This window comes from Somniosus microcephalus, chromosome 27 (assembly GCF_052327205.1).
Source record: "Somniosus microcephalus isolate GS21.2 chromosome 27, FLI_Smic_1.0, whole genome shotgun sequence".
In the NCBI taxonomy this organism is placed as follows: Eukaryota; Metazoa; Chordata; class Chondrichthyes; order Squaliformes; family Somniosidae; genus Somniosus; species Somniosus microcephalus.
In genome coordinates, this window is record NC_141013.1 from 13,458,032 (window position 1) to 13,602,210 (window position 144,179).

At 45.8% G+C, this 144,179-nt stretch overlaps 2 protein-coding genes across 5 annotated transcripts in view; one reads left to right on the top strand and one right to left on the bottom strand.

Annotated features, from left to right (window-relative positions):
• Nucleotides 1-1,950: 1,950 nt before the first annotated feature.
• Nucleotides 1,951-100,493, bottom strand: LOC147099985 (EGF-like repeat and discoidin I-like domain-containing protein 3). 4 transcript variants are annotated; one of them, XM_085968541.1, is made up of 11 exons: nucleotides 100,255-100,493; nucleotides 69,311-69,436; nucleotides 66,298-66,378; nucleotides 63,386-63,511; nucleotides 42,494-42,607; nucleotides 39,600-39,781; nucleotides 31,209-31,364; nucleotides 29,975-30,119; nucleotides 11,255-11,439; nucleotides 8,878-9,033; nucleotides 1,951-6,090 (listed from the first exon to the last, which is right to left on the bottom strand). In XM_085968541.1, the coding sequence occupies exons 1-11, from the start codon at nucleotides 100,322-100,324 to the stop codon at nucleotides 5,947-5,949; spliced, it is 1,485 nt and encodes a 494-aa protein (XP_085824667.1). In that variant the 5' UTR covers nucleotides 100,325-100,493; the 3' UTR covers nucleotides 1,951-5,946. The 4 variants fall into 4 exon arrangements, with proteins under 4 accessions (XP_085824667.1, XP_085824666.1, XP_085824669.1 ...); XM_085968540.1 differs by having other exon boundaries at nucleotides 11,255-11,457; XM_085968543.1 differs by lacking the exon at nucleotides 66,298-66,378 and having other exon boundaries at nucleotides 100,255-100,491.
• Nucleotides 100,494-109,822: 9,329 nt separating this feature from the next.
• LOC147099986 (monoacylglycerol lipase ABHD2-like) overlaps nucleotides 109,823-144,179 on the top strand; it is a 126,703-nt gene continuing 92,346 nt past the window's right edge. Inside the window, exon 1 of the mRNA XM_085968545.1 lies at nucleotides 109,823-110,084. The gene's annotated coding sequence lies outside the window, so the exon portion shown is untranslated. The remainder of the gene's footprint in view (nucleotides 110,085-144,179) is intronic.

Genomic DNA, 144,179 nt, shown 5'->3' on the forward strand with positions numbered 1-144,179 from the left:
TCTGACGAAGAGTTGAAGCTCCATTTCAGGACTTGAGCACATGATCTAGGCTGACATGCCAGTCCATGGTGAGGGGCTGCTATTGTCAGTAGTGCCGTCCTTCGGTGTGATGTGAAACTGAGACCCCATCTCCCTGTTCCGGTGGTTCGGGTGGGTGGCAAAGATCCCGCAGCAGTATTTGAAAAAGAGAATTCTCCCAGTATCCTGGCCAACATTCCTCCCTCAACCAACACCACCAAAAACAGATGAACCGATCGTTCATCTCATTGCTGTGTGTGGGGTCTTGCTGTCTGTAAAATGGTGGTTGCATGTACTTACATTAGAATGTCACTGCACTTCAAAGTAATTCATTGTATGTGAAGTGTTTTCAGACATTTCTAAGAGATGTGATGAGGTGCTATATAAATGCAAGTCTTTCTTTTCTAAACACTTATTCTAATCAGCCTACCTAAAGGACAAAACCGCTTCAATCCTTTGGTCACAATGGTAAATTGTTGTCCCTTTTAAAGACTCACAAATTGTGACACTCGGGGGGGGGGGGGGGGGAGGGTGAAATTCCCCTTGTTTGCACCTCTGGTGGGATGTGCTAACGGGGCGGGGCGCAAATGGCTTTTCACCCCCTCCCTGAGGCGATAACCGCGCTTCCCGTGAAATTCTGCGGGAGGTTAGCAGCGGCGCTACCGGGTATCACCCCGATCTTCTGCGCCCGGAGATCATGACGTCATCTCCGGGCTCAGCGCCCCGGGAGAAAAATTCACACTCGCACCTGGCAGCAGCGATGTTACCGACTGCTGCAGGGGTCGCGAACAGTGAGGCTGGCCACTCGTTGGGACGTAAATTAAAGGCGCGGTGGGCGGGCAGCACTCCCGCTCCCCAGTGGCCCAGGAATCTACAATGAAACCTGCAGAGCTCGCAGCGTGGGGCCTTTCCCTTTAATGCAGGGAAGAGCCCCTGCAACATGGCAGCGCCATGCTTGGCCACTTGTGGTGCTGCTGATCACATCGCCCCAGATCAGGACATTCTCCGCCTCTTGCACCCCAAGAGGCAATCGCCCCAGATCAGGACATTCCCCGCCTCTTGCACCCCAAGAGGCAATCACCCCGGATCAGGACATTCCCCACTTCTTGCACCCCAAGAGGCAATCGCCCCGGATCAGGACATTCCCCGCCTCTTGTGCCCCAAGAGGCAACCACCCCAGATCAGGACATTCCCCGCCTCTTGTGCCCCAAGAGGCAATCGCCCCAGATCAGGACATTCCCCGCCTCTTGTGCCCCAAGAGGCAATCGCCCCAGATCAGGACATTCCCCGCCTCTTGCGCCCCAAGAGGCGAGTGGAGCGCTTGATTTAGAAAAGGTTTTCATCTGTCGCTAACTTTCCAAACATTTTTCACTTCGCGCCTCAAACGGCCCTCTAGGGGAATTTCTCCCCCTCAGTTTCTAATGCTTTCATCTGTCTTTCGGATGAGACTTTAAACCGAGGCCCTGTCTCCCCTCTCAGGCAGACGTAAAAGATTCCATGGCACTATTGGAAAAAGAGCAGAGGAGCTCTCCCTGGTGTACTGGCCAATGTTTATCCCTCCACCAACACCATTAAAAGAACAGATTATCTGGTCATTATCTCATTGCTGTTTGTGGGAGCTTGCTGTGCACAATTTGGCTGCCGCATTTCCTACATTGCAACAGTGACTACACTGCAAAAAGTACTTCAGTGGCTGTAAAGTGCTTTGGGACATCCTGAGGCTGTGAAAGGCGCTGTAGAAATGCAAGTCTTTCTTTTTTAAACTAACTATGCTTTTGAAATTGTCAATGATTGGAAGCTGTGTGTGATATACCTCAGTGAAGGGTCAAGGAACACGGCGCAGGATACTGAAGTTGAAAAGAAAATGAACATTTAAAGTGTTGGTCTATCAAAGTGATGCAGTTTCAGAACTGTTATTGAGACACAGAGAGCTAGAAAACATTTGTTTTAATCCCCTTTAATTGCTTGCACCAATAATAAAAAAAAATCCAGTAGGGTTAGTTCTTACCTAAATCCGAGATTACAGTGAGTGAAAGAGGGTTTGTTGTGCTCTGCACACTACAATACTTTATAAAGTAAGTCATTTTTTGTTAGAAGGTTTAGAGCTTGCAAGTTGTCTGAAGTTCAGCACAAGAAGGGTTAATCCAAAAAGCAAGTTCTTTTCATTTCTCTTGTCCTCGTTGGAAAGGCTTTAATGCCTCGTAGGACCTTATGACCCCGTTCCATAGGCACAGGACATTCCCATGCGCCTTATAGCAGTCAAGCATGCTCCAGTGATTAATAAAGTCAGCTTCATTGAGTTTTGTTGGATTTTTTTGGTGAGGAAAGGGGTTTGCTGAAATGATGTCACCTGACTCATTTTCAGGATAATCTAGGCCAATACTATTTACAATCAGAAAAGCCAAGGAACATCGGCCATAGAAAGAAACCTTGCCTTACTCCTACTTAATACAAACCCGCACCCTGTAACTTCACCAGCACACACAAACATTGGAATTGGATATGCACTCAAAAAGTAAAATTTGCAGGGCTATGGAGAAAGAGCAAGGGAGCAGCTCTTTCAAAGAGCCGGCATGGGCATGATGGGCCGAATGGCCTCCTTGTGTGCGGTATGATTCTACAATTCAACAGCTTCACTTGGAATCCTACCTCAGTCAAGCAGACTTTAGTCCTAAGCCACAATCGGCTGCGTGCATCTACTAGTCACTGTTGTAAAATGTCCACTGTTGTAAAAAGTCCTTCCAAGCTCCCATTCTGAAACATACACACATTCAGTTGATCATGGTTCCCTTGTTTTCCCAATTGCCCGAGTCCATCTCTGTCCCCCCACAAGAAATAATAGATTGAAAAAAGGCCATTCAGCCCATCAATCCCTCTCCTCCCACAGCCCTTGTATAATCTACCTTATCATGGACTCTACTCCACCCATATAATCACCCTCTACAGTCTGCTTTATTATAGACTCTACCTCAACAAGTTGATCTTCCTCACAGCCAATGTACAATCAATGCTGTCCTTCACTCTACCCATTTACTTTCCTGAGGCAAAATTCCGTATAAATTCTCCCTGATCCCCAAAGGTACCAAGCCAACTTCCAGAAGTCCATCCATTCTCACATCTTTACTGTTCAAACCTTGGCCTTCTGCACTTCACAGATAACAATCCCCCAGCCCCAGCCAGGAAGACCATCGTCCCATTCGATCATTGGGTGTTGACAGCACTAACATACTATAAAAGCACCTTGAGAAGGTCCTAGGTCAGAATTGCAGGGATCTTACTGTGTATCTGGACAAGGACTTCCAGCTTTCCCATTGCCAGTTTAATTTTGCTATTGGAATACTCCCTGGACAAGCACTGATTCAATATCACTCTACTCTACGAATTGCTTCAAACTTTTATATGGACTTAACATTACATGGAAAATATAAATGCCTTGCCAATGAATTAATGAGTTAAAATTCTCAGCTAGCTAAAACTGAGCTCCAGCCAACCAACATTGAATCTAAAGGAAAACTAAGGTGCAAGAACTGGTGACCCAAGTTAATAAGTAAGTCAATAAATACCTAAAGGTCACTCGTAAGAACCGTACCTTGTTTTATTGGGATTTGCCCACAGGCATATTCACAAGTCTTTGTGTGTTGAAGTCAGGTGTATAATTTTACGGAGCATTTCTGAATGGACAGTGTTACCAACATTAGTGGTGCACTGCTAATTCACAAACTCTCATGGTGCGGCACACCGGTCATTCTCAAGTGAGTAGTACAGACACAAGTGCTCTTATTTCCTCCCCCCACCCCACCACCCCCCCCCCCCGCATTCTCCGATTCCCTGACGGAGCAGGGTTGAACTACACACTGGCTATTGAGTAACAAGTGCACATGGCCTGAAGGGGAATCTGCTTATGAACAGACAGGTTGCAAATACAAGCTAGCAAAAATATCACCTCCAGGTGTCTCCCGTAAGAAGTGTCTAATTTCTCTGCGTTAATTAAAATGGTGTATGATGAGAAACTCGCCTCTTCACTTACCCTGTTTTTTAATTTAGTTGAAGGTGATGCCTTTGTAAGTTGCGACAGCTGTAAACTTGTTCGGAGTTTCCTGCTCTTTGTTATGACTTTGGATGGGGTGGGGGGGAGTTGATGAATGGGAGACTGTAACCTGCCAAACACTTATAGTTCTCCATTTAGGAACATAGGAACAGGAGCAGGCCATTCAGCCCCTCGAGCCTGTTCCACCATTCAATTAGATCACAGCTGAGCTGTATCTTAACTCCGTCTACCTGCCTTGGTTCCGTAACCATTAATACCCCTGCACAACAAAAATCTATCAATGCAATAGCAAAATACTGCGGATGCTGGAAATCCGAAATAACAACAGAAAACGCTGGAAAAACTCAGCAGGCCAGGGCAGCATCCGTGGAGAGAGAAACAGAGTTAATGTTTCAGGTCGATGACCTTTCGTCAGAACTGGAAAAAAGCAGGAAGTGGAAAGCAGGTTTAGGGGCTGGGAAAAGTGGGAGGGGATGAAAGAACAAAAGTCTATCAATCTCAGTTTTGAAATTTTCAATTGACCCTTAGCCTCAACAGCTTTTAGGGGGAGAGAATTCCAGATTTCCACTACCCTTTGTGTGGGACATTTGTTCTGTTTTTAGTCTCAGGGTGTCACTAACATCCATTGCTAGCAAGCTGACCGGGTGCCCTACTGCAGACGTTCAGTCTGGCCCGAGGCTGAGGCTGCTCTGACCCGCACTGTACGCCGCAGTCGTTGGTAGCTGCAGCTCCGTCAACCTCCCCCTTTAAGATGCACAAATTCTTACGCAGCCATCACATTGATCGTAATCCCGGAGAAACTCGCTGTATGGCAAAATTGATCCACGTATTTTGCCCCAGTGTCTTGCACGTAAACTGTACCCCAATGCAAGAGGGATTACTAACCCTTACGGCTCCTAGTAGAGGAGATTACGGGAGTAATTCTGACTTTGGGCGATAATGTAGAATGGGCACTATCGAATCGGCCGCCTGTTATACATCTCTCCCGATTTTCGTATTACATTGGAGTCGACAGAAATGATAATACGGAGAGAGGTATAATGGGTGACTGATCTGATATCGCCTGTTTTACATTAATGTACAAAGTTAAAATTACACCCGGTAAATTTAAATCTTTATTAGAGATTCCACGCCATAATCCAAATCTACAAAGAAGCCATACAGCTTAATATCTTGCCAATGATGTGGTATAGTGAAAGATCCTTTCTGCTCTGTCACATTGGAGAGAAAGCAGGCTAATATGGCAGCAGAGGTTTTTACTTATTAATCCATTTAGTGCCATGCACTCATTTTTCTGGCAAGGGCCACAATCCCAAGCACTTAAGGATCGTTCTCAGGGATGTTGGACCGAGCAGTGATGGGACACAGGTCTGTGCCTGAGATTTCTCCACAAGGTGAGCTCCTGACTTTAATCACACTGCTCCGTTCGGTTACCAAGTTGAGGTCAGGCACTTCCTCACAGGAATAGGACCAACAGGCCCAATCATTTCATTTTAATAGGGCTCTTTCACTCACTGTACAGACACTGAGGTAACCTTGCCTCCCAATAGCATTCCCTTGCCTTCCTTTGCCGGGGAGCAAGAGAAGGAGCGGGAAGAGCAGGGATTCCCATTAAGGTCCCACGGCAAGCTGTGACTGGAGGTCCAGAGGCACGTGAGGCAAGCTGGTCATGCAGGGCCACAGGTGAAGGAGGGGGGGGACACGCTACAAATATTATGGGTCCTGTTGCTTTAAAATATGGTCAATTGGTCTCTGCCGATGAAAGGTTATCATAAAGTGAAGCTGGCGTTCCAGTGTGTATAAACAGGTACAATACAGTGATGCAGATCAGCGCGTAACACATATCGAATGCTCCTCTATTGCATGCAAGAAGCAAGTGTCTACTCTTGGCATCCCAGCAGCTCCACACGGAGAGTGATCCGCTCGTGCCAGGTCTGAGGCAAGATCCGGACAAACTGTGCATAAAACGGGGGATCAAATATGTTCCTCTTGTGGTTGTGGTTGTCATAGTTCCCCTGGAAAACCTACAGTGATGGTTTCAATAGACAGAGAAAATGTTAATCTTTTTTCTGATTACAAGCTTTTTATTCCCCAATTCCCCCCAACCCCATTTCTCCTCAAGCAGCTGGGGTACCATCCCATGGGCTCCAGTACCTCACTTGACTGACCATTCCTCATGCGATCCTAGATAGTGAGTATGGGCAGACCATTGAATCATGGAGGGGCACCACAGCCAAGCTTGCTCCTGTCCTCTGATGTCCACGCACGCACTTTCCAGCAGGGGTCACTGGTTTGCCAACAGGAGTGGGAACTCTCACTTATTTCCCCATCTTAGCTCAACTGGTTGAGGCGAATTGTAACAGCCCCCAGACTAGCCCTTGCTGAGATCAGCAAACTCAACATAAACTGCAGCACCAGAAGAGCAGTGAGGGACCTTTTACGGAGCAGACGCACCTTGGAAATCAGGAGTGAGACTCGCACTGAGGGCCTGTGCCGGGACCGAGGTCTTTAGCAGGTAAACGTTAGGGGTCAACTGGAGGAAGAGGAGACCACTACAAGGCCCTCTCGCTCCATTGGGAGAATTCAGGGCATTAGCAGCTCCTTCCTATTTCCTACTGCCACCTTTGTGGGTTCAAGTCCCATTCCCGAGGCTTGAGCACAAACATCTAGGCTGACACTCCAGTGCAGTGCTGAGGGAGTGCTGCACTGTCGGAGGTGCCGTCTTTCAGATGAGACGTTAAACCGAGGTCCCGTCTGCTCTCTCAGGTGGGCGTAAAAGATCCCGTGGCACTATTTCGAAGAAGAGTTATCCCTGGTGTCCTGGCCAATAGTTATCCCTCAACCAACATCACTAAAACAGATTATCTGGTCATTATCACATTGCTGTTTGTGGGACCTTGCTGTGCGCAAATTGGCTGCCGCGTTTCCTACATTACAACAGTGACTACACTTCAAAAAGTACTTCATTGGCTGTAAAGCACTTTGGGACGACCAGTGGTCGTGAAAGGCGCTATAGAAATGCAAGTCTTTCTTTTCTTTTTTATGGCTGTCCCAGAAAGCGGCAATAGCTGGTGCTGAAAGGATGGAAATCCACTGGTTCCCAGCTCCTGCCCACCCCCTTCCATGGGTAGGGAAGGAGTTGGTGCCAGTAATAGTCCTCCTAGGAGCAGGGGAAGGGAAATCACGGTCAGGGCAGTGAAGTGAATGAAACCTTCTGACATTCTCTTGCTCCAATATCCGGTGGGATGCTGGAGGAGAATTCCCTGCGATAGCTCCAAATGGCCTAGTCAGACCTGAACAGTTTTCAGTAAAAGAGTGCCGCTACCCCACTCTAACTAGCGTACTTCATTAGCCTTTGCTCAATCACCCCTAACAGGGCCGATTAAACCTAAGCAAGAAAGAAGCTTGCCTTTGTATCGAGCTTAACTCTCAGAAATGTCCCAAAGTACTTCCCATAAAGACAAATTGCTTTGATGTGCAGTGACTGTTACATAGGGAAGCACAGCAGCCGTTCTGGACACAGCAAGATCCCGCCGTCTGTTTTTGGTGGTGTCCGTTGAGGGAGGAATGTTGGGCAGGGTTCTAGGAAAACGCCCTTGCTGGCAGGAAGCCTCTGTTGGTGGCCACGATTTTCCAGTCATTTTATTGTATCATCCACCTGAACCACTGGAACAGGCAGCTGGGGTCTCAGTCTGACACCTCATTAAGAGGACAGCCCCTCTGACAACGCACCCGGTACCGCACTGGGCTGTCAGTATAGATTAGGTGCACAAGACCTGGAGTGGGGTTTCAACCCGCAATCTGCACTCTCAGAGGTGGGATTACCAGTAACTGAGCCAGGCTGACACAGTGGGCTGGATTTTCATTGGGCCGTGGAGGCGGGATTGGAGGCGTGTGGGGGGTTAAAATCCCAAAATCGGGGGTCCCGACCCCATCCCGCCCCCAACCCGCCTCCATGCCAGTTTCAAAGGAGGCGGGTACCCGCCCCGCACTGGGACCCTCCTCCCCGAGGCGGGAAGGGGATTAGTGCCAATTAACTGCCTGTTAACAGGTAGTTAACAGGCAGTTTTTAGCCTAATCCCTATTTTCATTCTTGAAGTGTGGGATTCCCGATGGCTCCAAACCACGCCAAGTTAGCAAGGTGGGCCGTCGGGATGAAGGGCTTGGAGGGGTCAAGATGTCCGGTGTTCAGGTGAGTGATGGGTGCATGAGTGCAGAGGTAAGTGTGTTTGGTCTGTGTAAAGTGTTTAAAGAAGTTCTACTAACCTTTACTTACCTTTACAGCCTTCCTTCCTTCAGGTCTCTGGAGTCCCTCATCTCACCGGCACAGAAAGCAGAATGGCCGCCAGCTGTCAAAATCTGCAGTTCCGGGGAGATCTCTAAATCATCCTGAGAGGAAGGAATTAACCTGGAGTACAGATTGTCAGTGTTTGACAACTTCAAACAGCTGTGAAACGCTGATATTTCATCTGTCAAAAGGTCTTGACAGATGAAATTTCAATCTGTGACGTCACCTGTTGCCGGGTGGCCCTTAATTGGCCTGCTGAGCCTGCTGGGTGGGCTCAACAAGGTCAATCAAGTCAAAATCACGTGGGTTGGCTAGAACTCGATGGAGGCAGGACTACAACCCCAAAAGTTGTAGTCCCGCCTCCTACCCAATTCCTCAATGAAAATCCAGCCCAGTGTAGCTACAAATACCAGCAAGAATAAATACGAATGTTTCCCCACTAACTTCTTTTGAAGTTTTCTTGAAGTCTGTTGAACTTCTTGGCACACAGCACCATAAATGCAGAGCACACCATATTGTTTACCTTGTCTGTACTTGTGAGGTTGTCCTGGTAAATAGACCACGACTGTCCATCATCGCTGTAGGCAATTTTAAAGGATTCTACATATTGAAGTACTCCAAAATCTTTTGCTCCTTGGGTGATGATGCCAGTGACTTTTTTAGGAACCAAGAGGTCAACCTAGAAAAGAGACAACAGATAGGTATCACAGAAGGTAAGTCTGAGTGATGAGAATAATAAAAGAACATTAGCCCAATCGAGCCGAGTCCTTCCAACAGACCGTGTAACAATTGCAAACTCATGGACTCCATGCAACACATTTCATTTTCATTCCAATTTTTTTGCCAGTACGCTGCTGCTGCTGAAGATGGTACAGGAAACTCTTTATTATCCGGCACCGACGGGACCGACGTGGTGCCGGTTTATCAAAAAGTCCGGATTACAGAGAGGTATAGTTAAAAGGTACGAGAGCTCCATACACAGCAACAAATCCAGGCTTCCCTGTTGCTTAGCAACATGTGCAGGAACTCCGGCCACAGACCAAGCGTCCCTGTTGCTTAGCAACAAGTGCAGAACCCCAGTTACACAGCCACAGATCCAGTCACACCCCCATCCACATCAATGGGGCTGTGGTGGAAAGGGTGGACAGTTTTAAGTTCCTCGGAGTCCACATCACGGAAGACCTCTCCTGGTCCCTCAATACCTCCTCTCTGGTGAAGAAGGCCCAGCAGCGCCTATATTTCCTAAGGAGGCTGAAGGGATGTAACCTGTCACCCCTGATCCTCTCTAACTTTTACCGCTGCACAATAGAGAGCATCCTGACAAATTGTATCACAGTATGGTATGGCAGCTGTAGCTACTATGACCGGAAAGCCCTGCAGCGGGTAGTCAAAACTGCCCAACGCATTACCGGCACCCGGCTACTGACCATAGAGCACATATACCAGAAACGCTGTTTACGGAGGTCACGGTCCATCATCAAAGACCCTACCCACCCCAGCCACAGTCTGTTTGCCCTCCTGCCATCTGGGAGACGCTACAGATGCATTCGCACCCGTACGACCAGATTTAGGAACAGCTTCTTTCCCAGGGCTGTCATCCTACTGAACTCCACAAATAAACTCTAAAGCCTGCACATCTGCCAATGCACTTTATTATGGTTATGTTTATGTTAATGTATTACAAGCCAAATGTATGTTGAATGTTTAAATGTCTTCATCTAAATGTACACTCTCGGGAGCCGCAAGCCTACATTTCGTTGTACTGCACTTGTGCACTAACAATGACAATAAAAGTTGATTTGATTTGATTTGATTTAATATGAAGTAAAACTTACCTGAACCTACTCCTGAATTTTGCCGGTTAACAGAGATTTCCGGTTATTTAGGTGCCGGTAAATCGAGAGTTTCCTGTAACCAGTGCTGCAGCCCAGCTCTGTGGGTGGTGGAAACTCTCTAGTACCTCACCCAAATTGCAATTCCTCCTGTATGGGCTTAGTCAATGAGCCTTGGTGGGTTTACTTGGCCATGGGGGAGGGAACATATCAGCCAAACTTGTCCCTGTCCACCCTGAACTCTTGTGAGAGGTGAATAGCCACAGCGGACAAGTGCCAATTAGATACAACATTGGAAAACATCTCAGTGACCCCCTCCTCCAAAGATAATGATGGAAAAACTCAAGGATATCAATCCAACATTATAATCTATGCTAATCAACTCAAACCTGTGCATTCCACAGACGATACTCACGTGATCCCAACAGGACCTGGAACTATTATGTTCTACACATATTTGGGTATTTGTGGTTTTATTTATCCTAATAACTTGATCAGATTTTAAACATTGGTCACAATTGATGGACTATTTTTTCCATAGCAACGTGCATTTGAAGTTCACCGCTGACTGAGATTCATCTCCCATTATTTCCAGTAGGTCTGCTCCTGGACATGAAACCAGATTGTAGTAAGAACACAGGAAAAAGAGGGAGTCTTTCAATTGATTGAGCTTGTTCCATCATTGTGATAGCCATGGCAGCTCCATCTTTTTAATCCCAATTCTGTACCTTCTCTCCATATTACTTAATACCTTTACTTGCCAGGAAAGCACCTATCTCCCCCTTTTAAACACATCAATTGATTTTACATTTCCGACCTTCAGGGACAGTCCATTTCACGTTCTCGCATCCCTTTATATGAAGACAATTTTCCTGGATCCACATTTAACAAGTTCAGCTTGAATTCTAAAATTAAGTTGCAAGTACCTTACAATAGCACGGGCGTGTTCCACCTACCCAATCTTGGCACTATCCAGTCCCCAATTTATTTGCTCACTAAATCATGAAAGAGTAGCCTTGAACTTCAATCGCAGTCACTTAGTTAGTCAAGAAGGTTTAGGACTGATACCTGAAGCCACTGCGATTGGTTGTTGACCTCAGCAGTCCAGGCATTGGTTTTTCCTTTTTTGTCCAGACGCGCTAAGCATGGTGCCCAGGTGAAAGCATCAATCCCCCACATTTTGTACGTACTCGAGGAGGTAATCTGCTTGTCTCCAATGAACCTTGACTTCATCCCAAGTGGCTCCGAGCAACCTGTTGTGTTTAAGTAAACTGTAAACACAAATTTTTAAGACAGAGTGGGAAGTGCCTCCAAGTCAGTAAATATAATACACCATCTTTTATTCTCTCCTACTATCTTGAAGCCCTTGGTTCCACGAGCACCAGGTAGCCTCCAGTACCTCGTCAAGTGGCCATTCTTCACGTGTAAGGCTAGACAGTGAGTTTTGGCCAGTATTTTGGTGTTATATTTGACCCTGAGATGAGGTCCCGACTGCATATCCGCGCCATCACTAAGATCGCCTATTTCCACCTCCGTAATAGTCCAGCCCCACCCCACCTCAGCTCATCTGCAGCTGAAACCCTCATCCATGCTTTTGTTACCTCTAAACTTGACTATTCCAACGCACTCATGGCCGGCCTCCCATGTTCTACCCTCTGTAATCTTGAGGTCATCTTGAGCAGAAAACTCTGCTGCCCGTATCCTAACTCGCACCAAGTCCCGTTCACCCATCGCCACTGTGGTGTATGTGCCTTTAAGAGCAATGGTGGTGTATGTGCCTTTAAGAGCCCCAGGTGTGCGTAATGCCAGTAATTGCCACTTGGGCTATATAAGCCTGTGTATTGTGTATATCCTTTAGACCCCCCCCCCAGACTTGCTTAGTAAATACCTATGAACCAACTCCTGTCTTCAGTGTCTTTATCTACACACGGACACTACAGTGGCGACGAAGTGGAAACGGACTTACCTGCAATTCGGCAGCACTCAAGGACATCGATTCCTCCAGCGTCCAGAAGACTCAAGGAAGTAATAGAAACTGTGGTTTCACCAGCTGGCCAAGCTGGTGGCAGGTACTGCGCTAATCCTTCCTGGGCGTCAGGCTGGGGCTCCAGCGGCGGGCTCTACAGCTGAGACAAGCAGCGAAATCGGAGGCAAGCAATAACGGACTGGGAGGGTGCACTCGGGAGACGGCCGGCGCGGCAAGCAGGTCAGCATTTAGACCTCCGTCGGGAACGAGTCTCCAACAGTGAATAAACGGAAACCACAGTAAAACAGCGTTGTTATCGGTAGCAGCGGCAGGGAAGTGCGGGAAGCGCCATATCGTTGCTACAGAGAAAAAAAAAGCGCGGGAAGCGCCATATCTTTTTTTTGAAATGCCTAAGTCTGGCAATATTGATGCTTTTGATAACGAAACAGAGCCTAACTTTGGCAATATTGATGTTTTTGATAACAAGATAGAGGATTGGACCACATATGTAGAAAGAGTGGAGGTGTTTTGCACCGCAAATGGAATAGAAGATGAACAAAAAGCTTCAGTTCTTCTGGATCTAATGGGCGCAGAAACATACAAGCTGTTACGCAACTTAATCACTCCAGCCGAACCGATGGACATGAATTTTGAAGAGATTGTTGATACCCTACACTGCCAATTCGAGGCAGGACTGGCAGATTCTCTGCAAGACAAATTCATCTGCGATCCCCTAAGTGTAGAAACACAAAAGAAGGTATCTTCCAGAAAAGATTTAACACTGGACAAGGCTTTCAGTGCAATAGGAGTGGCAAAGATAAAGCAAAGGCCACAGGACTTCGGCACCCATGAAATGACACGGGGTTTCAAGAAATGTTATCGATGCGGCAGATCCAACCATGACCAGAGGGATTGCTGGTTCAAAGAAAAAGCATGCAAGCGATGCGGAAAGATAGGACACATTCCACGTGTATGCCGATCTGAAAATAAAAAATCCACTAACGGGAAAAGAATCAATAAGGAAAAGCACAGAAAGGTACAAATGATGACGGACAGTAGCTCCAAAGACCAGAAGAGCGATAGCGACTCTGGGAACAAGAGACTAAGCTCTCTCAAATTACACAATGTAATTGCCAATGAAGATTACCAAACCATTTGGGTTACCCTCACAATAGCAGGGTCCCCAGTTAAAATGGAGCTAGATACAGGATCAGCTCTAACCGTGATAAATCGACGAGATTACGAGAGGCTATTTTCGCATATACCTCTAAAAGACACATCTATTATCTTAAAAACATATACGGGGCAGAAAGTCTACCCCAAAGGAAAAATAAGGGTGCCTGTGGTATACAACGGCAAAGAAATACAAAAGTTGTATTTATACATTCTACAAGATGGTGGTCCACCGTTGTTGGGACGTGAATGGATAAGGAAGATACGTTTAGACTGGCACTCCATTCAGGCACTGACGGTGACCAGTAAGGAAAAAAACAATGATGACATCATACCTGAACGATTAAAAGACATCTTGGCCAACGCCAAAGAAGTGTTTCAAGAGAAACTAGGAACCTTGAAAGGCATCACCGCCTCAATAAAAGTGGAAAATACAGCAATTCCAAAAATTTTTAAGGCAAGACCGGTGCCATACGCAATACGTCCGGCAGTCGAGGCAGAGCTGGAAAATTTGGAAAAGGCAGGCGTATTATCCAAAGTAGATTGGAGCGAATGGGCAACACCCATCGTTCCAGTCATGAAAAAAGCATTGAAAAATAACTCTGAGGAACAGAGAAAAATTCGCATCTGTGGGGACTTTAAGGTGACTGTAAACCCGGTCCTTCACACGGTACAGTATCCTCTTCCGAGGATAGAAGATATTTTCGCCTCACTATCCGGAGGGAAACGTTTCACAAAAATTGACTTGGCACAGGCATATCTACAGATGGAGGTTGAGGAGACCTCTAAAAAGTATCTCACAATAAACACACACAAAGGCCTGTACCAGTACAATCGACTGGTTTTTGGAGTAGCATCAGCTCCCCCTATCTGGCAAAGAGCTATGGAGCAAGTCCTGCAAGGGATTCCGGGGACTCAATGCTACCTAGACGACATCCTTATAACAGGAGAAAACGACAACGAGCACCTTGCCAATTTGGAGCAGGTGCTCACTAGGCTGAAAGAACGGGGCCTACGAGCAAATCGCCCCAAGTGCAAATTTTTCCAAAACCAGATATCATATTGTGGCCACATAATTAATAAGGAAGGGTTGCATAAGTCACCTGAAAAAATTGAAGCAGTTATAAAAGCCCCAGCACCTGAAAATGTTTCACAATTAAGGTCATTCCTGGGATTAATAAATTACTATCATAAATTTTTACCGAACTTATCAACTATTCTACACCCTCTTAATGATCTTCTACAGACAGGAGTGATTTGGAAATGGAACGAAGACTGTAAACGTGCCTTCCATAAATGTAAAGACTTAATCACATCCGAGAAAGTTTTGGCTCATTACAACCCATCACTACCAATCAGACTGGCGTGCGATGCATCCCCTTACGGCATAGGAGCGGTATTGTCCCATAGATTCCCTGATGGCTCAGAACGGCCGATAGCTTTTGCGTCACGCTCATTAAACTCAGCTGAGCGTAACTATGCCCAAATAGACAGGGAAGCACTCAGCCTGGTATGGGGAGTGAAGAAATTCAACCATTACCTACACAGACAAAAATTTACCTTGCTGACTGACCATCAACCCCTCATCTCCATATTCAACCCTAAAAAAGGTGTCCCCGTTATGACGGCACAAAGACTACAGAGGTGGTCCCTTTTTCTAGGGGCACACCAATACAACATTGAATACAAAGGGTCAAAACAGCATGGGAATGCTGACGGTTTATCGCGCCTACCGTTGCCAACGATAGAAGAGGCACCTACAGTAGACCCAGTGGAGATATTCCACTCTACCATAGTGGAATGTCTACCAGTGACAAATTCTGCCATTGAAAGGGAGACAAGAAATGACCCTACTCTCTCTCGGGTCTACGATTTAACAGTGAAGGGATGGCCAGCACATGGCGAGCCACTGTTGCCAGCATTCTCGCAAAGAAGAGAACAGCTGTCAGTGTGCCGAGGAACCTTGATGTGTGGATCCAGAGTGGTGATTCCACCCAAACTCCAGGATAAAGTGCTAAAGGAGCTTCACGAGGGGCATCTGGGTGGAGTGAAAATGAAGAACCTAGCTAGGGCGTTTGTATGGTGGCCAGGTATCGATGGAGACATCGAAGAAATGACCAAGAGCTGCCTAGGATGCCAGAAGGTCCAAAACGCTCCACCACAAGCCCCTCTACATCCATGGGAGTGGCCCTCATCTCCCTGGCAAAGGGTGCACATCGACTTTGCTGGTCCATTTATGGACTCAATGTTTCTAATCGCAGTTGATGCACACTCCAAGTGGCCGGAGGTAATAAAGATGTCCTCCACCACCACGGAAAAAACCATCACAGTATTAAGGACCATATTTGCCAGGAATGGGCTGCCGGAACAGATATGTTCTGATAATGGACCGCAATTTGTGTCCGAAGAATTCAGAAAGTTCTTAAAGAACAATGGGGTAAAGCACTACACGTCCGCCCCATACCATCCCGCCACCAATGGATTGGCTGAAAGGTTTGTCCAGACCTTCAAGAAGGCCATAAAGGCCATGAGTAATGAAGACATAAAACTTCAGCACAAGGTGGATAACTTCTTATTTGCATATAGGAATGCAACACATATGGTTACTAACCAAACTCCCGCCATGATGTTCTACAATAGAAACCTAAGATGCCGGCTGGATTTGGTCAAGCCCAACATCCGAAGGGACGTGGAGAACCGGCAGTTTCAGGGCATGAATGAAAAGCCAACTAGGACCTTCCAGATAGGCCAACCGGTTTTGGCCCGGGACTACCGTACCGAGAAATGGCAGCCTGGAACTATCTGCACACGACTAGGACCACTGATGTATACCGTGGACATCGGAGAAAGCATGATAAGACGCCATGCTGACCAAATCATCAAGTCATCCGAAAAGGGACAACCTACACCACCACTCTATACATCTAACAATGAAGTAGATATACCCATATCTACCTCCGATCCGGTGAGACTGGAACCCGATGAACCCGACACTGGCATTCAAGCCGAATCAGCCTTGCCAGAAGAACCTACTACACCACCAGAAACTACTACACCCCCGAGGCGTTATCCGGACCGAGTCAGGAAGCCTCCTGAGAGACTAACTTATAATTAATTAATACAGCAATGTATCTTATTTTGCATATAACATTTAATTAATAATTACTTAAAATATGATGTACTAGTTAGCTAGAAGGGGAGGAATTGTGGTGTATGTGCCTTTAAGAGCAATGGTGGTGTATGTGCCTTTAAGAGCCCCAGGTGTGCGTAATGCCAGTAATTGCCACTTGGGCTATATAAGCCTGTGTATTGTGTATATCCTTTAGACCCCCCCCCAGACTTGCTTAGTAAATACCTATGAACCAACTCCTGTCTTCAGTGTCTTTATCTACACACGGACACTACAACCCCATGGCTCGCTGACTTACATTGGCTCCCGGTTAAGCAACGCCTCGATTTTAAAACTCACATCCTTGTTTTCAAATCCCTCCATGGCCTCACCCCTCCCTATCACTGTAATCTCCTCCAGCCCTACAACCCCCTGAGATCTCAACGCTCCTCCAATTCTGGCCTCTTGAGCATCCCCGATTTTTAATCGCTCCATCATTGGCGGCCGTGCCTTCAGCTGCAAAAACTCGAAACTCTGGAATTCCCTCGCTACACCTCTCCGCCTCTCTACCTCTCTTTCCTCCTTTAAGATGCTCCTTAAAACCTATCTCTTTGACCAAGTCTGCCCTAATATCTCCTTATGTGGCTCTGAGCATCAGAACCATTTAATGTCAACATATGTGCACTTTTCAGCTGGAGTGACTGGATAGTGATCAGGAGCAGGAACCCTGATTGTCCACCCCTTAAATCAATGGTGGTGAGGCAAACCAGGATGGCCCAAGTACCATTCAGACTGAGATCAGCTAACTCATTGAACATGAGACTTTCCCAGTCAGTTTGCTTCAGTACGCATTGACTTAACCAGGTCAACTGTCATGTTTTAAAAAAGCAGCTGCCTTTGCTGAACTTTCTAGTCAGGCACTATCCAACTAAGAGGTCCTGAAGAGCTCGGTCATGCAAACACACCCAGGAAACTTAACAGAGTCTTTCTAGCTGTAATTTTCTCCTCTTAGTTTTTTGCCCTTTCTCTCCTGAAGATGCTGATTGATTCCGAGCATATATTGTCACAGGTGTAACTGGCCAAATAGAGCACCCAGTATGCTACTGAACCATACAGATTAGGAAGGTTTCAAATCTGATACCTGAGTTACCTGTCTCAGCTGAGGGTGGGCGGGGGGAGGGTTTGGGGGGATCGTTGATGGTGGGGGGGGAGCGGGGGGATAGGAGGTAAGAAAATTGGAGGGAAAAATAGCTTTATGTCCCCTATTAGCATTCGGCGCACAATTAGTCAAAGGGAAAGCCAATGATTAAGCCAAGAACATAAGAATTAGGAGCAGGAGTAGGCCATACGGCCCCTTGGGCCTGCTCCGCCATTCAATAAGATCATGGCTGATCTTCAACCTCAACTCCACTTTCCTGTCATATCCTCAAATCCCTTGATTCCCCTAGAGTCCAAAAATCTATCTGTCTCAGCCTTGAATATACTCAAACTTTAACCAGCAAACTCCAACCCAGTACTTCACCACAAAAAACACCTCATTAGCTGCACGCAATGCAGCTCGAATCATCACTGAACGTCAAGAGCAGAGTCAGATCCAAAGTAGCGGACGTCATATTCACACAAAGATACTGGGAGCTCAGCTCGTATTGAATAATGAAACATTCCATTGTTTTATTAGAACTATTAGATTAGACAGGGCGTGATGGCCGGCGCGGACACGATGGGCCGAAGGGCCTCTATCCGTGCTGTATAACTCTATGACTCTATGACTAAACAATCACAAAACTGAATGGAAAAACAGTACCACTTTCTGACTAAATCCATTTTCAACATATTGCATAGCAATGGGTTGATATCAGGCTGATGGAGCCCCAGCTCATTTAGACGATCATTTATCTGATACACTTTATCCGTCCAGCTAACAGAACTAAAAGATAAAAGTCCATTTTGATCCTCGGTTACTGTAATACTATCAGCTGCTTCCCACAGATGAATATTGTGAGTAGCCACCTTAGAGATGCTGCATTGGGCTCAATTTTGCCATTGGGGGCAGGCTGGGGCGTGTCAGGTGGTTTTCGTGTCAGGACCCCGACTCTGATGTGAAGTGGGAAAAATGTACGATTTTGCCCTAATTGGGCACTTGATTTCCAGCGTGTGGAAACCCCTGGCCCAATGAGTCTTTTCATACAGAAAATCACCTCCGATGACATCATCAATGCTGCTGGATTTAAGGCCTGCAAGCAGCCTTGCTTCTTCTGGAGACTTTAAACTTTATGCCCATTGTTGGGATCGCTTCATTCAGCAACTATGTCCAGCAGTAGGCCAAAGTGTGCTCCAAGGTTCGATGAGGCCTCCCTCCAAGCTCTGGTGGAGGGAGCAAGATCAAATAAGGAGGTGCTCTTCCCTTCCTCAGGGAGGAAAAAGCCTCCCCAGCAGACTAAAGCTGTGTGGCTGCAAGTGGCCCAGGAGGTCAACTCAATCTCTATGTGCCGCAGAACCTGGCTGCAGTGCAGGAAGAGGTTTCATGACCTTCTCCGCACAGGAAAAGTGAGTATGACTTTCCCATCACCCTCAATCTGATCCCCATCACCTCTCCTCACCAGCGCTCTGCTTTGCCAAACTCTTCCTCCACATCCCACTTGACACTTACATCCCTGCACCCTTACCCATTCACTTAACTATTCGACCATGCAGCCCTCACACTCCCTATCACTGTGATGCAATGACAACAACTTACAACACACAGGGAGGGCCCTTTGGCTCCTTCTAAGCATCTATGCTATGGATTCTCTACACTCACTCCTTCATTCTCACTCAAACTCCACTTGTGGCCCTCATTGCAGGAAAAGAGAGCCCACAATAAGAGGGAAAGAGCGAGGACAGGAGGAGGGCCACCCTCAGTAACCTAGCTCACCACCTCAGAGGAGGCGGCCCTGGAAATTGCCGGTGTCGAGGAAGATTCGCAAGTGGGGGATGGGCAGATGGGCGCATCACTGCAAGCTGGTGACAGAATAGTTTGCCATCTCTTTCATTGACATTGCATGAGTGACTGATAATGAGATGCTCTAACAGATTGACTTATGATCATCTGCACAATTCAATGTGCATGCAACCTTTACCTCACATCTCTAACCCTTTCCTTTACAGGACCATCGAAAGCCCCCGTCCCCACTGTCCAGGAGGAACAGCCTGAGCCTCAAAATTCCTCAGAGGAATCTGCAACCTCTGAGGGTGCAGCGTCAGCAGAATTCAGCGCACCCAGCACCAGCGCAGACACTCACACCTCGGTGGGACCTTCGCGAGATAGAGTAATGTTGTCACCTGGTGTATCACAGCTCACAAGTGAGCATCTGCAGATGGTGGAGACAGGGACAGCAGTGGAGAGTCCTCGTCGGAGGGCGCAGGACTCTCCCAGCTCGGCTCAGCTGCATGTCGACCCTGTGCCTCCGGGTCCATCCAGAAGGAGTGTGGTGCTGGAACACCAGGAACAGGTGCAGGCGTCTCTGGCAGGTTTTGTCTCCAGGGTCGCTGCGAGTGTGGAGCGAATGGAGGAGTCCATCGCGAACATGAGCAGAGCCTTTGTGGAGGCATTGGCACAGGAAAGCATCACCACAGAAAGGATGGCTATGGCCATGGAGGAGACAAGTTGCCAGAGTGTTGAAAACATGGTCATTGTTCAGAATAGACTGACATCTCCTGAGGAGCGACGGTCAGCTATTGAGCATAGAAACCAGACCTTCATGGAAGTCCTCTGGAGTAGGACTTCCAGTGCAGAAACGGGTCCTCATGGCCCCCCTGAAGTGCAGCAAGGTGCTTTCAAGCCACTTGCTAGCTTTGAAGTGGGGCTGACCCATGAGAGGGATGTTGCTGGCAGAGAACAAGGAAGTGGGGACTCCTCTCCAAGCGCTCACATGACCATGCCACTGCAAAGCCCTCGGTCAGAGCCCCACCAGAGTCCTCACCCAACTGAGATGGGTGTCTCAGCCACTGCACAGCCGGAGGAGCAGCAGACTGTTGCCGAGTCCTCACAGGCTCGTAATCCCAGAGGACGCCCGCCAAAGTTGTCAAGACAGGAGCAGCAAGAAAGTGAGCAAGGGGCCTCCACATCTGCTGAAGCCACAGGGGAAGCACCACGTAGAAGCACGTGTAAGAGGAAGATAAAGCACAAGTAGTCACAAGGGTAGTCACTTGGGTGTTCTCTTGTGCTGTTTTTTGACAAGCCATCCTTGTAATGTTATGATAAACAGATTTGATGGCAAACTGTTGAAGTTGTGGCCTGTGTTATCTCACAAATGGGACTTCCACATTGAGGGCTTAGGGCGACTTGCAATTGTCAGTATGGTGGTCAGAGTGATAGGAATCCGTAGGTTCTTGTCCATTGTCGATGCTCTGGTAAGAAGGTGCGAAGGAAAAAGTGTTTGATTGTGCAGGCTAAGCAAATCTGGCCAAGATGAGTGTGTCCCTTGCATCCCGGGCAGCAATGTGGTCGCGCATTGGCACCTTCTGGCCTATGCAGCTTCAGGTGGGTGAGCAGCAGCTTGGCGCTCCTGTTGTTGCTGCTGCTGTTGGTGCTGCTGTTGTTCATGGTTCTGCTGCTGCCGCGGCTGGTCTTCGTCCGAATCTGATGTCCAGGAGGAAAGGAAATAAATGGTTCCCATGCTTCTGGTATATGCCACAGTTGAGGAAGCACTCAGTCAAGGTGGGGAGAGGGGTTTCCCAGGAGGTCACACTGGAGATGGGTGTCAGGCTCCAAACTTCCACAACAATGAGTAGGCCTGCTAAAAGTTCCCCAGACCTGAGACAACAAAGTTCTGCCACCTGCAAATGATCATTGGTGAAAACTCCTTTTTAATGGTGGAGCCGCAGCTGTTAGTAAGCAATCCACTTGTGAGGCCGCCAGGATTAACTGACGTGTTCCAGAGGAGACGTGCAGGACAGGGGAAATGTGTTAAAATCAGAAAGGCCAATCAAAATGGGATTATAGAGGCAATTAACTGGTTGTTAAGGGCCTTAAGGGCCTATCCCGCCTCTTGGAGGCGGGATGGAAATGGGGTCTGAAACCCCAATTCTGGGAAAATTGCTCGGAGGCGGGCTGGAGGCGGGATTGGAACCGCCCGCCATTTTTTGCGATTTTAACACCTCACACGCCTCCAATCCCGCTTCCTCGGGCCTGGCAAAAATCGAGCCCATTGTGTCCCTATTATCTGTTCATGGTTGGGCCCACTGTTCTACAGTGAGGCACAAGTGAGGAGTCCTCTCACAGGGAACAAAAAAAACGCATGGTCAAAAGGGCAGGTCATCTCTGGACACTATTTTGGAGCTTCCCTACTGCGGTTTAGAAAATAGAAAATAGCATTGGGAAAAGCTTAGCTGTAGGTTAGCTATAGGTTCTTTGTTGGTTGAAGAATGGTGAATGGGCACAAAGGGCAATCTATAGAGCTGGGAAAAAACAATGTTCAAAATTGATAAAGCTATTGAGTTAGCTCATCTCTGGTGGATCAGCAGTAGGCACAACAACCGATTTCAGTCTCCCGACTGCGATCCAGTGATGCCGGTTAGATAGTGTGCTTGTGTGAACATTGGGTGAGGACAGGATCAGCCTCAGCTCTGATTGCTCCCCATGTTTGAGTAGCCCGGTAACACTCGCTGTTCAGAATTACACTTGAAGAATGGCCTCTTGGCTGAGGTGCCCGAGGGTTACTGGTAGATGTGGAACCCCACCCCAGCAAAGAATCAGCACCTTCAGAAAAAAGGTGAAAATATTGCAGGGGGGGTGCGGGTGGAGGACAAGGCTCACAGTACTCGATGGGGTGAAGGACGAGGCTCACAGTACTCGATGGGAGGAGGAAGGATGAGGCTCACAGTACTCGATGGGGGTGGAGGACGAGGCTCACAGTACTCGATGGGGGTGAAGGACGAGGCTCACAGTACTCGATGGGGGTGGAGGACGAGGCTCACAGTACTCGATGGGGGTGAAGGACGAGGCTCACAGTACTCGATGGGGGGAAGGATGAGGCCCACAGTACTTGATCAGGGTGGGGGGAAGGACAAGACTCACAGTGCTTGCTCGCTAAAGCTCTCCCATATATGCTATTTTTTTTCTAAATTGCCTGCCAGTTACTCCAAGTACCTTATGTCAAATGAGCTGTTTCCAATTAGTAACCTAACACTCACTGTCAATAAGGATGTCAGTGATAGTGTATTAACAGATTGGCAGACTTCCTCTGCTCTCCCACTCATCTCACTGCCTCGAGTAATGGGATATCCCACCCTTAACATCACGTGGCAGATTCTGAGCAACTGAGAAAGAACAAATAAATAATATTAATACCTGTGATGAGGTAGCATCTTATCAGACGTCTCAAAACACTTGACATACTGTGATTTACTTTGAAGTATGGTGACTTTTGTTATGAAAGCAGGCAATCTGCACCAGCAATGAGATGAATGGCCAGCCAATCTGTATCTTTTGATGGCATTGGTTGAGGGTGCAAATTCGTCCTGGACATTGAGAGAACAGGAACACGGGAACAGGCAGATGGGCCTGATTTAATTCTCATCTGAAGGACAGCACCACTGACAGTACAGCGCGCTGTACATACCACTATAGACAGTCAGCCTACATTATGCACACATGCCCTAATATGGAGCTTGAATCCACAACATTCTCTACCCAAAAGCAAAAGTGCTACCAACTTGTCCCACCTTCAGATACCTGCACCATCTAACCCACACTGAGGACAAATTCACTAACTCCTTCAAAAAGGAGTGGGGTAAATATCTAGTTGGAATGGGATTGGAGGTTATAAAGATAAGGACAGACTGATAATCAAATACTTCACCATAGTCCTTATGCTGCTGTGGCTCTTGGGGCAGGGGGGCAGTGTCCTTGGAGGTTGAATAATGGAGATGGGAGGATGGGTGAATATTCTGGAGTTGTGTTTGATTAACTTTAGGGATAAGGGAGTATTTAGACAAAACTTTCCCTCAGGAGATTTAATGAATGGGATAGTGGCCATGATAAAGGATAGATTGTATGTGGTCTGTGGAAGGAGATTAAATGGATGGAGTAGAGTCCAGGGTAGGGTAGTTTGTACATGGTCTGTGGAGGAGTAAGCCTGACAGAAGGAATGCTCTATTCTCATTGTGGGCTTTCTCATGTTTGTATTGACAGCTGGGACAATAATATCAGTGCCCTAGACACAATAAAAAGTCAGGGGCCATTTCAAACCTAGAGTTGACTATTGACACGATCAGTTGGAGGGAGGGACAGTAAAATAAACTATTTCTGTAATAGAGCCACCAGGTGGATTACTGATGTGTATAATAATAAAGCCATGTGCAGTACAGTTCTTACCGAAAGCCATGTTGTGCTGTTGTATATATATGCTGTATCCCAAGATATCACAGAATTGGCAATGAGGATGCAATTGCGGATTCCCTAGCTGAAATTTTTGTTGGAGGATAATCCTGCCAACCGACGGAGGGACTGTTAGAGGTAGATGTCGCAGGAACCAGGATACCAATGGTAATCGACACTGGTGCATCCGTGAGCGTCACTATATCGCGACAAGTTGCATGATTATCGACGAGAGTAATTGAAGGTAGAGCTGCGAGGCTACTCAGGAGAGCAAATTCCTGTAGTAGGAAGTGTCACCATACCAGTGAAATACAAGGATCAGTGTCAGAGCTTGCCTCTCATAGTAGTGGCAGGAGACAAGCCTGCCTTGATAGGTGAAAATTGGTTGGGATCACTGAAGCTGGATTGGAATGAGATTTTTTGTGTGGAAGTGAAATTTGCATCGAAAGATGATGTCATCAAGCAGTATCCGAAGTTGTTCAGTGAAACAGGCAGTCCGATCCAAGACTTCAAGGTGAGTGTCAGAGTGCAGAAGGACGCAAGACCAGTTTACTGCAAGCCACGTCCCGTACCATACGCACTCGAGGAGAAAGTTGAGCAAGAACTCAAAAGACTAGAAACTGAGAACATTACCTCTAAGGTAGATCTGAGTAATTAGGCTACACCCATTGTTGTTGTACCTAAGTCAGATGATATGGTAAGGTTGTGTGGTGATTATAAGGTAACTGTAAACCAGGCTCTAGAGTGTAATCTAGCCAATATGTTGGCAAATGTGGAAGATTTGTTCACAATGCTGACAGGTGGCCAGATCTTTTCGAAGTTAAATCTAACAAATGCCTACTTACAACTTGAGTTAGATGAAGAGTCCAAGTCATGCTTGACTATAAATACTCACCGAGGCCTATATCAGTTCAATAGGCTACCGTTTGGAGTGTCTTCTGCCCCCAAAATATTCCAGGGGGTGATGAACCAAATTTTTCCAGGGATTGAAGGGGTAGTGTGTTATTTGGATGACATACTTATTTCAGCAACAAACAGGCAAATCCATGATGAGGTGTTGAATGAAGTGCTCAAACGGCTAGAGAAGCACGGAGTACGAGTGACATCTCACAAGTGCGAGTTGTTTCAAAACTTAGTGGAGTACTTCGGGCACAGAGTAGACAAAGATGGTTTACATCCAACCAAGGGAAAGCTGGATGCAATCAGAAATGCACCCACTCCCAAGAATGTCTCTGAACTTCAATCATTTTTGGGTCGTTTGAATTATTACAGAAAGTTCCTCCCAAACTTGGCTACATTGTTACATCCACTGAATGAGCTGTTGAGAAAACAGGTCCCTTGGAAGTGGTCAAAAGAATGTGACACAGCAATCAAAGAGTGTAAAAGCCAATTAGTAAAGAATACCATGTCAGTTCACTATGAGGTATCTAAGGAGATCAAGCTAGCATGTGACACCTCTCCGTACAGAGTTGGGGCAGTGATCTCTCATGTACTAGATAGTGGGGAGGAGAGACCAATTGCTTTTGCTTTACGCACTCTCAGTGCCAGTAAGCGGAATTGTGCGCAGATTGAAAGGGAAGCTTTGTCGTTGATTTTTGGGGTCAAGAAGGTTCACAAATACTTGTTTAGTTGTAAGTTTACCATAGTTACTGACCATGAGCCCCTGACAGCAATCCTCCATCCAAATTGGGACAGTCAGAGTGTGAAAGGCTTAGAGGGTGCAGAATTCTTAAAGTGCATCCAGGAGAGCTTTTTGAGCCAACATGTAGAAAGTCCTACAAGAGAGGGGGCGGTACTGGACCTAATTCTGGGGAATGTAGCCGGGCAAGTGGTGGAAGTGTCAGTAGGAGAGCATTTTGGCGACAGTGACCATAATTCGGTGAGATTTAAGGTGGTCATGGAAAAAGACAAAGACGGCCCGGAAATAAGGGTTCTAAATTGGGGGAAGGCCGATTTTAATATGATAAGGCAGGATCTGGCCAAAGTGGACTGGGAGCAGCTGCTTATAGGAAAATCCACATCAAAACAGTGGGAGACTTTCAGAAGGGAAATAGAGAGAGTACAACGCCAACATGTTCCTGTAAAGGTCAAGGGTGGGACCAACAAGCAAAGGGAACCTTGGATGACAAGGGATATACAAAAATGCATTAGAAATAAAAGGGGGGCTTTTGGCAGTTACAAAAGACTAAAGACAGAAGAAGCCCTAGAGGAGTATAAAAAGTGCAGGGGCATACTTAAAAAAGAAATTAGGAGGGCGAGGAGGGGCCATGAAATAACACTGGCGAGCAAAATAAAGGAAAATCCTAAGATGTTTTATAAGTATATTAAGGGCAAGAGGATAACCAGGGAAAGGGTAGGGCCCATTAGGGACCAAAGTGGCAATCTGTGTGTAGAGCCAGAGGATGTAGGCGGGGTTTTAAATGAATTTTTTGCATCTGTGTTCACTATGGAGAAAGACGATGCAGACATAGAAATCGGGCAAGGGGACTGTGACATACTTGAACATATTAGCATTGAGAGGGAGGAGGTGCTAGCGGTTTTAACGGGCCAAAAAGTGGATAAATCCCCAGGCCCGGACGAGATGTATCCCAGGCTGCTGTGGGAGGCAAGGGAGGAGATTGCAGGGGCTCTGACACTAATTTTCAGAACCTCTCTGGCCACAGGGGATGTACCAGAGGACTGGAGAACAGCTAACGTAGTACCATTATTCAAGAAGGGTAGCAGGGATAAACCAGGGAATTACAGGCCAGTGAGTCTAACATCTGTGGTGGGGAAATTATTGGAAAAAATTCTGAGGGACAAAATTAATCTCCACTTGGAGAGGCAAGGATTAATCGGGGATAGTCAGCATGGCTTTGTCAAGGGTAAATCATGTCTAACAAATCTGATCGAATTTTTCGAGGGGGTGACTAGTGGGGTGGATGAGGGAAATGCTGTGGATGTGGTTTACATGGACTTCAGTAAAGCTTTTGACAAAGTCCCGCATAGGAGACTGGTCAAGAAGGTAAGAGCCCATGGGATCCAGGGTGCCTTGGCGCATTGGATCCTAAACTGGCTGAGTGGCAGGAGGCAGAGGGTGATGGTCGAAGGTTGCTTTTGTGACTGGAAGCCTGTGTCCAGTGGGGTACCTCAGGGATCGGTGCTGGGTCCCTTATTGTTTGTGATCTACATAAATGATTTGGATGAGAATGTAAAAGGTATGATCAGTAAGTTCGCAGATGACACGAAAATTGGTGGGGTGGTAAATTGCGAGGAGGAAAGCCTCCGGCTACAGGACGATATAAACGGGTTGGTCAGATGGGCGGAAAAGTGGCAAATGGAATTTAACCCTGAAAAGTGCGAGGTGATGCATTTTGGACGGACAAATAAGGCAAGGGAATACACAATGAGTGGTAGGACCCTAGGAAGTACAGAGGGTCAGAGGGACCTTGGTGTACATGTACATAGATCCCTGAAGGCAGCGGAGCAGGTAGATAAGGTGGTTAAAAAGGCATATGGGATACTTGCCTTCATTAGCCGAGGCACAGAATATAAGAGCAGGGAGGTTATGATGGAGCTGTACAAAACGCTGGTGAGGCCACAGCTGGAGTACTGTGTGCAGTTCTGGTCGCCTCACTATAGGAAGGATGTGATTGCTTTGGAGAGGGTGCAGAGAAGATTCACCAGGATGTTACCTGGGATGGAGCGCCTCAGCTATGAAGAGAGGCTGGACAGGCTGGAGTTGTTTTCCTTGGAGCAGAGAAGGCTGAGGGGGGACCTGATTGAGGTGTACAAAATAATGAGGGGCATAGATAGGGTAGATAAAGAGGAACTTTTCCCCTTAGTGGGGGGGTCAATAACAAGGGGGCATAGATTCAGGGTAAGGGGCAGGAGATTTAGAGGGGATTTGAGGAGGAACTTTTTCACCCAGAGGGTGGTTGGAATGTGGAACTCAATGCCTGAAAGGGTGGTGGAGGCAGGAACCCTCACAACATTCAAGAAGCATTTGGATGAGCACTTGAAATGCCATTGCATACAAGGCTATGGACCAAATGCTGGAAAATGGGATTAGACTGGACAGGGATGGATGGGCGGCGCAGACACGATGGGCCGAAGGGCCTCTTTCTGTGCTGTAAAACTCTATGACTCTATGACTCTATGACTAAAGTCCCCAGTTCCAACCTTAGCTGCAGCCCGAATGCAGAGATGGGCTTTGATTTTGTCAGCGTATGCGTTTGACATTGAGTACAGACAATCAGCTGATCAAGGCAATGCTGATGCTATGTTCAGGTTGCCATCCCCATCAAAAGTTACACCCAATAAGGAAGAAGTGTTCTATTTCTCATACATTGATGAGCTGCCAGTCACAGCTGAAGAGATTGGTAGGGCAACCAAACGTGACCCAATTATGTCAAAGGTGCATAGCAAATGGATGGCCAAACCAGGTATCAGAGGAAGATATCCATCCATACTTTGTTCATAGGGATGAATTGTCAGTGGCTAAAGATTGTATCATGTGGGGAGCAAGAGTGGTTATCCCAAATAGGTTCAGGTCTAAATTGTTGGGAGATCTTCATGACCAGCACCTGGGAATGTGCTTGACCAAGAGCTTTGCACGCAGTTACTTATGGTGGCCAGGTTTAGATAAAGAGATAGAGTACATAGTCAGTCAGTGTACAACATGTCAATCGGTGAGCAAGAAACCACCACCAGTACCATTACAGCCATGGAAATGGCCTCCCAGAGTGTGGCAAAGGTCACATGTAGATTTTGCTGAGCTAGAAGGACAGCAATTGTTCATAGTGATAGATAGTCACTCAAAGTGGGTAGAGGTGTTTCTGATGCGGATAATAACAACAAGCAAAACACTAGACAATTTGCGAAGATTGTTTTCTTCATACGGCCTCCCAGAAGAAATTGTGTCTGATAATGGGCCGCAATTTTGTTCAGAAGAGTTTGCACAGTTCATGAGCAGAAACGGTATGAAACATAACAAAGCTCCACCGTACCACCCTGCTTCAAATGGTGCAGCAGAGCGCACAGTATAAATTGTCAAACGTGCCCTCATCAAGCAAATGTTGGATCCAAATCCAAAGAAACGTCAGTTGTCGTTGGACCGCAAACTTCTTCAATAAGGAGGGAGAAGTATAACAGAGCCACCTGGTGGACTATTGATGTATATACTAATAAAGTCATATGCAGTACAGTTCTTACCGGAGGCCATGTTGTGCTGTTTGTATATATATATATATATATATATATATATATATAAATATATACTATGTCTCAAGATGTCACAATTTCAACAAACTGTATCCCAATAACCTCACTCTAACCAACAATCTCTCATTAACTAACCTGGTCATTCTAACTAATGTCATGCTAAACAGTCTCACTCTAACCAACAATCTCCCATTAACTAACCAGGTCATTCTAACTAACGTCAGGCTAAACAGTCTCACTCTAACCAACAGTCTCACACTAAGCAACAATGTTACTCTAATAAGGAGAAGTTGCCTCCAGTGACAGAAGGGTTGGTAACCAGAGGACACAGATTTAAGGTGATTGCCAAAAAAACCAGAGGCGACATGAGGAAACATTTTTTCACACAGCGAGTTGTTGTGATCTGGTACGCGCTGCCTGAAAGGGTGGTGGAAGCAGGTTCAATAGTAACTTTCAAAAGGGAATTGGATAAATACTTGAAGGGAAAACATTTGCATGGCTCTGGGGAAAGAGTGGGGGAGTGGGACGAGTTGGATAGCTCTACCAAAAAGGCGGCACAGGCACAATGGGCCGAAAGGCCTCCGTCTGTACTCTATGATTCTATGAACTAATAACATCAAGCTAAGCAGCAATCTCACTCTAACTAACTATGTCACACTAACCAACAATGTAATTCTAACCAACAATCTCATGCTAGCCACATGCTTTGTTATCTGAGTACACACCACCTCTTGCCCAGGAACTTGTATTAACATACAGGATGCTACAATATTTATTCCCCTTGCCCTAAAACCCTCGTTAAAGCTGTTTCCTGCATTGATGCAACAACAGCTGGGCTATGATGAGGATATTTTCCAATACCCACCTCCCCCAAAGGTTTTTTGGCATGGGAATCATCTCCCCTTCCATCCTTCTCCCGCCCCCAGTACCAAATCCCAGAATTGCCAATTCTAATCCCAGCCTTGATCTAAGATTTACCGTTCAATTCACAACCAATCAGCTCCATGCGCAGTGTACAGGCTCTCTGACACACCACAGGAATAAGGCGAATGTATTGGGCAATGATGGGTGGGTCAATCAGATTCCTCTTCTGTTCATTGTTATCGTAGTTTCCAGTAAATAACTGTGGGAACAAGAAAAGGAGGAAATCCTGGTCAATTAAAATGGCTTTGATAAATTACCGAATTCTAAAAAATACAAAATCTAATTGGAGAAAGGCTCCTACATCTGGGTGCCAGGGAGGAGTATAGTAAGGCACAGTGAAGTTTGTGTTGTTATTCCCCCCCAAATGTCTCCCCTCCTCTGACTCCTCACTGGGGTAGAGTTCCACAGGCACTGGCTGCCCTGTCTTACCTCACCCGAGTGGCCATCCCTTTAATGTGAGCTTAGACAAAGGAGTGCTGGCAGGTATTTTGACCACGGGCAACATTACAGCCAAGCTTGACCCCCACCCTTAACCAATATCCAAATGCACACACTTGGCCAGCAGTGATCACTGAACAGTGACTAGGAGGTTCCACCATTCTAGCCCAGCATCACTGAAGCCAATTGTAGAACCCCCCCAGCACCGCCCCACTGAGATCAACTAAGTGCGGAAAGACCAGCGATTAAACCTGAGAGGTTCTTCACTTGAATGGCTCAGTAAAAGAAGATCTTGCATTTATATAGCGCCTTTCACGACCTTGGGACCTCCCAAAGCGCTTTACGGCCAGTGAAGTACTTTTTGAAATTGTAGTCACTGTTGTAATGTAGGAAACGCAGCAGCCAATTTGTGCAGATCAAGGTCCCACAATTAGCAATGTGATAATGGCCAGATAATCTGTTTTATTGATGTTGGTTGAGGGATAAATGTTGGCCAGGAGAACTCCCCGGCTCCACTTCAATATAGTGCTGTGGGGTCTTTTACGTCCACCTGAAAAGGCAGAGAGGGACTCGGTTTAACGTCGCATGCGAAAGACCACACAGGGTAGCATTATTACCAAGTGGGCCATCAGACAACAAACAATATCTCCCTTTATAGCATTTAGGGTATTTGACTACTTACTGGGATTCTGTATGGATGAGATCCAGTGAGCTGACTGGCCTTTATCTGAACCTATCTGAAATCTTGTGATATATATCCTTTTTAACTGTAGAAGTTACCCAAGGCCCTGCCCATTAAGGCCTTTGAAGAAAACTTCTTTAATAAAGATCCCTGTAATTTGCACTTTACCTTTTCTTTATTATTCCTGCTGCCTTTGAAAGTGATGAAGTTTACTCCATCGACACTGTAAGCAATTTTAAACACTTTGATATATTCTGGAGCCCCTACTGCCAAGGCACCCTGTGTGATGACCCCGGTAATTCGCATCTTTCTCAGGAAATTCACCTGCAAAACAGAAATGTAACCTTTCGGGTGAACGAGAAAAAACATCTTCCTTCAAAACAAGTAATTGTATTGCAACTTGACCTTTTAATTCAAAGGTTACAGGCCCAACCCACCCCCCCACCCCCACCCTTTTCAAGGTGCAAGAGTGGTAGATTCTCCCCCCTCCCCCTCCGTAAAAGTGGACATTTCTGATCAAGTACAGTGTTGTGTTAAAGGAGAGAACAGGTACTGAGATGTGACTATAGTTAGTGCTGCTTCAGTGGCCATTTTACAACACTATAGAGGGAACATAAGAATTAGGAGCAGGAGTCGGCCATTTGGCCCTTCGAGCCTGCTCCGCCATTCAATAAGATCACGGCTGATCTTCTACCTCAACTCCACTTTCCTGCACTATCCCCACATCCCTTGATTCCCTTATTATTCAAAAATCTATCGATCTCTGTCTTGAATATACTCAACAACTGAGCCTGCACAGCTCTCTGTGGTAGAGAATTCCAAAGATTCACCACCCTCTGAGTGAAGAAATGTCTCCTCATCTCAGTCCTAAATGGCCGACCCCTTATTCTGAGACTGTGACTCCTGGTTCTAGACTCCCCAGCCAGGGGAAACATCCTCCCTGCATCTACCCTGTCAAGCCCTGTAAGAATGATGTATGTTTCAATGAGATCACCTCTCATTCTTCTAAACTCTAGAGAATATAGGCCTAGTCTACTCAATCTCTCCTCATAGGACAATCCCCCCCATCCCAGGAGCCAGTTTGGTGAACCTTCGTTGCACTCCCTCTATGACAAGTCTATCCTTCCTTAGGTAAGGAGACCAAAACTGTGCACAATACTCCAGGTGTGATTTACAAGCTACAAGGGAATTCTGGATAAGTCCTGAAAACTTGTCTTCCCCTCGCATCCTGGAACTGTAAAAGACTGAAAGAAGTGATGCTGGTTGCTCAGTCTGTAAATGCACCAACAGTGTGCTACTGAACCATATAGACCAGGAGGGTCCCAGGTTCAAACTCTGGTCAGTACTGAGATAGCTGATGTCTGCTGGGCAGCAGTGGGGCATGATGCTTGGCCTCAATGTACCCGATCTATAGAGGGGGGCAAATCCTGTGGGGTTCTAGCTCCAGTGACCCCTGCTGGGGTATGCTTTCACAGGAGATAGCCACTCTTTAGTACCTCGCCCAAGTGGCCATTCCTGATTTATGAGTCTGAATATGAAAGCTGTCAGATTTAGTGGTGAGGGTATCACTATCGAGTCCACACCTATCCACACAAGCAATAAATATGAGAGGGGGCCATGGATGCACAGGGGTTTCCTGGCTTTAAGTGCATTCATTGCTTTGAAGAAATGCAGTAGACAGGCAAATTGGAATTACATTCATGAAAGCCTAGGCTTAAAAGGATGAATAACAGCAAGGCCAGACTTTAATGTTATGTTTCTGTGCCTTAACTGTGACGTTAGACGATTGACATCAGGATGGATCAAATATTATGTTACCTTTTAAATGGATGAGAAACACATTCAGATCTAATACAGCAACAACTTGCAGTCATATTCATGTAGTGAACCATTCCAAGGGACTTCACAAATGGCACTGGACACCAACCAGGAGTTGGGATGATAGGTGGGGTCGGTGACCAAATCCAAAGTCAAAAAAGGGCCTTTTGAAGGTGGGAAGAGATCTAGCAAGGCAGAGGGGTTTGGGGAGGGAACTACACAATGCAGCGGCATGATGGCTGAAGTCTCTGCTTTGGAAGACGGGGTTGAGGGGAATAGACGGAGAGTAGATCAGAGTCAGAAGAACAGAAGGGTCAAACCGAGACAGGGCTGGAGGAGGTTGCAGAGATAGGGTCCTACTAGGCCATGGAGGGACCAATGCTCTGGACAATGAGTAAGCAAATCACAGTACATGATTACTAGTACCTAGTAATACATGGCGAGCAGACCAGTAAACTATTATAGGCAGGAAAAGAAATAGACATCATACAATATAGCCATGGGAAGCTGTATATGTTTGAAGTGAGCATTGCAGCCATTGCCAATCCCCTTCCCAGGCCTTGGGAAGCCCGACAGCTGAAGAGAGGCGAGGACAGCTTCGGGGAGAAGGTGAGTGCCTTTACAGCACTGCTTGTGGGCCAGGAGGAGGAGGAGTGCTTCTCCCGGCCCCCCAAGCTTACCTTCTTCCCTTGAATCAGACCACCATCCCCTCCCAATCAGAACACCCCCCCAATAAAGACCCTGCGATCAGGGATCGGACCCTCCTCCTGGGGTCAGGGATTGGACACTGCGGTGTATGTGCCTTTTATGGTGTATGTGCCTTTAAGAGCCCCAGGTGTGCGTAATGCCGGTAATTACCACTTGGGCTATATAAGCCTGTGTATTGTGTATATCCTTTAGAAACCCCCCCCAGACTTGCTTAGTAAATACCTATGAACCAACTCCTGTCTTCAGTGTCTTTATCTACACACGGACACTACAGTGGCGACGAAGTGGAAACGGACTTACCTGCAATTCGGCAGCACCTCAAGGACATCGATTCCTCCAGCGTCCAGAAGACTCAAGGAAGTAAGAGAAACTGTGGTTTCACCAGCTGGCCAAGCTGGTGACAGGTACTGCGCTAATCCTTCCTGGGCGTCAGGCTGGAGCTCCAGCGGCGGGCTCTACAGCTGAGACAGGCAGCGAAATCGGAGGCAAGCAATAACGGACTGGGAGGGTGCACTCGAGAGACGGCCGGCGCGGCAAGCAGGTCAGCGTTTAGACCTCCATCGGGAACGAGTCTCCAACAGTGAATAAACGGAAACCACAGTAAAACAGCGTTGTTATCGGTAGCAGCGGCGGGAAAGCGTGGGAAGCGCCATATCGTTGCTACAGAGAGAGAAAAAAAAAGCGCGGGAAGCGCCATATCTTTTCTGAAATGCCTAAATCTGGTAATATTGAGGCTTTTGATGGCAAAATAGAAGATTGGACCACATACGTGGAAAGAGTAGAGGTTTATTGCACTGCAAATGGAATAACAGATGAAAAAAAAGCTTCAGTACTTCTGAACTTAATGGGCGCGAAGACATACGGGCTGTTACGAAATTTAATCACTCCAGCCAAACCAAAGGACAAGACTTTTAAAGAAATTGTTGATACCCTGCAGGAGCATTTAAATCCAACACCGCTGCTGATAGCGGAACGATTCAAGTTCTTCAAGAGAAATCAACACAAGAATGAAAGTAACGCTGATTACCTAACCGAATTAAGAAAGCTATCAAAGTACTGCCAATTCGGAGCAGGACTATCGGATTATCTTCGAGACAAATTTGTTTGCGGTCTCTTAAGTGAAGGAACACAAAAAAGACTGCTTTCTGAAAAAGATTTAAAATTGGACAAAGCTTTCAGTATGGCTGTATCATACGAAGCAGCAGCAAAAGGAGCTGCAGAGATACAACAAGAGACACAGGACTTCGGCACCCATAAAATGACACAGGAGTTCGGAAGATGTTATCGCTGCGGCAGATCCACCCATAACCAGAGGGACTGCTGGTTCAAGGGCAAAGCATGCAGGCAATGTGGTAAGATTGGACACATTGCACGGGTATGCCAATCTGGACAAAATAAATCCACTGACAGAAAACAAAAAATCAATAAAGAAAAGTACAGGAAGGTACAAATGATGACGGACAATAGCTCCGAAGACCAGAATAGCGATAGCGACTCTGGAAACAAGAGACTAAGCTGTCTCAAATTACATAATGTACTTGCCAAAGAGGATTACCAAACCATTTGGGTTACCCTCACAATAGCAGGGTCCCCAGTTAAAATGGAGCTAGATACAGGATCAGCTCTAACCGTAATAAATCGACGAGATTACGAGAGGCTATTTTCGCATATACCTCTAAAAGACACATCCATTATCTTAAAAACATATACGGGGCAGAAAGTCTACCCCAAAGGAAAAATAAGGGTGCCTGTGGTATACAACAGCAAAGAAATACAAAAGTTGTATTTATACATTCTACAAGATGGTGGTCCACCGTTGTTGGGACGGGAATGGATAAGCAAGATACGTTTAGACTGGCACTCCATTCAGGCACTGACGGTGACCAGTAAAGAAAAAAACAATGATGACATCATACCTGAACGATTAAAAGACATCTTGGCCAACGCCAAAGAAGTGTTTCAAGAGAAACTAGGAACCTTGAAAGGCATCACCGCCTCAATAAAAGTGGAAGATACAGCAATTCCAAAAATTTTTAAGGCAAGACCGGTGCCATACGCAATACGTCCGGCAGTCGAAGCAGAGCTGAAGAATTTGGAAAAGGCAGGCGTATTATCCAAAATAGATTGGAGCGAATGGGCAACACCCATCGTTCCAGTCATGAAAAAAACATTGAAAAATAACTCTGAGGAACAGAAAAAAATTCGCATCTGTGGGGACTTTAAGGTGACTGTAAACCCGGTCCTTCACACGGTACAGTATCCTCTTCCGAGGATAGAAGATATTTTCGCCTCACTATCCGGAGGGAAACGTTTCACAAAAATTGACTTGGCACAGGCATATCTACAGATGGAGGTTGAGGAGACCTCTAAAAAGTATCTCACAATAAACACACACAAAGGCCTGTACCAGTACAATCGACTGGTTTTTGGAATAGCATCAGCTCCAGCTATCTGGCAAAGAGCTATGGAGCAAGTCCTGCAAGGGATTCCGGGGACTCAATGCTACCTAGACGACATCCTTATAACAGGAGAAAACGACAACGAGCACCTTGCCAATTTGGAGCAGGTGCTCACTAGGCTGAAAGAACGGGGCCTACGAGCAAATCGCCCCAAGTGCAAATTTTTCCAAAATCAGATATCATATTGTGGCCACATAATTAATAAGGAAGGGTTGCATAAGTCACCTGAAAAAATTGAAGCAGTTATAAAAGCCCCAGCACCTGAAAATGTTTCACAATTAAGGTCATTCCTGGGATTAATAAATTACTATCATAAATTTTTACCGAACTTATCAACTATTCTACACCCTCTTAATGATCTTCTACAGACAGGAGTGATTTGGAAATGGAACGAAGACTGTAAACGTGCCTTCCATAAATGTAAAGACTTAATCACATCCGAGAAAATTTTGGCTCATTACAACCCATCACTACCAATCAGACTGGCGTGCGATGCATCCCCTTACGGCATAGGAGCGGTATTGTCCCATAGATTCCCTGATGGCTCGGAACGGCCGATAGCTTTTGCGTCACGCTCATTAAACTCAGCTGAGCGTAACTATGCCCAGATAGACAGGGAAGCACTCAGCCTGGTATGGGGAGTGAAGAAATTCAACCATTACCTACACGGACAAAAATTTACCTTGCTGACTGACCATCAACCCCTCATCTCCATATTCAACCCTAAAAAAGGTGTCCCCATTATGACGGCACAAAGACTACAGAGGCGGTCCCTTTTTCTAGGGGCACACCAATACAACATTGAATACAAAGGGTCAAAACAGCATGGGAATGCTGACAGTTTATCACGCCTACCGTTGCCAACGATAGAAGAGGCACCTACAGTAGACCCAGTAGAGATATTCCACTCTACCATAGTGGAATGTCTACCGGTGACAAATTCTGCCATTGAAAGGGAGACAAGAAATTACCCTACTCTCTCACGGGTCTACGATTTAACAGTGAAGGGATGGCCAGCACATGGCGAACCACTGTTGCCAGCATTCTCGCAAAGAAGAGAACAGCTGTCAGTGTGCCGAGGAACCTTGATGTGTGGATCCAGAGTGGTGATTCCACCCAAACTCCAGGATAAAGTGCTAAAGGAGCTTCACAAGGGGCATCTGGGTGGAGTGAAAATGAAGAACCTAGCTAGGGCGTTTGTATGGTGGCCAGGTATCGATGGAGACATCGAAGACATGACCAAGAGCTGCCTAGGATGCCAGAAGGTCCAAAATGCTCCGCCACAGGCCCCTCTACATCCATGGGAGTGGCCCTCATCTCCCTGGCAAAGGGTGCACATCGACTTTGCTGGTCCATTTATGGACTCAATGTTCTTAATCGCAGTTGATGCACACCCCAAGTGGCCGGAGGTAATAAAGATGTCCTCCACCACCACGGAAAAAACCATCACAGTATTAAGGACCATATTTGCCAGGAATGGGCTGCCGGAGCAGATATGTTCTGATAATGGATCACAATTTGTGTCCGAAGAATTCAGAAAGTTCTTAAAGAACAATGGGGTAAAGCACTACACGTCCGCCCCATACCATCCCGCCACCAATGGATTGGCTGAAAGGTTTGTCCAGACCTTCAAGAAGGCCATCAAGGCCATGGGTAATGAAGACATAAAACTTCAGCACAAGGTGGATAACTTCTTATTTGCATATAGGAATGCAACGCATATGGTTACTAACCAAACACCCGCCATGATGTTCTACAATAGAAACCTAAGATGCCGGCTGGATTTGGTCAAGCCCAACATCCGAAGGGACGTGGAGAACCGGCAGTTTCAGGGCATGAATGAAAGGCCAACTAGGGCCTTCCAGATAGGCCAACCGGTTTTGGCCCGGGACTACCGTACCGAGAAATGGCAGCCTGGAACTATCTGCACACGATTAGGACCACTGATGTATACCGTGGACATCGGAGACAGCATAATAAGGCGCCATGCTGACCAAATCATCAAGTCATCCGAAAAGGGACAACCTACACCACCACTCTATACATCTAACGACGAAGTAGAGATACCCATATCTACCTCCGATCCGGTGATACTGGAGCCCGATGAACCCGACACTGGCCTTCAAGCCGAATCAGCCTAGCCAGAAGAACCTACTACACCACCAGAAACTACTACACCCCCGAGGCGTTATCCGGACCGAGTCAGGAAGCCTCCTGAGAGACTAACTTATAATTAATTAATACAGCAATGTATATTATTTTGCATATAACATGTAATTAATAATTACTTAAAATATGATGTACTAGTTAGCTAGAAGGGGAGGAATTGTGGTGTATGTGCCTTTTATGGTGTATGTGCCTTTAAGAGCCCCAGGTGTGCGTAATGCCGGTAATTACCACTTGGGCTATATAAGCCTGTGTATTGTGTATATCCTTTAGAAACCCCCCCCCAGACTTGCTTAGTAAATACCTATGAACCAACCCCTGTCTTCAGTGTCTTTATCTACACACGGACACTACAGACACCCTGGGTCAAACCCTGGTCCCGGGGTCGCGGATCGAAGCCTCGCAACACTCCCACTAGCAGCTGCAGTCTCCTTATCTGGGGCTGCGGTTCACTCCGGAGTGCTCCCTGCCCGACTGGAAGCCAAGGCTGTCAACCAGGTTGCCTTCTGGGCCAGGATCCTGCTGTAAAACTCCACAGCAGGCGCACCCACACACCAAGGCCCATTAACTCTGTTTCCCTCTCCAGAGATACTGCCTGACCTGCTTTTCCAGACATTTTCTGTTTTTAATTGCAGTGGTGGGAGGAGGCTGGTGTAGAGCATAAACACCAGCATGGACCTGTTGGGCCGAATGGCCTGTTTCTGTGCTGTAAATACTATGTAATACTCAAAGTGTAGTCTCATCAGAACACTGTACAGTTTGATCGTGACTACCTTACTGTCTGCCGATATAGTTCAACATTTTTACAAAAAGAAAATACTGCAGATGCTGGAAATCTGAAATAAAAACAGAAAATGCTGGAGATACTCAGCAGGTCAGGCAGCATCTGTGAAGGAGAGAAACAGAGTTAACGTTTCAGGTCGATGACCTTTCGTCAGAACTAGAAAAAAGCTGGAAATGGAACAGATTTTTAAGCAAGTGCAGGGGCTGGGAAAGGGGGGAGGGGATGATAGAACAAAAGGGAAGGTCTGTGATAGGATAGAACGCAGGAGAGGTTAAGACTGTCTCCTGCCTTCTATCCTATCACAGACCTTCCCTTTTGTTCTTTCAGCCCCTCCCCATTTTCCCAGCTCCCACACTTGCTTAAAAATCTGTTCCATTTCCAGCTTTTTTCCAGTTCTGACGAAAGGCCATCGACCTGAAACGTTAACTCTGTTTCTCTCTTCACAGATGCTGCCTGACCTGCTGAGTATCTCCAGCATTTTCTAGTTCAACATTTTATTGGCTTTGTTGGTTGCTGGTCCGCAATTGGTTGGACATTTTGAACGCCAAGTCTACTGACATGCCTTGGTCCATTAGAGAGTTTCCTGTCATCCCATTAGTAGAAAAATTCTCTCAGACACAGTACCTGAAACCAAGGGTTAAGGTCAAAGGTTGCCATACTCCAAGCATTCACAATTCCCTTGTTGTTGAGTCGTGCCAGCTCTGGGCGCCAGCGTTTCAGGCCCAGGAATCCCAGGTGCACGGAGGAGGCAGTGATCTGGTGGTCATCTATTGCTCCTCCCTCCATCCCCAGTACATTTGCACAGGCTGAAACGAGGAGGTCAAAGGAAACCACTGATTAATTGAGAGTGAGACTTCTTAAAATTATTGCCAAACCCTGGTGAGGGGCCAAAGGATCGCAATGCAGGACACCAGCAAGGTTGAAGAGTTGGGGGAAGGAAAAGCAGGAAGCGGCACTGATTACGTGATACCCAGCCTGGATTTGGAAAGCATGAAGATGGCAGGGGAAAGGGAAAGCTGAGGGAGGGAAGCAGTTCTGAGGTTCTGGGAAAAAAAATAAGCTGGAGACAGTGCGATGAGTCTTGATTTCAGCCACGGCTCAGTGGGTAGCACTCTCGCTTCTGAGTCAGAAGGCTGTGGGTTCAAGCAGAGACTTGAGTACAAAAATCTAGGCTGGCACTCAAGTGAAGCGCTGAGGGAGTGCTGCACAGTTAGAGGTGCTGTCTTTTGGATGAGACATTAAACCGAGGCCCCGTCTGCTCTCTCAGGTAGATGCAAAAGATCCTGTGGCACTATTTTGATGAAGAGCATGGGAGTTCGCCTCAGTGTCAGTATTTATCCCTTAATCAACATAACAAAAACAGATTATCTGGTCATTACCGCATTGCTGTTTGTGGGAGCTTGCTGTGCACAAACTGGCTGCCGCGTTTTCTACATTTCAATAGTGACTATACTTCAAAAAGTTCTTCATTGGCTGTAAAGTACTTTGGGACGTCCTGAGGTCATGAAAGTTGCTATATAAATGCAAATCTTGCTTTCTTTTATTTTAATGCAAGATTGGGCCTGGGATGTTCATGGTCTGTATGGCTCAGTACTACACTGGGCAAGGCAGTCACCAAGTGTCAGCCTTTTCTTTGCAAAAGAGCTGACTGTTACCTAAATTTCCAGACAGAAAGGATAGACAAACCCAATGCTAACACAGTTTATACTGAAGGGCAAACTAACAGCACAATGCTTGTGAGTTTTTCCATCTGGCTCCTCTACATTCCAATCGCTCGCAAAGTTAACAACCCATTGTCTCAGTAAACCCACACCCCAATAGCAGGGCAGATTCCTTCCTGATCAGACTTCTGAACCAGAAGGAAATGTGCAGGTGAGAGAACTGCTGCCACTTACATTTCTTTCTAAGTTTGTTGGGTAGGTGGTGGAAGGTAATTCAGAGCCACAATAGACTAGAAAGAGAGAAAGACTTGCATTTATATAGTGCCTTTCACGACCACCGGACGTCTCAAAGCGCTTTACAGCCAATGAAGTATAGTCACTGTTGTAATGTGGGAAACGCGGCAGCCAATTTGCAAACAGCAAGGTCCCACAAACAGCAACGTGGTAACGACCAGATCATCTGTTTTTGTGATGTTGATTGAGGGATAAATATTAGCCAAACACCAGGGAGAACTCCCCTGCTCTTCTTCGAAATAGTGCCATGGGATCTTTTACGTCCACCTGAGAGAGCAGACGAAGCCTCGGTTCAACATCTCATCCGGAAGACGGCACCTCTGACAGTGTAGCACTTCCTCAGTACTGCACTGGAGAGTCAGCCTAGTTTTATTATGTGCTCAGGTCTCTTGAACCCACAACCTCTGACTCCAAGGTGAGTGTGCTACCAACTAAGCCATAGCTGACTAGGAGAAGGAACTTGATTCATTGAGCAGCATTTACATCGCCACGGCCATTATCATGGATGAATGTTAAAAACATGGCAGAAACTGTAGACCCCACAAGCAAAATTAAGTATACAACCACATAAGAATTGTTAATGGGGACTTTCAGTATGAGCTGTTCCAAGCCCTTCACTTCTCCCCTAGTTGTATGTTGTTTATCCAAAATGTCTCCCCTCCTCTAGGCTGGGGTACAGTCCACAAGTGCCAACTGTCCTCCAGTACCTCAGTCAGCTCTTCTTGCTGCTGAGTGGCAGCAGGCTATTTGACAATGGAGGGCATCATAGCCGAACTCGACCCTGCCCTCAACTGCCATCCACACATGCAGGCTTTCCAGCAGGAATCACTAGTTAATAATCAGGCGAAGGAACCAGAGCTGATTACCGCCCCAACCCCCACCCCCATCCTAACTCAAGTGCATTGAAGCAGTAAAAAAAAAAGCACAAAGATACTTAGATCAATACAAGATCATTTTGGTGCTCATCAAGAAGGACGGCAGTACTGGGGAATGAAACACTTGCCATTTTAGGCATCCCTCTCTACTCTGTCCCAGCAATACCTCATTAATGGAGAATGGGGGGCATCATAGATCTCTGTGGAAGGATGAGTTTGATGGGCTGAACGGCCTCCTTCATCTGTACTTAACTTTGTGGTAATTAGCTGAATATCACTCCAAGTATCATCACCAAGTTCACAATCCACCATGGATTAATCATCTTGGTACACCATCGCAACCTACGGTATATGGTATCAAGAAACGATCCCTCTGCGTCCTCTCCCTGAGCTGTACACAAACCTGCTAAGGATTCAGGAGAGCGCCCCCTATTGCACTCATTTCTATTTCTCACACAGGACACCCTGAGTAAGATTGACAATTTCTACCAGACGCCAGGCAGTTTTTTGCAGTGAAATCCCAGTCCCATTCCACGTAGCTAGTAGACGGGAAAGCTGCCATCCTTTCTGTCTGGCGTGGATTTGAACCCAGGTCCCAGAGGCGAATAGGAAAGTATCCAACCCACAGCCCCTCCCAGTGCCCACTCAACATAAACATTATGAACTGATGAGCAGTACAAATACTCACTGAGCTGGCAGCTTCTCCCTACGAACGGAGACGGGCAATTACATGAGTAATCTCCGTCCAGATCCACACAGTGCCCGCCATTGTTACACGGCTGGGAGGCACAGTCATTGATATCTGAAAAACAAAATAGATTGAATATTTGTTCATATTTACTTTATTAAAAACACCGCAAACTATGTCCCTTCCACCAGCTTTTGCTCCAGCATTGGTAACAGCGCCTTTAGGCACTCAGACCCACTACCTGGAATTCCCTCCCTAAACTCCTCTCTATTTCTCTCTCCAAATTTTTAAGCCTCCTTTAAACCCATCTTTTCAACCAAGCTTTTGGTCACAGTCTCCTAACTCTCACACCATATATCAGCTCCTTTTGCTTTTTCCCTCTGTAAAGGCATTGGGATGTTTTTCCCACATTAAAGACACTATATAGATGCAAGTTGTTGTTGTTGTTTTTAACATAAGAACATAAGAAATAGGAGCAGGAGTAGGCCAATCGGCCCCTCGAGCCTGCTCCACCATTCAATAAGATCATGGCTGATCTGATCCTAACCTCAAATCTTCTATCACTCTCCATCCCACCCGAACCCATGTAATCTCCCGGGAGAGGCGAAAAAGCAGATAAAAAACCCAATGGCCAATTTGGGAGAAAAAATCTGGGAAATTCCTCTCCGACCCATCTAGGCGATCGAAACTCTTCCAGGAGATCACTCTGTCCCTATATTTTCTACAGTACTTACCTTCTGTAAAGGCGATCTCCACCCCAGCCAGGAACAGGAATAAAACCATCTCCTGAAATCTAACACATAATTAGAACACAAGAAGTAGGAGCAGAACCAGGCTACACGGCCCCTGGGCCCGCTCCACTACCCACAGGGCCATGACCATTCCGAACCTAGACTCATGTCCAATTTCCTGCCCGCTTCCCGTAACCCTTAATTCCCTTTACTTCTAGGAAACTGTCTATTTCTGTTTTAAATTTATTTAATGATGTAGCTTCCACAGCTTTCTGGGGCAGCAAATTCCACAAACCTACCACCCTCTGAGTGAAGAAGTTTCTCCTCATCTCAGTTTTGAAAGAGCAGCCCCTTATTCTAAGATTATGCCCCCTAGTTCTAGTTTCACCCATCATTGGGAACATCCTCACTGCATCCACCCGATCAAGCCCCTTCACAATCTTATATGTTTCAATAAGATCGCCTCTCATTCTTCTGAACTCCAATGAGTAGAGTCCCAATCTACTCAACCTCTCCTCATATGACCACCCCCTCATCCCCGGGATTAACCGAGTGAACCTTCTTTGTACTGACTCGAGAGCAAGTATGTCTTTTCTTAAGTATGGACACCAAAACTGTATGCAGTATTCCAGGTGCGGTCTCACCAATACCTTGTATAACTGCAGCAATACCTCCCTGTTTTTATATTCTATCCCCCTAGCAATAAAAGCCAACATTCCATTGGCCTTCTTGATCACTTGCTGCACCTGCATGCTAACTGTTGTTGTTGTCGCTGATGATGATTATGGTAGTGTAATGGTTATGTTACTGGACTAGTTAATCCAGAGAATTAGGTTCAAATCCCTCCACGGCAGTTTGAGAATTTGAATTCAGTTTAAATAATCTGGAAATAAAAAGCTGGTACCAGTAAAAGTGACCTTGAAGCTGTTGGACTGTTGTGAAAACCCAACTGGTTCACTAATGTCCTTACCTGCTCTGGTCTATATGTGATTCCAGTCCCATGCCAGTGTAGTTGACACTTAACTGCCCTCTGAAGTGGCCTAGAAAGCCACTCAGTTGTATCAAAAACTTGGGCAATTAGGAATGGGCAATACCTAATTGGGCAATACATAATTGGCAGGAATGACGTATGAGGAGAGATTGGGTCGATTAGGCTTATATTCGCTGGAGTTTAGAAGAATGAGAGGGGATCTCATTGAAACTTATAAAATTCTAACAGGACTAGACAGACTAGGTGCAGGAAGGATGTTCCTGATGGCGGGGGAGTCCAGAACCAGAGGTCACAGTCTAAGGATAAGGGGTAAGCCATTTAGGACGGAGATGAGGAGGAATTTCTTCACCCAGAGAGTGGTGAACCTGTGGAATTCTCTACCACAGAAGGCAGTTGAGGCCAATTCATTAAATATATTCAAGAAGGAGTTAGATATATTTCTTAAGGCTAAAGGGATCAAGGGATATGGGGAGAAAGCAGGGATAGGGTACTGAATTTGGATGATCAGCCATGATCTCATTAAATGGCGGAGCAGGCTTGAGGGGCCGAATGGCCTACTCCTGCTCCTATCTTCTATGTTTCTATGTTTCTAAATAGCGGCCTTGCCAGCGACACCCACTTCCCGATAATTAATATTTTTAAAATCTTCTACAGGTTTGTAACCTTTATTAGTAAGAACAAGAGTTGCATTAATGAACAGCCAATCACAGCCAATCACAATGGCACATTGCAAAGCAACATTCTAACATTAGAATTTCTATGTATTTACACACGGAACAATTTAAACAGTGCAAAAGCTTCACAGCAGAGACTCACTAAACCCAACTGCCCCCAAACTACCTTCAAAAGATGGAGGGGGCAAGGCAAGAACACGGAGAAGAGGAAAATGGTATTTTACTTATCTTCTCTTCTCGGTCTTAAGCAGTCCCTCGGAGCCGAGGATGACTTGCTTCCACACTAAAAATGAGTTCTCAGGTGACTGATGAGTCCAATGCGGGACCTACAGTCTCTGTCAAAGGTGGGGCAGACAGTGGTTGAAGGGGCGGGTGGGTGTGGGGTGCTTGGGTTGACGTGCGCGCCTTCCGCTGTTTGCACTTGGCTTCCGCTTGCTCCCAGCGAAGAGATTTGAGGTGTTCGGCGCCTTCCCGGATGCTTCTCCTCCACTTTGTGCGGTCTTGGGCTAGGAATTCCCAGGTGTTGGTGGGGATGTTGCACTTTTTCAAGGAGGCTTTGAGGGTGTCCTTGAAGCGTTTCCTCTGCCCACCTGGGGCTCTCTTGCCGTGTCGGAGCTCTGAGTAGAGCGCTTGTTTTGGGAGTCTCGTATCGGGCATGCGGACGATGTGGCCCGTCCATCGAAGCTGATCGAGGGTGGTCAAAGCTTCAATGCTGAGGATGTTGGCCTGAGCGAGAACACGGACGTTGGTGCGCCTATCCTGCCAATGGATTTGCAGGATCTTGCGGAGGCAGCGTTGGTGGTACCTCTCCAGTGCTTTCCATGCCAGTGATTACTAATGATTACAGGCAGTCCTACGCCTTAGGCCAATGTTATGCTTTGTCAAGAGCCACAACCCCGACTGCTGCCTTGCTCCATGGGCCACCCTCAGGATTGCCGCACCATTGAGTGATGGAGCACAAGCTCTCCCCTGCGGTTCCTCACACAGTAAACTTCAGATTTCAGTCACGTCGCTGTGACCTGATGCTAAGCGAAACTCCAGGCACTTCCCCATAGGACGACAGGGAATAAACTGCAGGCCAATTTAATACCGTCCAGTTGAGTTCCATTGACTGCAGTGGAACTGAATATTCGGCGCTGCGTTTAACAGGCGGCTGATCCGATACCACCCATTTTGCGCCATTGCCCGAGACGAATTTCTAGGCCCAGGTTTTTCTAGTCTTTCCTCATAACACCGTCCTCTGACTCTCAGGATCAGCCTTCTCTGCATTGTTTTCAGTTCTGTTTCATTCAGGTATTTTTATGGAAATTAGGATAAACCTGCTTCCTAATAGCATTCCCTGGCCACCTTTATCTGGAGAATAAACAGCCGAAAGGGAACGATATTGGATCTCAGCTCAGCAACATCCCACAGGCAGGCGGGGTGTGAACTGAGGCCAAGAGATAAATAGAGTCTGTCAAGGGCCACAGGTAAAGTGGAGGTGGGCACTGCAAATGGCCCCTGGACGGTATTAGGAGCACCACTTCTGTAGATCAGTCTTCATTAAAAGAGCTTAACCTCAGTCTCAGGGCTGGGCAGTAAATTAAATAAGCTTAATTCCCTAAATTCCCTAAAAGAGTTAATGTGCTTTACAATTGCTGCAATATTTCTAGAGGTCATTAGATCCACAAAACACTTGGGATCTTGCAGGAACTTGATTTTCCCGACATCAATTTCGATTCCATCATTCCCATATCATTAGCTCTCAATCTCTCGTTAATTTACTCAATGTTCAAATGTCTGGGCTGTGAGCTTTCCAGGGAATGTTTTAATCATTAAGTACAAGGATTCCTTTTGTCGCACAGGCCTGTTAAAACTAGACTGCATTGGTCCCGTGCCCGTGTAGTACCCTGTAATAAGCGGAAACCTCTCTTCCAGTCGTCTCCCTCCCCAAAGTGCTCCATTCTTCTGTAGTAAGTAATGTGTGGGATTAAACCAATGACAGCATCTTTCATAAATGTAAAAGACATATAGCTCACACAGGTCCAATTACAAAGGTCTTACTCATGAGTGAAGGAACTCCTGGAATGTGGGATCACCTGTTGCCGGGTTCCATTGATCCTTTTCAGCTGCTTTATTGAGGTGAGTGACCGAGCAGCTTACAGCTGTCTACATTATGGCCTCGATAGAATACAGAGCGGTATATGTGCAACAGCCTGCGATGAGATTACCAATGTTCAGTCATGTTTCTTACTGACTGTGAAATTCAAATTGTTTCTGTTGAGAGAGAGAGAGAGAGAAAGACAAACCTTCTGTCTCTCCACAGCATACTTCAAATCCCTAGTTCACAGGTTGGATAATTACCCTGCCCTTAGATCTCTTAGACCAGCTGATTTGAAGTATAGGAGATCAGGCTGCAATGATCTAACCTCCAATTCATCCTCTTCCTCACCAACTCTGTCTCTGAGGTCCTGAAGAGCACAACTAAGATGGAAAAACTCAACCAGCAAAGCAGATAACACTGGGACAATACAAAAGTGTGGTTTATGTGATGCTAAAGAGTGAGACAGATTGCAAACTCATTTAAACACACAGATCAGTGTATTTTTTTAAAGAGTGAGACACGTCAAATAGATCACATTTTTAACGCAGTGAGTGATTTTCAACAGCTGAAGAAACGCTTGCAGGTATCCAACGTCCCACCAATCTCCACAACCAACTCACTTGTGCCAACATGCTGGTGAAATATTCCAATTAATGCCATGGGATACTTACACCCCGTTCATACTGTCTAGTGTGGTTAAATTTGACCCAGTTATATTACAGAGACCGGAGACAGCACCCAAAGAATTGACAGATAAATCGTTATTTCATGTCGAGTTGCCATGTGTTCTTTTCAAATGGTAATTTTGGGAAAAATGGCTCTACTTTGTACTGTACAGGAGAGCAGTTACTGCCCCTGCCCCTCCCTACTCCTGTCCAGTCAGCTGGAAAAAGAGCAATGCAGTCATAGGCCGCGGAAGTAGCGAGAGGCCGCGGAAGTAGCGAGAGGCCGCGGAAGTAGTCAGAGGCCGAGGAAGTAGTCAGAGGCCGAGGAAGTAGCGAGGGGCCGAGGAAGTAGCGAGAGGCCGCAGAAGTAGCGAGAGGCCGAGGAAGTAGCGAGGGGCCGAGGAAGTAGCGAGGGGCCGAGGAAGTAGCGAGGGGCCGCGGAAGTATTGAGAGGCCGTGGAAGTAGTCAGAGGCCGAGGAAGTAGCGAGAGGCCGCGGAAGTAGCGAGAGGCCGCGGAAGTAGCGAGGGGCCGAGGAAGTAGCGAGGGGCCGAGGAAGTAGCGAGGGGCCGAGGAAGTAGCGAGGGGCCGCGGAAGTAGTGAGAGGCCGTGGAAGTAGTCAGAAGCCGAGGAAGTAGCGAGAGGCTGCGGAAGTAGTCAGAAGCCGAGGAAGTAGCGAGAGGCCGCGGAAGTAGCGAGAGGCCGCGGAAGTAGTCAGAGGCCGAGGAAGTAGTCAGAGGCCGAGGAAGTAGTCAGAGGCCGAGGAAGTAGCGAGGGGCCGCGGAAGTAGTCAGAGGCCTCGTCTGTAGTTCACAGTCAGCTGCTCAAAAGTTGCCACAGGACCTCACACTTCTGGACCCAGATCTTCCCCTGATGTCGACAGTGGGAAAATGTTGCCAGCCTGTGCAGGTAGGCCAAGAATTCAGACGGCCCACAGAAAGAACAAATGACAAGCGCTATTTGTGCTTTGCCACCAGATGCAGGGAAGGAGGCCATCTCTCACTTGCGACAATGAGTCACGTAAATTGGGTATTTTAGGTACCTCATACTGTAAATACCTCCCTCTTCTGTTATCTACTACTTGAAACAATATATATCCTGCAGGCATCAATTAACTCCCTGTAGATAATCTCTGATTGGTTACAGAAATTGTGTTCCTCCCTCAGGGCAAGGAGGGAGCGGGAGGGTCAGTAAGAGGCTTGTTGTGTAGTCGAAAGTAGAGCCACTTCTCCAACAGTTCCATTGAAAAGAACAAAAGCCAACTCGTTATCAAAGAACTTCTCTTGGAAGAACAATCAGACCTGAAGTGAAGGCCGAAAAAGAGATTCAGTTCGTCCCAGAATGAGGGCCGCCTCATTCAGTATAAGTTATTTTTATTAAAGGTTCTTTTGTCTTGATTTGGGCTCCGGGAGAGTGTCCTATGCTCTGCTCTGTTGCGTTTACCCAGTGTAGTGGACCTGGCTGTTGAATTGCAAATTTGCTGCACATGGCGTGTGTGGCCCCTTTTGCTACCCTTCGCTCTTCCCTATCTCTGTATTCCTACATTACAATAGTGACTACACTTCAAAAGTACTTAATTGGCTGTAAAGCACTTTGGGATGTCCTGAGGCCATGAAAGGGGCTGTATAAATGCAGGTCTTTCAAGTCTTTCTTTCTTTCTGTAATCTCCTCCAGTGCTACCATCCCCTGCCCCAACACTCTCCATTCCTCTGACTCCAGCCTCTTGTGCATCCACACTTCTTTGCCCCACCATTGACAGCTGTGCCTTCAGCTGCCCAGGTCCCACACTCTAGAATTCCCTCCCTAAACCTCTCCACTTCCCTTTCCTCCTTTAAGACCCTCCTTAAAACTCACGTCTTTGACTGAACTTTAAGTCACCCATCCTAATATATCCTTCTTTAGCTTGCATCCATTCTCCTTGCGCCCCTGTGAAGTGCCTTGGGGCATTTATCTATGTTAAAGGCACTAAATAAATGCAAAATGTTGTTGTTCTGCTGGTGCTATGAGCATTGTGAGTCCTGTACAAGTGCCGTGGCAGTACAAAGAAGGTTCACTCGGTTAATCCCGGGGATGAGGGGGTGGACATATGAGGAGAGGTTGAGTAGATTGGGACTCTACTCATTGGAGCTCAGAAGAATGAGAGGCGATCTTATTGAAACATATAAGATTGTGAAGGGGCTTGATCGGGTGGATGCGGTGAGGATGTTCCCAATGATGGGTGAAACTAGAACTAGGGGGCATAATCTTAGAATAAGGGGCTGCTCTTTCAAAACTGAGATGAGGAGAAACTTCTTCACTCAGAGGGTAGTAGGTCTGTGGAATTTGCTGCCCCAGAGAGCTGTGGAAGCTACATCATTAAATAAATTTAAAACAGAAATAGACAGTTTCCTAGAAGTAAAGGGAATTAGGGGTTACGGGGAGCGGGCAGGAAGTCGGACATGAGGCTAGGTTCGAATCGGTCATGGCCCTGTGGGTGGCGGAGCGGGCCCAGGGACCGTGTAGCCTGGTCCTGCTCCTACTTCTTGTGTTCTAATTCTGTGTTAGATTTCAGGAGATGGTTCTATTCACAGGGATTAGTGGAGACCTCGGGAACAGGCTGCCAGCTAGGCGTCCTTCAAGAGTAAATTGGGCCTGTTCCTGGCTGGGGTGGAGATCACCTCTTACAGAAGGTAAGTACTGTAGAAAATATAGGGACAGAGTGATCTCCTGGATGAGTTTCGATCGCCTAGATGGGTCGGAGAGGAATTTCCCTGATTTTTTCTCCCAAATTGGCACATTGGGTTTTTTTATCTGGTTTTTCGCCTCTCCCGGGAGATCACATGGGTTTGGGTGGGATGGAGAGTGAAAGTAGATTTGAGGTTAGGATCAGATCAGCCATGATCTTATTGAATGGCGGAGCAGGCTCAAGGGGCCGATTGGCCTACTCCTGCTCCTATTTCTTATGTTCTTATTCTTATGTTCTTATGAGGGGCCAGCTTGGAAATCTGCTGTCCAGCCAGTCCCATAGGTCAGTGTGCATGCTTCATTAAAATACTGTACCAAACAGAGAAACATATCCCCTGTTAATAACTTAACTGCAGCTGCATGCTGGTGAACCAAGATATTTGTGTGACTGTGTGTGCGCTAATGTACTTGCGCATGTAAAGAAAAGAAAGACTTGCATTTATGTAGCGCCTTTCACAACCACCAACATCCCAAAGCGCTTTACAGCCAATTAAGTAATTTTGAACTGCAGTCACTGTTGTAATGTTGGAAACGCGGCAGCCAATTTCTGCACAGCAAGCTCCCACACACAACGTGATAATGACCAGATAACCTATTTTTTAGTGCTGTTGATTGAGGGTTAAATATTGGCCAGGACATCAGGGATAACTCCCCTGCTCTTCTTCGAAATAGTGCCATGGGATCTTTTACGTCCACCTGAGAGAGTAGTTGGGGGCCTCGGTTTAATGTCTCATCCTAAAGACGGCACCTCCGACAGTGCGGCACTCCCTCAGCACTGCACTGGAGTGTCAGCCTAGATTTTTGTGCTCAAGTCTCTGGAGTGGGACTATGAACCCACAACCTTCTGACTCAGATGTGAGGGTGCTACCCACTGATCCACTAGCTGACACTACATACGTGTGCACGTGTATCTGTCTGTGTGCATGCATGTATGAACACATGCACGTGTTCACATGTCTCTACGTCTGTGTGCATGTCTGCGTGTGGCATTTGTGAGCACAAACGTGAGTATGTTTATGCATGTACGTGCTTACACGTACGTATAAAGTTCTCTTTTCCCTGACAAGAGAGCTGGGAGATGGGTATGTAACTGGTCAGTTGGCCCAGCATAACGCTAAACCAATGTATGCAGTATAACCAAATCAATGACTGGTCAGCAATCCCAGCAACAACCAGCCCAGCGACTGAAGCATCCAGCGGCATGTAAATCACAAGGGTTACTGTCTGGGACATTTTACAGATTCTTTTGACCATATTCCTTACGCTCTCTGAATAAAATTGTTTTCATAAGATGTTTTCATTCCTTTGCACAACAGTAAGTCGCCCACACACAGAAATATGGATTTTGCATTCATTTTTATAAAAGCACTCTGGGCTCGTAGGCGCAAGACTTTGTTTATTTGTATTCCAAATAAAGATTCATTTAAATGCAAGGTGTCAGCTTGGCTCAGTCGGTAGCACTCTTACTTCAGGGTGAACAGGATGTTGGTACAAACCCCATTCCACAGCTCAGTGGGTAGCATTCTCGCCCCTGAGTCAGAACATTGAGAGTTCAAGTCCCACTCCAGAGCTTGAGCAGAAAATCTAGGCTGACATTCCAGTGCAGTACTGAGGGAGTGCCGCACTGTCGGAGGTGCCGTCTTTCAGATGAGACATTAAAACAAGGCCCCGTCTGCCCTCGCAGGTCGACGTAAAAGATCCCATGGCACTATTTTAAAGAGCAGGGGAGTTATCCCTGGTGTCCTGGGACCAGTACTTATTCCTCAATCAACATCACTAAAAACCGATTATCTGGTCATTATCACATTACTGTTTGTGGGACCTTGCTGTGCACCAATTGGCTGCCACTTTTCCTACATTATAATAGTGACTAGGCTGCAAAAGTGCTTCATTGGCTGTAAAGCGCTTAATTCAATTTATATTTGATTTAAAATGAATGGGGACGTGTTGAATAGAAATGTCAGGAAAAAATGCCAAGTGGGAGCGACAATGAGATGACAAGAAGCAGAATGCAGGTTCTGATGCCGAGTCTTCTCAGACAGCACCTTGCTAAGATTTTAATCCTCTCTCCAATGAGCAGGTGTTCTAGCATCTTCCCAGGCTGTTGAAAACCCTTTTCAAAAGCGGCTGTATATTGAGAGCACGGTAATCTTCTCAAACCCAGAATTCCGTGTTTAGTAAACACCCCTCCACTCTTCAGCAGAAACACTCCTTCAGGCAGCTCACAGAAAGGTGTGGGAAAAGGAATGGAATTAATGGCCCCAAGGCAAGAAACAGATTTGAAAAGGAAGGGTGAAAACAACACAGAGAATGCTGGAAATTCACTACAGGCCCATCAGCACCTGAAATGAGCAAAAACGGGTTTATGTCTTTGGGCGGAGACCTTTCATCAGAAATTAATCCGGTTCGGATCCCCATCTGAAATGGTAAACTGTCTTTATTCAGATGATGGTGGATCTGCTGTGTATGTCCAGCATTATGTGTTTTGATTTCAGATTTCCACTATTTACAGTTTTACTTTTTTAATATTGGAAACTTTTCTTCTGATCGTCGACCAATGTCTGGCATCGTGGAAAGATGAGTATACAAATCCAGTTTGAAGAACCTCTCATCTTTCACCAACTGGGAACCAGCCCAAATATTAATGATAGAGGCAGAAATGTGAGTCCACCTGAATTTTTGACTGTACCAGACTGACCGTACCAGGAATGTTGGTACTGGGTCTGATTGTACTGGGTCTGGTCATACCAGGAGTAAACATACCACATCTAACCTTACCAGACTGACCATACCAGATAAGACTATAACAGGACTAATTATGCTGGGTCTGACCGTGCTGGAACTGACTGTGCTGAGTCTGACCGTGCTGGGTCTGACCATCCTGGGCCTGAGCGTGCTGGGTCTGACCGTGCTGGGCCTGACCGTGCTGGGTCTGAGTGTGCTGAGTCTGACTGTGCTGGGCCTGACCGTGCAGGGCCTGAGCGTGCTGGGTGTGACCGTGCTGGGCCTGACCGTGCTGGGCCTGACCGTCCTGAGTCTGAGTGTGCTGAGTCTGACCGTGCTGGGCCTGACCGTGCAAGGCCTGACCGTGCTGGGTCTGACCGTGCTGGGCCTGACCGTGCTGGGCCTGACCGTGCTGGGCCTGACCGTGCTGGGTCGGAGCGTGCTGGGTCTGAGCGTGCTGGGTCTGAGCGTGCTGGGTCTGAGCGTGCTGGGTCTGACCGTGCTGGGTCTGACCGTGCTGGGTCTGACCGTGCTGGGTCTGAATGTACCAGGACTGACATTTCTTTCATGCAAAACTATTGGGTTTCTTCATTCTAAAAAGATAAGTGTGAAATAAAATGTATTTTTTTATTAAAAATCAGTCTCACACTGTTCATAAAACATCTCACCTTGAATTAACTGCTTCGCCCCCACACACACACTGTCAATTTTCTTCCTTCGCATCAATCCAAAATGCATTGCAATATTTTGCAATACATCACTGCATAACTTCACTATACATTATTTCACAGTTTTACATTTGCGAAAAAGAGCAGTCAGACCAGGTACAGTCAGATCCTGGTACAGTCAGTACGGTACAGTCAGACCCGGAATAGTTAAACCCGGTACAGTCAGACCAGGTACAGTCGGACCCGGTACAGTTGGACCCGGAACAGTCAGACCAGGTACAGTCAGACCCTGGTACGGTCAGTCCCGGTACAGTTAAACTCGGTACAGTCAGACCTGGTGCAGTCAGTCACTGAAACAGTTAGACCCAGTGCAGTCAGACTCGCTCTGGTCACTCCTGGTATGATCAGACCCGATACACAGTAAGACCCAGTGCAATCAGACCCCATATGGTCTTCCCTGAGATGATCATACTCAGCAGCCTGTTTTACACCATACCAGATTTTCTTTGGTGTGAAACGGGCTGCTGATTTGTTATCAGCCGGTTTTGCACTACTTCTGTTGACCAATTCCACCCTCCAAGTGTCTGAATCAAGCACTCCCAGAGTATCTTCAGCACAGGTTGGACACGGAGTAACACTCTTTCTACACTGCGTCCACCAAGCATCCTTAGACCTGGAACAGCACAGGTCAGATACAGAATAAAGTTTCCTCTACGCCTTCCCATAAAGCACTGCCAGGTCTGTTACAGCACGGATTAGATGCATAGTGAAGGTCTCTCTACACTGCCCCAACAATGTGACTCGGCCCCAAACTCAAGAGTGGTCCCTGCTGCACAAGGGTAACATTTTCCCATTTCCCACACCAGCCATCCTGTAACCCCAGTGAGATTGCCAAATTAGTACCGATTGAAGGAGTTTTCTGCTGCAGTGCCACACTCATTAACACTTGGTGTGAAACTGCCCCAAACTCATTTCAGGTCAAACATTTATAACCAGCAGACAGAGAAGTCTTTCATCCCATCAATCGGGGCTGGATTTCAAATTAAATCCCGGAGGTCAAACAACAATTTTTTCTCTAATTCAACACACGACCCAGATCCTGTGTACATTATTTATAATATATATTAGGTGCAAGTGGTCACTTCCTAATGTTAAGAAGTCAAAGGACAGCTCTTCTCCCCTCAGGATGAGTCATGTGTTATCAGCTGCCCATCGACTAAAGATGATTGGCTGGATTAATCCGGATTCTTCTGGTTGAGTTGGCTGCAGAGAGCCCTGACTGCAGTGGCCAAATCAAAGTGTCCTACACATGCTTTTTAGCAGGGCAGGGAAATGTGCAGTAAGCTTGAATTCTTCACCACCTACACGAAGATTTATGTAGTGGAAGCTGAAATCCCAGAAGCTGCGTAGCAACTCTCACACAGTCCTACACGGAACAGTGAGTCGGCCGTGGCTCAGTGGGTAGCACTCTTACCTCTTAATCAGAAGGTTGTGGGTTCAAGTCCCACTTCAGAGACTCGAGCACAAAATCTAGGCTGACGCTCCAGTGCAGTGCTGAGGGAGTGCTGCACTGTTTAAGGTGCCATCTTTTGGATGAGCTGCTAAACCGAGGCTCCGTCTGCCCTCTCAGGTGGGTGTACCTCTCAGGCGAGAGACCGAATTAGAAAGAGTCGCGGGCAGCGGACGATGGCTTTCCTTAATGGCGGCACGCATGGACGCAGCGGCTTTGTCTCTCCCGAGACTGTGCGTTTTTACCTTCTTCCTGTATCTCTTCTTGACTCTGCTCACGCGGGAATTGAGGGCGGACCTGCTGTACAGCCGGCAGACGCTCCTCGATATCGGGGTCGATTGCGTGCGGCTCACACTCGGCGCCGTCGATCTGCCTCCCGACATCGCTCGATCCCCGGGACCAGCGTGGCGACCTCCTCCAGCCGGAAGTCGACGCAGAGAGCGCAAACAGAAGCAGGGCAAGAGGGCCGGAATCCACAACAGGTTAAAGAGGGCCCCACACAAACCCTCCCTCCCAAGTATTTTCCTGGCCAACGTTAGGTCACTGGAAAATAAAATGGATGAGATCAAACTTGATCTCTCCTCACAGAAAAGGACAAAGGAATGCTGCGCCATGATTTTCACAGAGACCTGGTTGAACAACGGCATCCCTGACACCACCATCCAGCTAGAAGGACGCACGGTCTTCCGCGCCGACAGAACTGCAGACTCCGGTAAGAGCAAGGGAGGCGGTTTGTGCATTTACACTAACAATGCCTGGTGCACTAACACGGACATAATCGATAGATCCTGTTCTGCTGATTTGGAATTCCTCATGGCAAGGTGCAGACCCTTCTACCTGCCTCGGGAATTCACGGCTGATATCATCACTGCGGTCTACATCCCACCACATGCTAATGCCAAACTAGCACTGAAGGACCTCTACAGGGCCATCAGCGAACAACAAACTGCGCACCCAGACGGAGCCTTTATCGTCGCGGGGGACTTCAATCACAAACCTAAAATCTGTACTCCCGAAATTCCACCAGAATGTTTCCTGCCCCACAAGAGGGGAGAACACACTGGATCAAGTCTACACGAGCATTGTAGATGCTTATAAGGCCATTCCCTGCCCCCACCTTGGGAAGTCTGACCACCTCTCCCTGCTTCTAGCCCCGGCATACAAACCGCTCATCAAAAGAGTGAAAACATCAGTAAGATCAGTGAAAGTATGGCCAGAGGGGGCAGTCTCAGAGCTTCAGGATTGCTTCGAACGCACTGATTGGAGCATGTTTGCCCATACTGACATCGAGGAATACGCATCCACAGTGCTATTCTACATCAACAGTTGCGTCAAGGTCGTCACGACCCATAAAAATATCAGGACATATCCCAACCAGAAACCCTGGATGAACGGGGAGGTCCGCTTGCTGTTGAAAGCACGCGACGTAGCATTTAAATCTGCCGACGCGGCGGCTTACAGTGCAGCTAGGACCAACCTAAAAAAGGGTATCAGGACTGCCAAAAGAAAACAGACACTACGGATTGAGGATCATTTCCACAACAACTCGGACCCCTGGCGCATGTGGCAAGGCATCCAGTCTATCACCGACTATAAGAGTAAAAACACCAGCCCCCTGGTTAGCGATGCCTCCCTTCCGGAGGAGCTTAACAACTTCTACGCTCGCTTTGACAGGGACAACAGGGAGCCGGCTACCAAAGCATTGCCACCCCCGGAAGACCAGGTGCTCACTCTGTCCACCTCCGACGTAAGGGGTGCTCTACGCGGAGTGAACACACGTAAGGCTGCTGGACCTGACAGCATCCCTGGACGGGTACTCAAAGAATGTGCTGATCAGCTGGCTGATGTCTTCACCACCATCTTCAATCTGTCACTGGCCCAGGCAGTAGTCCCTACATGCTTCAAGACCGCCACCATTATTCCTGTGCCAAAGCAAGTGGCTGTGACGTTTCTGAACGACTATCGACCTGTCGCACTCACACCCATCATAATGAAGTGTTTCGAGAGACTGGTCCTGGCTCACATCAAAGCCAGTGTTCCCACCTCTCTTGACCAACACCAGTTTGCCTATCGCGCAAACAGATCAACGGAGGATGCAATCACAAATGCTCTTCATTCTGCACTGAAACACTTAGACGGTAAAGAGACCTACATCAGAATGCTGTTCATAGACTACAGCTCAGCATTCAACACCATCGTCCCCAACAAGCTGGCCACCAAACTCCACACTCTTGGCCTGAACACTTCCCTTTGCAACTGGACCCTGGACTTCCTAACTAACAGACCCCAGTCTGTCAAATTAGGCAACCACACCTCCCCCCCCGACCCTGAACACGGGGGCCCCACAAGGTTGTGTGCTGAGCCCCCTCCTCTACTCCCTCTTCACCCACGACTGTGTGGCTGTTCATGGTTCCAACACCATCATCAAGTTTGCGGATGATACCACGGTGGTAGGCCAGATCACCAACAACGATGAGTCAGCCTACAGGGAGGAGGTCCAGTACCTCGTGAAGTGGTGCGCCGACAACAACCTGGCCCTTAACATCAAGAAAACCAAGGAAATCATTGTGGACTTCAGGAAGTCTAAAGGCGGAAGACACACCCCCATCCACATCCAAGGGGCTGTGGTGGAAAGGGTGAACAGCTTTAAGTTCCTCGGAGTCCACATCACGGAAGACCTCTCCTGGTCCCTCAATACCTCCTCTTTGGTGAAGGCCCAGCAGCGCCTATATTTCCTAAGGAGGCTGAAGGGATGCAACCTGTCACCCTGGATCCTCTCTAACTTTTACCGCTGCACAATAGAGAGCATCCTGACAAACTGTATCACAGTGTGGTATAGCAGCTGTACCTCCTATGACCGGAAAGCCCTGCAGCGGGTAGTCAAAACTGCCCAACGCATTACCGGCACCCGGCTACCGACCATTGAGAACATCTACCAGAAACGCTGTCTACGGAGGTCACTGACCATCATCAAAGACCCTACCCACCCCAGCCACAGTTTGTTCGCCCCCCTGCCATCTGGGAGACGCTACAGATGCATTCGCACCCGCACGACCAGATTTAGGAACAGCTTCTTTCCCAGGGCTGTCATCCTACTGAACTCTGCTAATAAATTCTAAAGCCTGCACATCTGCCAATGCACTTTATTATGTTTATGTTTATGTTACAAGCCAAATGTATGTTAAATGTCTTAATCAAAATGTACACTCTCGGGAGCCGCAAGCTTACATTTCGTTGTACTGCACTTGTGCACTAACAATGACAATAAAGTTGATTATTATTATTAAAAGATCCCACAGTGGTATTTGAAGAAGATCAGCTGAGTTCTCCCCAGTGTCCTGGCCAATATTTATCCCTCAACCAACACCTAAAACAGACTGGTCATTATCTCATTGCGGTTTGTGGGATCTTGCTGTGTGCAAATTAGCTGCCACGTTTCCTATATTACAACAGTGACTCCACTTCAAAAAATACTTCATTGGCTGTCAAGCGCTTTAGGACGTCCTGAGGTCATGAAAGGCACTCTATAAATACAAGTCTTTCTTTTTTTTTAAAAATAGGTTACCACTGTGAGATTTTTTTTATCTCCCCATTAGCAAGGCTGCCAGGAGTCGGATGAATGAATTTCTAAAATGAGGCTTCAAATTGTCCTCTCCTGTCCTCTCCATCTCCACTAAAGTTCAGTCATGTTGGGCTTGCGTTGGGCAACTCCAGTTACAGGCCCAGTGACGAGGTTCTGCAATATCGGCCCCAGTACTGTCCAGGAGTCTGAGCCCCACACTATCAGTTCCTACACAGCTGTGCTTTACGACTATGCATTAGCTAAATCAATAACAACTTGCAATTATATAGCACCTTTGACCATCTTGGACATCCATTCCCTCCACTGCTGGTGCACCGTGGCTGCAGTGTATACTATCTACAGGATGGACTGCAGCAACTCACCAAGGCTTCTTCGACAGCACCTCCCAAACCCGCAGGCGTATGGGGACACCATCACCGCCAAGTTCCCCTCCAAGTCACACACCATCCCTACTCGGACATATGTCGGTGTTCCATCATCAACGCTGGATCAAAATCCTGGAACTCCCTACCTAACAACACTGTGGGAGCACCTTCACCTTACGGACTGCAGTGGTTCAAGAAGGCGGCTCACTAGGGATGGGCAATAAATGCTGGCTTTGCCAGCAATGCCCATATCCCGTGGCTGAATAATAAAAAGTAATAGAGAATTGTCTTAAGACACTTAACAAAGAAGGACCAAACACAACCCGGAGTTTGGGAGGCAGTTTAGGGAACACAACCCAAGGTATGGTTGAAGAGATTGGTTTTGTGGCAACTTTTCAGTGAGGAAAAATGTAGCAAGGCGGGGGGAGGCTTCAGAAAGGGAGTCCGAGTGTGGGGGAATGATGGCTAGAGGCCCGCCACTGAGGATGGGACTGAGAAAGTTGGGGGTGTGGTTGTGGGAATGCACAGAAAGCCAGATTTGGTAGGGCGGAGGATGTTAGCTGTGATTTAGGGCTACAGAAGGTTGCAGAGATAGGGTTGGGCAAGGCCATGAGGGATTTATAGACAAAGAGAATGATTTGGAAATCAGAAAATACTGCAATCACTCAGCAGGTCAGTCAGCACCTGTGGAGAGAACAGACAAGTTCACATTTCAGGTGTGGGTCCTTCATGAGAACTGGATGAAGGGTCTTTCCACAGGTGCTGACTGACCTGCTGAGTGCTTCCAGAGTTTTCTGCTTTTGTTTCAGATTTCCAGCATCTGCAGTTTTTTGGCTTTGTGTTTTACGATTTGCGAATCAATGTGGCCGGAGGTGGGAAGCTAATAAAGTTTGCCAAAGAATGTGGTGATAGGCAAAAAGGACTTCATCTGGGATGGGATGTGGGCATGGCATTGAAATTCGTGTATGGTGGAGCTGGGGAGGCCGATGAAGCGGGTGCTGGAGCAGTCAAGCGTGGAGGTGACAGCGACATGGATGAGGGCTTCAGTGGCAGTGGGGATAAGATAGGAGAGAAGGCAGGCAATATTGTGGATAGGGAAATTGGGAGTCTTGGTGACAGGCAACATATGGGGTTTGAAGGACAGCAATTCTTTGAGGATGTAACTGGTAAAATAGATAAGGGAGAACCAGTGGATGTGGTGTATTTGACTTTCAAAAGGCGTTCGATAAGGTCCCGCATAAGAGATTAGCATGTAAAGTTAAGGCACATGGGATTGGGGGCAAGGTATTGACTTGGATAGAGAACTGGTTGGCAGACAGAAAGCAAAGAGTTGGAATAAAGGGGTCTTTTTCCGAGTGGCAGGCAGTGACTAGTGGGGTACCGCAGGGATCGGTCCTTGGAACCCAGCTATTCACAATATATATATATATTAATGATCTAGACGAGGGAACTAGATGTAATATCTCCAAGTTTGCAGACGACACAAAGCTGGGTGGGCGTGTGTGCTGTGAGGAGGATTCCGAGAAACTCCAGTACGATTTGGACAGGTTGGGTGATTGGGCAGAAGCATGGCAGATGCAATATAACGTGGATAAATGCGAGGTTATCCACTTTGGTGTCAAAAACAGGAAGGCAGATTATTATCTGAATGGCAATAGATTGGGGAAGGGGAAGTGCAACGAGACCTGGGTGTCCTTGTGCACCAATCGCTGAAGGTAAGCATGCAGGTGTAGCAGGCGGTTAAGAAGGCAAATGGTATGTTGGCCTTCATAGCGAGAGGGTTTGAGTGCAGGAACAAGGATGTCTTGCTGCAGTTGTACAGGGCCTTGGTGAGACCACATCTTGAGTATTGTGTGCAGTTTTGGTCGCCTTACCGGAGGAAGGATGTTCTTGCCATGGAGGGAGTGCAGCGAAGATTCACCAGGCTGATACCTGGGATGGCAAGAATGACGTATGAGGAGATTGGGTCAATTGGGCTTATACTCGCTGGAGTTTAGAAGAATGAGAGGGGATTGATGCGCTATCAATTACTCATAAAAGACTGAGAGTTAGAAGAGTAACTAAAGGCTTTTATTAACAAAAGAATGGAGGTCTGCCTCGAGTGGTCGACCGGTCCAGAAATACAAAGGGCTGGGGAGCAGCCACCTTTATACTAGGACTTGTGGGAGGAGTCAGCCGAGGCATGTCCAGGCATGTACACAATGGAATGCAAACAGTATACAAACAGTGGTTTACCACAGGGATCTCATTGAAACTTATAAAATTCTAACAGGACTAGACAGACTAGATGCGGGAAGGATGTTCCCGATGGTCGGGGAGTCCAGAACCAGGGGTCACAGTCTAAGGATAAGGGGTAAGCCATTTAGGATAGAGATGAGGAGGAATTTCTTCACCCAGAGAGTGGTGAACCTGTGGAATTCTCTACCACAGAAGGAAGTTGAGGCCAATTCATTAAATATATTCAAGAAGGAGTTAGATATATTTCTTAAGGCTAAAGGGATCAAGGGATATGGGGAGAAGGCAGGAACAGGGTACTGAATTTGGATGATCAGCCATGATCTCATTGAATGGCGGAGCAGGCTCGAGGGGCTGAATGGCCTTCTCCTGCTCCTATCTTCTATGTTTCGATGTTTCACATTGGCAGGTTCAATCTGAGTGAGTAGCCAGGAAGGGAAGGAGCAAGGGGCTGTGGTGTGGAGCTTCTGGGCACACTGGTGAAAAGTCCAACTCCTTCACAACTTGGACAGGCAGTCAGACAGCACAGCAGAATTTATGAAGTCAAGGCATTTCAATAGAGTAGATAGCAAAAAACTATTTCCACTGGCAGTAGGGTCGGTAACCAGACGACACAGGTTTAAGATAATTGGCAAAAAAGGCAGAGAGGGAGAGGAGGAAAAAATCATTTTACTCAGCGAGTTGTTACGATCTGGAATGCAGTATCTGAAAGGGCAGTGGAAGCCGATCCAATAGTAATTTTCAAAAGGGAATTGGATAAATACTTGCAAAGGAAAAATTTGCAGGACTATGGGGAAGAGCAGGGGAGCGGGACTAATTGGATAGCTCTTTCAAAGAGCCAACACGGACACGACTGGCCGAATGTGCTGTATCATTCTGCAATGCTATGATTTTAAGGGTGATGGCGGCGAGGTAAAGCTGGGTATTGTCAGCATACATGTGGAAGTTGACCCCATGCTTGCAGATGCCGCCGACAAGAGAGAATAATGATAGTGTTAATGATTTAATACAGAACAGCCTAACCTATTTCCAGCATTGGTCTGACCATGAGAAATTTGTAACGTGATTGAAAATTTCAGAAATCGCAGTTTGAGAACAATCCCCCCTTTATGTCCTTTTGAAACAAGTCAGCTGTCTGGTTCTCCCGAAAATGTTCTGGGATGGGATCCAAGCCCTGAGTGATAGCGACTTATCCTCTGGTGAGCTTCTTGCTGGCAAGCCACTGATATCATGGGAGCTGTCAGGAGACGCATTGATTACTCTGACCCAGCCCCAGGGTCGAGACTAATTCTCACAGGCTTTAGTATCAAGAACAGTCTTTTATATTTACAGAGTTAATGCACCAGTCCTGCACAGTCTGTAGCTCATTTAATTATATGAATCAAACTTTTTAAATCTTAAAAGCAAATGATTCCCCCACCCAGACTATAGGAAGGTTATACTGTATAGAGAATAGTCAATAATAATAGGGATTATAAGGAAACATTTTCAAGGCTCATGAACCCTCGCTAGACATGAGCACAGGTCAGAGATAGGGCGATAGAGCCAATTATGCAAACTAAACTCCCATCTAGCAAGGCTCTGAATTAGGAGCAGAGCCTTGCAAGAGCAAACTTTATATGCCACTAATCTAACAGATGGGTTCAAAGATCATCACAGACCACGAGATCAGAGCCCAGGTGTTTTTACAACCAACACCTGAGCTCCAAGATTCCATGACTGCCTTGTAATTAATATATTTGCTCATTTCATGAGGAATTGAGGAGGCACCATTCGATTCAGGCTCCATTTTCCTGCCACTAGAGGCTCACAATGTGGACACCAAGTGCCATCGCACACTCCATGTCACCGGCACACAATGACTGCACCAACGGTTTAACAGCTGTGACGTCCATAGATTCTCCACAGATAATAATTCCCAAATAAACCACTCTACTTACTTGTTTGACAATCAACGCCCTGGAAGCCAGTGGGGCACTTGCAGGTGTATTCACTGAAGACATCTCCTCTACGTGATATCAATTCACACAGGCCACCGTTTTGACAGGGGTTAGGGTGACAAGGACCTGCAATGTAACAAAGAAATAATCGTGTGTAGAAAGTTGCCATTTAAATTGTTGGCCTGGAGTTAACCACTCAGCCAATCCGGTTGCTGGGTGAAGTAAAATATTGTGGGCCCCAAGCTATTTACCAGTTGGTAACCTTCTATGCTTCACTGGAAGCATTTCTCAGGTTTCTTCCACCCTACAAAAACTGTCCAGCCAGTCCCTTGATGCTCTGTAACATGGGCAGTGAACTCGGGAATAGATTGGGGCCAAAAACCACAATCCCACTCTGCTACTGTAACAATGGCACAGACCGAGGTCATTCAGCCCACCATAGTCCCATTCCCTGGCCCTTTCCCCATACTTTTTTAAATTTTGCTTCAAATATTGATCCACTTCCCTTTTAAAAGCTATTACGGATTCTGTTTCCATCACTGTGTTTGGTCAGGCATTCCATGTCCTAACAATCCTCTGTTTAAAGAATTTCTCAAAATATCTCCCTTTCTTCTTCTGGTGATGATTTTAAATGTACGCCTTCGAATTACTGACTCCAACCAGCAGAAATACATTTTCCTGATTTGCCTCATCAAAACCCATCATTTGGACACGTCTGTCAGATCTCCTCTTTAGCCTAGGCCCTAAGCTCTGGAATTCCCTCCCCAAACCTCTCCACCTCTCTTTCTCCCTTTGAGACACTCCTTAAAATCTACCTCTTTCGTTAAAACCTACCTCTTTGACCAAGCTTTTGGTCACCTATCCTAATGTGGCCTTATGTGGCTCAGTGTTAAATTTTGTCTGATAATGCTACTGTGAAGTGCCTTGGAATGTTTTACTACATTAAAGGCACTATATAAATGCAAATTATTATTTCGTTGTTGTTTATTCTGGTGAAGTGGTAAGGAGAGGAGTTATGGGGAGTGTACGGGAACGGTGGCTGAAGGTTCTGCCAAATTTCCAAATAACGTTGGCCGGGAAATTCCTCGGAGCTGCCGTAACTTCTTCAGAAGCGCAGCACAAACAGGGTTTCCAGCGAAGCGACAGCGGCAGAGCGAGAGCAGCTCCCAGGAATTTTCCAGCCAACGTCTTTATCCTTCAATGTATCGGTGGCTCAACACAACATCCAGTGTGGTACTGACCCATGCAAACCAGGAAGGTTCCTGGCTCCACCATGGGCCTGTGTTGAGTTCACAAACTGGGTTGGTGATGGGGAACTACAATTAAGCTCTGGTTTTAACTCTGCCCGCCCGGCGGGAACAGTGCGGGCAGGGCATTAAAATGGCGGTTTACCGCACCCCACCTCGCAATTTTAACTCCCAGGTTTTGGGGAGCGTGGAGATCGCCCAATGAAGGAGAGTGCAGGCTTCATAAATATTGAAATGCCGGGTCTGATGATGTCATTTGGACAGTGCCATAATTTGACCTCTAAAATGCACGATTTTCACACAGTCTCCAGGTAAGTAATCCCTTTTAACATTTTGGTAAGGTTCCTTGTGGCCGAAGGCAAGCAGGATTGTCTGTCCTGGTCCAACAAGGAAACCTTGGTCTTCCTTTGGCCAGGGTCTCCGTCCCCAACCTCCTCCACTGCGATCGCCTCAGAACCGCATCACTCCCCACACCCCCCTCGGTCCTGCATGACTAACCTTGCTAAGGACGGTTTGCTTTGGCCCCCGTTGGCCTCCGACTCCCGCCCCGATGCCCGCTGCCACCCGCCAGTCGTGACGGCACTCCTGCCGGCTTCGGGCAGTCGACAAAGCCGAACTATTTAAATGAGTTAAAATGGCCCGGGGCCTCACACCGAGGAGTCCGTGGGGATTTCCCTACCGGGCTCACCCCGCGCTCACCCAGTATTAAAATCAGCACTTGAGATTAAGGAGGAGAGAAGAACAATCAATCAGTGTCAATCCCCCAGTCAGTGACCCCAACTGGGAAGTGTGTGCATCGACTATAGGTCAAAACACGATTGGCCTCAGCTGACGTGATCGAATAGCCGACTGACACTCACTCACAGGCTCACACGAGGAAAGCTCACTTAGACAAGGTACTGCGGGTTCATTGGCGTCAGGAGTGGAGGGACGAAACAGTCAGAATTTGGGAAGATTGTAGGGCAGGAACCTTCCTTTTGGGCTAAATATCAGACAATAGTTACATATTTCAAGAACAGGTCTGACCTTGCGATAAAGGCAGTAACTTAAAGACAGCAGACAATGATTCACCTGAGAGTGCAAGCATCCGCCAGTGTCGGCAAATGGTTGTCATGTAGGGCGATGCAGGTTCTAGGCCGGAAGAAAGGCTCTCAGGCTTAATATTCAGCTACCGCTTTATGCTCAGCTATCCACTTCACCATGGAAGCTCTGCGCTCACGCACTGCAGGCGCAAGAAGCAGAAAGCTCACTTACAATTAGTCAGCTCCAGAGTTGAAAGGACTCCCTGGAATGCATTTTGCTCAGATTGTTGGAGGGCAAGAAGGCAGGCATCAGAATCGGCCCGCCAGTTTGAGAAATGCGCCTAGCAATTCCCACATCGCTACGCTGGCAGCTAGCATTCAAACACAGGCCGAAGAATGGAAAAGGGAGTGCAGCAGCCCAAGCGGTCAGTGCGCACACACGAAGCAGCAGTTACAATTGCCAAACCCTCATTTTAGAGAGACTAAAAAAAGAGAGAGAGGTTTTGGCATCTTCTGCGAGAGTCCGAGAATGCCTTCGAACCCCGCACAAGACTCGTGAAGATCTGCGAGCTGCAGCACAGTCAAGCTTTGAATTTCTGTCCAACAACGTTGCTTCTGTTGTCAGAAATCACAGGCAGCTTACCTGAGGGTTCGGAGTATGTAGTGACATCGTTATACCTTATGTCTTCCAACGTATACCCGGTAGGTTCCTCTGCACCACTTCCTGTTTTGATTGCATCAATAAATTGTATTAAAATAAAATGGTGTGCGGGGAGTGAGGAGAAGAAACATGGTTGCACAATTACTTCACGTACCACAGGAAGTGATGCGAAGGAACTTCCTGGGTAGAGCTATGCTGAAGAAAACAAGCAAAATGGCTTTGTAGAAGTGCCCAACCTCAGCCAACTCCCTCGAGATAGAGTCCCTACTGTAGTATTTCTGACTCCCGAAGTCTTGTTCACAAATACAAGCTAAGTGTAAACTGTAAAGTTGGGAACTGCTTGGTTAACAACAAAGAAAGTGCTTGCTCAAAAAATAAATGTAAATTCATCTTGTTCACTGGTCCAACAGTTTCTGGAGTGATCCTTTCCCTTACAAGGCTCTGTTCTCCCCTGCTAAAGATGCTGACGTTCACTGGGATACATGACAAAGGTCCCATGGCACTACTGAAGAAGAGCAGAGTGTTCTCCTAGTTCTCCTGACCAACTTTCCTCCCTAATCCAACACCACAATAACAACACAGATTAACCGGCCATTTATCTCATTTACCATCTGTGAGATCTTGCTGAGTTACAAATAGTTGCTGTATTCACCTAAATAGCAACAGCGTCTGCACTTCGAAATGAACTCTTTTGTTGTGAAGTGCTTTGGGAAGGCCTGGGCACACTAACAGACACTATGTAAGTGTTAATTCTTTCTTTCATAGATTTATAGAATTTTACAGCACAGAAGGAGGCCACCTGACTTGGACACATTGTTCAGCTCCAGATTGCTCCAATTAATCTTAGCCCCAAGTTCTATTAATCCAGGCATTGAATTAACAACTTCATGGATAGAACTGTGAAATGAGGGAGGGGCTTAGTTACATAAGCAAAATTGATCCATTTGGTGTAAAGTCAATCCACCGGAGTATAATTATTTATATACGTGTGACTGAACACTGCAAAATCCTTACCTCAGATCACAAGGAAGATACAAATGAGAGGGGCTTTTTGGCCCATTTTAACTCATCCATCCAGAATAAGAGACCTACCTTCTCCCACCGCATCTAACCAACTCTTGAATGAGTCTAATTATCATTATCCTATTCCGGAGACCATTCCAAGGGACCGCTCTGTGGGTGCAGAATTTCTTGCTGACATCTGTCCTAAACTTTCCTTTCCGTGGTTACATAAGCCGCCCTTATCCCGGCATACCTTGGGACAGTTAATCTAGAATGAGGTTAGACTTGCAGAGTAGACAGAAGAGTTGCTGAAAGTTGAGAGTTTGGACTCACTGTGGGCCTGACCCAGCAGTTATACAATAAAGTCATTCAGCTTTTAAACTCCTCTCAGTAGAGCTGGCCCACGGAGCCTCCTCAGATATTTTAACCTATACTATTTTTTTTTACAGGTGAACTTAAAAGATAACAAGGCACTATTTGAAGGAAGAGCAGTGGAGTTCTCCCTGGTGTCCTGGCCAATATTTATCACTCAACCAAAATCTAAAAGCAAATTATCTGGTCATTATCACATTGCTGTTTGTGGGAGCTTGCTGTGCGCAAATTGGCTGCTGCGTTTCCCACATTACAACAGTGATTACACTTCTAAATTACTTCATTGGCTGTGAAGCACTTTGGGACATCCTGAGGTATTGAAAGGCGGTATATAAATGCAAGTGTTTTGCTTTAATGCTCTTTTTATTTCATTTTAACCATGGCTAGGAGGTTGAGATGTAACCTGACACTGTTTAGCAGTGGGAGGGAGAGAAAGACTTGCATTTATATGGGAGGCAGTGCAATGAAGGTTCACTAGATTGCTCCCTGGGATGAGAGGGCTGTCCTATGATGAGAGGTTGTGTAGAATGGGCCGATACTCTCTGGAGTTTAGAAGAATGAGAGGTGATCTCATTGAAACATACAAGATTCTGAAGGGGATTGACAGGGTAGATGCTGAGAGGTTGTTTCCCCTGACTGGAGTGTCTAGAACTAGGGGGCATAGTCTCAGGATAAGGGGTCGGCCATTTAAGACCGAGATGAGGAGCAATTTCTTCACTGAGGGTTGTGAATCTTTGGAGTTCTCTGCCCCAGAGGGCTGTGGATGCTGAGTCTTTGAGTATATTCAAGGCTGAGATCGATAGATTTTTGGACTCTAGGGGAATCAAGGGATATGGAGATCGGGCGGGAAAGTGGAGTTGAGGTCAATGATCAGCCATGATCTTATTGAATGGCAGAGCAGGCTCGAGGGGCCGAATGGCCTACTCCTGCTCCTATTTCTTATGTTCTTATAACACTTCATTTTGAGGCATTGCCCACATCTTTGTGCAGTGCACAATTGTAGCTGGGATGACCACTGACTTGGACGCACATTTTCATCAATACCACTACCTGCAACTGACCTGCAGTATTACAAGATCTTCTACAGTGACGACACTTCAAAAAGTACTTCATTGGCTGTAAAGCGCTTTGGGATGTCCTGAGGTTGTGAAAGGCACCATATAAATGCAAGTCTTTCTTTTTTTCTATCCTGTCTCAATTCCAACACATCAGCAGTTCATAGAACCAAAGTTTGAAAGAATCAACAGATGGCTTTACGGTCAAAGATCCCCAACTAACAGCTGTGTAGCTTTGCTAATCAATGAGATACTGATAGCGCCTGAATGTGTCCTTCCTCGCGTAAATTCTGCTCAAGGAGAAGATATCAGGAAGGAGGCCAAGTTCTAGTCACTGGACAGTGATCTTTTGTTGTTGCATCTAATATTTATTTGCTGTCAATTATTTCTTTAATTTCAATCTTTGCTTTGCTTTTGTGTATCGCCACAGGACTGTGAAATGTTTGAACCAACAAAGGGAAAAAGGGTAGAGAACAGCCATGCAGACAGAAACACAAGGCGGGAGAACAACCAGCTCAAACCTCAGCATTGGTCATGCTAGTTAAGATCTTTCCCGGGGTTCTTACCTTGCTCCGTCTCGGTGCAGTCTTTCCCGGTAAATCCTTCCATGCAGATGCAGTAGTAGGGATCTGAAGAGACTCCAGCCAGGCACGTGGCTCCATTCTGGCAAGGGTCAGGGTGACAAGGATGACCTGTGGAGCAACAAGAAGCATTTAGGCTCTGAAATGCGTGGGCAGTAACCTCAGTTATACAGGGATCATGACCTCCGAGGGCCTCCGCCATTGACCCTGCCAACGTTTGTGAGTTGGGGAAGGTCCCTTTGATTTGCATGTCACCGCTGGGCACCTGCATGACTAGTGGCGAAGCGCGGATGCCTGCCATAATGAAGAAGCCGCAAATTGCAACAAAATAGTGGCCGCCCGAGGGGAAGGGTGCCGTCTGAAAAATAAATAAATATTGCCCCCAACTGCCCCCTTTGTAATAATTAAACAAAATTGCTGCCTTTCTCTTCAAGGGTTTAGGCCATAATCCTGATTCGCTCAAGGAGGGCCCCCAATCCATAGGCCCGTACGCCTCCTTTTATTGAGCTTACTACTGGCCGCCAAGGAGCGGCTGAGGGTGTGGGAACTCCCAGGCTTGGGAATCCCTGCCCCAGCCCTGCACCCTGTACATCAATTGCCTTGATTGGGGCGGGTAGAGGCTTTGGCCGCAATAAATGGCCACTGGAAACTCCTGGGTATGATCAGGCCCCCAGGACATCTGGGTCTCGGTCTAGTTTGCAGCCCTTCCGCTGCATTCCCACCAGAGCTATGGTGAGAAGGTGCCAGAAGGGCCAAAGATATTTGACTCAATAACACAGTAAATCTTTGTTCAAAGTCAGTTCCTTCCTTTGATGACAGCGAGGGAGGGAATAATGGAATTTTTAAGATTTGAATTACACGGAAGGTTGGATGAAAAGCTGATACAGATGATACATTATTTATAACTTATCACTTATAAAGACAGGATCGTTATACCATGCAATGCACAATGCGTTATTTTGTCACGGTGGACCTGTGTCCCTTTAAAGCCACAAAGTCTAATTGTTGTTAAGTAAACACAGGCTCGGGTCACTCAGAGTTTAATTGTCGTTTGGCTAGGGAGCTTTCCAGATGGGACAATGCTTGTAGGTTTCAGCCTGTACCTCAGAAACATCCGGGATTAAGTGACTAATGTCTCTAAGATTTTTTTGCATCTGTAAGCAAGTGTGACAACTGGAATTTGATATCTGGAACATGACGTGTGGAGTGTGACATCTGACTCATGAAATTGGTGCGCTATGCATACTGGGAGAGCTTTTCCTCTGGAGATACATCCAGCTCCTTGGCGTAACTCCAGCAGACGGAGGAGGAAAAACAGACGGGAAGCCATTCCGCCAGCTCCCTACTGCCCACCACTACTTTTGGGATTTCCCACCAGAAATGATGGCAGAAGACCCCCAAATGTCTACCCAAATATGGTGGGTGCATTATAGGGAGAGTGGGACTAATTGGATAGCTCTTTCAAAGAGCTTGCACAGGCATGATGGGCCTTCACTTACCTCCACTAACATTCTTTTACTTTCTGTTTGATGTTTATTAAATCCTTGTTTAAATACCTTGGAACATCTGTTACATGAAAGGCACCATACATATATGTATGTTGTTGTTTATTTATCTTTCATGATTGTTCCACACTTTTCCCCTTTAACATCTATCTATATGGCACAGCTTGTGTCAGGCAATCACAAACCATTATCAAGAGTGGCAATGGAGACAATCTGAGCTTCCTGGTTGAAGGAGACAGTGTGACACAGAAGGATCAAAGTGGGAAATTTGAGTGTGCCTTTTTGCTTTTTTGTTTCATTTATTAAACAAAATGGCCCCAATTCTCCATGGATTCTCGCCACAATAGTGTCAGCTGTGGCTCAGTTGGTAGCTGAGTCAGAAGGTTATGGGACTTGAGCACATAAAGCTAGGCTGACACTCCAATGCTGTGCTGAGGGAGTGCTGCACTGTCAGAGGTGCCGTCTTTCGGATGAGATGTTAACCCAAGGCCTCGTCTGCTCTCTCAGGTGGACGTAAAAGATCCAATGGCACTATTTCAAAGAAGAGCAGGGGAGTTATCCCCGGTGTCCTGGCCAATATTTATCCCTCAACCAACATAACAAAAAACAGATTATCTGGTCATTATCACATTGTAGGAGTCGCTGGAAATAAACAGACTGCGAGACTTTCATAGCAGCAAAGAAAAACGCGTGTTAGCTTTATTAACTCTCCGCATGGACTGAGGGACTCGGCCTCGTCGCAGGGCTATGATGTCATCACACAATCGACGACTCTTAAAGGGGCCCTGCCCCGATAACCCAACCAAGTTCTGTACATAACGTGGAGCGATAACAACATTGGCTATACATAGTGAATTGTGTTACTGTCCCTATGTGGTCTCCGCCACATAATTACTGTTTGTGGGAGCTTGCTGTGCTCTAATTGGTTGCCGTGTTTCCCACATTACAACAGTGACTCCACTTCAAAAAGTACTTAATTGGCTGTAAAGCGCTTTGAGACGTCCATGAAAGGCGCTATATAAATGCAACTCTTTCTTTTTCTTTTTTAATTCCAGTGGCAAAACCCACCGGAAAACTGCAGGGGCCCAGTTACAGAATCACAGAATCACAGAAACCCCACAGTGCAGATAGAGGCCATTTCGGCCCATCGAGCCTGCACCGACACATATCCCACCCGATCCCCGTAACCCCTACACCAAGACATGTCCCACCCTATCCCCGTAACCCCACGTATTTAATCCCCCTAACACTAAGGGTCAATTTATCATAGCCAATCACCTAACCCGCACATCTTTGGACTGTGGGAGGAAACCGGAGCACCCGGAGGAAACCCACGCAAACACGGGGAGAATGTGCAAACTCCACACAGACAGTCACCCGAGGCCGGATTCGAACCCGGGTTCCGGCCTGCCTTCTAAGGGTCTGAAGTTCCACCTCCTTCATACCAGGCAAATGTCATCGGGGAGGTGGAGACTCTCTATTCCGGGAACTCCCTGAAGTGTTCCCGCTTCTTTGGCTCATACAGGACCTGGGTCAGTATTGGAAGCCAGCACACCCAGGTGAAATGTAGCACTGGGTTTTCCCAGTAGCATGGGGCCAATGATGGGCCCACAGTGGCGCAGGTGGCCACTTGCCCCATGCAAATTAAATGCTCACCCATTGCTCCGCTAACTCCAGCGGTGCCAACATTGAGGTACACTGGCTGACCAGCAGAATTACAGCCCGCTGATTTCCAGGGCCAGTGTTTCTAATGGAGTAAACCTCCTGAAGAAAACACAAGAGGAGCACCAAGTACACATGTAATGTTTAAATTATCCATTTTAGCATTCACTCAAGCATTTCCATTACTTCGAGGTCACACAGTGCAAATAGAACTCGCTTGTGATTCCGTGCATAGGCTCGGACTTCCAATAACAGAATAATGTGAACCCTTATCTAAACATGCCACAGAGCTGCTGAGAAATCTTGAAACTCGGTCTATTTATTTATAGCTTTTGGAAGTGTATGTTTGTATTCCCTCCTCCGTCATCCTGTTAGATGTCTCTTCCTTTGAAAAATCAATTAAGAACCATTCGCAGCAACTAAACAAAAGACGTGGTTCATGGGTTGACAAGAAAGTGCCAAACACTGGAATTTATTCCCATCAACCAGATACTCCTAAGCACCTTCTCTCATGGCAAAGAGGGGCTTTGTGGCACTGTGTGGTTTTGAGTCATACAGAACAGGAAGGACCCAGGTTCCCTCCCTGGTCTGCGCTCAGTTAGTTGATCTCAACCAGGCAGCAGCAGGAGTTGTTGTAAGAATTATTCAGTACCCTGAGATGGGGAGAGGGAAAAGGAAATCAGCCAGCAATCCCATTCCTGATCGCTACCCGGTGATCCCCCTACTGGAAGGTGCCTATGTGTGGAGTTCGGTTGAGGACAGGATGGAGCTCAGTCGCGATGCCCTCCATGGTTGAATAGGTTGTGGACAATAAGGGATAAATGTTACACTTTAGCGCAGAGTTTCACGTGATGACCTTGCATAGCAGGAATTCGGGCACAGACATCAATGCGGCTAGTTCACAGCCCATGTGATTTTTTTCGTGGGCTCAAAGCCTTTACCACCTTCCACGTGGCAGCCACAGGGAGCGACAGTAAGTGGGGAAAACGGGGGTGAAATCCACCTGAGACCGGGACTTTGTGCTCCCACTGCCACTTGTTTGCATCTGGTGGGGAACATATGGCCACTGATGGCCCCAATGGGGAAGGGAGGGAAATCCCAGTTGAGGAGGTGTGCCAGCAAGAGATCCCGCCACATAAATTTTCCATCATTCCCCACCGCAATCCCACCCAATTACGAGTAGAAGGAATCCCCCCCCCCCCACCCCGCCAGTGTTTTCAGGGTACGAGGGGGAAACAGGGAAGGAAAACCCCACGAGTCTCATTAACCGGTAACATACTGCACTTGAACAGATTATTCCAGCATCATCATACCATGCACATTATTTCATCTGCAATCAGTCTCATACCAACAAAACCTATCATAACGCCTCTAATTCAATGGACTGTAAAACAGTGACAGATCAGTTACTCTTTTCACACTGACACTGGGAAGCATCGTGGAGCTGTGCACACAATTCAGAACAAGAAGCAACAAGTACCGCAGACAGTAAACACCATCAAAGCCCCAATTAACATATTACTTTGGCTCTTGTGCCAATGTCTGGCAAGGTTATGCAGCTCCTGTGAGGTTAGTCCAGACCATCATGTTCCTAAACAGCTGGCAAGATTCCACCCCACCCCACCCCCCCTATTTTATCAATGCAGATTGATCCAGTTTGGAGCGACTTCAATTGGCTAATTCATTTAGCAACACTCAGTGTTGGCCAACTGAATTAGTTGGAGTTCAGGTTGGCCTACACCTTTAAGAAGGGAAACAATCACGACACACAAACGTAAATGAATGTTTCTTTACCTGTGTCATTACGTTTCATTGTTCCTCTCCGACTAGCATGGCACCTGGCTGCCAACCCCACCCGTAGGTAAAGATAAAACAACTTAACATGAGCAATGCCACAGGAGATACATATCATTTTAATGTTGCATTTTCCATCCTGCCTCCCCAATATTAACATAAGAACAAGCCTGAAAAGAAAGAAAAAAGACTTGCATTTATATAGCACCTTTCGCGACCTCAGGACATCCCAAAGTGCTTCACAGTCAATTAAGTACTTTTTGAAGTGTAGTCACTGTTGTAATGTAGGAAACACGGCAGCCAATTTGCGCACAGCAAGCTCCCACAAACAGCAATGTGATAATGACCAGATAATCTGTTTTTGTATGTTGATTGAGGGACAAACATTGGCCAGGACACCGGGGATAACTCCCCTGCTCTTCAAAATAGTGCCATGGGATCTTTTCCATCCAACTGAGAGAGCAGACGGTTTAACGTCTCATCCGAAAGACAGCACCTCCGCCAGTGCAGAGGTGTGTGCAGTGCAGTGCATTCGTTTTAATGGAGAGAAAAGTACAGACTGGGGTTTTGCAATTTCCCAATACGTGCCAAATTGTAAAATGTCCTAAATTCCTACCCCTACCTCCCTTGAAAAGGCTATGTGCTATTAATAATCCTCAATTCCCCTTTTCAACAAATATCAATTCAGTTCCTTTTTAAAAGGTACAATTGACCCTTTTTCTGGAATGCATTCACTACCCCTTGGAAAAGGTAATTTTTCTAATCTCTAAATTGTGAATTTGTACTTATGATCTCTACTTCAATTCTCTCTTTACCAAGCACTATTTTGAGGACTTTTCTCCAGCGATGATAACTTTGGTCGGAGCCTTTCATTATTTAATCCCTTTCATAACAGAAAGGTGAATTCCTAACTGAGCAGGAATTTGCAAGGAATATATGATTTTAATTATTCAATTATAATTGCATGTTCACTTCAAGTTAGGCTCCTAAATAAACCCAGCCAGAAAATGTATTTAATCCCAATTTATTTTGCATCCTACAGAGACAATAAACCACATGCCTGCAATTTCTTTTGTTGTCTCCGATAGATCTGAAGCTGAAACCGAGCATTTATTTCATGAACTACCTTCTGAAAAAATGTTCTGATTTACCATGTGGTGATTTGATGAGAGGTGATGAGAGATTACACTGTGGAGGAAAGATCAGCTCCTTTTAATTGGGCTCATATTAGCACAGTTATGACCATAAATCTGCCACAGATTGTGATTATTGCTTGCCTCTTGCTTTGGAGAAACAAAGAAAGTTGGTGGCTGCCGCTGTCAGTTTTGAGGCTTGGAATACAAGTAAAAACAGTTATCATGTTACTGTAAACGGTGCTGGTCGGGCCTCATCAGGAACAGTTCTGGTATCTAAGCACAGGGAGAATATTAATGTCATTCAGACAATACAAAAAGAGAGGAACTAAAAAGTTATCAGAAATGTCTGTCCTGAGGAAAGATTAAAGGCTTATTTTCTGTGGAAAGGGAGAGGCAGCTGTAACTGAAGGTTTCCCAAGGCTATGAAGGGAATTGATAAAATCAGCCCAGGCAAATTATTCACGATGGTAAAGGGCTGGATTTTCTCAGCCCCGAGGAGGCGGGTATGGAGGCGGGACTGCCGGTAAAGTTGCAGAATTTGGGGGCAGGTGGCAAACCTGCCCCCAACCCGCCTCCGTGCCCTCTTGCCAGGAGGCGGGAAGTCGTCCTGCCCTGGGCCCCGTCTCCTCGAGGCGGGAAAGGGATTAAAGCAAGAATAGGATTATCCCCATTTTTCCTTCCGAAGTGCGGGCTTCCCGACATCAGGAAACCCCACCAGGGTGTAAGAGCCGAGTAGGGGCTGTGCGGGGGTTGGAGGGATCTGAAAGTGCGATGCATCATGAAGGAATATTTTATATTGGCTTCCAGGGAGGAAGAATTGGCAGGTTTTCTGGTAGGAGATGCCATCCCACAAGTGCCACCTCTTTTAATGATGTCACAATGGAAAATGTTGGGGGCAAGAAGGACAAACCCCCCCTGTCTCCATCAGAAATTTGGATCATTGACAAAAAGGGGCAGGAACCTGTGGAACTGGGTTTTTCCCCATATGTTATGCAATTTTTGAGCTCAAAATGCAGACGAATTTTGGGACATAGTGTACTCTGGGTAAAGTAGAGGAGGTGCAAAACATGGAGTAAGGACAATAACAGAAAACGCTGGAAAAACTCAGCAGGCCAGGCAACATCCGTGGAGAGAGAAACAGAGTTAACGTTGCAGGTCGAAGACCTGAAACGTTAACGCTGTTTCTCTCTCCACGGATGTTGCCTGGCCTGCTGAGTTTTTCCAGCATTTTCTGTTGTTATTTCGGATTTCCAGCATCCGCAGTATTTTGCTATTGTATGGAATAAGGACAAGTTGGGCGCTGTGATGGGGGTAGTATAGTGTCATTCTGGATGGACAAGCTATGATCATCCTGATCTGTATCTACCTTTTGAACGGTGTTAAATTTTGAGAAAACAATGATCTGGAGCAGAAGACTCAGATTCTCCCAGTTCACCTCTGGTAAGAAATGGGAACCAAATTGAATGACAAAGCAAAATGGTGATTCTCTTCTCATTTACCATTAAAATCATAACACATTTTTGGACTAATAATATTGAATTGATTTGAAAAAGGCAGACTTTGGATTTCTTATAGTATGGTGCTTTATATACCAAATTGGTGTCAGCATAAAAGCATTGCTGCCATTTGCTGCTCATTTAATGATTTTACAACACTAGTATTTAGATAATGAAGCAGTCCATACCCGCATGCAACAAGACCTGGACGACGTTCAGGCTTGGGCTGATAAGTGGCAGGTAACATTTGCGTCATAGAAGTGCCAGGCAATGACTATCTCTAACAAGCGAGAGTCTAACCACCTCCCCATGACATTCAACGGCATTACCATCACCGAATCCCCCACCATCAACATCCTGGGGGTCACCATTGGCCAGAAACTTAACTGGACCAGCCACAAATACTGTGGCAACAAGAGCAGGTCAGAGGCTGGGTATTATGTGGCGAGTGTCTTACCTCCTGACTCCTCAAAGCCTTTCTACCATCTACAAGGCACAAGTCAGGAGTGTGATGGAATACTCTCCACTTGCCTGGGTGAGTGCAGCTCCAACAGCACTCAAGAAGCTCGACACCATCCAGGACAAAGCAGCCCGCTTTATTGGCACCCCATACACCACCTTAAACATTCACTCCCTCCACCACCGGCGTACTATGGCTGCAGTGTGTACCCTCGACAAGATGCACTGCAGCAACTCGCCAAGGCTTCTTTGGCAGCACCTCCCAAACCCGCAACCTCTTCCACCTAGAAGGACAAGGGCAGCAGGCGCATGGGAACACCACCACTCCAAGCTCCCCTCCAAGTCAGACACCATCCTGACTTAGAAGTATATCGCTGATCTTTCATCGTCGCTGGGTCAAAATCCTGGAACTCCCTCCCTAACAGCACTGTGGGAGTACCTTCACCACACGGACTACAGCGGTTCAAGAAGGCGGCGCACCACCACCTTCTCAAGGGCAACTAGGGATGGGTAATAAATGCTGGCCTTGCCAGTGACGCCCAGATCCCATGAACGAATTTTTAAAAATTGGCCACGTTTTCTGGTATTTTTGTACCAGGCAGCAAAAATAATGCTTTTAAAAATCTGCCTGTGCCTCAGGTCTCACTCAAAAGCAGGTGGAGCCTTTCATCTCAGCACAGTCGAGCTGTTGAGTTCAGCTTTACCTTCGCTCGGTACAGCTTCTCACTCCTGGCAGCTGTACCAAGTCTCCAAAGCAACAAAAGCCAGAAGTAGGACAGAGAAGCCTTTGGAAAGAAATGAACCATTAAACCCCATTTGGTGCATCTTCAACCTTCTACTATAAAAGCCTATAAAATTAAAGGACAGAATGCAATATGTGTTGAGAGAGACCCATGTGCTTCAAGAAACAGACCTTTTTGTATCTTTTCCTCTTCGTTCCTACATTATTGGTGGGTACTGTGCAGATTTGCATATCTTTGGGCATGGCAACAATGGTATTTCGGAACACTGACTGGCCACTGTCCCAGTTTTACAACCTCCTTCTGTCCACAGCACTGGGAAACCTTCCAGTTGCCTATTGTAAACCAACCACACAATGTCCCAGGGACGGAAGTGTAGGAACACGAGGGAAAATCACACAATGAGGTTAGGTCAGATTCCAGGCAAGGTCTGAAGATTCGCAAATTCAGGGAATTCTTGAAAAGAAAACATGGCTGCGATTTTGCTGACCTCGGTGGGTCCGTGGCGGGCGATGTGGTGGAGGGTCCCGACCCTGCTGCTGGCCCCATCCCGCTGTCTGAAATGACCTTCCCCTGACTGGGCTCATTAAGCCCCGCCCAGCGCATTTCCCGGCCAATTAGAAGAAACGGGCCTGGTGACATCATTTGATGACGCGTCATCAGCCGGTTTCCTTAAAGGGACCATGGCCAAATTTATTTTGACATTTGTGCCATCAGTGGTCTACAGCATTGAGGTGCTGCAAACACTGACAATGACTGCACAAAGGCACAGGGCTGCACCCAGGCTCTCCCATGACTCCCTCCATATGTTTGCCACAGCATACAGGGAGGTCCTCTTCCCTTCCCATGGGCGGAAGAGACCTCCCCTGGAGATCAGCACAGCCTGGTTGCACATTGCAGAGGAGGGCAGAAGCAGGGATGTGGTCAGGAGGACCTGGGTGCAGTGCCGCAAACGTTTCAATTATCTCAGTAGATCATGAAACGTTAGTACAAAGCCACACTCAACCTCATCCTGCTGTGCCTCTCATCACATCCCCAGCACTCTGTCTTCCCTATCCTACTCCTGCACATCCTTACTCACAGCAACTTACCTTGCACCTCCACCCATCCCTCTCAACTATATTATCACATCCCCATCTCACTAGCCACCCCTCACACTCACCCTCATCCTAGTGCAATCATAACAACACACAAGGTTAGGCACTTGGGTGTTTTATGCAATGTTCATGTAAAGTTTCTGGTAATGTGCTGTCAAACATTGAAACCTTTATTTTCAACACTTTGCGTTCTTGGACAGATTTTTGTGCACCTTTGGAAGTGGCTTAGTGAGTTGCAGTGATGAGACATAATGGTACCCCCCGCAAATGGTAATGAGTGTGAAAGGAATGGCTTGGGCATTGTAGGGATGCTTTATGGTGTTGATGTGGGTTGGCGCCAACCTGGCGCATCATGTGGCAGCCAGGGTGTACAGCATCAAGTGAAGTAAATCTGGCCATGGTGAGGCCATTCCTGGCCTCCCGGGCAGCAATGTGGTCGGGTGCTGATGCCCTGTGTCCTGTGCAGCATTAGTTGATTGCGGAGAAGGTTGGTGCTGTTGTTGGTGCTGCTGGTGTGCCTGGTGCTGCTGGTGTTGGGGCTAATCATGGTGGGATTCTGAGGACCAAGGTGAGAGAGTATAAATGGTACCTATGCTGATGGAATAGATGGCAGGTGAACTTGAGATTTCAGAAGCAATCTGTCAATGGTGAGAGAGGTTGTTCCAATGAGATGACATTGAATAGAGAGTTTGCTCCAAACACTTGCTGACGTAATAAAACTCACTACGCACTTGGTTGGAGCATAAAGCAAGGCTTTAATCAACTTGTTTCAGAACATGGGAGTCTAGTTGTATCCACTAGCTCCTTGTCTTTACAAAATGTCCCTGGAAAGCTGGGGTCAACGCCCGAGTATTTAAACTCCTTGGACGGCGCCACAAGCTAGCCGTCCAGTGTTATTTCATAGGTAGTTTCTCGCTGATGAGATTTATGACACTTGCAACCTGCATAAATCTCAATCTGTCTTCCAAATGCAGTAAGCAACAGCCTCTGAGCTTGGAAAGTGAACAGCTATTAGGTGGGAGCTTTTATAGCACATTTAAAGCCGTCAAGTAATCAGCTGATTCCATGGCCATTCATCTCCTGTCTCAGCTTAACAGACGTGATCCCCCATGGGCGAGCACATAAAGGCAAAAGGTGAGCGCAAATGTATTCTTAATGATCTCTAAACAAGGTAATAATTACCTGAATTGGGTCCCCCACTGCTGCATGTCGGTTCTGCTCAGCGCTGACAGACCCGACATTGGGAAAGACGCATGGTGGCGGGTTCACAGCTGGGTCCCAACCCGCTGGGGGAAAAAAACACTTTCCCACCTGAACCGCCACCAATCGCGCCCGCTGACCCCCCAGAAAATCTCGGCCATGGTATCTAAAGATCCCTTCCCCAAATTAACCTGTCTAAATGGACAGTGGACGTGTTGTCTCTTAAACAGAACATTCAACCTTCTCAGATATCCCCGACCATTCCTCCATAACATTCATGCTATAGTTTCAGGAAGTCCTTCACCCTCCACCAGTGTCTAACACAACATTCGAGTCACGATTGCTAATGAGATGCTTCACAATCTAAGAATATAAGAAAGTACAGAACCGGAAAAAGCCTTTTGGTTTATTGAGCCTGTTTTTGCCCACAGATCATTGAAGAATCTGTTCTACTGTTGCTACCCAAACCATCTCATCAAATGAAGCAAAACTCAGAATATCTATCTTACATACTACAATACACATATTAAATCAGTTGCCATGACATAACTTAGAATCAGTATAAGAAGTGGGGGGGTGGTGGAGGTCAGAAGAATTATTTTAAGCAAAGGATTATTACAATAATTTCAAATGGTTTTTATGGCTTTTGAAACAGAGTCAATCACAATGTTTAAAAGGGAGTTATGTAAACATTTGAGAAAGGAAAATATTAAAGGATATGGGGAAGAGCATGGAAATTGGATTGGAGGAGCTACACTGGGCCGAATGGCCTCCCACTGTGCTGCAATTTGTATGATTTACAGGCTCCCAGAAGCTCAGCAGTGTCACACAGCATTGTCTTGAAGTCAGAGGATACAGGAGCTAACATTAAACCTCTCGCTGCATACTTTGGTTCCTAGTGAGATGAGGGTTTGCAGGAGTGACAAACTTTGGTTAGATTCTTAGGGCTGGATTTTCATTCAGGAGTCGGGTTGGAGGCGGGACTACAACTTTCGGGGTTGTAGTCCCGCCTCCATCGAGATGCGGCCAATCCACGCGATTTAAACTTGATTGACCTTGTTGAGCCCGCCCAGCAGGCTCAGCAGGCCAATTAAGGGCCACCCGGCAACAGGTGGCGTGACAGACTTAAATTTCATCTGTCAAGTCGTTTTGACAGATGAAATATCAGCGTTTCACAGCTGTTTGAAGCTGCCAAACACTGACAGTCTTACTTCTAACATGAGTCCTTCTCCACAGACTCAGTTAGAAATCTCTCCTGCACAGAAAGCTGCAGGCTGTCACTTTTGACAGTTCGCGGCCATTCTGCTTTCTGTGCCGGTGAAATGAGGGACTCCCCGAACCTAAAGGAAGGAAGGTTGAAAAGGTAAGAATAGGTCATTTACACTTCTTTAATCACTTTACACACACCAAACACACTTACCTTTGCACTCATGCACACATCACTCACCTGAACACCGACATCTCGACCCCTCCAAGCCCTTCAACCTGGCGGCCTGACTCCTCCAACTTGGCGTGGTTTGGAGCCGTCGGGAATCCCACAGTTCAAGCTTAAAAATAGGGATTAGGCTAAAAACTGCCTGTTAACAGGCAGTTAATTGGCACTAATCCCTTCCCGCCTCAGGGAGGCGGGTCCCAGTGCAGGGCGGGTACCCGCCTCCTTTGAAACTGGCATGGAGGTGGGTTGGGGGCGGGATGGGGTCAGGACCCCCGATTTCAGGAATTTAACCCCCCGCACGCCTCCAATCCCGACTCCACGGCACACTGAAAATCGAGCCCTTAGACTCTCCCTCTGCACTACTCCAATATCCATATTCTTTAAATTCTTTTACTTGAAAATCTAAAAATAGAATATATAAACCACAGAAATTCACCAATAACTCCTCCAAAACACTGACTTTCACCTTGTAGTTTAAATACCAAATTTGATTAACTCCAAATCCTTCAGGCTTGACAACAACAAGCCCTCAACAAGGGTTTAACTGCTGTGTATCTTCCTAATGAATATTCCAGGGTAGGCTCACAAGCTCTGTCAGCTTTATCCAATTGATGGAACAAAAGTGGATTGTAAGGTATGAGCTATGTTAAGCATTTGAGTAGGTAATCCTTTAACAAGTGACATCTCTGACGTGCTAAGCTCATAATAAATGATATGAAAAATCTCAATCAGGATCTGCCTTCCTGGCGAATCCTCACAGTAATAGTCCAGTAATGCCCCTCTGTTATCCATTGGTTGATTGGTACCTTTACACTGGAGGGAAAAAAAATCACACTTAACTCAATATATCGTGTTATACAGCACAAAATGCTCTCTCCAAACACAACTCAAGTCTGGAATGGCAGGATCTATAATTGTACTGCTGAGCAGGTTTTACAGTTCAAGCGGATCCAGTCTGAAAATATTACACCCACTATTACATTTGACTAAAATCCTAGTGACAATAATTTATGACAGTATGCTTGGAGAGGGGTTTACATTGGGAAATGCAGGTGATCCGACAAGAAAGACCTTCAGTACAATAAGGCCATGACAGAGATAACACAAGCTCGTTTCAGTATTTTTCTCCTCAACAACTCTGCCACTTCAGATCATCTAAACCAGCAAGTAACTCAAGAAATACCAATGCATTTCTCTCTCACAATGTTGTTTTGATGTAATTTGCATAATCGCATCTGAAGGGATTGGCTGTGCTTCCTTTCTTTTATTATTTATAAAGGCAATTTTTAGAAGTATAAGATGGGATGGAAATAACAATCTCAATAGTACAACAGGTCAAAAAACTATATTATTAGATATACTACTAAAATCAAACAGATACAACATGGAGAGCCATGGGATGTGGGTGGTGGGTTATTTTAACCTAATCTGCTCAGCAGGAAACGCAGGGGATCGGGTTGGCCGCTCATTTTACACCATACCCCTTGCTATCTCTGTAACCGCCTACAACCCTCTGAGAAATCTGCGTTCCTCCAATTCTGGCCTCTTGTCTATCCCCAATTTCCTTTGCCCCACCATTGGTGGCCGTGCCTTCAGCTGTCTAGGCCCTAAGCTCTGGAATTCCCTTCCTAAACCTCTCCGCCTCTCTACCTCTCCGCCTCTCTACCTCTCTCCTCTCTCTCTTCCTTTGAGATGCTCCATAAAACCTACCTCTTTGATCTTCACCTGTGAGGAGAGGTTGAGTAGATTGGGACTCTACTCATTGGAGTTCAGAAGAATGAGAGGCGATCTTATTGAAACATATAAGATTGTGAAGGGGTTGGATCGGGTGGATGCGGGGAGAATGTTCCCGATGATGGGTGAAACTAGAACTAGGGGGCATAGTCTTAGAATAAGGGGCTGCTCTTTCAAAACTGAGATGAGGAGGAACTACTTCACTCAGAGGGTGGTAGGTCCATGGAATATGCTGCCCCAAAAAGCTGTAGAAGCTACATCATTACATAAATTTAAAACAGAAATAGACAGTTTCCTAGAAGTAAAGGGAATTAAGGGTTACGGGGAGCAGGCAGGAATTTGGACACGAGTCTAGGTTTGGATCGGACATGGCCCTGTGGGTAGCGGAGCGGGCCCAGGGGCCGTGTAGCCTGATCCTGCTCCTATTTTGTGTGTCTAATTCTGTTAGATTCAGGAGATTGCAGATGCTGGGGTCTGTATGAAAAACAAAAAAACCAGTTGGGGAACACTTCAGCAGTCAAGGACATTCAGCCTCCGATCTTCGGGTAAGCATTCTCCAAGGCGGGCTCCGAGACACACGACAACGCAAAATCGTCGAGCAGAAACTGATAGCCAAGTTCCGCACCCATGAGGACGGCCTCAACCGAGATCTAGGGTTCATGTCACGCTACATGTAACCCCACCTGATGCAGGGTCATCCAGACTCGAGTCGACATTGGCTTGTTCTCTCTACACAGACGCGGCCGGACCTGCTGTAATTTCCAGCAAAAAAAAGTTTTTTGTCTGTTTTTTTGTTTTTCATACAGACCCCAGCATCTGCAATATTTGACCCCTTGTGACCCCACATCATTGTTCTTTGATGTAATGTTTTCCTGACTGACCTGTTTGGACACCATTCACACCTTTGATTGCTGTGATTATCTCTCTGCCGAGGTGTGATAAATGGCAGTTGGAAACATTACCTGTAAACATCTGACATGATTCTCTGACTATATAAGCTGTGTCTTTATGCATTTCTCCACTTCACCTGATGAAGGAGCAGCGCTCCGAAAGCTTGTGATTTCAAATAAAGCTGTTGGACTATAACCTGGTGTTGTGTGACTTCTTACATTTGTTCAATATGGTGACAACCCCACAGTCATCTGCAAATTCTGATCCCTAAGCTACAGTGCCATCAACTCTGGGTAACCCAAAAGATGTACTGAGCTAGGCTGAATCTCCAGAGAGGCCAGCTAAACCTCCAGGGCCTGAGACAGGAGCTTGTCCCCAAACTGATGTCTAAAATTATGTTCTTAACAAAAAAAGAAAATAAAAAGATGCAGGTATTGAAAAGGGTCACCAAGAACCCTAACCAGCCAGACCATAGAAAGCCCCAGCGCATAATAAGGGAAGGCTGCAATTGGACTCTGCCTCCTTAAAACATTTTCCAGCATTGTTAAGGAGCCAGTAGATATTAAGAGTACAGATGAAAACAGGTGGCTTCCTCTACCTGTAGCCAGGCTGGAACATCTTTCACCACCTGGGGTTGAGGAAGGGCTCTGTGGTGATGGAAAAAGTTACTTCAAAGGCATTCACAGCCACATTAAATCAGGGAGTTGTATGTTTAGTCTCAGGTTAGACTGGATGTTGAACGTGCAAGGGTTAGAGTGGCTTGTTCTATCCCGAGGGGAGCTGCTGTCATATAATGCTCCAGGGGCCCAGTAAATTGCATAAAGGTGGTAGAATCGTGTGACTTTAACATCGGGGTTGACAAAATAAATCATTTACTTCCTGCCATGAGGCAGCTCATCAATAAATAACAGATTAGCTAGCATGAGATTAACCCTCATTACCCTGCCCATCTCTGTGCCCTCAGTTGTATAAGGTGTCGCGGCTGTGAACAGGTTTTGACTGTGATATCCAACCAACTTGGGTCAGTCCACTCAGAGCCGTGGGGCTCAACATGGCTGATTACAATTAGTCAACCTGCAATGCAGATAACGTCACTCATTCCCTGAGGCTGGGTGAGTTTCCAGATGTTAATTCGACTGCTTAGTAATCCACTAAGATCAGGATTGCTTAATGTTTACTGACAGGCATCCAATTTATGTTCCAGTGAGATTTCATTTATAATCAACATATTTCCACTACAAGTAACTGAACGTTCTCAAAGGGGTAAAGTCAAAATCATTTATTTGAAGGCCCATTGCTTCTTCTTCTTAGGCAGTCCCTCAGAACCGAGGATGACTTGCTTCCACACTAAAATTGAGTTCTCAGGTGACTGATGAGTCCAATGTGGGACCTACAGTCTCTGTCACAGGTGGGGCAGATGGTGGTTGAAGGGGCGGGTGGGTGGGGTGCTTGGGTTGACGTGCGCTCCTTTCGCTGTTTGCACTTGGCTTCCGCTTGCTCCTGGTGAAGAGACTCGAGGTGTTCGGCGCCTTCCTGGATGCTTCTCCTCCACTTTGAGCGGTCTTGGGCCAGGGATTCCCAGGTGTCAGTGGGGATGTTGCACTTTTTCAAGGAGGCTTTGAGGGTGTCCTTGAAGCGTTTCCTCTGCCCACCTGGGGCTCTCTTGCCGCGTCAGAGCTCCGAGTAGAGCGCTTGTTTTGGGAGTCTCGTATCGGGCATGCGGACAATGTGGCCCGTCCATCAGAACTGACCGAGCGTGGTCAAAGCTTCGATGCTGGCCTGAGCGACAACACTGATGTTGTTGCGCCTATCCTGCCAATGGATTTGCAGGATCTTGCGGAGGCAGTGTTGCTGGTACCTCTCCAGTGCTTTGAGGTGCCTGCTGTACATGGTCCATGTCTCTGAAGCATACAGGAGGGCGGGAATCACTACTGCTCTGTAGACCATGAGCTTGGTGCCGGGTTTGAGGTCCTGGTCTTCAAACACTCTCTTCCTCAGGCAACCGAAGGCTGCACTGGCACACTGAAGGCGGTGTTGGACTTCGTCATCGACGTCTGCCCTTGTTGACAGTAGGCTCCCGAGGTATGGTCCACGTGGAAAGTGGTCTCAATGGGGTAAAGTCAAAATAATTTATTTGACGGCCCATTGCTACTAAAAGTTGTGAAGCATTCTTACAATCTTGTAAAGCTTGTAATTAAAATTAATTTTATTCTAACTTATTCTTTCCTAGGGTCTCAAAATGGTGGCACTCTCTTACCTCCCTCAGTTCATTTCCTCCTGCAATCTATTAAAACCCAAGTTTAGTGTCACCTCACCATTACATGATTTATCCTGTCTGACTCTGTTCACCCTTAATGCGGCTCTGCAGTATGGGCTTGGCCCTTCATTTAGATGCCTTAATAAAAATAACTAAACAGCTGGTTAAGGCAGTGGGTAACCGCCATACAGACCATAAAAGCCTCACATTAGATCCCTCCCCGGTCGGTTAGCTGATCTCGGCTGGACCAGCTGGGGGCAACTGTTGGTAGGAGTGTAAAAATAAAGCTAGGATCCCCACTGCTATTGCAATCCAGTGGCCACTGCTTGAAATCAGGGAAATAAAGGATTCGGATCGGCTGACACCTGAAGTTGGGCGAGGTACCAGAGGGTAACAGCACCCATTCAACTGAAACAGGGGAGGGGAAGTGAAGGACAGGGGGAGAAAAGAAAAAACAAACAAATGAAAAATTGGCAAAGATAAAAATGCTATAGAATCTTGGAAGAAGTTAATGATTTTCTCACTATTCAACCCTGGCTGCTGCCACCCAACCCCCTCCCCAACATGCACACACACCCCTATCAACACAGCAACACTCCTCACCATAAAGTATTTGATTTAAGAATAGGTCCACACCTGACTGTTTACCCAGAGTGTGTAAAGACCGAGCCTATGAAGTGTCCTCTTTGAACTACCATTCCCAATTAATTAATCCCCATACACAACCTGTATTTACCTCTCTGTCTGAGCTCTACATGTTTGACTCTGTGCTGTGTTCTGTGAGTGAACTTGGATTTCAAACAGACACATTTTACTGCGATTGATCTGTCCAACTGTGAATTCATTTTGTTATTTTTCTGAGCACCTGGTGCTGTAAGAACGGAGGAACTGATTTTATGTATTTCCATCAATTTTCTTCCCTCCTCCCCTGACAGTGTTGACTCCATGCAGGAGGTGTGGGGGAGGAGGGGGAAGAACAGGAGGCAAGTGACAAGTTCCAAGGCTGCTGATTACCCTCAGCCAGGTAGTCATTCCTCAAGTTTGATCGTAGTCAGTGAGTGTCGGTCAGCTATTTGACTGCAGGGGCCATCACAGCTGAACCTGCTCCTGTGCCTACCTGATGTCCATACACACACTTTCTAAACAGAGTCACTGGATAGCGAACAGGATTGAAGAACTTGGGTGATTTTCCTCTCCCTAACCTGGGAACGTTGAGGCAAACTGCAGTACCCCTACCACCTCCCCATCTGAAGGAAGACTCAGCACAATCTTTCCACCATCTACGACACAAGTCAGGAGTGTGATGGAATACTCTCCACTTGCCTGGATGATTGCAGCTCCAACAACGCTCAAGAATCTCGACACCATCCAGGACAAAGCAGCCCGCTTGATTGGCACCCCATCCACCACCTTAAACATTCACTCCCACCACCACCGGCGCACTGTGGCTGCAGTATGTACCATCTACAAGATGCACTGCAGCAACTCACCAAGGTTTCTTCGGCAGCACCTCCCAAACCCGCGACCTTTTCCACCTAGAAGGACAAGGGCAGCAGGCGCACGGGAACGCCACCACCTCCAGGTTCCCCTCCAAGTCACACACCATCCTGAATTGGAAGTATATCGCCGATCCTTCATCGTCGCTGGGTCAAAATCCTGGAGCTCCCTACCTAACAGCACTGTGGGAGTACCTTCACCACACGGACTGCAGCGGTTCAAGAAGGTGGCTCACCACCACCTTCTCAAGGGTAATTAGGGATGGGCAATAAGTGCTGGCCTTGCCAGCGATGCCTACATCCCATAAACGAATAAAAAAAACAACCCAGGGAGAAAATCTGGGGCCTCCCTAGCCTGCACAGCTCACGTGCTCAGTGCCTTAAGCTGCTGATATTTCTGGGAGTCAAATATTGAAATTCTGCCTCCAACAATCCATCATTGAACTGCTGTTGATTTCTAGGTGACCTGCACCTCACACTAATTAACTGTACGTGAAGCGTTTAAGAGACGTGATCAGACGCTATATAAATTCAAGTGCTCGTCTTACAGCTTGGTGATTTCAATGCCTGACTAAGTGACTTCCTGAATAGAGCTGAGGCCTTCCAGAATAAATCTCTGCTCCACCTCACTGGGCTCAGCTCAGAGATTGCAGGTTTAAAATGCATTTCACCAGCCGTTTAACGAATATAGCAATGATGGAAGTGGGTGACCAAAGGCCAACGTTTTCATGACCGCATCCATTGTGGGGAACCGTGCTCCTTCCCAGCTGGCTTGAAGGCAAATCAAGCCAATTCATTTCACTTTCTGCTGATTACAGCGATTAAGTGATTATAATTGGTTCATTGGCGCAACTCTATCCATCAGCAAAAAGCAACCAATTCCTGGCCTTCTTGAAACAAATCCTATTCTTACACATTTCCCTTTTTATATTTTTTTTGGCCGTTCTGTCCATGCACAGTAATAGCTTTGAACTTAAGTAAACTGCCACCCACCCTGATCTCACAGCTTTGATTTCAATCATCGGGCAAATCCTTTATACTGTGCCTCTCTGGATAACTTTAATGGACGAAAAATCATGGGGAGCGCGTATCCAAATTGCTGACTTAAGTTTCAAGAGGATTTGAGTACAGGAGCAAGGATGTCTTACTACAGTTATACAGGGCCTTGGTGAGACCACACCTGGAGTACTGTGTGCAGTTTTGGTCTTCTTACCTAAGAAAGGATATACTTGCCATAGAGGGAGTGCAGCGAAGGTTCACCAGACTGATTCCTGGGATGGCAGGACTGTCGTATGAGGAGAGATTGGGTCGACTAGGCCTGTATTCACTAGAGTTTAGAAGAATGAGAGGATCTCATTGAAACGTATAAAATTCTGACAGGGCTAGACAGACTGGATGCAGGGAGGATGTTTCCCCTGGCTGGCGGGTCTAGAACGAGGGGTCAGAGTCTCAGGATACGGGGTAGGACATTTAGGACTGAGATGAGGAGAAATTTCTTCACTCAGAGGGTGGTGGACCTGTGGAATTCTCTACCACAGAAGGCCAAGTCACTGAATATATTTAAGAAGGAGATAGATAGATTTCTAGAAGCAAAAGGCGTCAAGGGGTATGGGGAGAGAGCTGGAATATGGTATTGAGATAGAGGATCAGCCATGATCATATTGAATGGCGGAGCAGGCTCAAAGGGCCGAATGGCCTACTCCTGCTCCTATGTTTCTATGTGAAGCTCTGCGCCGGGGGTGCAAATTCATACGATTTCCCCTTATCTCTATATCTACACCTAAAAACCATGGGGGGGTGGGGAAATTGGTCTTGGGCAGCAGCGCAAAACGGTCGATAGCGAATCACAGCCCATTTTAACCCCCCGCCCAATTTTCGTTTCCATCGAAGTCAATGAGAAGAAAATCGAGCGAGGTGTGAAACGGCTGCCGATTCGCTGTCGCCCGCTCTTTGCGCTACCGCTCAAGACCACTGTCCTTCCCCCCTCCCTCAGGAGCCTAGCACACGCCTGTCACACTCCACACCTCTGATTCCAGATGTCAGACTCCAGCTGTTATACAGCAGATGCCGCACTTAGTAGCAGATGCAAAAACAGTCTTGAGAAAGAGAAGAGCAGCCAATCATTGACCTGGAGCCTGAAATTTCCTAACTGGCCTCAGCCCAAGTCACTACTCTTCATGTGTAAGCCTAAATAGCGAGTGGCAGTAGGCTGTTAAATCATGTAGGCCATTAGAACTGGGCCCCGTACTTGCCCTCACCCAACATCTATACATGGGCACTTTCTAGCAGAGGTCACTGGATAGTGGGAGCCCTCACTGACCTTTGCCCTTCTCAGCCCGACGTGACCCCGCTGCTCCTCTAGCTAAGATCAGCTAGCTCAGCATGGGCTGGGGATTAAGCTTGGGGCATTTTGTCTATACTGTATGTCTCATATTCACACTGGCTGGGGGGGGGGGGGGGATACCCAGAGGTTAGAATACTTTCAGTTATAAAAAAAATTCCACTGCAGCACTTAAATAATCACTAATGCATCTCAATTTTTTTTAAATGACATAAAATGTCAAAAAGGTACTCCCAAAGAAACAGCAGTCGCATTTAAACACTTTGCAAGTAGTGGAACTCATTGCAATTACACGTTGCAGGTCTGCAGTGGGTCTGTGAAATGGTTTGTAAATTAATTGGGAAAGACAAACCCAAAAGCAGAAATGCCCATTACATTTTGCAACGCCAGTAAAACCAATTTTCTTGCAGCATGTGGCTCTTGTCATACCCCAGGGCATACCGCTGGGTATGTGTAAGTAGGATTTAGATTAAGCTTACTGAGCAGAAAACTATGATTCCTCAGGTGAAGCTTGACAAACTACATCAAAGGCACTCTGATAATATCATTAAGAAGTGCGGCTTGAATCTGAGATGGCACGTTTGCAAGAATACCAAGGCACTAGCTCAGTCTAACCGCATGCTTGTTGGGTTCCAAAAACCAGACTGAAGTAGATCTGCAAAGAGCCCTGGAGATTAAATCCGTCTAAAAGATGAACAGAATTTTTTTTTGTATTCATTCACGGGATGTGGGCGTCGGTGGCAATGCCAGCATTTATTGCCCATCCTTAACTGTCCTCGAGAAAGTGGTGGTGAGCCGCCTTCTTGAACCACAGCAGTCCGTGTGGTGAAGGTACTTCCACCGTGAGGTTAGGGAGGGAGTTCCAGTATTTTGACCCAGCAATATCGCTTCTGTAAATTGAATGGATTGTCATAGTTTGATCAAATCAACATGAACAGCTACCTTTAAGAAACTGAGGAAGTAGTAGCAGCACCATAGAGGTGGCTATCATTTTTTTGGAAGCTGCCCATACCTTTCCCCACAACATCTGGGATGAAGTAAAATCAAGACTCATAGCCTGCCAGCGAACCGCCCTAGAGCCTTTGGATCCGTCCAAAATTTTAGTTGCCATGGCAGCTTACCCTACCTATCTTGATGCATGGTCTGAAGCTGTGTGTTGGGCAGTCCTGAAATAACTTTTGCTGGTTCAGTTCTCCGAAGACCAGATCACTGGAAACAGTGAGGGTGAAGAAAAACATTGACACAGATTGTGCTGATACATGGACCTGCTCCAAATACCAATTTATTCAGTGTCAAGCGGCAGCCAGATGGGAAAACAGCAACCTTGCACCATGGTGGAAACTCCTGACTTTGCACAAAGGACAAAACAGTATGCTGGCAGTACCCAAATTGGGCATTAAAGATCGTTCCCAACACTTACATACCACATACAGCAATGTACACAGGTACACATATTTTTCTCTGCATTAGTTTTAACATATTTGTAAGCATGCTGTTTGTAAATTAATTTACTTTATTAAAACTATTAAACACAGAAGAAAATATAAAGGCGAGACAGGAGGCAGTGGAGTACATGGGATTTCCAACTATACACGAAAGAAGAGTCACGAGCAGAGGTAGCATCTTCACACCTCATTTTAAGAACAGAGACAATCAGTACAATTCCGGTGTTATTGGCACGTCATTGTAGGAAAAATTTGCATAAGATTTCCAGAGAGAGAAGTGTAAAAATAAACCAAACACCAGAAAAAATGACTAGACACTGAGGCATGGAGTTCAGCAGAGTCCTGGTCTGTGCTGGGCGAACTAATCTCAGTTGAGGTAGGGGCAGCCAGCATTCACAAGATCACATGATAATTACAGTGGAGAGAGGCCATTCAGTCATCTTGGTTCAGTCATTCAGAATGACCCTAAAGTCCCCCAATTACAGCATCCAATAAGTTCCTCGATAAGATAAGTAGTAAGAGCAGGAGTAGGCCATACGGCCCCTTGAGCCTGCTCTGCCATTCAATAAGATCATGGCTGATCATCGACCTCAACTCCACTTTCCCACCCGATCTCCATATCCCTTGATTCCTCTAGAGTCCAAAAATCTATCTATCTCAGCCTTGAATATACTCAAAGATTCAGCATCCACAGCCCTCTGGGGCAGAGAATTCCAAAGATTCATAACCCTCTGAGAGAAGAAATTCCTCCTCATCTCAGTCTTAAATGGCCTACCCCTTATCCTGAGACTTTGCCCCCTAGTTCTAGACACTCCAGCCAGAGGAAACAACCTCTCAGCATCTACCCTGCCAATCCCCTTCAGAATCTTGTATGTTTCAATGAGATCACCTCTCATTCTTCTAAACTCCAGAGAGTATCGGCCCATTCTACACAATCTCTCATCATAGGACAGCCCTCTCATCCCAGGAATCAATCTAGTGAACCTTCGTTGCACCGCCTCCAAGGCAAGTATATGATTCCAAGGGTTTTGCATCCACTACTCTATCATTTCCATGTGCTCATTCTGTGAAGAAAAACTTCCTGATACCAGTCCTAACTTTGCATTTTACTTATTTGAACCTGTGGCACCTACAATTTAAAGTAATTTTCCAGATTTACTTTTTCCATAAAATTTATGATCTTCCATAACTCTTAAGATCAACTCTCGAACACCCTCTTTAATGTATGAAAAGCCTAAGTTTCTCTAGTCTTGCCTCATAATTTAAACCTCTAAGACTAGCGATTAGCATTGTGGTTCTTCTTTGTCTTGCCTGCAGTGTTTGGATGTCTCCCTTGTGTTTCAGTGACCACAAATGGACCAAGTACTCAGGGTGCAGTCTGACCAGAGCACCATACAGTTTGATGACAGCTTCTGATTTTGTATTCTACTGTTTTGGCTATGCAGTTCAACATTCTATTGGCTTTGTTGCTGTTCTACATTGGTTGGACATACTGAATTTTAAAAAAAAGTAACACTTGCAGTACTCCCTCAGTACTGCACTGGAGTGTCAGCCTCGATTTTTGTGCTTAAGTCTCTGGAGGGGGAACTTGAAACCACAACCTTCTGATTCAGAGGTGAGAGTGTGCCAATTGAGCCACAGCTGACACAGTCTGATAAAGTCTATATAAAATCTATGAAGACTCTTTTTGCGACTTCAGCCTTAACCATTTCACCGCCATTCAGGGAGCGCCTGTTCCTGTTTGATGGCAAGTGACCCCAGATGGAAAATATGTGCCTGGTTGCTGGCTGAAAGCAGAATCAGACTCTCAGAAGAATGAGCTCTTGGCAAGATTATCAGAGGCCAATTGGCACCTGTGGAGCGGTACCCTAACAAGGAGTCAACACCGTCAGGAGACGGGGGGGTGGCGGGGGGGGGGGGGGGGGGGGCGGGGGGGGAGAGGAAAATCTTCATTTTGCAGATTTGCTGTGTAAGTGGATGGCACAGCAATTAAACCAAAAATACAGCTCGAAACACATTGCATCAATTTACTCCCCACGATCGGCACCATATATTTTTATCCATGCAATTTTCTAAAGTATGATTCACATTTAGCAAATTGCACATATAATTATAGAGCAGATTGGGCTGAAGATAATATATTGGACACGCCATCCTTGTAATTTGTTTCTTTTCATTTAAGTACATAATGAGGTTATAATAAACTCCTGCACATCAGCAAAAGGATCTTCACATTGGTCAAAACCATCTTTAGCTAAAGAATTCTTGTGCTTAAATATGGTCATACTATTGAATATGTTTTTCTCTCTTGGTTGTACTGTAGATGAGTGCATGCACAGAAATACGATTCGTACCATATCCTTTTGTGGCTCAAGGTTCCTGCTCCTGACTATTAACCAGTGACCCTGCTGGAAAGTGTTGGGTAAAGACATGGTCAGTTTTGGCTGAGATGCCGCCCGTAGTTGAATAGTCCGTCAACAATCACTGTCTCAACTCACACACAGGGGCAGCACTGCGCATAAAGGTTAATGTTTCATTTTTGATGAAGGATGTCACCCAAAACACTAACCTCCTTCTTCTCACTCAGATTGTGGCCAAACAATTGGGCGTTTCCAGCATTTTCGGGCTTTATTTTAGATTTCCAGCATTTTTGACTCAGGGATCATCCCTGAAGTGACAATTATTATTGATAGACTTTCTAACCTGAGTACCACAATCCCACAGCCAAGCCGGGGATAGTTTCACATAATTTTTAAACTGTAAATTGGTGTGAGACAGAATATTCTTCTTCCGTGAAATGATAGATGTCATCCAACCACTAAAAACGCAGACACACATTCTCCTCTACAGAAAAGAAAACATGAAAAATGGCTCCTTTTAAAATGCTGATTCACGTTACTTCTTTCAATAACACTGATTCGGGAGCTGAGCCAAGTGATAAACTGGTTAGAATGTCAATTCTGCTGTTGTCATCCAGTGCTGGTAATGCTACATTATAACTAGCTGGTGACCAGATGAGTTCTTGGCATCTGAGGCCATATCCATCTTTGACAGCCTTATGCTATGAAGCTGTAAGGAGAATGCCTGGTACATTGAGCAAATCTATAGAGCCCATAATATGAGTTAATCTTTTGTTTAAGAACATTAGAAATAGGAGCAGGAGTAGGCCATTTGGCCTGTCGAGCCTGCTCCGCCATTCAATAAGATCATGGCTGATCTTCTACCCCATCTCCACTTTCCTGCACTATCCCCATATTCCTTGATTCCCTTAATATTCAAAAATCTATCGATCTCTATCTTGAATATACTCAACGACTGAGCCTCCACAGTCCTCTGGGGTAGAGAATTCCAAAGATTCACCACCCTCTGAGTGAAGAAATTTCTCCTCATTCTCAGTCCTAAATGGCCGACCCTTTATTCTGAGACTGTGACCCCTGGTTCTAGACTCCCCAGCGAGGGGAAACATCCTCCCAGCATCTACCCTGTCAAGTCCTGTAAGAATTTTGTATGTTTCAATGAGATCACCTCTCATTCTTCTGAATTCTGGAGAATATAGGCCTAGTCTACTCAATCTCTCCTCATAGGCCAATCCCTCCATCCCAGGAACCAGTCTGGTGAACCTTTGTTGCACTCCCTCTACAGTATATCCTGTATATAGTATATATCCTTCCTTGGGTAAGGAGACCAATGTTACATAAGAACATCTGCAGTCCTTTACCAGGGCAGCAGGCACATGGGAACACCACCGCCTCCAAGTTCCCCTCCAAGTCACACACCATCCTGACTTGGAAATATATTGGCCGTTCCTTCATCGTCGCTGGGTCAAAATCCTGGAACACCCTCCCTAACAGCACTATGGGAGTACCTTCACCACACGGACTGCAGCGGTTCAAGAAGACGGCTCACCACCACCTTCTCAAGGGCAATTAGGGATGGGCAATAAATGCTGGCCTTGCCAGTGACACCCACATCCCTGGAACGAATAAAAAAAATTGATGAAGCGTTCCATCTGAAATGTTCAGGTTATAATGTGGAAGTCCAAAGGGTTTGGCTCACTAAATGTTTACTTCTAGGTTATTAACTGTGTTTGTCCAGCCCCATTCCAGGACTTGAGATCTAGCCTAAATCTCAGTGTAGTATTGAGGGAAGTGCTGCATTGCCAGAACTGCCATCCCTCAGATAAGAGTTTAAACTGCGGCTCTGTCTGTTCCGGTGGGTGTCAAAGATCCCATGGCACTATTTGAAGAGGGGGGGGACGTTCTTTTGGTGTCTTGGCCATCATTCCTCCCCTCAACCCTACACCATGAAAAAAAAAGATAAACTGATCATTCACTCATTAATGTTTGTGCGATTTTGCACGTGCAAAATGACTGCTGCATCTGCTGACATAACAACAGTGACTGCACTTCAAAATAATTCATTGTATGCGAAGGACATTTGTACATTTCTGAGAGACCTGATAATTTGTCGTAAAAATGCAAGTTTTTTTTTTAGTTTTGTCCTTCAGCTGATACCTTTACTAATTTCTCTTTTAAGGAATGGACACCATCTCAGGTCACTCTAAACTCTACTGTGCTTTAGGACCAGTCCCACAGTTATCCTGCATGTTTGGTCCTGGAACAGCTAAGAGTTTGAGTGGCAGAAAGTGCAATATGCCACCATAGTGTATTCTCAAGCAAACAGGATCATCGCCCACTATCATATCAATGCAGCATAACTGAAAGCGGACTGCAGCGGTTCAAGAAGGCAGCTCACCACCACCTTCTCAAGGGCAATTAGGGATGGGCAATAAATGCTGGCCTTGCCACCGACGGCCACATCCCGTGAATGACAAAAAAAGAAAGACGGTATGAGTTTCAGGATTGCATGCCCATGGAATGGCAAAATCGTGTCATCAGGCTGTTGTGCAATGCAGTATGAAGTGATCCACATATGCAACCTGTAACTGTTTTTTTAACTAGCAGAGGGGAGGAGGGTTGTCAGGGCAACTGGCCTGGTTTTCCCAATTCCAGATTTCGAAAGCAGGAACCAGCCCCACCTTGGGACGTTGAGCGTCACTGAGGCAGTAGATTCCCTTGTCTTTGTTTTTGTTCCATGATATTATGGGGTGGGGCGGGGGCTGGCTAGTTCTGTGACAGCGATGATAAACACACACCCAGACAGCAACATCGTAGCCAGACAGCTTCTCGCACATAAAAATTGTTTTTGAAAATCTTTTTGTCATTATATTTACTGTACACATATTGCCTTGTGTTATGTGCAGAGATATTAAATGAATCTCTAAAAGATTTATGCACCATGTTCAAGATTACAATCAAAGTGAGAGACACAGGGAGAATGAAAAATATTAAATTTTGTCTGCCTGCAAGAAACTCCCAACAGAAAAGTTTCTGCAGTTTTAGAACAGCTTCCAAGCTACATATAAATATAAACAAGGATTCTGTCACACGGATGCTTAGATTTCCTTTAAAAACGCCTCAAATTTTGTTCCTGGTTTTGTTTCATATTAAGAGGAAAGCTGATTTTGTTTCAATTGCTTTTGGAAGGTTTCTGGAAAAATAAATTCCTTCTTGAGCTATATCTGGGTGAGAATTTTTCATCTAGAAGTTTACAGGTCATGCGTGTGTGCCAGAACAATTCATATCAGTCCTGGTCTATCTCCCTTCTAACTTGAACTGAGCTGCGTCAGCATATAAAACAAGCTGAAACTTTGCAAGAAAAACTTATGCAGAAAAAATTATTTAACAGAATCACTCGGTGCCCAAGTTGAATTTTAGCTTCTGTTCCGTCCATAGCTTCCTCTGTTAGCATAAAGCGAACATGTATTTTGTGATTTAGGTTGCACGTTAAAAATCCTTTTTTGTGTTACGGGTTGGCCCGGTGGCGCATCGCATTGGGATTGTCATCACATGGCACCACAGTGGCAGAATGCAGGTCCCCGCTTGTGATTCTTCACACATTGAGCTTCCACTTCTGTGCGATTGTGGCACAGTGCCAAGTGAAGCCAGGCACTTCGCCACAGCACCAAATTAACTAGTGAAACTACCTCTTCAACCCCAGTTAAAACTGGTCTCATGTCAGAACCTGTCAGCTTCTTATCATTGTCGAGTTCCTTTGTTTGTTGTATTGGCTATCAGATAATAGCTTCAAGATGCAGATTTCAACAAATTTACATTTCTGCCATTAATCATACTTTGAATGAAAATACCACTTTTACAATTTTGTTCTCTTATCCGCCCCCAACATCTTTCCCATGGCACTGACTCTTGCTGAGGTCCAGTGCAATGGGCACCATCTGCTTTCCACTACCTTACCCAAATGGTCATTTTTCATTTGGGAGCCCAGACAGTAAGTATCAGCAGGCTATTCAGCCACAGATGGAGCATCACAAATCCAATGTCATCTCCACTCAATTCTGTGACCCTACCCCCCCTCTGCGCCACTATAATGGCAGACGCTTGCTTCATCAATCACATCGCCACACTCTAGAATTCACCCCTCTGCCATGCTCCATCTCTTCCCACCTTCAATAGAGTCCTCAAAGCCTACCTCTAGTCACTTTTATCTAATAGCTAAAGCAACAAGGAAACAAACATGCCATTGGTCACCTTCCCAAACTGTTCTACCAACTCTTGCTAGATGTCTGACCCCTTCCCACCATCACCCCCGCACCCCCCCGACCTTGTGAAACATTTTGCTCCGATAAAGATGCTACATAAGTGCATGTTGCTCTTGTTGACATTCACACACAGCCACTTTCCAGCAGTTGCTACTGTATAATGATCAGAAGGAACCCATGGCTCAGTTGATAGCAGAAGGTTGTGGATTCAAGTCCCATTCCAGAGACTTGAGCACAAAAATCTAGGCAAACACTCTCTCAGAAAAGATCCCATGGCACTATTTTGAAGAAGAGCAGAGGTGTTATTGTTATCCCCGGTGTTCTGACCAATATTTATAAGAACCCTAAAACAGTTCATCTGGTCATTATCACATTGCTGTTTGTGGGAGCTTGCTGTGCGCAAATTGACTGCCGTGTTTCCTACATTACAACAGTGACTACACTTCAAAAGTACTTCATTGGCTGTAAAGCGCTTTGAGAGGTTGTGAAAGGCACAAGTCTTTCCTTCTTTTAGACTTAAAGTTAATTATGGAACTATTTACTTTCTTCTGGATTGGTGACATTTAATAGAGATATGCTTTAGTAGGGGGTTGTATAAATTCTATCCCTCAGTCATCCAGCATCCAATAGTGCAGGCATACCTTAATACTGCCCATTCATGTCAAACCCAAGGAGCTCACGTCAGTGTAGCTACAGAGGCAATTGTCAAGACCACCTGTTTACAATTTTCACAGAAAAGGATGGCAATTGCAGAATGTGATCCCTACAACATCAAGTAAAGGTTCCAGATTCACATACTGTACCATGAAACAGAATGTGGCTCACTCAGTCGCTGTAAACCAGTGGCCCTGATTTTAGGGACGAGCAACCCCTTTGTATATTGTGGGCAACGCCACTGCTTTCTCATTTTCAAAACAAAACAGAAGGATTGTGGAATGTGATTCTCAAAAGCACTGGAAAAAAATCCTAAATCCCATGAAGTAAAAACAGACCTGGCCTCTTTCAGTCACATAAAGTCAGTAGTCCTGGCAATAATTTCCAAGGAAGTGAATCATCATTCCATATGTTTTTGTTAGACAGAAATCCCTGATTCATCTTTGAGCCCCCCCTAAAGCAGGCTAGAAAATGAAAACTGGATTCCCTTCAGCTGGGTTGGAATAGAATCGTCCTTCCCAGTTGACATGTGGCTTATCCTAACTTTTTATAATAGACTGTAAATCCGAATTAGCAACGGGGGTTCATTTCAATGCAGAGGGCTGCTTGTTTACATCTTGCTGGAAACTGAGCACAACTCCTTGTTTTAAAAAAAATTTGTAAAGCAAAATAGAAAACTGGCAGAGGTGAGTCTCACTGGGGTTGCGTTTTTCAAACAGCTTCTTGTTATTCTACCAGTTAAGAAATGATCTCATCTCACAGGGTGAATAATACTGTAAGGAATTAAAAAAGGGGGGGGGAATGGGTGGATTTTAGTCGAGATTATTATAATAATAAAATTTCCTGTCACAGAGAACAATCTGGGAGTCAAAGGATAAAAAATAAACTCAAAGTTATCTAAAGCAGAAAAAAAATGCTTCAAATTTTCAGGAGCCTGTTGAAGTTTAGAAAGATCAGCCGGTCCTTACCACTTGATCCCAGAACGAATGAGTAAGTGATGAGTAAAGCGGTGCAAAAGTTGGAGCTGGAGCGTCTCATCCTCTTTCCTCGCTCGTCTCTCGGTGTTTTGCCCTCAAAGAGTTGTAAAGGGAAACAAGCCGGAGCTGTCAAGAGCTGATATCGCAGATTGCGGGACACGTGCCTTTCTGTGCATCCAATTATCTTGCTGACTTGGAAACCCTGCCCCAGGCTCCAGTCCAATGCGTCAAGTGGGAGCTGCGCTCGGCAACTGGTCAGACAGAGGAGGAGATTTCCACTGCCTGCGACTCGTTCACTTTCTGTCAATCTCTCTCACTTCCTCGCTCTTTCCTCAATCTTTTTCGTTCTACTTTAGTGACTTTTTTCTTCCATCGTGTTTTTCTTCTATGAATCTTATACTCCAGAGTCTTGTTTCTGTCCGCCCTGTTATTAAGATGAGGTATATTTAGCATAGTCATAACAGCTGATTTAATTAAAAATAATGAGGGGCTCCTGCTTTATGAATCAAAATCCGTTTTCATTACATGGGATTCCAGGATTTTTTAATCAATGTTTTGGGGATTGCATTCCATAATTACGTGAAATTCTCATGCAAGTGATCTTGAAAATAATGGATCACTGTTATAGAAAATGGATCAGATACCATTATATAAACTTACCAGTAATGTTGCAGTGGTTTATATCTGTCCTGCACTCAGACTTAAGATTGCATTCGGGGTGAACTTGCACTTTGCAATATTAGCATATGAACACATTAACAGATGCATATGAACACAATATAACATTTCTTTATTTAAATAGGTTAATGCCTCCTTTAAAATAGCAGGCCAGGGAATCCCACACAAATGTGTTCATGTGCTGTTTGCTGATATCGCACAGTGTGATTTCACCACATTCGATATTAAAATAAAATGATGGTATAAGTGCAGGTGAAATCCTTCATCAGAATTGAGGTGGGGGGAATTTTGTGCTCATGCTGATGAATGATGCTGTAAAATGAAACGCTTTCGCACTTTGGGCATGTAGTGCCAGGATCAAGCACTCCCCAATCAGATATAAATCATGGGTAAGATAGAGAATGAAGATGCCTCTACACTGCCCAATCAAGCACGCCTGCTTCAGTTATTCAGATACACCACAAGTTTGTTTCAGAGGCTCCTGGCACTGGCAGAATGAAAGACAGCTGCCACACTCTGCCAGTGCCATTTACACTTCATCTGGAGCCATCTTTTGTTTCTTAACTTGTCCCATTACCATCTCCTTTTGCCTTGCACCATCTCTTAATGTCTCTTAATCTCTCCTGCCTTCCATCCTATCACAGACCTTCCCTTTTGTTCTTTCCTCCCCTCCCCCCTTTCCCTGCCCCTGCACTTGCTTAAAAACCTGTTCCATCTCCAGCTTTTTCCAGTTCTGACGAAGGGTCATCGACCTGAAACGTTAACTCTGTTTCTCTCTCCACAGATGCTGCCTGACCTGCTGAGTATTTCCAGCATTTTCTGTTTTTAACCTTCAATCCATGTTCCTAATCATTTGCTTATACTTTAAGCTGCTGATACTAACTGATCTTGGTCTTCTGCTTTAGGATGTATCCACCAGTGAGGCAACAGTGCTAAGAACAGCCCTTTCCTTACCTCCAGGCCCATGAAATTCAAACAGAAGAAACAAGAGAATAAGAAATATAAGAGCAAATAGCAATGACTATCATGGACTTCAAGGACCAGATTGCCAGGGCTCATGAGCCACAGGTTAGATACCTGTGAGATAGAAACATAGAAGTAAGGAGTAGGCCATTCGGCCCCTCGAGCCTGTTCCGCCATTTAATGAGATCATGGCTAATCATCCAAATTCAGTACCCTGTCCCTGCTTTCTCCCCATATCCCTTGATCCCTTTAGCCTTAAGAAATATATCTAACTCCTTCTTGAATATATTTAATAAGTTGGCCTCAACTGCCTTCTGTGGTAGAGAATTCCACAGGTTCACCACTCTCTGGGTGAAGAAATTCCTCCTCATCTCAGTCCTAAATGGCTTACCCCTTATCCTTAGACTGTGACCCCTGGTTCTGGACACCTGTGGAATTCTCTACCACAGAAGGCAGTAGAAGCCAATTCATTAAATATATTCAAGAAGGAGTTGGATATATTTCTTAAGGCTAAAGGGATCCAGGGGTATGGGGAGAAAGCAGGGACCGGGTACTGAAACTGGATGATCAGCTATGATCGCATTGAATGGCGGAGCAGGCTCGAAGGGCCGAATGGCCTACTCCTGCACCTATCTTCTATGTTTCTATGTTACCCCCACCTTCAGGAACATCCCTCCTGCATCTAGTCTGTCTAGTCCTGTTAGAATTTTATAAGTTTCAATGAGATCCCCTCTCATTCTTCTAAACTCTAGCGAATATAAGCCTAATCGACACAATCTCTCTTTGTACGTCATTCAGCACAGGTACAGCACAGGTTAGAAGTATAAATATGTTCCCTTTACACTTATCGGTCAAGCAGTTCCCAGATCAGAATAGATTCTAAACAGAGTAAAGTTCCCACTGCACCCTCTCAACCAGCACTCCCAAGTCACCTACAGTGCAGGTTAGGTGCAGAATAAAGCTCCCTCTACTCTTGCCCACAAAATGTGATTTTACCCCAGCTTCAGACGTGCTTCCTGCTACTACACCAATGCGACATTTCTATTTCCCACTCCACCCATTATTATGGCCTTTCTGAGTGAGTTTGCCTGTAATTTGGCAAATTATGCTGAATTATAGTCAATTTTGGGCACTAAAGTCACTGGAGTAAGAATTGAGTTGGGATTCAACTATACCAATGTTGGTAATGCACAGCCTGGTATAGTACAGAGCCATATGGACCAGGAAAGTCCAAGATTGGACACCTGATCTATGCTGAGTTGGCTGATACCAATTGGGTTGAGGTGCTATAATTGGCCTCAGTCTGGATTAAAAATGAGAATAGTCAGTGTTCCCATCCCTGAGGCGAGGGTTGCCTCTCATACTTAAGCAAGGAGGAGACAAATCTGAAAAAAACAACAATAAAAAACTGTTTCCAGGGTTTGCATTTCACAATTGAAATAATCGTGTGCTAACCAACTACTCAGCCAGGCTCCAATTACCTCCTTGTGAGCTGTGCCACTCAGCAGGTTTTTTCTTGCTTACTCTAATTTAGAATGTGTTTTGCAATAAATCATAACCAACTGACAGACACAAAACAAACTAGTAAAATCCCATTGGCACAAGTCAATAGAACAACAGACAGACAGAAAATCTACCCCATCTTCTGAAATCTATGGACTGTAAAGAAATCAGCCTCAGTCAGCTCCTGCAACAACAACAACTTGCATTTATATACCACCTTTAACCTAGGAAAACATCCCAAGGCACTTCGCAGGAGTGTAACCAGACAAAAATTAAAACCCAGCCAAAGAAGGAGATGTTAGGACAGGTGACTAAAAGCCTAGTCAGAGATAAGTTTTAAGGAGGATCTTAAAGGACAGAACTAATGGCCTAGACAGCTGAAGGCACGGCCACCAACGGTGCGGCGAAAGGAGTGGGGAATGCACAAGGGTCCAGATTTGGAGGACGCAGAGTTCTTGGAGGGTTGCCGGGCTGGGGGTAGGGAGTAAGATGGTGTGGTCAACCGTGTCAAAGTCTGCAGAATTCGAAGTGGGATAGTGCACCACAGTCACAGTCACAGAGGATGCCATTTGTGACTTTGATAAGAACCGTTTCAGTGCTGTGGTATCTGCACTGCAATGGCTTCAGTCAGCTCCTGCAATGACTTCCATTAACCCCAGTCAGTGTTTGTTCCCTTACCCACCAGAAACTTGGCAGGACCAAAACACAAAGGCTCATATTTTTCATAAATCAAACATATCTGGGAATTTGAGAATAGAGCAAGGCTTTGAATAACATTCACGATGATGCGTGGCTTTATTTTCTGATTTTTGAACTAAGGTTTTTTGTTTACCAGTAAAAAGCTGTTTTTTGAAGCCCTCAATTGTGTTAAAAATAGCAATACCAATGGCTGGAAGTGAGTTATTATAGTGTAATTTCAACGAGGAGAGGGCTTAGATTATATCGTAACCTGTGAGAGTGAAGCTGGAGTGTTTTGGGATGTGACCTGAGCCCTGAGATTAAATTGATGACTCAATAGGTCATACACACCGGAAGATCCCAGCTAGCTAATCTAAGCCAGGGCACTGGTGAGGGTGCTACAATTAGGTTTCGTGTCCTTGGGCTAGGGAAGGGGAAGAACAATTCACAGCCAATGGGTTCCTAATGCGAATGACCATATGTGTGAGCTTTTTGCAGATGGAAGAGGAAGACTAGCAAAAGAACGCCAGGCAGGCCAGTCTGCATCAGGGATGTTTTGTGTCAGCTCACTGGTACCCTCACACCCACTCAGTGAAACCTAACGGGAATCAGATAATTACAGGGAAGTGGCAGAATAGGGAGACAACAATTCTTATAGCCTTTGAAAGACTTATAAGGCATCTCAACCCATCAGCAGCCTTTGCCAAGGACGAAGGGGGAGGGCTAAGGACCGACAGGCAAGAAACCAAACATATAGACATAAGTACAAACATGAGGAAAAATCTTTTTACGCAACGAGTGGTTAGTATTTGCCTGATAGGGTGGTGGATACAGATTCAATAGTAGCCTTCAAAAGGGAATTGGATAAATACTTGAAGGAGAAAAAATTGCAGGGATATGGGGAAAGAGCGGGGGAGTGGGACTAACTGGATTGCTCCTCGAAAGAGCCAGCGCAGACTCGATGGGCCAAATGGCCTTTGACGTAATAAAACTCACTACGCACTTGGTTTGAGTATAAAGCAAGACTTTAATCAACTTGTTTCAGAACATGGAGGTCTAGTTGTATTTCACTAGCTCCTTGTCTTACAAAATGTCCCTGGCAAGCTGGGGCCCACGCCCGAGTATTTATACTCCTTGGACGGTGCCACCAGCTGGCCGTCCAGCGTTATTTCATAAGTAGTTTCTTGATGATGAGATTTATAACAGCCTTCTTCTGTGCTGTACTATTCTATGATTCTATAAGTGCTGGAACAGCCCAGCACTCGACCTCCTTGTTTGATGGTTACTGAGGTGAAGGTGATGCTGCACGAGGTGGTCATGAGGAAGTGGCCAAATTGCCACTCTGCAGCACCATAAAGCAGCATTTGTCTACATCTGTGGACAGAAGTGCACATACCTTATTTTGTCAGAGAATTAGAGCAAGTAGAGGTTCCAGCTCTCAGAGTAGATTGTGACAGTAGGCCCAATGTCATAGATATTGGTCTGGCTAACCATAATATTGGATGGATCTTCAGAAGCACTCCAGTCAGATTAGGTCATGCTTTAGGAGTATTGCATGCTAGGGCCAAAGATGACAAGGACATATAATCATCAGCAAGCACAGTCTCATTAGCTGCACTTGCCAAGATGCCACTAACTATATAGCATTGTCTCACCGACCTGGTGATGATCCTGGGAGACTGACTTCACAGGGCCTGGACCAATTCCTTGCTGGGATATGGTTGCAGAGGGCAAATACAGAACTCCCCCATCTCCTGCAAAGACTACTGCAGTTGACATATAGGGCTGACATAACTAATGGCAGGAATGGTCAGTGGTAGCACCAACCTGCCTCCACCTCCTTTCAGACATGCTGAAATGCTGCTTTAATGTTGCTGTGGAGTGGCAAACAGAGCCACCTCCTCACGACCACCTCATGCAGCATCAGCCCCCACCTCAGCAACCATCAAGCAGAGGTCGAGTACTGGGCTGCTTCACTACTGTCAGCTGTGGCTCAGTGGGTAGCACCCTTACCTCTAAGCCAGGAGATGGTGGTGGGTTCAAATCCTACTCCAGTACAAAAATCTAAACTAACATATCAAATCAACTTTCATTGTTAGTGCACAAGTGCAGTACAATGAAATGTAGGCTTGTGGCTCCTGAGAGTGTACATTTAGATTAAGACATTTAAACATTCAACATACATTTGGCTTGTAATACATAAACATAACCATAATAAGTGGTACTTATTTCAGTGCAGTACTGAGGGAGTGCTGTCTTTCAGATGCAATGTTAAACCAAGGCCCCATCTGTCCTCTCAGGTGGATGTAAAAGATCTTATAGCATTATTTTGAAGAAGAGCAGGGGAATTATCCCTGGTGTCCTACCCAATATTTATTCCTCAATCAACATCACTTAAAAAAACAGATTATCTGGTCATTATCACATTGCTGTTTGTGGGAGCTTGCTGTGTGAAAATTGGCTGCCGCGGTTCCTATACTATAACAGTCACTACACTTCCAAAGAGTACTTCATTGGCTGTAAAGCGCTTTGGGATGTCCAGTGATCATGAAAGGCGCTATATAAATGCAAGTCTTTCTTTTATTTATGTGGAGACTCATGTCTGTGTGTTGGGTTTCCTTTTCTTTAATTTTTGCCTGTCAGTCCTTACCTCTTTCCCTTCATCCTCGGCAAAGGCTGTCAATGGGTTGAGATTCCTTTTCAGTCTTTCAACGGCTGTAAGAATTGTTGTCTCCCTATTCTGCCACTTCCCTGTAATTATCTGATTCCTTTTAAGTTTCACTGATATGCAATTTTCCACTTCCTTCATTAGTATGCTCCCTGCACCTGTCTAAATCTGCGCCTGGGACTGTGAATAGTTATGCAAATGAGTTGACCCACAAAAATTGAGTGCTATTAGCACCTAACCATTCTCCTGGGGTTAACACCAGTTCTTAACCATTTAGACCTGATTTACAGTATTACATGAAAATTGGGGAAAGGGCAGCTTGGGTTACAGAAGTGACCTCAAAAGTCGAATAATGTCATCAGCTTTCAGCATTATAACACGCTCTCAGTTACTGGCTTAAGTCGATCTTTAAAGTTGTTGGCTTCCATATTTGCACAATTATGGAAATAATGTAAATATTTTAATTTGTTTTCGAGCTTTTCATGAAAATATCCTCCCTCGGCACAACTAGCAATTTCTGTGCTACAGAAAAAGTTGAGCATCAACCACAGAACCAAGCAGCTGACAGCAAAACATACAATACTCTGCAGTCAGCAATGCCACAAAGCCAGCTCAACAGAAACAACTGGAGGCTCCATTAACCCTGTCAGCAGCAGCATGTCTCTGTTTCCTTATCCTTCTGTTTCCTTTCCTCTCATTCTCTTCCTAGTTCTTTCTTTTTTTCTCATTTATTCTTTGGACGTGGGAAATACTGACAAGACTGCATTCATTGTTCCCCATCACTGCCCTGAGATAGTGATGGTTGGTCTTCTCTTTTAACAACTGCAGTCCTTGTGGCAATGGTATTCCCATAATGGTGATCGGTGGGGAGTTCCAGAATTGTCACCTAGTGACAATGAAGAAATGGTTCCTCGGTGTCCTGGCCAATATTTATCCCTCCACCAACATCACTAAAACGTATTATCTGGTCATTATCTTATTGCTGGTAGTGGGACCTTGCTTTGAGCAAACTGGCTGCCATGTTTCCTACATTACAACAGTGACTACACTTCAAAAGTACTTCATTGGCTGCAAAGTGCTTTGAGATGCCCTGAGGTTGTGAAGGGAGCTATATAAATGCAAATCTTTCTTTTAGTGGTACATATCCCAGTTAGGATCATTTGTGATTTGCAGGGAAACCTGGAGGTGAAGGTGTTCACATAATCTTGCTGCTCTTGCCTTTCTTGGCGGTAGAAGCTGCGGGACATTGAGGTGTTGTCGAAGTAAGCTCAGCGAGTTACTTCAGTGCATCCTGTAGGTACTGCAACCACAGTGCACCAGTCCAGTGACAGGGGTAGCAATCAAGCAGAATGTCTAACACATTCTCCCTGTAAGACATCTTGTAAGATGTGCATTTAAAAGGCACATGGTTCTTGTAAATGAACACTCTCTGTGACACATTCTTTCTATAACACGTTGGGGTAGACTTTGCCATTGTGTGATAGTGCAAAATGGGTGATCACCAATCGGCCACTCATTTTACATCTCTCTTGATTTTTATTTCTGTTGAAGTCAATTGAAATAAAACTCGGGAGAGATGTAAAACGGACCGCCGATTCGCTATCACCCATTTTACACTATCGCACAAAGTCAAAATTTACCCCATTCATTCTGTAACACATTCCCCCTGTGATGTTTCTTGTCTGTCACACAATCTCTTTTCCATCGTGCTTCAGCTCCATATTCACTGTCTAAGTGCCACTGGCTCTCTGTAACCAGCCTGTTTTGATTTTCTTATTGAGAAATCTAGGTGATGGGTTAAGGCTGATATCACAGGACACCACCAAGGTTGAAGTGATTAGGAGGGAAGATGTGATAAATCAAGTGGTTTGGTGACATACCACTTTCTATAAAACAAATTCTTTATGGTTCTCAAAGACATATGCACAGAAGGAGAGTATTATACATAGAATTACATAGAAATTACAGCACAGAAACAGACCATTTGGCCCAACAGGTCTGTGTCAGTGTTTATGCCCCACATGAGCCTCCTCCCAGCCTACTTCATCTAGTCCTATCAACATATCCTTCTATTCCTTTCTTCCTCATGTACTTATCTAGCTTTCCCTTAAATGCATGTATGCTATAAAAAACTGTATTGTTCTGGTCCTACACACAGGTGTGCAGACTATTGTAATTGTGTTCTTGGCTTGGCATTAATCCCATATCCCTTTACTCTCTGCTTGATCAGGAATCTGTCTTTTATTTGAGTGCTTCAATGGGGCCAACATTCATCGTAACCTTTTCCATAAGGAGGTAAATTTACATATGAGGCAGTCACTCCTTAAGACACTTTTAGCCTGAGCTATCCTCAGTTTATAATCAAGTCCCTGGTGATATAATGTCCCAATAAGGGCTTGTGCTACCAGTGAGAATTGAGATACTCAATTTTTCCAATTTGAGAGGACGACAAGTGAATGATGAACTCATATGTGGCTAACAAAGCCCTTCCTCACTCCTATAATGAACCGAGAGTCCCACTGCTCCCTGTGGAGCCCTCTATTTATACCACATGTCTGGTTTTGATGAACACTATTCCATGGTGAGTGGAAACTGGATCCCACCCATCATGTGGTTCAGACAAAACGGATGTACAAGATGTTGTTGGTTAAAAATCTAAATAAAACTCAACTAACATCGTTTTAATATAAAAGAGATTGAAAACAGAGTATAAATAAGAAACACACCATTGAGGAATGCTCACTGACATTATTATCCCACATGTTTTTAATGAACCTTGCTGGCACTGCTGAAGCATACACTCTGTTTATTCCCTCTCTGGGAGAGAATCTCAAATGTGACCATCTAAAAGTAGGCAGATACTTTGAGATTGCCTTAGAACACTCACAAAGAGCAACAGTGCAAATGGAACAATAACTGTTTCTGTGGCTTGTGCCTTCTGATTCAAAACACCACAAAATCATTAGAAAACCACTCAGAGTCATTGGGCTAAAGATTCAGGGGTTTAACGCCAGTCGATACCACCCAATTCGGGGTGGAGAAATGGTGGATGCTGCACTTTCGCCTATGCCGGCGGGTCCCACGGCAGCCGCCATTTTCGGCAGCTCGTGCATCGGCGAGTTGACACCCGCTTGTCCATTTTGGATATCGCTGCTCCTATTGCCGCCCTCTCGAAAGCATGCCCGTGCGTGCAGCCGCTAAAAGTGCTTCAGCAGCATTGACGACCTTGAGGAGTCTGGCAGGACTTGGCAGATCGTACACGAAGATTGAGGCTGACAAGTGGAAAACACCTCAGATGGATGTCGGAACTTCAAATGCTTCCTTTGCCAAGGTTCTTCTTTTATATTTTCATTTTTTGCCCATCAGTGGGGAGGTGGTTGCATTTTCTGGCAGCTTTCCGGGAGGCCTACAGTGTTTGTGGGTCAGTAAATCAATGGGTGAAACCTTGTGGAACAAGCTTTTAGTTCAGAACTGAACACTTGCACAAAACTGCAAATCCCTCGGTGGATTCCCAGCAAATAAAAGAAACAAATTCCTAAAGTGCATCCGATTGCCTAGAACTCCATTGCAACATTTGAAAATCATCTCTGATAAGATCTCTTTTATCTTTATGATGATAGCATCAACAGAATGTCAGCCCCTAGCAAATCTGGACTCAACTGCTTAAGATTTTATGGAATTAGAATTAATTTATTCAAAATTCCATAACCAATTATTTATCAAATAATTATTTTGTGTCGAGTATGCAAGACCCACTAAAAACTGGCACGATTACTGCACATTTAAACACTTTCAAGAGTAACCATTGGAGAAGATTAGTGTTACAGAGAACGCAGATTCATTCATTTCATGAACTACTAAAAAATCAACAAAGGTCGGGTGGCAAGTAGTATTTTTGTAGCAATTACGGGAACGGTTCCGTACTTGGCCTACAAGTTCGCTCTTTTCTTCCCCGTTCTTCTTCAATGCAAGCGGGAGACAGACTCGACCTCTGGCCTCCTGCTGAGCTTAGTGCTGGAAAGAGCGCGTTACACCACAAAATCAATGTTATGCTGATGTTAATTAGCAGGCAGCACCAAAATACCGGTGCTGCCTGCGCTCTCTCGGCGGGCAGCCGTTAGCCTTGACCAGCGCGGTTACCGGCAGGTTTCCAGAGTACTGGAATTTTTAACACATTATTTTTTGCAACTCAGTTTCTTTTTTAAATCCCTCTCCTCTCCTGTCTCCTGTTGCTGTATAGTTCCACCGTTGTGACCATTTTTCGTAAGTCAGCCTTGACAGTGTGGGCAAGTTATTTTACCATGGGAAGCAGCACTGCTGATCCCTCTCCTCATTCAATGTTCAGCATACGTGCTTTCCAGCAGGAAAAAAAGACTTGCATTTATACAGCGCCTTTCACGACCTCAGGACGCCCCAAAGTGCTTTTCAGCCAATGAAGTACTTCTGAAGTGTAGTCACTGTTGTAATGTAGGGAAACACAGCAGCCAATTTGTGCACAGCAAAATCACACAAACAGCAATATGATAATGACCAGATAATTTGTTTTTAGTGATGTTGGTGGAGGGATAAATATTGGCCAGGACACTGGGGAGAATTCTCCTGCTCTTCTTTGAAATAGTGCCATGGGATCTTTTACGTCCACCTGAGAGGGCAGACGGAGCCTCGGTTTAACGTCTCATCCAAAAGACGGCACCTCCGATAGTGCAGCGTTCCCTCAGCACTGCACTGGAGTGTCAGCCTGGATTATGTGCTCAAGTCTCTAGAGTGGGACTTAAACCAACGATCTTCTGCGGCGAGAGTGCGACCACTGAGCCATGGTTGGGGTACTATAACTGAGTTCAAATTTAGCACTCCAACTGCTTCCCTGGCTGAGATCCGCTAACACAGCCTGGGACCCTCCAGGTCAGTGAGGCTCAGTTTTTTACTGGGACATCAAGGGTGTCTGTTGCTCAGTTAATGCAAGCACACTAACTATGTTTTTCATTATAACAAAGTTATGTTCTCCAATGCCCTGGCCATTTTCCTTTTTCTGTAATGATATGCCTTTACTAAAAACCAACGTATAATCACAGCCTGCAAATAACAATCACATACTCTTTGAAAAAGCTATTTTCTCCCCGTGTTTGCTCACACACAAACCACTTGTGAGTGGAAGGTGAACAAGTGCTGGTCTATGATTTATTAATGCTTTTAAAGGCACTTTATAGGTAACGCAGAAAGTGTCTTTTTTGAAACCTAGAAATCCTGGAACAGCTCCAGCCTGAGGCCTGAAGGTCCATTACTTCAACTTCACTTGAATGGGCAATCTAACCCTGCTCAAAGTACCAGGTTTTACTGTAATGGGAAGCACTAGAAAGACGGTCGCTTAATTCAACGGTGCAAAGTACAGTAATGAGTCAGCATGGTTTCCATGCGATTAACTTGCAAACTTAAAAATGTTCTCTCTGTGGAATTGTTTCAACAGTAGTTTTATTCACCGTAACAGGCAGCCGCCAGGCAATCTACAGTATAAAGCTAAAATTGTAGTAGGAGCTCGCTGTTATAAGAACTGATCCATAAATTGGAGAATATTTTTGGGGGGTTTACAATCCCTGACTTCTTCAAACCCATATGATCATCATCATCACTTTATAGGTAATGCAGAAAGTGTCTTTTTTGAGACCAAGAAATCCTGGAACAGCTCCAGTCTGAGGCCTGAAGGTCTTCAAGCTCCCTGATGGCTCAGTTGGTAAAGGCACTGCCCAGTGAGTCATACGGAACAACAACTAGCATTCGTAAAGTGTTTTTAATGTAAAAATATCATCTCAAGGAGCTTCATAGTGGAGCAATGAAAAATTAATGGAAATAATGGGTGCCAAGCCAAAGGAGGAGATATTAAAAAGGTTGACCAAAAGCTTTTTAAAAGAGGTGGGCTTTAAGGAGGGTTTTAAACAGGAGAAGGAGGTGGAAAGGCCAAGAGGAGGGAAGTCCAGATTACTGTGGCCTAGGCAGATAAAAGCACGGCCACCAGTGGTGGGGAAAAGGGAAGGGGGGATACACAAGAGCCCAGAGTCAGAGAAATAGAGAATCTGGGTGGATTTGTAGGGTAGGAAAAGGTTACATAAATTGGGAGGGGCTAGGCCATGGAGGGATTTAAATACAAGGATGAGAATTTTACAGTTGCAGTATTGGGGGACCAGGAGCCATGTAGTTCAGGGAGGCCAGGGGTAATGGGACAGTGGTACTTGGTGCAGAATAGGATACGGGCAACAGATTTTTGTATGAGCTGAATTATATGGAAGAAAGGGGGACGATGGCTAACCAGGAGAGCATTGGAATAGTTGAGCCTGGAGGTGATAAAGGCATGCATGAGATTTTCAGCATAAGATGGGTTGAGGTAGGGGCGGAGGTGAGCAATGTTACAGAAGTGGAAGTGGGCGGTCTTTGTGATGGATAGGACATGAGTTTGGAAGCTCAAGGTCAAATAGGATGCGAAGGCTGCAAAGAGTCTGGTTCAGCCTAAGACAGTGACTGGGTAGAGGGATGATATTGGTTGCAGGGCAGCCCATGGAGCTGAACAATGGAAGAGAGGCGGGGGAAGAGGATGGTGAGGTTGATCATGTCAAAGGCTACAAAGAGGTAAAGGAGGACAAGGAGAGCTAACACACCACAATATGAGTCACTATAGGATGTCATTTGTGACTTTGGACATTTTGGTGGAAACTTAATTAAAGATGGCAAAGTTTAAGGGGTGGGAGAGAATATGGGTAGGAGTTTATATGGAGGGAGCGTTTAGGGAGGACAATGGAGAGAGACCAAGGTGAGCTGACATAGACATAAGAACATAAGAACATAAGAAATAGGAGCAGGAGTAGGCCATTTGGCCCTTCAAGCCTGCTCCGCCATTCAATAAGATCATGGCTGATTTTCTACATCATCTCCACTTCCCTGCACTATCCCCATATCCCTTGATTCCCTTAATATTTAAAAATCTATCAATCTCTATCTTGAATATACACAACGACTGAGCCTCCACAGCCCTCTAGGGTAGAGAATTCCAAAGATTCACCACCCTCTGAGTGAAGAAATTTCTCCTCATCTCAGTCCTAAATGGCCGACCCCTTATTCTGAGATACATAGATACATAGATACATAGAAGATAGGAGCAGGAGTAGGCCATTCGGCCCTTCGCGCCTGCTCCGCCATTCAATGAGATCATGGCTGATCATCCAAATTCAGTACCCGGTCCCTGCCTTCTCCCCATATCCCTTGATCCCTTTAGCCTTAAGAAATATATCCAACTCCAGTGAGTATAAGCCCAATCGACACAATCTCTCCTCATACGCCATTCCTGCCATCCCAGGTATCAGCCTGGTGAATCTTCGCTGCACTCCTTCCATGGCAAGAACGTCCTTCCTCAGGTAAGGCGACCAAAACTGCACACAATACTCAAGGTGTGGTCTCACCAAGACTGTGGCCCCTGGTTCTAGACTCCCCAGCGAGGGGAAACATCCTCCCTGCATCTACCCTGTCAAGCCCTGTAAGCATTTTGTATGTTTCAATGAGATCACCTCTCATTCTTCTAAACTCTAGAGAATATAGGCCCAGTCTACTCAATCTCTCCTCATAGGACAATCCCCCCATCCCAGGAACCAGTCAATGGAGATTGAAATCACCAAGGCTGAGGAGTTGTTCAGTGCAGAGTCTGAGAGAGGAAAGGGGGGAGGATGGGGACAACCTAGCAGTGGGGCTTGGTCAGAGGACAGTAAACAAAGAGGATTTTAAAGGAGAGGTGAGGAGGTTGGAACAAGATGAGATGCTCAGAGGAGGAGAAAGTACCGGACGAGTAGGGGGAGGGATCAAGATGTGATTTAGTGATGAGGGCCACACAGCCACCACTCCAGTTTGGGCAACCTTCTTATTGGTGTACTGGTGCTGTGAATTACAATTCTACTGTAAAGTCGGTGCTGTCTTACTTTACGTCAGAATACGCCCAATCAAAGTTGGCAACCCTAGTGAGGACAGGACCATGCTCGGCTGTGATGATCACAGCCCAATACCTTGCCAACAAGTATTGTCTATACATGAAGGATGGCCACTTGGACCAAGTACTGGCAGTGGCTAATGATCATGGAACAGCCTCAAGATCGGAGAAAGAATTAACTTCAGGTCCCTTATTTGCATATTAGTCAGTGTATCAGCTAAAAGAATGCAGAGTGGGGACCGAACTTGCAACATTCTTAATCTGTATGGCTTAGTTTCATACCTGGCGCCATGAATTCTGTCTCTTTATTCTGATTATTGTCCCAGCTCAGACGAGGTGATTATCCATACACCCTCACGCCCCGCAGGAAACACTTCATAGTAGGCTGAGATGCACCCGTCTAGTCCTGTCTCCTGACCGCTTAAATTATTAGAGCGAATCATTTCAGAAACACGCGGCTGGAGGGCATGCATTGCAAGAGCTACCTGCTCATTTTGATAATTATATGTACAGTAGAATGATCTGTCATTGAGAGGGAGTAACATCGGCAAAGGCAAAGCTCCCACCTCCTGATCGGTCTTTTACCAAAATCTTCCTGTAGAGGGAGAAACAATGGGGGCTGTCCAAAACTGAATCACGGAAGGTAGCCAGTGGTCATGGAATCGTAAATTGATAAGGAGTCAATGCATCCTGAAGAGAAAGAGAGAAAATTGACAGAAAAAATGAAGGAACAAAATGAAACACTAAACGGAAGTGGAAACACTGGAATTGTGGTGCTGTTTTTCTATATAATTAGTCTGGGCCTGTTTTAGGGCCATACTCATCCAACCCCTCTCCTCCATCTTCCAGCTCCATGCAACTCCCCTTGCATGGTCCCATTCCTACCTCATCTGAATGGGACCAGTGCGTCAACAGCAATGGCTTCCCTTCCTTCCCCCACACTGTTACCTCCAAGGTCCCCTAAGGATATCTACTCACTTCTCCCACAGTTAAATCTATGCCACAACTTCCACTAGTGCCTCCCAACAGCACTGCCCTGGTAAGGAATGCAATGGCAATTTGAATTTGAAACTGAAACTGAGAGTAGAAACATACACTGCACCAGACTCCAGACATGGTCATTTTTTTTTACCCTGGCCCGTACTCTACCTCACCTGGAACTGTTTGATGCCTATACTAAAATGGAAGGACGATAGCAAAATACTGCAGATGCTGGAAATCCGAAATAACAACAGAAAATGCTGGAAAAACTCAGCAGGCCAGGCAACATCCGTGGAGAGAAATTAGAGTCAACGTTTCGGGTCTAACCCTTTTTCAAACTGGAAAGGAAATAAAATAGGTCGAAGGCAGGGCTGCAATAGAACAAAAGAAGTAAAAGAAGTAAAAGAGACATTAAGAGGTATACCTTATTAGAGCGAATCATTTCAGCCCTGCCTTCGGGGGTGGGGGGGGGGTGGTGGGGGTTGGGGGGGGTGTATGGGGGGGTGTGTATGGGGGGGGTGGTACAGCATGGCTTGTAGGGTCAGGGGGTTGATCACGGGGGTTTGGAGACAGATCAGGGGCAGAGATGGTGGGTTGGTGATTGCGGGAAGGGTCCAATCGAGGGGGAGCTGATCGGTGATCATGGGAGAAGTCAGTGATTGCAGGGGAGTGTCCAATCACGGGGGGGTGTGGTCTGATTGTGGGGGGTTCAAATTGCTGGGGTTGTTAACAACAGGTTTGCTTGGGGGCTTGGGGCAAGCAGTCCTGCTCTTCCTGGCCCACAAGCAGTGCTGGAAAAGCACTTAGCTTTTCCAAGCAGCAGTCCTCGCCTCCCTTTAGCTGCCGGGTTTCCCAAAGCCTGGGAAACATTTTCCCAGCACTCAGGCTCATTAAAATGTTTAAATGAGCAACCAGCCTCCTGGGAGCAGGTTGGTGACCTGCCCCCCCCCCTCCCCCGCCCCAGTCCCACCTCCGTTAAAACCAGAAGTGGGTGGGTTCAAGGTGGGTTGGGTTCGGGTATGATATTTTAAAACATTTTTTACATCCCACCCAACCCAAACTCACCTGTTTTTGGATGTTAAAATTCCTCCCATTTTGTTTATGTTGTGTGAGTAATTCATGTTGAAATAAAAACGGAAAAACTAATGGTTTGATCGAGTGGCCAAGTAATCGAGTGGCCGGGTGATCGAGTGGTGAGGACAGGATAGATAGAGGGAAACTATTTCCTCTGGTGGGGGAATCAAGAATGAGTGGAAAAATTCTTTAAATTAGAGCAAGGCCATTCAGGATCAAAATTAGGAAGCACTTTTTCACGCAAAGGGCAATAGAAATCTGGACTTGTGTATTCTATTTATGAACTCTGGAGTCAGGTAGATTGTCCTTTCCAATTCTGTACATTCCTATGTCAGTTGAGTATTTGTCTGCTAGAATGGCGACTAGCTGAGTGAGTGGTTAGTTTATTGAGAGGTTAGTTGAGTGAGTGCTTGAGCAACCCATTGTTTGAGAAAGTGGTTGGTGGGTAGTTGAGTCACCGATGAATTCAGTGGTTGGCTGAGTAACCGGTAATTGGTTGACCACGGTGGTGCAGAAAGCGTGAATCCATCGAGAGAGGGCCCCAGTCAGCCTAATTTGTGTGGCTGCTACTGACCTTTCACCTTGGTAAATGTTGAAAGGTAGGAATTGGATCTCAGTGTAATGAACACTAGCTCACAATAATGTCCACTGAGGTGTTATTGGAGTGGAGTTGGTGCAGAGACAAGCAGGATTTTATGGTGATGTTGCCACAAAGTTGTCATCAATACATTCATAGGTTTAGTTTTACATTTAGAATCTCAATATTAAACAATGAATCACTATTGTATTTTTTCATTGTTGTGAGTATATATATAATTTCTCTTTTTTTAGTTTCAATCACCCAGTATTGCTGCACATCTGCACCGGTTATATCTTTTAAGGTGACTAGGAGACTTGCCCCACCCTTCACCACTCTGAACTGACCATTGGCAGGCGCTTGAAAATGAACATCTACCCAAATAGCCCTTCCCCCTTTTTGCTCGGTACCCCACCAAAGTGACACAGCTGAGAAAGAGGCTTTGTTGAGGAGGTGAGATCATAAGAAATAGAAGCAGGCGTAGGCCATACGGCCCCTCGAGCCTGCTCCACCATTCAATAAGATCATGGCTGATCTTCCACCTCAACTCCACTTTCCCGCCCTATCCCCGTATCCCTTAGTGTCCAAAAAGAGATCAGTGAACCTAAAACTCCCCGCCACTGTGGAGCAGCTCCAGGATGTTGCATGAGTCATTGATTTAAGGGTCCCGTTAAAATTCTTTAAGCCTTATCTATAACGTGGATATTATAGATGTTTATTTAAAATTAACATTTTTTACGTGTTTTTTTCTGTAAGGAAAAACCACAAATGGAACCGTTAGGACTTTCCAGATCTGAATGCGAAGCCACACTGAAAAATACCCATAATGACCTGTCTCAAGTAATAACCAGTCTACATAAAGACTGCATAAACCATAGCATAACAGATGGGTTTTGGCCACATATCATTTATAAAGTATGACTGTGGAACCATTTTCACCTGTGGTCATTTTGGTGGAAAATGCTGATCACAGGATAGCGTAGAACTGCTTCAAAAATATTTTTAAACCATCAATTCCTGTATTATTCTAAATAGGGCCTTTCATATTGTCCTTTTAATTTGTATCCCAGGAGCCCGATGTCTATCGCCCAGTCACTGTGGACAGACTTGATGGGACCAGCTCGTCTTTTCCTGTCTGTCATTACCTCCCCCTGCTGGCTAGAATCAGCTAACTCAACACAGGTTGGGGATTGAATTTGGGCCCTTTTCGCCAGTGTGGCTCAGTACCACACCACCTAGCATTTTTACCTTTAAGCCTTTACTCAGTCGAAGCAGGTCCTGTGTTTAAGGGATTAATTAATGCATCACTGGCCCATTGTCAAGAGAGAACATCTCATTATTTTCTTACTGCAATTTCTCCCTGTTCGCTGACCCATTATTTTCTTTCCATTTTGCTTCTTGTTATATTAATTATGTCTTGTGATAGTTTATTCTGGGTTTAGAAGACATATGCCGGTTCCATTTATTGTACTTCCCTTTCTGGTTACAGGACTGTGATTATGATAATGCAGCTCCTCCCTCTTCCTGCTCTCCCACATGGGTTTGAATTACAGACTATCATTGGTGACTTCAAAGCACTTGTCCACATTTATCAATCAGAAAAGACCTAATAAAAAGTGATTACTTCCTGCTGGCTGTAAGAGGCCTATGTGAAATGAGTTTGGACCGTCTCACCCCATATCATAGCGGGAATGGGCCCACAACACAAACTACCATTAATTTTGCACTTAATTGATTGTCCCATTCAGAGAGGCCACAGGATGGCCGATGTGGGAAATAAGAATGTCAGTAGTGTAGTAGTGAGTGCTCTTCTCAGGTTGGGGATAAGATGCAGCATCATTACAATACAATACAATACAAATCGCTTTATTGGCATGATAAGGTACATCTTATGTTGCCAAAGCATCAAAATACATTTATGGTTGAACACATAAACGCGGTTCCATTCATACAGTGTATAAACAGGTATATCCCTGAGTTTATAAATATATTTTCGCCTTGTTTATATATACTCTTGTCTTAGTTTACTGGTTGTCCCTCTGTTCATGGCAAGCTGTAACATAGTGTGCCGCCAGTGTTACACAGCTTCTCTCCTCCCCCAGTAGGAATGGGAGTTTTTGGTTGTCAGTCAGATTTCTGAATTCAGGGCATATTTGTGAGAATTTTTGATAGAAATTCTCTCTGATGCCCTGATATTTTCCACAGGTTGTGAGGAAGTGCATCTCTGTCTCAACTACTCCCTGACTGCAGTGAGAGCATATCCTGTCTTCTCTTGGCAGCCTGGTCTGCCTGTGTCTGCCTTTTTCGATCGCTAGGCTATGTTCGCTAAGTCTGTACCTTGTCAAGGTTCTTCTCAGTTTGTTATCCTTTACCATGGTCAGGTAATCAGCTATGTTGTATTGTCTGTTTAGGGCCAAGTAGCAATTGAGTTTGCTTTGGGTTTTTGTTGTTTCTGCCCAATATGACAGATATTTTTCCTTTTGCTTAGCGACGATTGTGTTGGGTCGAATTCTTTGTGTTACCCTGTCACTGTCCTGGGACTGGTTATTGTTAGTATTGTTAGTAGTTACTTTATTGAGTCCCAGGACTAGTTGACTGAGGGTATTCTTCTTTATGGTCAACTCTTGGCATTTCAGGGCGTCGTAGTGATAGCATTGGGGGTTGCTCATTTGTAGGTGATTCCAAAATTTGGTGGCTCTTTTTTGGATAGTGATTATTAATGGGTATTGGCCTAGTTCCGCCCTGCATGCGTTGTTTACTGTTTTCCTTTGAGTCCGGAGGATACTTTTACAGAATTCCGCATGTAGGATCTCAATTGGGTGTTTGTCCCATTTTGCAAAATCTTGTTGTGTTAGTGCTCCCCAGACCTCACTGCCATAGAGTGCAATTGGTTCAATTACTGATTTGAAAATTTTGAGCCAAATGCTAATTGGGATTTCTATTTGGATTGATTTTTTGATGGCATAGAAAGCCCTTCTTGCTTTCTCTTTCAGTTCATTCACAGCCAGTTTGAAGTTTCCCGTAGAACTGATTTTTAAGCCCAAGTATGTGTAGTGAGTGGTTTGTTCAATTTTGGTTGTTCCTACTGTGAAATTTATTGTGGGTCCATGTTGTTTGGATCTTTGCTGGAACACAAGGACTTTGGTTTTTTGGGGATTTATTGTCAGGGCCCAAGTCTGGCAGTACGACTCCAGCAGGTCCAGGTTCTGCTGTAGACCCTCCTTAGTTGGTGACAGCAGAACCAGGTCGTCGGCATAGAGGAGGAATTTAACCTTGGATTCATATAGGGTGAGGCCGGGTGCTGTAGATTGTTCAAGTAGTTTTGCCAATCCATTAATGTAAATATTAAAGAGTGTCGGTGAGATTGGCGAGCCCTGCGTCACCCCCCGCCCCTGTGGGAAGTATTTTGTTTGTTTGTCTCCAATTTTAACTGCACATTTATTGTTTGTATACATTGATTTAATTACATCATATGTTTTACCTCCTACCCCGCTTTCGATAAGTTTCAGGAATAAACCGTCATGCCAGATGGAGTCAAAAGCCTTCTGGAAATCTACAAAGCATGCGTAGATTTTGCTTTTGTTATGGTGAACGTGTTTGTCAATTAGGGTCTGTAGGGTGAAGATATGATCGGATGTTCTATAGTTTGGCAGGAATCCAATTTGGCTTTTACTCAAGACATTGTGCTCTTCAAGGAAGTTTATAAGTCTTTTGTTTATGATGCTACAGAATACCTTCCCCAGGTTACTGTTTACACAGATGCCTCGATAGTTGTTTGGGTCGATTTTGTCCCCACTTTTGTATATGGGTGTTATGAGTCCTTTGTTCCAGATGTCAGGGAAATAACCGACACTCAGAACCAAGTTGAAGAGTTTTAGGATAGCCAGTTTCAGTTTGTCGTCTGCGTGTTTAATCATCTCGTTTAGTATGCCGTCTGTCCCGCAAGCTTTTCCTGGTCGCAGGTCCTTGAGTTTTTCAAGAAGTTCTTTTTCTGTTATTATGGCGTCTAGCGGGTTTTGGTTATCTTTTATGGCCATTTCAAGCTTTTCCAGTTTTTTGCGTATTTGGTGTTGCTCTGGTCTTAGTGTGTTTTTCTGGTATAATTTTTCAAAGTGGTTTACCCATGTGTCCCCATTTTGAATGGACAAATCGTCGTGTTGTTTTTTGTGTAGTGTTTTCAAGTTGTCCCAGAAACAATTCGACTCAATGGATTCCTCCATGGAGCTGAGTGTATTCTTAATAAATTGCTCTTTTTTGGTCCTGAGTGTGTTTCTGTATTGTGTTAGCGTCTGACAATAAGTAAGGCGTAATTCCTCGTTTTCTGGATGTCTGTGTTTTTGGTTTGATAGTTTTCTAAGTTTTTTCCTCATGTTATGGCAATCATGGTCAAACCATTTTTCATAGTTTTTTGTTTTGGGTTTGTTCTTGCGAGCTTTCAAGTTTGCATTTGTTGCCAAATTATCAAAAATATTGTTTAGTTTACTAACTGCCCGGTTTATGCCTTCTTTATTGTGAGTGTATATGTTATCCAGAAAGGTGTCTAAGAGAGCTTGAGTTGATGCATTGCTAATTGTTTTCTGGTATTTTTCCGTGTCGTTTTTGGCCCATCTGTACGATTTTTTGGTGTTGTACAGTTTACTGGGTTGTGTTTCTATGTTGTTTGTTTCTGTCTTTTTGAGAAACATAGTAATTTGGCTGTGATCTGACAGTGTTGTTTGTGGTTTGACTGTGAATGCTCTGAAAGAGGATGGGTCCAAGTCTGTAATCATATAGTCTACTGTGCTGCAGCCAAGAGGTGAGCAGTAGGTCGATCTTCCTAGGAGGTCTCCTATGAACCTACCATTGACAATGTACAGACCCAGGTTTCGACAGAGCTGTAGTAGCTGTTTACCGTTGGTATTTGACTGCTTGTCGCAGTTATGCCTGTATGGAAGGGAAGGGATGTCAAAGTGGTTATTCCCGAATACGTAATTGTTTCCCTGATTATTGGTGAAGTCTGGTTCTTCGCCCGTTCTTGAATTGAGGTCCCCACAGATCAACACGTTCCCCTGGGCCTGGTATTGGATAATTTCCCCCTCCATGTTGGAGAAGGTGTCCTCTTTGTAGTACGGGGAATCGATTGGAGGGATATAAAGTGCGCAAATGTAAACATCTTGGGTGTTTGAGATAATCTCCCTCTCAAGTTTGAGCCACATATGGTTTTCGCCCTTTTTTATAAATTTGATGTAATTCTTAAGTTCTGTTTTAAACCAGATCAGTATGCCTCCGGAGTCTCTGCCTTGGGTTACACTTGGTAATTTATTGGAGGGGACCACTAGCTCAGTGTACCCTTGGGGACAGCCGGTGTGTCCTTTTCCTTTATACCAAGTTTCCTGTAAAATGATAATATCTAGATCTTTAGTTTCCTCTATGAACTCTGGGGTCCTACTCTTCACTTCTCGCACTGAAGAGCGTAGACCTTGGATATTCCAGGTCGAAATATATAAGGATTTCATGTTAAGTTTTATCTTTTTCTATGATAGGTTAAAGAGTGGTACGTGTTTGTCGTGTCTAAGTGTGGGGAAAAAATAGATCACCCCAGTTGTCTACAAAAGTTAATACAATTTGGTTACAGTTCTTTCTATTAATTAGTCCTTGATCCATAAGGCGGAAGTAGATGCTGCTGCACATCTGCTTATTGTCTCTTAATGGATTGTTTCTGTCTGAGGTATTGCGTACGTCCTGTGCATCTCTCCCTCTGTCTGGCTGGTAGCGGTCCTATTCCCCTGTGGGACAGGAGTGGTGCAGGTCTGATAATGTTGTTTTGCATGGGGATCCTCTCCGGTCTCGGTTGGTGTGGTGGTGGTCTTTGTAGTGTTCCTGATATGTACCCCGCTGATCTCTGGTGGTCGGGGGGGGGTCCTCTTGGAGTCTGGGTATGGACCCGGTTAAAAGCGACGTCCTTCAGGGCTTTAGCAAAGATCGATATTTTTTGCCTTTGGATGTGGTCGTGGTCGTAAAGACATTCTTCATCGAGGGTGGGGTGTTGGGCCAGGTGTACGTTGTGGTTTGATTCGCATTCTGTTGCTATGCTGGCATTTATCTCATGAATTGTGTTGTTGTTGAAGTCTGTTCTCGGCAATATTGTGGAAACAGTGATTCTAGTGTTTGGAAATGTACTGCTTGCCTTCCTAATCATTGCTCTGAGCGATGTTGCTACCTCTTTCTGTTTGGCCTTTAGGCCATTTGTGCCCGTGTGTATTATTATGTGTTGGGGGGAGCCTAATCTGGCTTTGGTCAGCCATCCCATGGCTCTGTCTGTTGTTGGGCACCAAATCTTTTCTACTTTACTTCTAGGGAAGAGCTTTTTCTCCCATAGAAATTTCCCATTTGAGTCTATGAGTATTACGACGTCAGCCTTGTTTGTGTTTACTGTCTGGTGGCTTTCGCCTGGACTCATAGTGTGTGTGCTGGGCTGGGGTGTCTGGTGTGTGCGTACCTCTTGTGAGCGGCTCGCTTGTGGTTCCATGGTGGTGGGGGAAGATTGCGAGTCAGCATGCTGGTCGGTCTGTGTGGCACCCCTTGTATTGTGTGTCTGTTGCTTTTGTTCCGTGTGGGAGTGCAGCCGTTCCGTCCGGCTCTGTCTTGTCTTATCTCTAGTCTCTGGTTGCTGGTCTAATGGTGTTTTCTCTCCTCTATGGCTCTCTTCTTTTTCCTGCAGCTCTTTCACCTGATTCTTAAGTAGATTCACCTGGTTATCAAGTCTATTCAGCTCTCTCTTGTGTCTCTCCCTCTCCTGCTTTTGTTTGTCATTCAATTTGAGGACCTCCTCTCTAAGTTTAACCATCTCTATCTCTAATTGATTAAATTTATCTTTTGGTTGTATCTGGCTGTGTGATCCCGGGGTATGTGTCTGGTCGGCCCTGGAAGGCTCACTCACTTCCTGGCTAGGCTGGTCGGCCCTGGAAGGCTCACTCACTTCCTGGCTATGCTGCTCTTCTCTTGGTGGGCTGGGAATGGTAGGGGAACTATGTGTGGCTTCCTCCGTGGTAGTTATGCTGGGGTTTGTCAGTTGTATCGTGTGGCTGTGGTTCCCTGGGGTTAGTGTCTGGTTTGAACTGTGTGGCTCGTTCATCCCTTGACCATGCAGATTTTCTCCTGGTAAGTTGTCAATGTTGGGGGGAGTGCGGGCCACTCTGGGGCTGTTCATTCCCCTCGTAGTTGATCTTTTCAGTGTCCTGAAGGCCGTTGCAAATTTGTCGAGGTTGCCTTGCACTAATATTGTTCCGGTATTGTACGCGTTGACAGTCGTGATTGAACTGTCTCCTGGTGTGTTAATTTTCATTATGGACCCATTTGCGGTATTTTTTAGCTTAACACTGGTATAGTGTGATTTTATTGCTCTGATCCAAGCCGCTGGCTGATCTGAGTAGAATATGAGGTTACTTTTTGTCCCATTGTTGTAACAGTCAGTAAAGAGAGTTTCTGGTTTTTCTCTCATCTGAGCATGCTTGATCGTTTTTATAGCTTTTTTTGTGGTGTTGGGGGGAATCTGGAAGCGGGGCTGTTGTGGATCTTCTGATTCGCTCATTTTTGGTAAAGTATTGTTGATCTTAGAATAAGCTTTTCTGGGGCCCCGGGTTTGGTGTTACCCTCTCCCTGTTCGCGAACTTTCCCGGTCCCCCTCTCCGACCCCGTGGTCCCTGGGCCTCGGCTCCTGGGTTCACCCTTCTCAGGTCTGAGTCTGTGAGCCGCTGTTTCCCGGTGCCTTCGGGCTGTTCCCCTCCCCCTCAGAGGTCTCTGGGCCTCTGTTTCGGCCTGGCTCCTCGGGCCTTTCCCTGGGCCTCCCTCCCTGGGCCCTGTACTCACGGTCTTGGTTGCGAGCCTTCTGGTTGCTCTCCTTCTCCTCAGAGGTCTCTGTGCCTGCTGGCCTGGCTCCTCGGGCCTTTCCCGTGCTGGATTGTTGGGCTGTGGCCCGAGTCCCCTCGGCTGTGCCGATTGCTGGATTTCCGGGCTGCGTTCCGAATCTCCTCGGCTGTGCCGATTTCTGCGATGCGGCCCGAGTCCTCTCCGCTGTGCCAATTGCCGGGCTGCGTTCCGGATCTCCTCGGCTGTGCCGATTTCTGGGATGCGGCCCGAGTCCTCTCCGCTGTGCCCGTTGCCGGGCTGCGTTCCGATTTCTGGGATGCGGCCCGAGTCCCCTCAGCTGTGCCGGTTGCTGGACCGCTGGGCTGCGGCCCGAGTCACCTCGCCTCCTCAAACTCGGTCCCGATGCCACCGACTCAACCACCGCTGCTGAAGCCCCGTGTGGCTGCCGTTCACTGGTTTGTGTAGTTCTTCTCTTGTTTCTTTTTTTTTTTTTTGCTTTGGCTTTTTTTTTTTTGCTTTGGCTTTTTTTTCCCTCTATTTTCCTCTGGGTTTTTTTTTTCTTTGGTAGTCTTTCTGGCGGTCTTTTCCTTCTCTACTTTGTCTAGACTAATCTAAACTTAAACTAAACTAAACTAAACTAACTTAACTAGAACTAAATTTAATTTAAAACCTTTTTAAAAATTGAAATGAAATGAAACTTTTTTTCCCCACTTTAGACACTAAAAACACTAAAATCTCAGCAGCCCATCTTCAGCATGTGTATTCACTCCGTCTGCACACACACACATTACAGAGGGAGCTTTGCTGTACATCTAATCATGCTATACCTGACTGTTTAATGCTGACACTTGTGTCCAATATTGAGTTGCATTCCTCAGCACTGGCGCTATTCACTTTGACGAGGACAAAAATTCACGCACAAATTCCTTCCAGAGCGAATTCCACACTTTGGCATTCCCTGCCACACTCAAAGGGAGCGTTATTTGGAGATAAGACTAGAAAACTGCAGTCCTGATTTTCTAACCTGCATTCCCTGCAAATATGAATTCCCGCAGGTAGCACTGGATCATGGAATTAGCCCTTCTGCTTATTTATAAAAGCAATATACAAATTTTAGTCATTAATAATGTGATACAATCATAAAGATATTTTCATCTTTATTTTTTTCTATTAAACAGGCAAGAACGAAAATGCATTACAAATAAGTGACGTTTTAGTAAATAATATATTTGCATTACTACTGCTAATATCACGATCAAAATGTTTCAAAAAGTTTCTTTTTTTTAATTCATTGATGGGATGTGGGCGTCGCTGGCTAGGCCTGCATTTAGTGCCCATCCCCAATTGCCCTTGAGAAGATGGTGGTGAGCCGCCTTCTTGAACCGCTGCAGTCCATATGGTGTAGGTACACCCACAATGCTGTTAGGAAGGGAGTTCCAGGATTTTGGCCCAGCGACAGTGAAGGAACGGCGATACAGGTCCAAGTCAGGATGGTGTGTGGCTTGGAGGGGAACTTGTAGGTGGTGATGTTCCCATGCGTCTGCTGCCCTTGTCCTTCTAAGTGGTAGAGGTCGCGGGTTTGGAAGGTGCTGTTGAAGGAGCTTTGGCGAGTTGCTGCAGTGCATCTTGTAGATGGTACACACTGCAGCCACAGTGCGCCGGTGGTGGAGGGAGTGAATGTTGAAGGTGGTGGATGGAGTGCCAATCAAGCGGGCTGCTTTATCCTGAATGGTGTCGAGCTTCTTGAGTGTTGTTGGAGCTGCACTCATCCAGGCAAGTGGAGAGTATTCCATCACACTCCTGACTTGTGCCTTGTAGATGGTGGAAAGGCTTTGGGGAGTCAGGAGGTGAGACACTCACCGCAGAATTCCCAGCCTCTGGCCTGCTCTTGTAGCCACAGTATTTATATGGCTGGTCCAGTTCAGTTTCTGATCAATGGTAACCCCCAGGATGTTGATAGTGGGGGATTCAGCGATGGTAATGCCATTGAATGTCAAGGGGAGATGGTTAGAGTCTCGCTTGTTGGAGATGGTCATTGCCTGGCACTTGTGTGGTGCGAATGTTACTTGCCACTTGTCAGCCCAAGTCTGAATGTTGTCCAGGTCTTGCTGCATATGGACACGGACTGCGTCAGTATCTGACGAGTCACGAACGGTGCTGAACAGTGTGCAATCATCAGCGAACATCCCCACTTCTGACCTTATGATGGAGGGAAGGTCATTGATGAAACAGCTGAAAATGGTTGGGCCTAGGACACTGCCCTGAGGAACTCCTGCAGTGATGTCATGTGATTGAGATGAATGACCTCCAACAACCACAGCCAACTTCCTTTGTGCTAGGTATGATTCCAACCAATGGAGAGTTTTCCCCTTGATTCCCATTGACTTCAGTTTTGCTAGGGCTCCTTGATGCCACACTCGATCAAATGCTGCCTTGATGTCAAGGGCAGTCACTCTCACCTCACCTCTTGAGTTCAGCTCTTTGTCCATGTTTGGACCAAGGCTGTAATGAGGTCAGGAGCTGAGTGGCCCTGGCGGAACCCAAACTGGGCGTCAGTTAGCAGGTTATTGCTGAGTAAGTGCCGCTTGATAGCACTGTCGACGACACCTTCCATCACTTTGCTGATGATTGAGAGTAGACTGATGGGACGGTAATTGGCCAGGTCGGATTTGTCCTGCTTTTTGTAGACAGGACATACTTGGGCAATTTTCCACATTGCCGGGTAGATGCCAGTGTTGTAGCTGTACTGCAACAGCTTGGCTAGGGGTGCAGCTAGTTCTGGAGCACAAGTCTTCAGTACTATTGCCGGAATGTTGTCAGGGCCCATAGCCTTTGCAGTATCCAGTGTCTTCAGCCGTTTCTTGACATCACGTGGAGTGAATTGAATGGGCTGAAGACTGGCATCTGTGATGCTGGGGACCTCAGGAGGAGGCCGAGATGGATCATCCACTCGGCACTTCTGGCTGAAGATAGTTGCAAATGCTTCAGCCTTGTCTTTTGCACTCACGTGCTGGGCTCCACCATCATTGAGGATGGGGATATTTTTGGAGCCTCCTCCTCCTGTTAACTGTTTAATTGTCCACCACCACTCACGACTGGATGTGGCAGGACTGCAGAGCTTTGATTTGATCCGATGGCTGTGAGATCGCTTTTGCAGTAAAGTTGTGTAGGCAAACATGGCAGCTATGTTGCACACAGCAAGATCCTACACACAGCATTGAAGTGAATGACCAGTTAATCTGTTTTTCTGGTGGCAACTGAGTGAAAGATATAGAACTGTGTTTATTTTAAAGAAGTACATACATCAAAACAGATCACACATTCAAAGCAGTTCTGCCTCACCACCTCCTGTCTCGACCCCTCCATTGCCTCTGTGTGATCAGACTGCTTGTCTGACATCCAGTCTTGGATAAGCCGCAATTTCCTTCAGCTAAACTTTGGGAAGATCAAAGTCATTGGCCGCAAATTTCCCAGTGGAGGTGAGATGGTGGCGTGAGAGCTGGTTTCCGGGTTCCAGTCACGAACCTGGCTGCAGCCGCTCTGTAAACGGGATTTTCCCTTGATTGGCCTTGTTAAGCCCACCCTACGGGCTTCCCGGCCAATGAACAGGAAGCGGGTCTGATGATGTCATTTGATGACGCGTGATCAGCTGGTTTCCTTAAAGGGACCACGACCACAATGAGTTTGACAGTTGTTCTGTCAGTGTTTGACAGCATTGAGGTGCTGCAAACACTGACAAGCACTGCACAAAGGTGGACGCTTGCACCCAGGCTCTCCAATGACTCCCTCCATATGTTTATGGAGGGAGTCACATCATGCAGGGAGGTTCTCTTCCCTTCCAAGGGTGGAAGCGACCTCCCCAGGACACCAACGCAGGCTGGTTGCACATTGCACAGGAGGGCACAAGCAGGGATGTCGTCAGGGGTCCCTGGCTGCAGTGGAGCCAACCTTTCAATAATCTCAGTGGATCACAAAACATTACAGCTTGAGCTGGCGTGTTCCCCGAACAGCGGGTAACCCGTGGGGGAGAACATAAAATTACAAGGAAGCCTCAAAATAGTATTAAATTGGCTCTTAACAAGCCATTTAACAAGCTCAATTGTATCCCCCGCCATTTGGTGTCGGATCAGTTCTCCGCTGACACCTGGGAGACTCGCGTGGAGTCGGGTTGACAGTGTGTTTCCTACCTACTGTCAATCTTTGCTATTTTGACAGCAGACCCACCTCCAAACCCACCCTCTGAGCATGGGCAAATTTGCGTCCATTGTCTTTGGCCCTCGCTACAAATTCTGTGCCCTTGCTACTGGTTCTGTCTCTCTTCCAAAGCCACTGTCTCAGTTGAGCCAGATTGTTTCCAACTTCAGAATCCTACTCAACCTGAGCTGAGCTTCCTATCCTATAATTTCTCCATCACAGAGACCACCTACTTCCACCTCTGTAACACTGCCCACCTCTGCCCCTACCTACTGCTGAAACCCTCATTCATGCCTCTGTCACCTTCAGACGATACCAATGCTCTCCCAGCTGACCTCCCATCCACCTCCCTCCAAAAAGTTCAGCTCATCCAAAACTCTGCTGTCCCTCTGGCCAATTATATGTCCTCCCTCCCTTCACCCACTATTAACGACCGTGCCTTCAACCATCTAGGCACCATGCTCTGGAATTCCCTCCTTAAACCTCTCCACCTCCGTCTCAACAACAGCTTGCATTTATATAGCATTTTTAATGTGCCTTGAGCTCTTCATACTTGTTAATGTTTTAAGGAGACCGCCATTGGAAATAAATTTGGATGAGGGTTTCTACCTGAAGCATTAACCGGTCTTTTGTCCTTCAGATGCTGGCAGACCTGCGATGAATTTTCAACATTTTCTGTTTTTATTTTATGTTTCAAGCACTTGTGTTTTTTTTCTTATTATTTTCCTATTTGTATGGGCTGTTCCATTGCAATGATGCAATTCAAATAAACACTAGCTTCCTAAATAAGTACAGGTAGACTACCCTTTATCCGGACTTCCGAAAACCGAAACCCTCTAAAAACCGAAGGTTTTTTCGGTCAGCGTAAGTCGTGCGCACGACATGACCAGAGTGGCGCACGACTTACAGGCCTAGCCGGATAAGGGATAGTGTAGCATTTTTCCGCACTTCTGAAAACCGAAATCGCTCAGCGTAAGTGTACCAGCCTTTATCCGCACATCCGAAACCAGAAAACCTCTGAAAGCTGAAAGTGGCGCAAAGCATGACTTCTGAAAACCGAAATCGCTCAGCGTAAGTCGTGCACACGACCCCGACCCCCACCGACCCCACCCCCGACCCCCCGGCCGAACCCGACCCCCGCCGACCCCCCCCCCGACCCCCCCCCCCCGACCACGACCCCGACCCCCCGCCGACCCCCACCCTTTCGGATAAGGGATAGTGCATCCTTTATCCGCACTCCCGCAAACCGAATTACTCTGAAAACCGAAGTGTTTTCGCGCACCTTCCGAAATCCGAAATTTTCCTAAAACCGAAACACGGCTGGTCCCAAGGTTTTCAGATAAAGGATAGTCTACCTGTATTATTTTTGTTTGTCGATAATGTGAGCTTCTGATGTAGTGGTGTTAAACATATCCAAATGCATCCTTGGCCTGGGACATGGAGGGGATGATTGCCTCTGTGCACTTGTTGTTGTAAAATCATGAACGTATTTACAACTCCCCTACATCACAAGCACAGGGGAAACCTTCACCCATGAGGCCTAAAATAGTGCACAATTCTACTCCATCCTCCAACAAAAGAAGTATGGCAAACACTTATTTTTCTGAAGTGCCTCTTTAATCTCAGCAAATAGCTGAAACTTCTACTGTCAAATGTGCTGCTTAATTCAATAGGTTTTCCAATTAAAGACTTGCATTTCTATAGCGCCTTTCACGACCACCGGACGTCCCAAAGTGCTTTACAGCCAATGAAGTACTTTTTGAAGTGTAGTCACTGTTGTAATGCAGGAACCGCAGCAGCCAATTTGCGCAAAGCAAGCTCCCACAAACAGCAATGTGATAATGACCAGATCATCTGTTTTAGTGATGTTGATTGAGGGATAAATATTGGGCAGGACACAGGAGATAACTCCTCTGCTCTTCTTTGACATAGTGCCATGGGATCTTATACGTCCACCTGAGAGAGCAGACGAGGCCTCGCTTTAACATCTCATCCGAAAGAGGGCACCTCTGACAGTGCAGCACTCCCTCAGCACTGCACTAGAGTGTTCAGCCTGCATTATGTGTTCAAGTCTCCTGAAGTGGAACTATGAACCCACAACTTTCTGATTCAGAGGCGAGAGTGCTACCAACTGAGCCACAGCTGACAATTATTGCTGTACAAGTGCTTACCATGCAATCTTTTTAATGCTTTTTAATGCATTATTAACTCATTTTGGGTTAATGCCTGTGTTAAAAATACACGCAGAGAGATTTAGTATGCGTAGATTAAATGATCACATGACAACAGCACCAGTCAGAAAACAAATCCCAGAATCTCAAAAAGGTGATGCGAAACTCAGGTACGTTTTATCTAAAAACAGAAAATGCTGGAAATACTCAGCAGGTCAGGCAGCATCTGTGGAGAGAGAGAGAGAGTTAACGTTTCAGGTCGATGACCCTTCGTCAGAACCTGAAACGTTAACTCTGTTTCTCTCTCCACAGATGCTGCCTGACCTGCTGAGTATTTCCAGCATTTTCTGTTTTTATTTCAGATTTCCAGCATCCACAGTATTTTGCTTTTGTACGTTTTATCTAAGCTAATCTAAAGTTCTCTGCCATCATCATCTAAACTGTAGCCTATGTTTTTTTTGGGGGGGGAGAATGTCCCAGACATGCTGTATTTGTTCAAACTATCCACAATTTGTAAATGTACTTTTTGTAACATGAATGGGCAGATTCCAGAGAATAGCTACTCAGTGATAAGATCACTCTCAATGGTCTGAGAATGGGACTCACGAGTGTCCCCTTTTTCTACCAGGCCAAATCCTGTAACTACAGCATTTTGAACTAATTAAAAACTACTGGATTTTAAAATGCAATCTTTCTGTCACAACCTGTGAAATACGGCAGTGAAATCTCACATTTTTTAAAAACAACTATATTGTATTCATTCACATATTGACTTACCAGGATGCACATTTGTCTAGGTTGATTTTTTTTTTTTAAACTCAGTAAGATAGAAAGGCCAATTTTCCAACTCTTCGTCACAGCACAAAAAACATTGCTGGGGGTGAGGGGCAGTTGGAAAATCAGGTCTTCCGGCATGTCTACATGATTGCAGCCAAGAAACGTTGGGTATTGGGAGACTCACTGCTCTGTCCTCCCTAAACATCACCATCTGTATAAACTCTCCTACCCATATTCACAAAACCCCCCTTGATCTCCCATGGCCTCTCTACTCCCACGGTCTTGATGACTGACAAGGCCATCTCCAACCATTTCCTTGCATCCCTCACCACCCACATACCCCTACTACCTTGCAAACACACTTCCTTCTGCATCCACCCATGGAAAACTGCCAAATCATTCACAACTGCACTTTCAAACTCCCAACTGTCTAGCCTATTGTCCTACATTTGCCACTAGCATTGCAAATGGTTCCCTCTCTTCAGGTAATGTTCCCTACCTTTCAAAACTGGCGTCATCAGTTTCTTCCTCAAAAAACCCACCATTGACTCCTCTCCTAAGTGCTTGGATGTCTTGTTACCTCCCAAATCTATGGCTAACAAAAGAAATTAAAGCTAGTATTAAGTCAAAGGAGGAAGTTTAGAAAGTTGCCAGAAAAAGCGGTCAGCCTGAGGATTGGGATCTTTTTAGAAATCAGCAAAGGGGACCAAGAAATTGATAAAGAAAGGGAAAATGGAATATGAGCACAAACTAGCGAAAAATATAAAAATGATTGTAAAAGCTTCTATAGGTATGTGAAAAGGAAAAGACTGGCGAAGGTAAATGTAGGTCCTTTATAGTCAGAGACGGGATAATTTATAATGAGGAATGAGGAAATGGCAGAGAAATTAAATAAATACTTTGTTTCTGTCTTCACGGAGGAAGACACAACAAACCTCCCAGAAATACGAGAAAACCAAGGGTGTGGCGAGAATGAGGAACTTAAAGAAATTATTATTAGTAAAATAACAGTACTAGCAAAATTAATGGGACTAAAAGTCGATAAATCCCAAAGACCGGATGACCTACATCCTAAGGTTTTGAATAATAATAATAATCAACTTTATTGTCATTGTTAGTGCACAAGTGCAGTACAACGAAATGTAAGCTTGCGGCTCCCGAGAGTGTACATTTTGATTAAGACATTTAACATACATTTGGCTTGTAACATAAACATAAACATAATAAAGTGCATTGGCAGATGTGCAGGCTTTAGAGTTTATTAGCAGAGTTCAGTAGGATGACAGCCCTGGGAAAGAAGCTGTTCCTAAATCTGGTCGTGCGGGTGCGAATGCATTTGTAGCGTCTCCCAGATGGCAGGGGGGCGAACAAACTGTGGCTGGGGTGGGTAGGGTCTTTGATGATGGTCAGTGACCTCCGTAGACAACGTTTCTGGTAGATGTTCTCAATGGTCGGTAGCCGGGTGCCGGTAATGCGTTGGGCAGTTTTGACTACCCGCTGCAGGGCTTTCCGGTCATAGGAGGTAGAGCTGCTATACCACACTGTGATACAGTTCATCAGGATGCTCTCTATTGTGCAGCGGTAAAAGTTAGAGAGGATCCGGGGTGACAGGTTGCATCCCTTCAGCCTCCTTAGGAAATATAGGCGCTGCTGGGCCTTCTTCACCAAAGAGGAGGTATTAAGGGACCAGGAGAGGTCTTCCGTGATGTGGACTCCGAGGAACTTAAAGCTGCCCACCCTTTCCACCACAGCCCCTTGGATGTGGATGGGGGTGTGTCTTCCGCCTTTAGACTTCCTGAAGTCCACAAAGAGGTGGCCATTGGGATAGTGGACGCATTGGTTGTCATCTTCCAAAATTCTACAGATTCTGAAATGGTTCCTGCAGATTGTAACCCTGCCATTTCAGCAAATGTAACCCCGCTATTTCAGAAAGGAGGGAGAGAGAAAACGGGGAACTACAGACCTATTAGCCTCACATCAGTAGTTGGGAAAATGCTGGAATCTGTTATAAAGGATGCAATAACTGGGCACTTAGAAACGAATAGTAAGATTGGGCCGAGTCAACACGGATTTATGAAACGGAAATCCTGTTTAACAAACCTACTGGAGTTCTTTGAGAATGTAACTAGTGGAGTAGACAAAGGGAAACCAGTAGATGTGGTGTATTTGGATTTTCAGAAGGCCTTCGATAAGGTGCCACACAAGAGGTTGGTGAACAAAATTAGGGAACATGGAAATGGGGGTAATATACTAGCATGGATTGAGAATTGGTTAACAGACAGAAAACAAAGAGTAGGGATAAACAAGTCTTTTTCAGGATGGCAGGCTGTGACTAGTGGGGTACTGCAAGTATCGGTGCTTGGGCCCAGCTATTCACAATCTATATCAATGATTTGGATGAGGGGACTAAATGTAACATTTACAAATTTGCTGATGAGACAAAGCTAGGTGGCAGTGTCAGTTGTGAAGAGGATGTGAAGAAGCTCAGTGAGTGGGTGAGAACATGGCAGATGGAATATAATGTGGATAAATGTGAAGTTATCCACTTTGGTAGAAAAGACAGAAAGGCAGAGTATTTCCTAAATGGTGAAAGATTGGGGAATGCAGATGCTCAAAGGGACCTGGGTGTCCTTGTACATGAGTCACTGAAAGTGAATGTGCAGGTGCAGCAAGCAATTAGAAAGGCAAATGGTATGCTGACCTTCATTACAAGAGGATTTGAGTACAGGAGTAAAGAAGTCTTACTCCAATTATATAGGGCCTTGGTGAGACCACACCTGGGGTACTGTGTACAATTTTGGTCTCCTTACCTAAGGAAGGATATACTTGCCATAGAGGGAGCGCAACGAAGGTTCACAAGATTGATTCCTGAGATGGCGGGACTGTCGTATGAGAAAAGATTGAGTAAACTAGGCCTGTATTCTCTTGAATTCAGAAGAATGAGAGGGGATCTCATTGAAGCATACAAAATTATTACAGGGCTTGATAGGGTGGATGCTGGGAGAATGTTTCCCTTGGCAGGGGAGTCTAGAACCAGGGGTCACAGCCTCAGGATAAAGGGTAGGCCATTCAGGGCTGAGATGAGAAGAAATTTCTTCACACAGAAGGTGGTGAATCTTTGGAATTCTCTACCCCAGAGGGCTGTGAAGGCTCAGTCATTGGGTATATTTCAAAACGGAAGTCGATAGATTTCTGACTAGTAAGGGCATCAAGGGAAATGGCGATAGGGCCGATGAATGGAGTTGAGGCAGAAGATCAGCCATGATCTCATTGAATGGCGGAGCAGGCTCAAAGGGCCGAATGGCCTCCTCCTGCTCCTATTTCTTATGTTCTATTGTTCACACATTTTCCTGTTTGAATTACTTTAATCAGGTTTCCACCCCTGCCACAGCACTGAAACGGTACCAACCAAAGACACAAATTATATTTTCTATGACTGCAACCATGGTGCATTATCTCTCCTCATCCTCCTCGATGTCCCTGCAGCCTTTGATAAGCCAATCACTGATTGATAACTATTTCCATTAATTGCCATCTTCCTTGAACTTCTCTCCTCTGTTATCCCGCTCGGTTGGACTACCCTCGCTTGGTTCCACTCTTATTTTCTGATCATAGCCAGAACATCTCCAGAGATCTCTTCTGTTCCTGCCCCTGTTACCTCTGGAGTCCTGCAAGAATCTATCCTTGGTCCCCTCCTCTTCCTCATCGACGTGCTATCCCTTTGTGATATAGAACCTTAGAATAGGCCATTCAGCCCATCGTGTCTGTGATGGCACTTTGCTAGAGCAAAGCAAAACTCCTACTGTTCTGCACTCTCCCCATTGCCTTGTTTCTTCCTGTGCTTCAAATGTTTACATCCCAAGAACAAAATGACACACTTGTGGGCCTTCAGGCTCCTCCTATCAACTGTATGACGTACACGAATAGAAAGGGTTCCACTGAGATAATGCTCAGGTGGCCTCTGAACATCGAAACATCATTATGCCTGTGAATGCCCAATATCCAGCAACCAACCCTGATGCCTTCATTATGTGGTAGATGAAAATGCCCACATTTTTTTGAAGATAAACCAATACTGAGTGGATTGCTGCTGAGAAACAGGGGTACTCTTTGCAGCCACGGGTTCTGACCCTACTGAGCAACCTCCTAAACGGCACTGGAACAGCAAAGAGTTAAGCTCATGCTTCAATTAGAATTACAGTGGAACACACCATAGGCATGTTAAAACAATAATATTCTGTAGTTTATACCCCTAAAATGGGATCATTCTCTACAGTCCAACAATGCTCTCCAAGTTAATCATGGTCTGCTGCATGTTGCACACCTAAGCAATATGAAGAGGATTGAGCATACAGAGACTAAAAGGGGAAGACCTACAGAACCTGAGTAGAAGAATGAGATGCAGGAGGAGAAGGAAATGGAAGAAGCAGAGGTGCAGGTTGTAAGATTGATAAGCCAGTCACGGATTGATAACTATTTCCATTAATTGCCATATTCAGACCCTTCACAAGCATTTAGCATGCAGGTGTTGCAGGGTTCACTAGATTTGTGTCTCATTTTAAGATATGCCTGATGATGCTCCTGGCACTCCCTTCTATGTTCCCCATTTGATGGTGTTGAAGGAGTTGAAGGGATGTGTTGGACTATTAGATTACAGATTGTAGTAGTATACAGTCTGCTGGTGATGGCACGTAGAACCTCATGGATGCTCAGTTTTTAGCTGCTAGATCTGTCCTTAGTTTGTCCCGTTAGCACAGCAGTAGTAACACACTTAACAATGGAGGGCACTTTACCGAGACTATTGTTGATAGACATGGCTGTGACAGTTGGTGAGGATGCGATCGAGTAGATTACTATCCCCAAGTGATGCAGGCTTAGGCTGGAAGCTATGTCCTTCAAGACTCAGTAAGTTTCGTCATTGGTGGTACTACAGAACCACTCGGTGGTGAAGAGGGTTGGGTGCTCCCCCCCTCCAGAGTGTATTCCGCATCTTTGCTTCCTCCAAGTGGTGTATGACATGAATCAGTCATTCAGGAAAGAAAGACTTATGAAATAATACTGAGCGGCCTACGGGTGGCGCTGTCCAGGGAGAGTATAAATACTCGGGCACGGCCCAGCTTGCGCAGGACATTCTTAACAGGAACTAGTGAAGGACACAACTAGATCTCCATGTTGTAAAACAGTTGATTAAAGCTTTGTTTAACGCTTAGACCAAGTGCCTAGTAGTTTTCTTACATCAGTGTACATGAAGGAGTAGTGATTTGTCAGTTAATGAGTTGGGGCAGTAGGTCATCATCAGGGGGATTCTTTTACCTTGTTTCACCTGAAGCCATGAGACTCCATGGGGGCTGGAGTCGATATTGACGGTTCCCCGGACCATATTCACCCAACTGTATACCACTTAGTCCCCACCTATGGTGAATCTATCCTCCCAGTGGGACAGGACAAACTCAGGGATGGTGACACAGGATTCTGGGCTTTTATATCCACTTAAAAAACAATAAATCTATGAAATATTTTCTTTGGGGAACATTGTCACGTCAGGATCAAATTCAAGTCAAATTATGTAATTGTGGCATGAAACATCAAATAACACTTGCATTTATGTAACACCTTATTATTGAAATGTTTCAAAATGCTTCACGCAGTGAAGTTCAGTGGCTGTTTTACAATGGCACACGATATCAGTGTCAAAAATAATGTATGATTGCTCTCTTGCTCTTTATGATAAAGACAATTATTTGATCCTCTACATAAAAGGGCAGACACAGGGTGGAGGATGGGAGGCTGGCCAAGAGATCTATGGAATAGTCAAATCTGGCCATCGTACGAGCCTGTCTATATCCTCCTTTGGTTTGTCACAATACTCATCAGAATTTTCCATGCTCCTCTCCACCAATTTGGTGACATAAATTTGATACAGATGAGGAAGGTCCCAGGTTCAATATCTGATCCGTGCTAAGTTAGCTGATTTAAGTAAATACTTTGGCTTAGTTTTCACTGAAGAGTTGCATATCGAGATTGTAGAAGCACCAGAGGTGGGTGTGGAACAGTGGTTATTATTCAAAGAGAGATGATAAGAAGTTACTCAAACTTCAGGTTAATAAATCACTGGGACCTGATGGTTTGCATCCAAGGATCCTGAGGGAAGGTAGGAAAGAAATAGTGCAGAGTTGGATTATAATTTTGCAAAAACACTGTGGAAATGAAAATTATTCCAAAGGATTAGAAAGTGACAAACGCAACAACCCTCTTCAAAAAAGGAGATAAAAATAGGCCAGGAAATGATATGCCGTCAGTCTTACTTCAGTGGTTGATAAACTACTAAAGTGTATATTATGAGATGAAATTACTAAGTATTTCGGGAATCAAGTTAATTAGTGGCAGTCAGGATGGATTTCCATAAGGCTGGTCATGCTTGACTGAATAAACATCTTTGAAGAAATAATAGGAAGGATAGATAAAAGAAATGCAGTGAACATGGTTTATATGGATTTTCAAAAGGCATTTTATAAGTTACCAATTCAAAGAGTTATTGCAAAAATAATGGCATATGGATTTAAGGGGAATGGGGCCACATGGATACAGAGATTGATGGAGGGCAGAAAGCAAAGGATAGGCATATTAGTAAGGACTGGAACGACTATAGTCACATGGGGTCGCTATTGGGGCTACTATACACATACTTGAGGGAACAATATCTAAATGTGCTGATAACACCAAATTGGGTATATGGCATATTTTGATGAGGATTGTGAAAAACTGCTGAAGAATATAGACAGGCTAGCAGGTTGGACAGGTAGGTGACAGATGCAGTTCAATGTAGAACAATGTGAAGTAATACATTTTGGAAGCAAGGTCAGGGAAAGGACATACAGCTTAAATTGTAAGAACATAATGATACCAATTAAAGAATAGACATTATCCTACTTTGGTAGGCTCCAGTATCCTCCTGCCAGTGGAAACAGTTTCTCCTTAGTTCCTCAATCAAAACATTTTATAACTTTGAACACCTTTTTTAAATCTCCCCTTAACCTTCCATGCTCTAAGCAGAATAATCCTAGCTTCCCTAGTCTCTCCACCTAACTGAAGTCCCTCATTCCCGATGCCATTCTAGTAAATCTCCTCTACATCCTCTCCAAGTTCTTGACATCCTTCCTAAAGTGTGGTGCCCAGAACTGGGAAAAATACTCCAGCTGAGGCCTAACCAGTGATTTATAAAGGTTTAGCATAACTTCCTTGCTTTTGTACTCCATGCCTCTATTTATAAAGCTTAGGATCCCATGTGCTTTTTTGATAGCCACCTTCAAAGATTTGTGTATGAGAACCCCCAGGTCTCTCTGTTCCTGCACGCCCTTTAAAATTGTACCATTTAGAATATATTGCCTCCCCTCATTCTTCATTCCAAAATTCATCACTTCACACTTCTCTGCATTAAATTTCATCTGCCAATTTCACCAGTCTCTGTCCATATAAGAACATAAGAAATAGGAGCAGAAGTAGGCCAATCGGCCTCTTGAGCCTGCTCCGCCATTCAATAAGATCATGACTGATCCAATCTTGTCCTCAACACCACTTTCCCGCTCTCTCCCCATACCCCTTAACTTCCTTGTAGTTCAAATGTCTGTCAATCTCCACCTTGAATATATTCACTGACTCCGCCTCCACAGCTCTCCGGGGTAGAGAATTCCAAAGATTCACGACCCTCAGAGAGAAGAAATTCCTTCTCATCTCCATCTTAAATGGGCGGCCCCTTATTCTGAAACTATGCCCCCTAGTTCTAAATACCCCCACTAGGGGAAACATCCTCTCAGCATCCACCCTGTCAATCCCCCTCAGAATCTTATATGTTTCAATAAGATCACCTCTCATTCTTCTAAACTCCAATGAGTATAGGCCCAACCTGCTCAACCTTTCGTCATACGTCAACCCCTTCATCCCAGGAATCAACCTCGTGACCCTTCTCTGAACTGCCTCCAATGCAAGTATATCCTTCCTTAAATATGGAGACCAAAACTGTACGCAGTACTCCAGGTGTGGTCTCACCAGTGCCCTGTAAAGCTGCATCAAAACTTCTCTACTTTTATACTCCATATGCAATAAAGGCCAACATTCCATTAGCCTTCCTAATTACTTGCTGTACCTGCATGCTAACTTTTTGTGTTTCATGTACGAGGACCCCCAGATCCCTTTGTACCACAGCATTTTGTAGTCTCACTCCATTTAAATAATAATTTGCTTTTTCATTCTTCCTTCCAAAGTGGATAACCTCACATTTTCCCACATTGTACTCCATCTGCCAAATTTTTGGTCACTCACTTAACGGCCCCGATTTTCGGGCAGCTGTCGGGCGGCTTTTCATGCGGCCGTGGTCCGAAAATCGCGGAAAAAGCGGGTCGGGACCCCCCCCCGCCTGATTCCCCGCCCCGTCCGACTTTCGGACCGCCGTTTCCACGCGCCCCGCTTCAGTCCCGCCCGCCGCTGGCGGGACTGCTCGTCGGCACACTAATCATCAATGATCACCTTGTTAAGGACGATTTTCCCGTACCGTTGCAACTTTGGGGCTTTCCCCACCTGAAACCCGCCTGCGGGGAACCCCGCCGATGAGAGCTGGCGTGAAAACAGCTGGCTTGCTTGCTTGCAGCAGCAGGTCGCTGAAGGCTGAAGATATTTAAAGAGGCAGCATTTGCAGGCTGCAGGACCTTGTTGATCAAGGCTTGGGGGAATTATTTGAAGCTTCACACACTTCTTCAGTGTGAGCTCCTGGGAAGCCCCTCTCACCACCCTAACTCAGGACCTCCTCATCCGAGGCATCTGCTAGAAGCATGGGAGGCCTTTGGCACCTTCCCTTCCTGGCATTAGAGGATCTCCAACAGCAGATGTGGCAGCAGCAGAACCAGGAACAGCAGGATGATTACCAGGAGCACCAGGCTGCTGCTCACTCACCTGAAGCTGCACAAGCCAGAAGGGGCCAGCGCTTGGAAGTGGCTTGAGAGCACCTTGCTGCGCTTTAGGGGGCCAGTGGGACCCGTTTCTGCACTGGCAGTCCTACTCAGAAGGACTTCCATGAAGATCTGGTTTCTCTGTTCAACAGATGGCCAACACTCCTCAAGAGATGTCATTCTCTTATGAGCACTCACCATTTTTCCTGTATGCTGGCGAGTTATCTCCTCCATGGAGGTTGCCAGCCTTTCCATGGTGCTGCGTTCATGCACCAATGACTCCACAAAGGCTCTGCTCATGGTCGCTATGGACTTCTCCATTCGCTCCACACTCGCAGCGACCCTGGAGACAAAACCTGCCAGAGACTCCTGCATCTGTGCATGGAGATCCATCACCTCTTCTCTTGCGGATGGACCCAGAGGCAGAGGGTTAACATGCAGCGCAGCTGAGCTGAGCTGGCAGAGTCCTGCGCCCTCCGACGAGGACTCTCCACTGCTGTCCCTGTCTCCAGAATCTGCTGAGGCTCACTTGTGAGCTGTGAAACACCAGGTGACAACACTACTATCTGTCCCAAAGGTCCCCCCGAGGTGTGAGTGTCTGCGCTGGTGCTGGGTGCGCTTACTTCTGCTGACACTGTGCCCTCAGAGGTTGGAGCTTCCTCTGAGGAGTCTGGCTGCACAGCCTCTTCCTCCTCCACAGTGAGGACGGGGGCTCTGGATGGTACTGTGGGGGAGTAAAGGAAGGAGTTAGAGATGTAATGCCAAGGTTCCTCTGGTGACTCCCAGCGAGTTGGCATCTGCTGACACCTGCATCCATGCAGCATTGGTCTCAGTGGGAGGCCTCTTCCTCCCTGACCTAGGGAAGAGGACCTCCCTATGGGCCCTAACCCCATCCAATAATGCCTGCAGTGAAGCCTCGTCGAATTTGAAGGCAGCTCGGGGTCTGGCACTGGCCACAGCTGCTGCAGGCTCCTCTGCCATCCTGTATGGTTCATTTGGAAGCCTTCAGAGGATGCAGTGCTTGCCATGGACCTTGAAAGCACCACGAATGATGACATCATAGTGTGGGGATTTCTGACTCGAATTGGACAATTAGCAAGGCTTCCCACATGCTGGGAATTAATTGGCTACTTGAGGGAAAATTGCGTGGAGCTGGCTGACACTTTTTTATGTGTGTCAGAAACCCCACATTCGGGGAAATCCGACCATTCCCCACACAAGCCAAAAATTGGGGCCTTTGTGTCCTCCTCACAACTTGCTAACCCACATTTGTATCATCAGCAAATTTGGCTACAGTACACTCGGTCCCTTCATCCAAGTCATTAATATAGATTGTAAATAGTTGAGGCCCCAGCACTGATCCCTGTGGCACCTCACTAGTTACTGGTTGCCAACTGGAAAATGACCCATTTATCCCGACTCTCTGTTTTCTCTTAGTTAGCCAATCCCCTATCCATGCCAAATACCCCCAACCCCGTGCGCTCTTATCTTGTGCAGTAACCTTTTATGTGGCACCTTATCGAATGCCTTCTGGAAATCCAAATACACCACATCCATTGGTTCCCCTTTAGCCACCCTGTTTGTTACATCCTCAAAGAACTCTAGCAAATTTGTCAAATACGATTTCCCTTTCATAAAACCATGTTGACTCAGTTTGATTGTCTTATGATTTTCTAAATGTCCTGCTATTACCTCCTTAATAATGGATTCCAGCATTTTCCCAATGACAGATGTTAGGCTAACTGGCCTATAGTTTCCTGCTTTCTGTCTCCCTCCTTTCTTGAACAGTGGCATTACATTTGCGGTTTTCCAATCCGCTGGGACCTCTCCCGAATCCAGGGAATTTTGGTAGATTACAACCAACGCATCCACTATCTCTGCAGCCACTTCTTTTAAGACCCTATGAGGCAGGCCATCAGGTCCAGGGGACTTGTCGGCCTTTAGCCCTATTAGTTTGCCTCGTACTTTTTCTCTAGTGATAAGAGATTGTTTTAAGTTCCTCCCTCCCTATAGCCCCTTGATTATCTATTATTATTGGGATGTTTTTAGTGTCTTCTACTGTGAAAACAAAATAATTGTTTAGTCTCTGCCATTTCTCTATTTCCCATGATTAATTCCCCAGTCTCATCCTCTAAGGGTCCAACGTTTACTTTAGCTACTCTCTTCCTTTTTATATATCTGAAGAACTCTTACTGTCTGTTTTTATATTATTTGCTAGTTTACTCTCATACTCTATCTTCTCCCTCTTTATAATTTTTTTAGTCATCCTTTGCTGGTTTCTAAAAATTTCCCAATCCTCTGGCCTACCACTAATCTTCGCAACATTGTATGCCTTTTCTTTCAATTTGATACCATCCTTAACTTCCTTAGTTAGCCATGGATGTTGCATCCTTCTCGTAGAGTCTTTCTTTCTCACTGGAATGCACCTTTGCTGAGATTTATGAAATATCTCCTTAAATGTCTGCCACTGCTAATCTATTTTCCCAGTCCACTTTAGCCAACTCTGTCCTCATACCCTTGTAATTGCCTTTATTTAAGTTTAGGACACAAGTTTCAGACCCAGGTTTCTCACCCTCAAATTGAATTTGAAATTCTACCATGCTATGATCACTCTTTCCTAGGGGATCCTTTACTATGAGATCATTAATTAATCCTGTCTCATTACACATTACCAGATCTAAGATAGCTTGCTCCCTGGTTGGTTCCTCAACGTATTGCTCTAAGAAATCATCCTGAATACACTCGATGAACTCGTCCTCAAGGCTACCCTTGCCAATTTGATTTGTCCAATCTATATGATGATTAAATTCACCCATGATTATTGCAGTACCTTTCTTACAAGCCCCCATTATTTCTTGATTTATACTCTGTCCTACAGTATAGCTACTGTTAGGGGGCC

What these genes read in the sequence shown, in the direction of transcription:
- LOC147099985 (XM_085968540.1), bottom strand. Translation starts at nt 100,324, where the DNA reads ATGAGACGCTCCAGCTCCAACTTTTGCACCGCTTTACTCATCACTTAC. An exon ending in ACCAATCGCAGTGGCTTCAG is followed by an intron (nt 9,034 to 11,254) that starts GTATCAGTCCTA and finishes TCTCTTTTCTAG; the next exon opens with GTTGACCTCTTGGTTCCTAA. An exon ending in ACCTCACAAGTACAGACAAG is followed by an intron (nt 6,091 to 8,877) that starts GTAAACAATATG and finishes CCATCACTGTAG; the next exon opens with GTTTTCCAGGGGAACTATGA.